This window comes from Zeugodacus cucurbitae, chromosome 2, assembly GCF_028554725.1.
Source record: "Zeugodacus cucurbitae isolate PBARC_wt_2022May chromosome 2, idZeuCucr1.2, whole genome shotgun sequence".
Lineage (NCBI taxonomy): Eukaryota > Metazoa > Arthropoda > Insecta > Diptera > Tephritidae > Zeugodacus > Zeugodacus cucurbitae.
In genome coordinates this window covers 43,874,935-44,019,113 of record NC_071667.1, presented here as the reverse complement: position 1 = coordinate 44,019,113, position 144,179 = coordinate 43,874,935, and the positions used below count along the sequence as shown (strand labels likewise).

The 144,179-nt window shown below is 36.5% G+C and overlaps 1 protein-coding gene across 4 annotated transcripts; it reads right to left on the bottom strand.

Annotated features, from left to right (window-relative positions):
- Positions 1-83,972: 83,972 nt before the first annotated feature.
- Positions 83,973-143,651, bottom strand: LOC105219690 (homeobox protein Hmx). Of its 4 annotated transcripts, none has more exons than XR_008470641.1 (6): positions 143,502-143,651; positions 141,336-141,569; positions 128,676-128,771; positions 128,430-128,605; positions 88,935-89,044; positions 86,180-86,205 (listed from the first exon to the last, which is right to left on the bottom strand). XR_008470641.1 is itself a non-coding variant. In XM_029045259.2 (3 exons), exons 1-3 carry the CDS (start codon positions 101,708-101,710, stop codon positions 85,412-85,414), a joined length of 1,707 nt encoding a protein of 568 aa, XP_028901092.2. In that variant the 5' UTR covers positions 101,711-102,453; the 3' UTR covers positions 83,973-85,411. The 4 variants fall into 4 exon arrangements, 1 of the variants encoding a protein (XP_028901092.2); XR_008470643.1 differs by having other exon boundaries at positions 128,430-128,602; XR_008470642.1 differs by lacking the exons at positions 86,180-86,205; positions 88,935-89,044 and adding an exon at positions 122,836-124,504.
- Positions 143,652-144,179: the final 528 nt, after the last annotated feature.

Below are 144,179 nucleotides of genomic sequence, written 5' to 3'. Positions count from 1 at the left end.
TTTATGGATGTTGTCAAGTTTTTGTCGGATAAAAACAAAAATTATTATTCCTATCAGTTGAAGAGCTCAAAGGGCCTAGCTGTAGTAATTAAAGGTATAGAGTCATCTGTACACTCTAGTGAAATCAAAGAAGCTCTTGAAGAATGTGGCTTTGAAGTTAAAACTGTCGTAAACATCTTTAACAGAAACAAAGTACCACAACCAATGTTTAGAATTGAATTGATGCCGAATTCTAACCAGCTTAAAAAGAACGAAGTGCATCCAATATATAATTTAAAATATTTGCTCCACCGTAGAGTAACCGTAGAAGAACCACACAAAAGAAACGGTCCGGTACAATGCACCAACTGCCAAGAGTATGGGCATACCAAATCTTATTGCACTCTACGCAGTGTTTGTGTGGTATGTGGAGATTTACATCCCACTTCAAAATGTATCCTCAAGAAAGAGGATTTAAACAAAAAATGCAGCAACTGTGGAGGAAGTCACACTGCCAACTACAGGGGTTGTCCTGTTTATAAAGATTTGAAATCGAAGTTGTCACAGGGAATTCAAGCACGACGTAACCAAATGTTACATACTCCCCGTACTGACATTATAGATATCACAGACCATATTCCGAAATCTAGTAATATTAAAAATAATACTGTACAAGGGAGCTATGCCAATGTTGTAAAAGGCAACAATGTACAAATGCAACCACCGCAAAATCCTCCAAATAGTGGTATTGAAAATATGATTCTAAATCTGACTCAATGTATGACACAATTCATGTCTACGATGCAAAACATGATCCAAGATTTAATAAAATCACAAAACCAAATGCTGCAAACCTTATTAAGTAAAAAATGAGCATACTAAACATTTGTATATGGAACGCTAACGGTGTTAACCAACATAAACTAGAGATAATTAGATTTCTGTCTGAAAAAAATATAGATGTAATGTTAATATCAGAGACTCATCTGACAAACAAAAACAATTTTAAAATACCGGGATTTAGACTGTATGTTACAAATCACCCGGATGGAAAAGCACATGGCGGAACGGCAGTATTGGTTAGAAATCGGTTAAACCACTTTACTCTGGGTTCTCATGCTACAGCACAGTTACAAGCTACAACAATATCGTTAAAAAATCGGGGTTGTGATTTAAATCTATCGGCTATATACTGCCCACCTCGTTTTAAAATTACAGATAGCGAATTTAAAGACTTCTTTGGAACGCTAGGTCATAGATTTCTAGCAGGTGGAGATTATAATGCAAAACACATGTACTGGGGGTCACGTCTTAATAATCCGAAAGGACGCCAGTTGTACCAAACCATTATGAACCACAATAACCTTGATATAATATCTCCTGGTAAACCTACATACTGGCCCAGTGATCGTAACAAAATACCAGATTTAATTGATTTCGCTGTAACCAAAAATATAGATAGATCACTTGTGACAGTTGATACATGTACAGACTTATCTTCAGATCATTCACCTGTACTAATAAAGTTGTGTGAAGAACCCATATTCGTTGAGCCAAAGGTGGGTCTAACATCTCACAAAACGAACTGGTTAAAATACAAAAAATATGTGAGTAGCCACATTAATATTGATGTAAAAATAGATACAGAAAGAGATATTGATGAAGGTATAAGAGAATTTAATGATGTAATATCAAATGCAGCTGTCATAGCAACACCAAACATAAGCAATAAACCGATTATCCGCAGAAAACTCACTAATAATGAAATAGAAAAGCTTGTAAATGAAAAAAGGCGAGCTAGACGTGAATGGCAGTTAAATCGCTCCCCTTCTACTCAGCTGCAACTAAAATATGCTGTACGAAAACTAAAAACAGCGCTTAAACGTGAGGAAGAATACCACACTCACAATTATATAAAGAAACTGTGTCCAAATTCAAACAAAGGAAATTCTCTTTGGAAAGCCCAAAAGTCAATGAAGCCTCCAGTCGACTCCAACTTGCCTATAAGAGGCTTGGGTGGAAACTGGGCAAGAAGTGACGAGGATAAGGCAAATTGTTTCGCAAATCACCTAGAAAAGGTATTTCAACCTAATTGCCCAAAGAACAGCTTTAAGCTGCCAATCATCTCCAATAGCGCTAACGAGTCGCTTGGGTCTATTCAAACGTCATCTTCTGAAATTATTAAAATCATAAAAGAGCTGAATCCTAAAAAGTCGGCAGGACACGATAAAATTACTCCAAAAATGCTAATTGAGTTACCAAATATTGCTTTAACAGTACTCTCCTTGCTCTTTAACGCTATTCTCAGTTTCGGGTACTATCCAAGTTCATGGAAAAAGTCGCAGATCATCATGATAGAGAAAACAGGTAAAGACTTGACACAGCCGTCTTCATACAGACCAATCAGTCTTCTACCCTGTATTTCTAAAATATTTGAAAAAGTGTTACTATCAAAGATGTCTCCTTTCCTCCTTGAAAATAATGTAATACCAATGCACCAATTCGGTTTTCGTGCAAAACATGGCACTGTAGAACAAGTAAATAGAATTACTAACGAAATCAGAAGGGCGTTCGAGTATAGAGAGTACTGTTCTGCTATATTTCTAGATGTGGCTCAGGCGTTCGATAAAGTGTGGCATGACGGGCTTTTATATAAGATTAAAAAAAGCTTACCTCTCGTAATGCATAAAACCTTGGAGTCTTATTTAAAAAATAGAAAGTTTACTGTCAAAGTAGGAGACTTCATAACTGAAGAATGACCAATAAAAGCTGGTGTACCTCAGGGCAGTGTTTTAGGGCCAACTCTATACATAATATATACAGCAGACCTTCCAACAGCTAGTAATATTTTGACATCAACTTTTGCGGATGACACAGCTTTAGTGAGCCGAAACAAATGCCCAATTATAGCATCAAAAGTATTAGGAGCGCATTTGATTTTTGTCGAAGAATGGCTAGCAAACTGGCGTATAAATGTAAACGAACAAAAGTGCAAGCATGTTACATTTTCTCTAAGACCAAAAACGTGTCCGGCAGTTAAAATGAACAATATTTTAGTACCCCAAGCGACTGAAGTAACATATCTTGGTATTCACTTGGATAGAAGGCTCACGTGGAGAAAACACATATCGTGCAAAATAACCTGCATGAAGATAAGAGCAGCACATTTAAATTGGCTTTTAAATAAAAATTCAAAACTTAGCCTAGACAACAAAGTTCTATTATACAACGCGGTCATAAAGCCGATTTGGATGTACGGCATCCAACTGTGGGGTACGACCTGTGCAACCAATATCGATATAATTCAGAGATTCCAATCAAAAATGCTTAGAACAATCACGTGCTCACCATGGTATATGCGTAATGAAAATATCCATAAAGATCTTGGTATTCTCATGGTAAAGAAAGAAGTAGAGAACAGCAGAAATAAATATTTGTCCAAACTCCGCGATCACCCAAACCCATTGGCTAATGCTTTATTACATTCTTGTAATCAATCACGTCTAAAAAGAAGAGATATGCACACTGAGGAGCAACGTTTCACCAAAACAACTCAATCAATTGGTTGAGCTTGTCTAGTTTTAATTAGAATTAAGATTTTATAACTTATTGTTAGGCTCCAAAGAGCAGATTCAATAAATAAAGAATTATATGAAAAAAAAAAAAAAAAAAATATTCCCGGACCATTTTTATATGAAGATCACGGTGCAGGTCTGAATTACGTATATACCACGGGGCATTTACAAATTTGCGTAGGACTTTATTTTGGAACCGTTGTATCGCTTGAATGTATATCGGTGCAGCGCATCCCCACGATTGAATTCCGTATGTCCAAATAGGTTTCAATGTTTGATTATATACGAGAATTTTATTTGATGTTGTTAGCTGCGATTTGTTACCGATTAACCAGCTTATTTTGCTATATCTTAGATTTAGTTCTGCAAATTTTTTTTGTATGTGCTCTTTCCATTTCAGCTTTGCATCTAGCGTTATGGCTAGATATTTCGCAGAGGTGGAGTATGGGATTACCACATTACCAATATGTAAAGGAATATATCTAGCATTTTTGTTCGTGTAGTTTACGTGTATTGATTTCGTCTCGTTTAAAGTAATGCACCATCTTCGTGTCCATTCCACTATTTCGTTAATTGCGGATTGCATTCTGTTGGCCGATTCCACTTCGCTTTTGCTTGTCGTTATGATGCAGGTATCATCAGCAAATGTGGCAATTGTACAGTTTGTCGGCGTAGGCATGTCGGAAGTGAAGAAGATATATAAAAGTGGTCCCAGGTCCACTACCTTGGGGTACTCCTGTTTTTATTGGTTGCAATTTGGTATACGATTGTCCCTGCTTGATCCGAAGTAGCGGTTGCTCAAGTAAGATTCAAGTAAGTCAGTTAGATATTGTGGTAAGAAACGTCTTAATTTATAAAGTAAACCATGGTGCCATACTCTATCGAATGCCTGAGATACGTCTAAAAAGACAGCTGTGCAAATCAATTTATTTTCCATCGCATCTTCTATTCTGTTTGTTATGCGATGTACTTGATCGATTGTGGAATGTTGAGTCCTAAAACCGAATTGATAAATTGGTATGATACCTTTTTCTTCAATTATGTTCTCAAGTCTTTTGATGACAGCTTCGAGTAGCTTAGACAAAATAGGCAACAATGAGATTGGACGATATGACGAGGCTTCATGTGCACTTTTCCCAGGTTTTTGTACCATAATGATTTCGGATACCTTCCATGACATTGGGACGAATTTAAGATTTAAGCAGGCGTTTATTATCGATGTAAACGTTGCTTCTAGCTGCGGGAAGCTATCATGGAACGAAAATGGACTAAACGTTTTAGTTAGTTTCTCTGAAAAAACTTCCGCTTTTTCTTCGTCGCTTTTAGCCCAGGAACCGCTGCGCTTTCTGAGAGGAGTATTAGCCAATATCGGTTTCCTGGAATTTATTACAGCTTTCCAAAGAGAATAGTCTGTATTTTTGTTTGGCGTTAATTTCTTAACATAGTTCGAAATGTTTTGATTTTTAATTTGTTTTATTTTGATACTGAAAAGCTTGGATAAATTGTTCAACTCTTTTTTATATTGAGGAAATCGCGTGTTCTGCCATTTTTTACGCATTTTTCTCTTTTTACTTATGAGATCCAGAATATCTGCAGGGTATTTAGTATAAAAGTTTTTTTTTGCTTTAGAACAGGAGTACTTTTCCATGCCGATTCTTGAATAACTTTCGTAAATTCATAGACTTCATATTCCAGGATATCAGGTGTTGTTATATTTTCTGTAGGATCAATATGTTTGTTAAGCATATCTTTAAAATACTCCCAATCTGTATGTTTATTAGAGAGATATGGTGGTAGCTCGATTTCTTTTAGATGGTCATTTAGAATGAAATACACTGGTGAGTGGTCCGAATTTAAGTCTAAGCCAGTGTCTACGGTAATGAAGTCCTTCGATATTTGACGAATGATAAAAAAGTCGATCAAGTCAGGTAATTTTCTTGTATCGGTAGGCCAGTAGGTCGATTTACCAGTAAACACGAAGTCACATGTGGCCATAGCGGCTTTAAATAGCTCTCTACCCATTGATGTCGTAATTCTTGAACCCCATTGCGAGTGTTTTGCGTTAAAGTCACCACCTATAATGAATTTTCCATGGTGCTGTAAAATAAGCTCTGTATATAAATCATATTTAATATTATTCTATCTATATATTGCAGTAATATGTATTTTTCCAATCCCAGAGTCGATCGATATAGTCGTAGTTTGGAATTGTTGTCTCGAACAATTATTGCACTGCCCTCTCTAGCGAAATTGGTTGTATCAGTAGAATGATATATTTTCTTATGCTGGAATCTAGTACTACAGACAACCATATTTCGGGCCTCGGCGAAGTCCGTCAGCCTTAACCAATTTGGCGATGTTTCGTCACGTAGTCTGAATTTTCCGACTGTTGTGCCATAGACTCCTTCATTACCCACTCAGACATAGTGGCGGGGGCAGCAGTCATAAGTGCACATCGTCTTTCTCTTCCGTCGGGACGTGGATGCAAATCAGCGATATGTTGAAGAACTTCGCTTTTATGTGGATTGATGTTCATCCCATCACGAATCCAACACCAAATTTACGTTCATTTATGTGGCCGCTGTAGTTGATTTTCAAAGTCCCACATTTTTCCGTCCTTGTCGTTTTCAAAAGAGGGGGTTTCTCATCCGTGACTTTATTCAATATTTCATTGGATCAGATATTTTTTTATGTGGTGGGTACAAAACGCTACACACAACCAATGGGGGAAGTTGGTATGGTTCGAATAATTGGTCTAAAACCGGTAGTCGTAATGTCGCTTGAACCATGTGGGGGATAATTGTTCCTGGCCACTCCCATGCGAATGGCAATAAAATGGAAAGCTTGCGTGAACTTCTACACATGGCCCATCTTCCAAATCCTGATATATTACCAACCGAAAATAAACGAAATTGGTTCACAAACACGCCTTCTTAGCATATAACTCAATTCTGAATTCCATTTGATTCGTTCACTTTACAATATACATATATGTATATGTACATATAAATCAGTCATCAGAGATATTGAAATAATATATTACAAAGGTGCGGTGTCACTCACATTAAAAATCTCGATATCGAACTATAACTTTGAATAAATAGAAAATATCTCAATATTAGGTTTTGCACACTTACGGTGGGTTTTATGCCGTTTCTATTTATGGACTTTGTTTCCAAAACTCGCTATCTGTGCAAACCATTGCAACCAAACCCATTACTGACACGCAACTAAACAAAATTTTTTAGCTTCCAGAAAAAAATACTATTTAGTACTCAAGTTTGCATGCAATATTACGCGTGAAATCAAAATATTAGGTATTGGGACGAACTTTTACTAATGTATGATTCCGTTCAAGAATTGGGCAGCCAATGGGCCACATGGGAATAAGAGAATAACTACGCTAATAAACCAGATCAGGGCCATACAATTATACTAATATAAGAATTAGCGAAAATATTGGTAATTTCAGCAATTTGTGTATGTTTTGTTTGACATAAAAGTTGCATATTTCTAAAAAGACTCTCTACGACATATAATGTATTGCATCTAAAATGTATTTTCTAAATTAAAATAAATTTCAATTTAACCATAAAACGAATAACGAACAATGATGCAGATACAAACAACAACACTAAACGCCAACGTCCGCTGCAACTGTCAGCGTCACGATTGGCGTCAGCGCATAACTCGACTCATTAAAATTGATGAATGTGACGAATGAAAATGGAAACGCCGTCACCGCAAAATAACTGCATCAAAAAAATAAAAATGGCAACAGTGAATAAAGAGTGCTAAAAATACACTCATATACTCACACACACACATATGCATACTCATACACCTAAAAATTATGAAAATGAATGGGCAATCATATACACCCATAACTGCACATTTGCAAATTCACGAAAAAATTCCCCGTTGCAAACGAGAATGAGGAACTCTGCCCACAGACACATGCTGGAATTCGTGCGGTACATTAGTGTAGATGGGGAATTTGGGCGTCATTGTGCATTGGCCTGGGTAACAAAACCGAATGAATATGAATTGTTATTGGTCTATGCCGCAAAAAATGTCGGTTTTATGCATACAATTTTTTGCAATTGAGGGCGTACCAACGGACATTCACACCGTCAGAACAAAATGAGCAGTTGCAAGAATTGAAAAAACAAACACAGCTAACATTCGGAATCACGCTCTGTAAACCCAGCGCATATTTTTCTTCAAGATTTTTGAAGTCAGAAGTACTGCACAGAGCTTATAACAGTCAATAGCCAATAAAAATTATTAACATTTGTGTTATAGTATCTGAAGTTTGTATCAGCCATCAAAATATTTAGGCCTGTCTTTCAGTCCAAGTCTATATAATTCTGCTACGACTTTACTTCTGCAAAATATTTCCTTTAATTTTGCGCAAGTCGATTGCTTCAACTCGAAATTAACTAAAATTTATTTCTGGTAACAAAATGACGCGATAAAAACGAGATTTTTTCTAGAGAGAGTTTCGAAAGAAAATTTATTTAGAGAAACTTTTGTTATTTTCCTTCAAATTTTAATGGAATTATTCACAGTTCCTGTTTCTAAGTTACAATGATAGCAATGCTATTATTTAGTAATAATCAGATTTCACTTCAATTTGGAACTAAGGGAAACAGAAAAAGGCAAATATTAGAAACACCTTAAGCACAACTGAAAGCCTGTGGGTAATCGAAATATATATAGAGTTGCAATCGGAGTTAATCGTAGCTTGAGGAGTAGAATATACTAACAGGCAGAAATATAATTAAATTTCGATCAAAATATATAAGATCTATAGGAGCCAATAGTGCGTTGGGTATTAAAACCGGAAATGAAATGCTAAAATAAAGCGAAGCAAATATGACAGAAGCACTTTCATATGAAAAATGTATATTCCAATGAATAAATTTGTGCTCAAAATGAGTGCTACTGTGGTTTAGTGATATACATTTGTACATACATATCGGGGGTATGCAGTAGCAAACCACAATAAAACTGGATACATAGCTGATAAATGCGCTAAAATGGAAAAATGCAAAATACATTGAGTTGATTTGAAATTTCTATAAAAATGTGATGCCAAAAATGTAAAATAACTACAAAACGAACCAAAGAGAAAAAATTCTCCCGAGGTGGGAACTCTTTTTGCCACCTATGCAACCCAGCTACATAGCACCTCCCTCTTCTGAGCCACACTGTAGCATTATAAATCAAATATGTTTTAGCGCAGCTTGGCTTTCCAATTTAGGCCCATTCACTCCCCTTACTACTTCGCAGATTTCATAATTTTTTGCGAGCTCTCTAACCAACTGTCAGCTGAAATTTTGAAAAATGGTTAAATGTCATTGGCAAAAAAGCCGGAGAACAAGCGTTTTTGTGCATGTCCAAAAGCATAGTAACCAACCAGCCTTTCGTTCTAAACTCCTCAATCTCATTCGATGGCCTTAAAAAACGAAGCTAAAAACGAAAAAGAATATCATATGTTTCGCCTAAAATTTCCCAAAGCGAAAATTCATGTTGGCACGTTTGATGCACTTGCCCGTGTGTATGTGATTTTCCATGTCTTTTCATTCTTTTTTCACTATTTTGAACATTATATAATTTTTTGCATGCGTTTTGCATTTGCAGCGTCACATTCGTTGATTAACTGAGAAATGCCTCTGACTGCAGGTGAGCCAGAATTATGCAGGTAAGGGTTATTTAATAATGGAGGCATGTGCATGTAGTTTTGGCTATCAAATTAGAAAAACATTTGCAGGGCTTCTTCAATCAGTTGCTGGCTAAAAAATGACTAAAAAGTGAAAACTACATATGGATGTTAGACTTAGTGATTTATGATTAATTAAAATTAACTTCATTAAGCCACAGGCAGGAAAAGGTTTTTAGTTTCCAATTATCCGCGTTATTTGACAACTAATGCTTTGCATAGGAGGACAATAAAGCATTAAAAATAAAACAAATTCTATGCCAGAAGCGATGTATTAAGGACTCTATTAATTAGTTTTCATTGCACTAATAACTAGTAAATTATGCATGTTTTACGCATTTTACTACTGACTGGAGTAAAAATATTTTTCGAAAAATCGCCTTTCTCATTACACCTGCTAATATTTCATTAACATCGTACCGTTGTAAATGTCAATTACAAAATCTTTCTCACTTTATGAGGTGGCTTCCGTTTAGGTGAGATTAGGTATAAAAAGTATTGCTTAATTTGTTTTTTCACTAAGTTTTTTAGCGTAATTCAAGATTAATATTCAAAATAACAGTAATATAAAAACAAGCAGATCATTCATTTAATATGAGGATATTACAATTTCTGGTCGGCTTTATACGATAATATATCTCAGCAGAATTATAAGTGGGTTATACTATAGTTTAGCAGTGAAAATGGATTAAATGGGCCCACGAATGGATTAAATGGGCCCACGAATTACTCCAGCTCCTTATACCACATATATGTATATAATAATTTTCGTTGTGAACTTTATGCCGATTATATGGGTAAATGCTTGAGTTGCTTTAATAAAATTTCGATTCGATAATAATTCCTTCATCCAAAGGCTGACAAACCGAAGACGTGTTACTAGTTAAATAAAATTATCTTCGCACTTTTTGAACTTATCTCGTGAAGTTGAGGAGTTCTCGTCCGCCCAACAAAGGTTTTGGTTGGATTTCTTATGAAAAAAATAATCTCTTCGGTAACTTAAATCTTGGTGCATGAAAAAATGTCCGCTCAAGGGAGGTGTCCGTTAGGAAAGATTTTTCTGTATATGTATTTCTTTTCTCGCGATAATAATATCGCTGAAAGTTAGTTTTCTCATACATTATATGTATTTATTGTTGTATTGGTATTACGTTAATAAATACAGTTAATATTAATGTTTAATTTTTTTGCTTTTTAATGTTTCAATAAGTTTTAAACTACCGGATGAAATATACTTATGCTGGCTTTATGAGAAACTTTTTTACATTAAAAAAAAAAAAAATATTGCAAAAAATTAGCTTGTGTTGCTAATTAGGATCTAACCTTGGTTCTGACGAGCATTTCAGCATCAGTAGCGGATCCAGAAAAATTTGTTTAGGGGGGTTTTACGAAAAGTTTTATTACTCAACGTATTTTTAATATAGCATTTTTAATATAGCAGTTCCCTCGCGAAAATTCAGTTATTATAGGACACGTTTTGTTTGTTTTTGTGTATTTTTCCCAAAGTACGAATTTGACGCTAAAAAAGTTTGAGAAATATTTTCTTTTTATGAAAGGGTGATCAACAGTTCAGAACAAAACTTTCTTGCGGAGGTGAAAATGTGGAAACAGCGAACTTCAGGCAAGCACTTTCGGAATGCTCTCGAAGCTTTAGAAGCAGTGAACAAAACGTCTTTTGGGAATGTTTTCAAGATTTTACGCATATTGGCGTTATTGCCTGTTTCAATAGCATCACCGGAAAGAAGTTTTTCAAGTTTAAAGATAATTAAAACTTATTTACGAAAGACGACAGGTCAAGATAGGCTTAATGGTCTAGCATCAATGAATATTCTTAGGGATATTGATCTGTCAGTTGATAAAATACTAGAAGAATTCTTTCAAAAACCAAGGAAAATATAACATGGAATGTGAGATCCCGTGTAATCCTCAATTAATCACTGAGCTTCAGCGATACTGCTTGTACAATTGTATAGAGAGAGATCGAATTATATGAAAAACAACAAAAATCTTGTAACTTATTATAATTGTTTATAATTTGATGCGATTTTTTTGATCAATAACCTCATTCCAAACCCATATTAAACATATATTTTTCTCTGAGTTTAGGGATTGTTTTAACACCAAAAACCCCCCCGCCACTGTGCATAATTGATAAGCCATGCATTTGACGTTAGTAAATGGAATATTGATGAATACTTTTAGAAAAGAAGCAAGTGGATTGTTAGTTTAAAATCCTTTTACATTACAAAAGTTATATGTGTATATTTATCTCAGTTCAGGAAACTTCTTTTCACCATGATGTCATTCATATTACTTCCACATATTATTCTGTCACATCGCGTTGCTCACTTGCCTATATCTTTAATGTTGAGACTTTTTAATGGACCCCTGCGAAAGTGTATGTTTTTGAAAATGAGTCGATGATGTTGAAGTTGATGAAAAGTGAATAATTCGCACTCGTCGCTTGCCATTTTCAAGCACCCGTCTTTGTATTATTCTGGCACACCCGCACACCTGAGCACATTGTCACAAAGGCAGCAAGGCTTCGTTGTTCCTGCCATTATTGTCATGCAAATTTTGTTAGTGTCTTTCAGTTGGTGTTTTGCTGCAAACGCGCTTTTCCCGTTTTTCTTTTTTCTGCCTTTTTAGCCATTATTTCAGGCATTGTTATTGTTTTTTTCTGATTTGCATGTTCTTTCCGCGGATGTTTTGTCAGCATTCCCTGATTTCATTGTGGCGCTGGTTGCTAGGTACTTTTCACTATTATGTTTGTTGTTGTTTGCTGTCATCAATTTGGCCAAAGTGGTTTTTCACTTGTTTTACCGCGAAAAATGCGCAATTTACAGTGAAAATACTCGTGTATGCACACACAATGTACCCAACGTGCAGGGATGCATTTAAGCCCACACATACATACAAATGTATACATTCAAATGGTGGGACGAGTTTACATAATTTCTGTAAGTTATTGGTTGACTGGCGTGAGCGATGAATGGAAGTAGCGAAGGAATACACGCATTGTTTTTGTAGACGCAAATATATGAAAGAGACAACGTGAGGAACCGACGTCAATTTTCTCAACTGAGCTTAGTTAAACAAGTAAGGAAAAGCTAAGTTCGGGTGCAACGGAAAATTTTATACACTCGTAATTTATTAATATAGTTTTATTAAGATAACATACAATTTGACCCATATATTTTTTTTCAATATTTCTTTATTTATGGAATCTGCTTTTTTTATGCCTAACAATAAGTTATAAAATCTTAAATCTATTTAAAAAACTAAACAAGCTCAAACAAGTGATTGAGCTGTAATGATGAAACGTTGCTCTTTAGTACGCAGGCATATCTCTTCTTTTTAGGCGTGTTTGATCGCAGGAATGTATTAAAGCATTAGCCAATGGGTTTGGGTGATCAGGGAGTTTAGATATATATTTAAATCTGCTGTCCTCTACTGCTTTCTTTACCATAGGGATACCAAGATCTTTATGGATATTTCCATTGCGAATGTACCATGGTGAACACGTGATTGATCCAAGCATTTTCGATTGGAACCTTTGTATTATATCAATATTAGTTGCACAGGTCGTACCCCACAGTTGAATGCCATACATCCAAATCGGCTTTATGACCGCATTGTATAAAAGCACTTTGTTGTCTAGGCTAAGTTTAGAGCCAATTTAAATTTGCAGCTCTTATCTTCATGGACGTTATTTTACTAGACCCATATATTTGGCATAAAGTTCAATCGAATAACGAAATTCATCACATATAGTATATGAGGGCTGAGGTAATTCCTGAATCGATTTCACTCATATTCACCACAGAGTTACACTATATCCAAGACTATATGTTCACTTAATTTTGCTAAGATGTCTCACATATTAATTGATATATGCGGTATAAAGCCCACCGGAAGTTTGATAATCCTAATATAAGGTATATGGGATTTAAGGGAAGTTATGAACCGATTTTAACCATTTTTGGTACAGAGACACACTATTACAAGAACAATATTCCCTCTGAATTACACTAAATTATTTGATTTACCGATATTTTCATCGAAAAATTACTCTAAGGCACTGAGTTCTTCATGTTCTATAACCGGGGCATTGACAAGTCCAATCCGATATATATATATATATATAATTCATATATATATATATATAGATCAATCTTGACAATTTTTTCACAAGTGATACCTCAACTTAAATTTGCAGCTTTTCGTTTAATTGACCCTATTTCCCCAGTTAATTCCACCAAATAATATTGTTGAAAAAACTAATCTTCTAATCAACACTGTATAATTTTTATACTGTCGCAACAAAGTTGCTAGAGAGTATTATAGTTTTGTTTACAACACCCAAAACTAAACTAGTTAGATATAGGGTTATATATACCAAAGTGGTCAGGGTGAAGAGTGGAGTTCAAATCCGAATGTCTGTCTGTCCGTCCGTCCGTCCGTCTGTGCAAGATGTAACTTGAGTAAAAATTAAGATATCTTGATGAAACTTGGCACACTTATTTCTTGGCACCATAGGAAGGTTGATTTCGAAAATGAGCAAAATCTGCCACGCCCACAAAATGACGAAAACCGAAAACACATAAAGTGCCATAACTAAGCCATAAATAAAGCTATGGAAATAAAATGTGGTATGAAGGATCGCACTATGAAGGGGCATATTTGGATGTAATTTTTTTGGGGAGGTGGGCGCCCCAACTAGGTTTTTTGTACATACTTATCTCGCAATAGAGCTATATAAACCAAAGTGGCGTCGCCCACTTATGGGTCAAAACCATATCTCAGGAACTACTCGACGATTTCAATGAAACTTGGTTTGTAATAGTTTCCTTACATCCCAATGATATGTTGTGAAAATAGGCCAAATCGCTTCACAACCACGCTTACTTCATATCTACCAGAACTTTGAAGACGATCTGAATCTTTTACTTTACAATATATAAAGTAAGCACTAGTGAAGATATCGGTGAAGAACTTTGCACAAATACTACGTTTATAGTGTGGCAGCCCCATTCTAAAAATCGCCGAAATCGGACCATAGATTTTCAAAGCCCCATATATCGAACATGAGGACCTCGGTGCTTTGAACCTAATATTATGGTTTCCAACTTTCAATGGACTTTATACAATATATATGACGAATATGTGGGTCAAATTGGGTATTATATAATATAAATAACGTTAAATAAATAAATTGCGAGAGTATAAAATGTTCGGTTACACCCGAATTTAGCCCTTCCTTACTTGTTTAATAATAAATTTGAATAACAAATATATATGTATATGTACATATGTACATAAATAGATTCATAGATACCTATGTACGTAAGTACAATAAATTATTATTGCATTTTTCCCTATAATGGTTAAAAATATTCAAATAAATGAAAAACTTTAAGTGCACATACATATGTACACAAGTATGCAGTCTCCTTTAAGGGGTTAGGTGGGTTTAAGAGGTTGAAAACATGAGTATATTTACATTTTTTAATGTATTCAAGCATATATTTCATTCAGCATATTAAAGAAACATATTTAAACAGTATTTTGTGAAATTTATCTTCCATGAAGTGTCAAAAAAAAGGTTCTTGCCGTGGACATCATAACTCAATATTGGTTCATCCAAATCAACAAACCAAAAATATTTGTTATTAATGAACGAATGAAAAAAGAAAAGATTAAAAACTGAATTCTTGATAGATTTTGAACAAAGAAACTAACTTTTGTGGTAAAATGTTCGCCATATACTGACTCGAAGAATAGTTGTAATAAAGGATGTGTGGAAAATGTTCAACATAATCGCTTCATAACTTTTCAAGAAATAGTGTCCACTGACTTCAAAATTGGAGTTTTGAGATAAATTCGTTTAAAGTTTTACATTCTTGAAATTTTAATCATATCGATTTCATACTTTTGGATAATATTTTAATATTGTACAATTTAATAAGACAAAAAACTTTCAAATTTTGATAAATAAGCGTGATTCCTGTAATTGAACAAACTGTTTATTTAAACGGGATTGTTTTTATTGAACAAATTTTGATGTGCAATTAAGCGAAAAGTACTGTACTTCTGTAAAGTTTTATTCCGCTATCTTCATTGTTTCCTCAACTCTCAACTTTTTGGAAATAGTTCCCTGTGAGCGTGTGCAGAGGCTTGAAGAACAAAATATTAGAAATACATATATATGCTCACAGAGGGCGTCGAGCTCTGAGCGTTCCCAACGCCTTCATAATAAGAGAGAAAGACAACGGACACCAAAGACTAGAGGTCGTAATTAAATTTTAGCTCATTGCAAATAAAATACGAGGGCTGCTATATATATTTCTGGCCTAGGCAACACTAAGTGTTGCAAGGTGCAATCAGATGTTTCCATTGGAAAGTTTGACATTTTTTAGCATAACATCACTCAGAACGTTTTGTCATTTAATCGTGAATTGTTTTATTTACAGGGAATTAAAAAATTCATCTCGGCCAAAAAATGGAATTAACTCGTAAACATTTTCGTGCGATCATTTTTCAAACTTTCGACGTGGATTATCGCGACTTGTATGTCTATGAAGCACCATCCTATAGCACTGTGAAAAACTGGTACAACGAATTCAATCGTGGCCGACGCTCGCTCAAAGAAGGTCGTGAAGGTCGTCCAAAAACATCCGTTGTGCCAGAAAACATCGATGCCGTACGTGAACTGATAATGCAAGACGGTTATGTAACATACTTTCAGATAGAGGCATGCCTATGCATTTCTCCCACCAACATACATTCGATATTGCATGAACACCTGGCCGTAAAAAAGGTTTGTTCTCGTTGGATCCCGCACAATTTGACAATCGCTCAAAAAAAGGCTAAAAAAAAGTGCTTCGAAAATTGGTTTGATCGCATGCAAAAGTGTATAAATCTTGATGGAGAATATTTTGAAAAACAATAAAAGCATTTTCGTTGATAAATATTCCTATTTTCATTATTAGGCCAGAAATATATATAGCAGCCCTCGTATAACTTCATGTTCGAATTATCTTCATTTTACTTTTTTAAAATAAACCCACGCAAGAAACGGGAAAGTATATACATATGTATGGGCTCCGTGCGAAGCCGGAGCGGTCTGCTAGTATATTATAAAGTGAAGGAATCAGATGGAATTCAAACTTGAGTTATATGGGAAGTAGTCGTGGTTGTGAATCAATTTTTTATCAAGAGTGTTTCTGTGTTTCTGATGTTTTTCGTTAGAGATTTAACATACTTCTAGTAATTTTCTACATAACCTTTGTATGGGAGGTGGGCGTGGTTATTATTCGATTTCAACTGTTTTAATGGTGTGTAATAGGGTATTTTAGGGAAACAACTGCAGAAAGTTTGGTTTATATAGCTTTACAGGTTTGCGAGATATATCTTCTTTTTCTTGACTGGCGTAGACACCGCTTACGCGGTTATAGCCGAGTCCAAAACAGCGCGCCACGTATCCCTCCTTCTGGCAGTTTGGCGCCAATTGGTTATACCAAGCGAAGCCAGGTCCCTCTCCACCTGGTCCTTCCATCGGAGTGGAGGTCTCCCTCTTCCTCGGCTTCCACCAGCGGGTATTACGGGTATTGCGAGATATATACAAAAAATTATTTGGGCGAGGCCACGTCCACTTCCATAGAATTAATTTTTACTCAAGTTATTCGTTGCACGGACGGACGGACAGACAGACATCCGGATTTTAACTCGTCCCCATGATCATTTTGATATATGTACATATATAACCCTAATTCTAACTCGTTTAGTTTTATGACTTACAAACAACCGTTATGTAAACAAAACTATAATACTCTTAGTACCTTGTTGCGAGAGTATAAAAATTTTCGAAATCCAGGCATTATAACGCCAAGGCATATAATAATGTGAAAAGGAAATGAGATTTCCTAAGAATATATCTGCATAAAATATCTGCATCTAATAGATGGTCTATTAGAGCGCCAGTCTGTCGGAACTTTTCTACATACAAGTTGTGTTAAAAAATTAACGGGAATTTTTCCGATTGCCATATTTTTTAATTATGTTGGTCCCTGTAGTACGTCAAAATTTTCAGCTCTATTCCTTGTTTACTTTGTCTGTAGCAACCGCTAAGGTTAGATGAGTTATTATCATGCCGATTTTCGATTGTTAAAAGCTCTCATTTCGTTGCGTTTTCTGAATTCTTGACTAAAAACAATACTGTAACCATGCCCCAGATTCCATATTCGACGGACATTTTTAAAAATAAAGACCGTCGTCATACGAGAAATCACTGAAAGAGACAAAGGCTATTCCAAAAAAAGAGTTTAATAAGTGTTTCGACGATTGGAGCTGGCATAAGTGTATAATATCGAATGGGAACTATTTTAAAGGCAACAACATTTATTAATAAATATTCTTTTCAAAAGCGAAAATTTCAGAACACACCTCGTATGGTACATACTGACGATATGTCGGTACCGCAAGATTAAAACGCCAGTGTTGAAATTAGAGAGCCTGTAGGAATATTCAGTATCCATGGATGTATCAGTTGGTGGTGTCAGGTACTGTTCGCTTCAGATCATTTGTGTTTTCGAATTTGCACAAACGAAGAAAACTACTAACATGGCATTGTGGACCGGGCTACGTTGTTTTAACCGCCAACTGGGAATGAGAAGTATGAAATTTTTTTAAATTTTATTTTCAGTTCCTGTTGCCTTTCACTTGGCGAGCGCTTTTGCAGCACTTAACAATTGTTTTCCCTTTTTCAGGTTTGTCTTGTTGTGCATTTTAATCACTTAAGGGATTGTCTCACTCCCGCTGTTTCTAGTGCTATTTTATTTGCTTAATGGCGTCAGCAGCCGCGAAAAATGCATTCATTTGCAGCACAGTAAACACCACGCCACGTAGGCAATGAAGGCGGAGACAGGTGTTTGGCGCTCTAAACTGTTCCACTTTCAATATTGTCACATCACACTTTTTGCAGCACACCTTATTTGTATCAGTGGCTGCTTCTTATTCTTGAAGTCTTCCGCTCTTCTGCGTCACACAGACGACGCACAATCGGGCATTTTAACATTTCCACACGAGTACCTCGCCGACGCCTACTTGCTAATATCGTAACTGAAGTCGTTTTTCGATTATCTCGCACTTTTCTTCATCTTCCCCGGTTGCCTTTGACTTGGTGCCCATGAAAGGACCCCTTGCGCCACTCGTCGTAGCAGGCATCACCAATAGCACAAGCAGGTGTCTAAAATAGCTTTTAAAGTAATTGACATACACTTGAGGGTGCAGGCGGCTCACTATCTTTACACAGTCAGCAGTGGTCGCTCAGGAATGAAAACATATCCCCGCATATATTATAAATAGTTGCGGGTGTGCATTGGTTTGTGTGCACACGGCAAGGACACTCTCTAAGAAAAACTTTTCAATTACGCAGTGCAAAACTAATACAAAGGCCTATGACGCCTGACTGCTGACAAGCCTGTAATTACACGCCCCTTTAACACATGTCCCACGTATTGTTAACGCTGCTTCCATAGCTCTTCCCGCCTCATCTGTGAATATACATGCTTTTATGAATATTTGCATATCTTTCCAGGCCATTCACTTAAATGCAGAGTAGAGGCGTATGCATATTCAAGAGTGTGCAAAAGAGTTCACTGCGCCAGCTCGCGGGATTGATTTCTTTAATTTCTCGACAATTACCGACAATAGCCGCAGCTGTTCCGCTGATTCTTCGAGGCTGTTTTACTTTTACGCTCCCCATCTTCACGTCTATTCATAACGTTTGCTCGATTGCACAAAAGCCGCGTGCTCATATGATTCAGAACTTCATGAGTGCTACGTATTTGTGCCGTACCGTATTTGGGAATATTTGGTTTCAAGAGATCTTTTGAATTGCTACTGGGGACGACTTCATGGATTTCAAAGGCTGCCAACAATTGTGTGCCCGTCTTTTGATTGTTGCGGGTGGCCATTTTTGTGCTTTTGTTAGTGGCGCCCTCCGCATGGCGCTTTAGCAATCAATCATATTTGTGTTAGACTACTGGGGCTGAACCAATGAATGCCATTTATTTATTTGCGCTATTTGCTGTCTTTTATTGCGCATTTCTTTTATATAGTCCATCATTTAAATTAACGCATTTGAAATGCCTCCTATCTTTCTCAGCAGGGGGTAGAACCATTAAATTTTCATTCTCATTGCAGGTTCAGCACAACGCACAATCTGAAGTTAATTGACCAAATAAACCTAAAACGTTTTTAAAAATTAATTTAAAAAGATATTTATCAAAAATTATCTTAAACTTCGGTTCTTCATCCATTCCGAATCGTAAAACTTCCATCCAAAATGAAATCTGCCTGAAACCTTACGACGAGTAGATTATAAATCCGGATTTCTGTCTGCCCGTCCGTCTGTCTGCGCAAGCGACAAATTGAGATATCTTGTTGAAACTTGGAACACTATCCCTTGGCATCGAAAAAACATAAAGTGCCATAACTAAGCCAGAAATAAAGTTATAAGTTATCAAATTTGGTACAAAGGGGCATATTGGGATGTACTTTTTTTGGGAAAGTGGGGGGGCCCCTCCCCACTAAACTCCCTAGAGGCGTTTCATTTAGGCACTTCCTTAAACAGTATAAAAATTGAGGAAATCGGATTATAACCACGTCTACCTTCCATGCTAAGGTTATGTAGAAAACTACTAAAAATTCTTCAATTCAGTGAGGCCCGAAACCTTAAATTTCATGGTAAAAATGGCACACAAGGGCTGCAATCGAATTTCTATACAAAATTTTAAATGGGCGTGGCGCCGCCCACTTATGGGTCAAAAAGCATATATGAGGAACTACTCAACCAATTTCAACGAAATTGAGTTCGCAATCCTTATACTGTATGTATGTGATTGGCGTTGCAACCGTTTAGCCGGTTATAGCCGAATCGACGATAGTGCGCCACTTCTCTCTCACCTTCGCAGTTCGGCGCCAGTTGGAGACCCCAAGTGTAACCAGGCCGCTCTCCACCCTCCAACGGAGTGGAGGCCTTCCCCTTCCTCGGCTTCCTCCGGCGGGTACATGACCTAGCCAGCGTAGCCGCTGTCTTTTTATTCGCTGAACTATGTCAATGTCGTGGTATAACACGTACAGCTCATCGTTCCATCGTCTGCGGTATTCGCCGTTGTCTGAGGACCATAAATCTTGCGCAAAATTTTCCTCTCGAAAACTCCTAGTGTCGTCTCATCTGATGTTGACATCGTCCAAGCTTCTGCACCATAAAGCAGGACGGGAATGATAAGCGACTTATAGAGTTCAAAGTCCAAAGTAGCACCTGTTGGCAGTTGGAGTGATTCTGCGCTGGATTTCGAGGCTGACATTATTCGTGTTGTTGATGCTGGTTCCCAGGTATACGAAATTATCTACAACTTCGAAGTTATGACTGTCAACAGTGACGTGGGAACCAATACGCGAGTGCGCTGACTATTTGTTTGGTGACAGGTGATGTTTCGTCGTGTCCTCATTCACCTCCAGACCCATTCGCTTCGCTTCCTTATACAGGCGGGAAAAAGCAGAACTAACGGCGCTGTTGTTGCTTCCGATGATATCAAAATCATCGGCGTACGCCAGGAGCTGTACACTCTTATAGAAGATTGTACCTTCTCTATTTAGCTCTGCAGCTTGTACTATTTTCTCCAGCATCAAGTTAAAGAGGTCGCACGATAGTGAGACACCTTGTCTGAAACCTCGTTTGGTATCGAACGGATCGGAGAGGTCCTTCCCAATCATGACGGAGCTTTTGGTGTTGCTCAGCGTCAAGTTGCACAGCCGTATTAGTTTTGCGGGGATACCAAATTCAGACATCGTGGTGTAAAGGCAGCTCCTTTTCGTGCTATCGAAAGCAGCTTTAAAATCGACAAAAAGGTGGTGTGTGTCGATCCTCTTTTCACGGGTCTTCTCCAAGATTTGGCGCATGGTAAATATCTGGTCAGTTGTCGATTTTCCAGGTCTAAAGCCACACTGATAAGGTCCAATCAGTTTGTTGACGGTGGGCTTTTGTCTTTCACACAGTACGCTCGATAGAACCTTGTATGCGATATTTAGGAGGCTTGCTTCCGACCATATTCTGCAAAGAAGCTGATGCATGCACCTTATCAGTTCTTCGCCGCCGTATTTGAATAGCTCTGCCGGTAATCTATCGGCTCCCGCTGCTTTGTTGTTCTTCAAGCGGGTAATTGCTATTCGAATTTCTTCATGGTCGGATAATGGAACATCTGTTCCATCGTCATCGATTGGGGGATCGGGTTCGCAATCTCCTGGTGTTGTACTTTCACTGTCATTCAGCAGGTCGGAGAAGTGTTCCCTCCATAATACCAGTATGCCCTGGACATCGGTTACCAGATTACCACCTTGGTCTCTACATGAGGATGCTCCGGTCTTGAAACCTTCGTTAAGTCGCTTCATTTTTTCATAAAATTTTCGAGCATTCCCTCTGTCTGCCAGCTTCTCAACTCTTCGTACTCACGCATTTCGGCCTCTTTCTTTTTTTGTCTGCAGATGCGTCTCGCTTCCCTCTTCAGCTCTCGGTATCTATCCCATTTCGCACGTGTTGTGGTCGTTTGCAACGTTGCGAGGTAGGCAGTCTGTTTTCTCTCCGCAATTGTTTCGGCTGCAACGGTACGCAGTGAGTTTGAGATGCCGTTCCACAGTTCCCTTATACCGAGATGCTGATGAGTGCTCTCAGAGAGCAGGAATGCAAGTCGAGTAGAGTATTTCGTGGCTGTCTGTTGCGATTGCAGCTTTTCGACGTCGAACCTTTCTTGTGTTTGTTGACGGGCGTTCTTTGCTGTACAGAGGCGGGTACGTAGCTTCGCTGCAACCAGATAATGGTCCGAGTCTATATTTGATGTTAAGAGCGTACGCACGTCTAAAACACAGGAGACATGTCTTCCGTCTATCACAACGTGATCGATTTGGTTACGCGTGTTTCGATCAGGAGGCAGCCAAGTGGCTTGATGTATTTTCTTATGCTAGAATCTGGTACTACAGACCCCAGCGAAGTCGATCAGACTCAGGCCGTTTGGCGATGTTTCGTCATGGAGGTTGAATTTTCCGACTGTTGTGCCGAAGAATCTTCTTTACCCACCCTGGCGTAAAAATCGCCAAGCACGATTTTAACATCGTGGCGGGGCCAGAGTTCATAGGTGCGTTCTAGGCGCTCATAGAAAGCATCTTTGGTCACATCGTCCTTCTCTTCCGTTGGGGCGTGGGCGCAAATCAGCGATATGTTGAAGAACCTCGCTTTGATTCGGACTGTGGGAAGACGTTCATCGGGGTGAATGCCAGGACTCGGCGACGTAGTCTCTCTCCCACCACAAATCCAACACCAAATTTGCGCTCCTTTATATGGCCACTGTAGTAGATGTCACAAGGACTCACCTTTTTCCGTCCTTGTTCCGTCCATCGCACTTCTTGGATGGCGGTGATGTCAGCCTTTAGTGGTATGAGGACATCAACCAACAGGGCAGAGACAGTTTCCCAATTAAGGGTCAGGACATTCCAAGTGCATGCCCTTAAATCATTAACCTTAAAACGTTTGCAGGGGTCGTCATCAAAAGTGGGGTGCCTCATCCGAGGCTTTCGTCTATTTTTCATTGGTACTTCGTTTTTATGTGGTGGGTCCCAAACCCTACGCACAACCCCAGAAGCGGGCCTCGCTTTCTCACTTTAGCTCGCCTTCAAACGGATGTCTGTTGGCTACCCAAAGGATACTTGGTCTAAAACCGTAAGTCGTGAGCTGCTTGAACCATGTGGAGAAGAATCGTTTCTGGCCACTCCCAAGTGAATGACAATCAAAAACTGTCCTCACTTGCGTGAACTTCTACACATGATCCCATCCTCCAATCCTTATACTACAGTTTGAAAATTACCGAAATCGGTTCACAACCACGGCTACTTCTCTTATACCACAATTTTAAAGCCTATCTGATTCGTTCACTTAGCAATCTACATATTAAGCACCAGTTAAGATATCGGAACAAAGCTTTCCACAAATACTGCGTTTCCAGTGTGACATCACCTATTTTAAAATCACCGAAATCGGGATATAACTTTTCAAGGCCCCAGATATCGAACATGTGGACCTCGAAATTCGCGGCTAATTTTTTATTGAAAATATCGGTACATTTTCAATATATTCTAATGTAATTCAAAAGAGATGTATTCCTTCTAACATTGTACGTCTGTGCCCAAAATGTACAGAAGGTCAATATACGTCAAATTGATATTTTCAAACTTCCGATGGACTTTATACTGTACAAGCTGACACCGCAGGCATTACCCTGCGTGAAATTATTTGTTTTGAAAGTAAAATAAATTTGTATTAATATAGATAATAATTATATAAAAACAGTATTTGCGATTTCTCAACATTTTTTCTATGCAACACCTGAGACAGACATGTAGTATACACTGTAGTATGCTTCAGAAACCATATGTGTATCACCGGTTTTCCGAATTTTGTTTGAAAGCAAATGGTGTTCCGTACTACAATAGAGTTCTAGAAACCATTGAAATTTTGTGGTGTTGTGAGATGTACTACAATGGATTGCATTGAACACACCGAAAGCTTTAAGCTCTTCTGCCACAATCATATGTTTTCTGACATTTTGTTAAATTAAATTCAAAATTAATTGTAATCAAAAAACAAAATTTGAGAAAAATTATTAGAAAAAAAAATGTAATATGTATGTAATAATATATAATATGTAATAATTATATTGGACAATAATATTTTAAGATTGCTTGAAGTTATAACTCAGTCAGGATCAATTTTTCTGCCTGTTATTCATAATTACATTTTTCATCAGCTGACGAATGTAAACATAGTACAATATACTACATGTGTGTCACTATGCTGGTATATGGTTTCTTGAGCTTTTATTGAAGTATACATCTTAGTGTAGAAACCATATGTCTGTCTTAGGCATAACGCAGCTTGATAAACAACATTTTTTGTTTTCTGTTCCGGTGCGTAATTGTACAGAGTAGATGTTTTTCCAACTCGTGAACACTCAACGTATAGCTGGCCGGGTGAAAAACATGGCATTTCCAGATTTATACCACACACTTCCAGCGACTGCAACTATCACATTATTCGATAGATGCGTCACAATCAGTCGGGTTCAATTAAACAGTTTCGTCGCATGAAGATTGCGAAGCATAATAATGACAGATCCAACTTTGAGACGCAAATGATGCGGCGGCATGCCAGGGAAATCCGAAGAATTTAGAAATTCCACTGGATAATTCAAGGCTTCATTTTCAACACGATCAATCGATTTGTATGAATTTGTATGCTTCTAGAGAATTGCACTCATCTCATACTACGTATCAGTTTACAATTCTTCAACACTTTTGCCATAGATGATTTGCATGTTTAACAGAAGCTTCAGTGCTGATTGTGCCGTTCTTCCAACTTCTAGTAGCGTTGCAGCAATTCCAGTAGATGCGAGAGCCAATGCAATGCCATTTTGAGATCGTATTGTTGCCAAAACATTGATTTCGGGAACGTTTTCCCAATTCCGCTGGGCCTATAGTCAACTGTTTCCATTATTGACAGCTTTCATCAATTCATCATAGGCACTCTTTTGCGGTTCATTCAATAATGGAATATTTCTTTGTACTTGTTGTTCCAAAGTTATTCAACACCAATGCTTCATTGTAGATGTCGTCGTTCATTTGCAATTCTAAATTCTTTGTTGCCACTTGCCACTTTCGGACCTTTCCGAATTAATTTTTTTTTTGATAGATAGATTAGAAAAAAAATTTTGTATGGAAAAAAATTACTTTTTGGAATTTTACAATTTTTATAATTAAAATAAATACAATTATCAAAATATTTCAATAAAGCATCAACAATTTCTGAACAAAGCAACAATGACAACCTTCAAAATATTTTTATTATGATTTTTTATACTCTCGCAACCTGTTGCACAGAGTATCATAGTTTTGTTCACATAACGGTTGTTTGTGTCACCAAGAAATATAAGAGTTAGATATGGGGTTATATATACATAAATGATCAGGATGACGAGTAGATTTGAAATCCGGATGTCTGTCCGTCCGTCTGTCCGTCTGTCCGTGCAAGCGATAACTTGAGTAAAAATTAAGATATCTTAATGAAACTTGGAACACATGTTCCTTGGCACCCTGAGGAGGTTGCTTTCGAAAATGGGCAAAATCGGTCCACTGCCACGCCCACAAAATGGAGGAAACCGAAAACCTATACAGTGTCATAACTAAGCCATAAATAAAGTTATGAAAATGAAATTTGGAACATAGGATCCCATTAGGGAGGGGCACATTTGGATGTAATTTTTTTGGAAAAGTGGGCGTGACCCCGCCCTCAAATAAGTTTTTTTGTATATAACTCGCAAACCAATAAAGCTATATAAGCCAAACTTTCTGCAGTCGTTTCTTTTAGCCATTTCCTTATACAGTCCAAAAATGAATTACATTTGGATGTATTTTTTTTTGGAAAAGTGGGCGTGACCCCGCCCTCAATTAAGTTTTTTTGTATATAACTCGCAAACCAATAAAGCTATATAAGCCAAACTTTCTGCAGTCGTTTCTTTTAGCCATTTCCTTATACAGTCCAAAAATGAAAGAAATCGGATAATAACCACGCCCACCTCCCATACAAAAGTTAGGTTGAAAATTACGAAAAGTGGGTTAACTCCCTAACGAAAAACGCCAGAAACACCAAATTTTACATAAGAAATGGCAGAAGAAAGCTGCACTGAGATTTTTTTACAAAATGGAAAATGGGCGTGGCGTCGCCCACTTATGGGTCAAAAACCATATCTCAAGAACTATTCGACCGATTTCAATGAAATTCGGTATATAACACTTTCTTGACACCCTGATGACACGGGTGGAATATGAGCGAAATCGGTTCACAACTACGTCTACTTCCCATATAACCCAATTTTGAATTCCATCTGATTCGTTCACTTTATAATGTATTCATAAGGAACCAATGAAGCTAGCGGAATAAAACTTTACACAAATACTGTATTTGAGCTGTGACATCACTTGTGGAAAAATTGTCAAAATCGGACCATGACTTTTCAAGGCCCCTGATATCAAACATGAAGAACTCAGTGCCTAAGGTTAATTTTTCACCGAAAATATAGGTAAATCCCTCAGATATTTTAATGTAATTCATTCCCTCTGAATTTTTTTCTTATAACAGTTTCTCTCTGTACCTGAAATGGTAAAAATCGGGTCATAACTTCCCCCAGGTCCTATATACCTAATTATAAGTAATATTAAATTAAGTGAGCGTATAGTCTTCGATACATTGTATCTTGGTGGTGAAAACGAGTGAAATCGGTTTAGGAATTACCTCAGTCCCCATATACTATTTATGATGATTTTCGTTATTCTATTGAACTTTATGCCGAATATATGGGTGGAATTGTGTTGTCTTTATAAAATTACATCAATAAATTGCGAGAGTATAAAATGTTCGGTTACACCCGAACTTAGCCCTTCCTTACTTGTTTATGTTTAATTACATTGTCAACTCAAATACAACCGCGGACATTTCAGGACTAAAATTAGCGAAATCGGTTCAGTCGTTCTCGACTTTTAGCTAGACTAACGAACAACAAATCATTTAGAGAAAACGTATGTATGAAAAAAAGCCTGTTTTTAGGGTTGTCCCGGAAATTATTCGAGATTTTCTCACCTTTTAGACCTTCCCTAGATCTCCATGAACATTTCAAGACTAAAATTAGCCAAATCGGTTCAGTCGTTCTCGACTAACGAACAGCAATTGATTTTTATATATAGATAAATGAAGAACCGCTCCACCGGTTTTGTGCCAACTTCACATAAACCATCTACTAAATAGTCCGAACAAACCCTAAAAAGTTGGTTTGAATCGTTGAGCCCGTTCTTAAGTTATAAAATTACAACGAAAAATGCCTTTAATTTTTTATATATGTATTAGATATAGGAAACATAACAATTAACAATCTTTTAATTCTTAGCGTACTTCACAAGAGGATGATCCAAAGGATTGGAAGCATCTCTTTAGCGACATTCAAGCTTTCCTCCCGACTTAAGAAAAGTAATTCATTATTTCTCATCATACAAATAAGTACCCGGAAATTTGAAATAAAACACAAACAACTCATTAATCATCTAAATTTATTAAACCCCTTCAAAATATGCCCCTTCTGAGGCAATACACTTCTTCCAACGAACTATCCAATCATCGAAACACTTTTTAAAGCTATATTCCGGGATGGCCTTCAGTTCTCGTTGCGAATTATTGCTTTCAAAACGGGTTCCACGAAGTGGTAATTTGAGTTTTGGAAACAGGAAAAAGTCGCACTGCGCCATATATGAAGCGTACGATGGTTGTTCGATGATATTTGTTTAATTTTTGTACAAAAACAGGTTCACAATGATCGCTTTGTGCGCTGGTTCATTATCATGGTGCAAAATCCAACTGTTGTTCCGCCACAAATCTGGTATTTTGCGACGAACATTGTCTCTCAAACGCTTCATAACGCCAAAATTCCGAATGAACTACACCACGAATATCGAAGAAAACAGTCAACATCAACTTGATTTTCGATTTGCTTTGGCGCGGTTTTTTCGGTTTCGGCTCATTTTTGTCGCGCCATTCCGATGATTGTTGACTTGTTTGCATGTCGTACGCGAAAACCCATGTCTCGTCACCAGTTATGATGTGTTCGATGAACGTTGGATCGGAATTTACGCGTTCAAGCATATCTTCAGCCACCTTACAACGATTCACTTTTTGAAGAAAATTCAGATATTTTGGTACCAATCGCGCAGCGACTTTCCGCATACCCAAAACATCAACCAAAATATGACGAGCGGTCTCATGAGACATGTCCATTATTTGGGCTATCTCTCGCAAACTATAATGACGATTTTCGAACACCATTTCCTTTATTTTGTCGACGTTTTCTTCAGTTGAAGAGTTCGAAGGCCGTCCTGAACGTGGCAAATCGTTTACTTCTTCTCGCCCCTACTTGAACGATTTATACCAATCGTAAACTTGAGTTTTCGAAATGGTTGAATCACCAAATATTTTTTTCAACATTTCCAACGTTTGGCACAAGAAACGGGTGGAATATGAGCGAAATCGGTTCACAACTACGTCTACTTCCCATATAACCCAATTTTGAATTCCATCTGATTCGTTCACTTTATAATGTATTCATAAGGAACCAATGAAGCTAGCGGAATAAAACTTTACACAAATACTGTATTTGAGCTGTGACATCACTTGTGGAAAAATTGTCAAAATCGGACCATGACTTTTCAAGGCCCCTGATATCAAACATGAAGAACTCAGTGCCTAAGGTTAATTTTTCACCGAAAATATAGGTAAATCCCTCAGATATTTTAATGTAATTCATTCCCTCTGAATTTTTTTCTTATAACAGTTTCTCTCTGTACCTGAAATGGTAAAAATCGGGTCATAACTCCCCCCAGGTCCTATATACCTAATTATAAGTAATATTAAATTAAGTGAGCGTATAGTCTTCGATACATTGTATCTTGGTGGTGAAAACGAGTGAAATCGGTTTAGGAATTACCTCAGTCCCCATATACTATTTATGATGATTTTCGTTATTCTATTGAACTTTATGCCGAATATATGGGTCGAATTGTGTTGTCTTTATAAAACTACATCAATAAATTGCGAGAGTATAAAATGTTCGGTTACACCCGAACTTAGCCCTTCCTTACTTGTTTATGTTTAATTACATTGTCAACTCAAATACAACCGCGGACATTTCAGGACTAAAATTAGCGAAATCGGTTCAGTCGTTCTCGACTTTTAGCTAGACTAACGAACAACAAATCATTTAGAGAAAACGTATGTATGAAAAAAAGCCTGTTTTTAGGGTTGTCCCGGAAATTATTCGAGATTTTCTCACCTTTAGACCTTCCCTAGATCTTCGGTTGCACCCGAACTTAGCCTTTCCTTACTTGTTTTATGATTTGTTTTGAGAATTTAGATCTGGCGTAGGCTACTGCATTGAATCACAGAAATTTCTAATAAATAAAGACGATATGGCTATTAAATTTTTTTATTGTTTCATAAGAAATGCAAAGAAGTTAAACAGAATACTCGTTTGATATTTGGAGCCATTATAAATATAGGCCCACCAAAATGTGAAATATAAGCTGTCAAAATTATCAACAGTTACAGGAACATAAGGTTGAGACAGATCAACTGTTACTCCTATCAATCAGAATCCAATAGAGTTTGGGTTGACATGAATATTGTGTTTCGGGAGTTGTATAAACAGACTTCTTAATATTTACACATATGGCACCTTAAGTCCTGTTTTCTAAACCCAGGCAACTATCATGCAGAAGAAAAATCGATAAAACTCTTGACAGTGTTGTATTTTAATTCTCTTATTTATTGAGAAAAAATTTAACTGACAGATAAAGCTAAGTGAAATAGAAATGTATCAACTTAAGACGTACTAACTACTATATTTAATTTATTTATGCTTCTGCTTCTGTAACCCTTAGCTTTTCATAATAACTTTAAAATACGTTTAATGGCCGATGTTTTTGATTTCGATGGGTTTTGAAGAAACATCGATACATCGAACCATCGATACAAATACAAAATTGTTTGCAATTTTCCTCCAGTGCCTTTTAATATTTTTGACATTGAATGCGCTGATTTTTGTCAAAAGGAAAATATACATACATACATACATAGTTTTGTAATGTTTTTTTTCGTATTTATTGTTATTAATAAGTATTTTTGTTATTAATAAGAAAAAAATGTGACTTTCATCCTTAAATAAAAAATATTAGATTGAAGTATTTGAATAAAAGTTTGGTAAGTATCTCGAGGCACTTAAGCGGGATTCAGTGACCTGCAAGTGGCACATACCATTGCTGCGACGACAGCTTTGATGATGCGGTAGGCATTTTCCACCCCCTCCCCCACTCAAAAAAAAGAGTCCATATTAGCCTCCACAGTGGTAGTCCATATTACACTCAACATGTGCTGCGGATATAACTGAGTTTAATTCCATTCTGAGCTATATTTATTAAACCAGTAAAAATTAGCAAAAAGTGTTTATTTAACACATGATATTTGTCAATTTATTCACTGGACAATAAATTTTAAATAAAAACGCAAAATTCACTTACTCACGAATTACAATCTGAAGTTGGTCCATATTACCCACCTTTTCTGTAATATGTATATGTATGTAGATGCCAAAATATTCTTGAATCTTACTTCCATCGTTGGTTCAATTAAAAATATACTTAATATTATATAGCTTCGATTTAATTAGATTATATAACATTATTATTATGTAACACGAACTACAAAGAATTGTATAGGAATTATAGAAGAAGAAGTTTAGTAGAAAATATAAACGATATAAACGCATATCAAAATATTCAATTCTAAAGAAGAAAACCCACTTCAACGCTTTAAGATATCCTAATGCACTCAATATTTTTATGTTAAACATAAAATATTATATATTGTTCATCAATAAACAAAGAATTGGATGCATATTTAGTTTATCGTAAATCAAAAACGCAAGCTTCCCTTTATTAATACATATCATTGATTTTAGCGAATAACTCTTAGTAATTTTCTTTAACGGAGTTAAGGAATATATGATCTGTCTCACGAAATTTTGTGCGTTTCTGACCTACTTTACACATGCTTTACACATGACTTTGCGGTTTTGCATCCTGGTATATCCTTCCAATTTTCGCTGTCATGCTCTTGTCGATATGTTTTCGGATGACAGCTGTACTCCACTATTGGCAATCCCGTCTACGATCTTGTTACCTTCAATGGCTTTATGGCCTGGCACCCATTAGAAGTGAAGCGGCATATTCCTTGCTACACACCCTACTGTCACCCTGCTACTCAGGACACTTTTGGCCGTATACGTTAATTTTAGAGATTGGTGCTTTGGAGGCTAAAGAAATGAAAATTTTCCTTACCTCAGGGTCATTATATCAACTTAATAAAAAATATAAACAATTGGACTATCCTAATCGGTGAAAAAAAAATACTAATAGATGTTTTAAATTCTCAAAATTTTTTATCCATCATACTCCGAAAGGGCTTTTCACGCTAAAGCAATTTGTTTTAAAACCGATTAAAATAGGCTTAAAGAAAATGTGCATACAATTTCACTACATTCAACAAGGAAGCGGAATAACTTATGGACTTAACACATGCCGTGGCAAACGATATTTGCAATGGGAAACGCAACGAATGAAAATCACAAAGTGCAAATTAATTAATTTGTATAACATATTTCCCAGACAAAAAGCAAAGCTAAATGAAGCACTAATCTTATCAAGCAAATGTCCAATCACTGAAATTAATTGACTAAATACCTTTCAACACACAATTTGCACACCCACACAGGGACGCTTGTATGTGTGCGCCCTTATTGGAACTTAATAAACAAACAATGAACTTCAAAGCAAGCGAGTACACAACATGTAAACCCTCGTTACCAACGATGGCAAATGCATATGTGTGTGTTCAATGCATTCACCCGTTATTCCCGGCACAAATGAGGGCCCAAAGAAAATTATTTGCTCGCAGCTATACGCTCCACATATTGCGACCACTTTGATTCAACACATACATTCTTCGCCTGCCACAGCCGTCATGATAAAATTTCAGAAATTGAATTTATTACTGAGTGAAAATCTCGTGGAAGCCACTGCTGGCAGCTTGTCTACCATTACTCCGATACATGCCTGCTCTTTATATTCAAGCATAGACATCAGAAATATATACAAATGTATATATCTATTGAAAAATTATTATACACATATAAAAACGGCATATTTGGTGCGGCAAGTAACCGCAAGAATTATAACGTTTTTACACGTTATTGTGGCATAAGTCATTCTATCAAAGCGCTGTGTTTGCAATGGCACTAGCTTGACCCAACCTTTCGCTGGCCTCACATCAAGCGAATGCCTCAATTCCAATTGCCACCAAACATCGTCATCTCATCCCCAATTGTCGTTTGGCTGGCATGTTGCAACATATGTCGTCTCTGTTCACCGCGTTTGCACCAAAGTGGCCATTCCTTACGTTCTTCAGTGTAGCGCACAGTGGTGTCAGACTACATAAGTCTTGCAAGATAATAAAAATTAATCAACTATGGTTTTCATTTACCGTATATGTATATGGACCCGTTGAGTAAAATAAAAAAAAATGTTGGTATACGAATGTTAGTATGCTCATATCATACTCATATCAACTCACTTTGCTTTGCATTAGACTTTCTCTTTTTATACTCTCGCAACCTGTTGCACAGAGTATCATAGTTTTGTTCACATAACGGTTGTTTGTGTCACCAAGAAATATAAGAGTTAGATATGGGGTTATATATACATAAATGATCAGGATGACGAGTAGATTTGAAATCCGGATGTCTGTCCGTACGTCTGTCCGTCTGTCCGTGCAAGCGATAACTTGAGTAAAAATTAAGATATCTTAATGAAACTTGGAACACATGTTCCTTGGCACCCTGAGGAGGTTGCTTTCGAAAATGGGCAAAATCGGTCCACTGCCACGCCCACAAAATGGAGGAAACCGAAAACCTATACAGTGTCATAACTAAGCCATAAATAAAGTTATGAAAATGAAATTTGGAACATAGGATCCCATTAGGGAGGGGCACATTTGGATGTAATTTTTTTGGAAAAGTGGGCGTGACCCCGCCCTCAAATAAGTTTTTTTGTATATAACTCGCAAACCAATAAAGCTATATAAGCCAAACTTTCTGCAGTCGTTTCTTTTAGCCATTTCCTTATACAGTTCAAAAATGAAAGAAATCGGATAATAACCACGCCCACCTCCCATACAAAAGTTAGGTTGAAAATTACGAAAAGTGGGTTAACTCCCTAACGAAAAACGCCAGAAACACCAAATTTTACATAAGAAATGGCAGAAGAAAGCTGCACTGAGATTTTTTTACAAAATGGAAAATGGGCGTGGCGTCGCCCACTTATGGGTCAAAAACCATATCTCAAGAACTATTCGACCAATTTCAATGAAATTCGGTATATAACACTTTCTTGACACCCTGATGACACGGGTGGAATATGGGCGAAATCGGTTCACAACTACGTCTACTTCCCATATAACCCAATTTTGAATTCCATCTGATTCGTTCACTTTATAATGTATTCATAAGAAACCAATGAAGCTAGCGGAATAAAACTTTACACAAATACTGTATTTGAGCTGTGACATCACTTGTGGAAAAATTGTCAAAATCGGACCATGACTTTTCAAGGCCCCTGATATCAAACATGAAGAACTCAGTGCCTAAGGTTAATTTTTCACCGAAAATATAGGTAAATCCCTCAGATATTTTAATGTAATTCATTCCCTCTGAATTTTTTTCTTATAACAGTTTCTCTCTGTACCTGAAATGGTAAAAATCGGGTCATAACTTCCCCCAGGTCCTATATACCTAATTATAAGTAATATTAAATTAAGTGAGCGTATAGTCTTCGATACATTGTATCTTGGTGGTGAAAACGAGTGAAATCGGTTTAGGAATTACCTCAGTCCCCATATACTATTTATGATGATTTTCGTTATTCTATTGAACTTTATGCCGAATATATGGGTCGAATTGTGTTGTCTTTATAAAATTACATCAATAAATTGCGAGAGTATAAAATGTTCGGTTACACCCGAACTTAGCCCTTCCTTACTTGTTAACTATAAAATGAAACAAGTAAGGAAGGCTAAGTTCGTGTAACCGATCATTATATATATACGATATAAAGTCTACCGGAAGTTTGAAAATCCGTATATGAGATACATAAATATATAGATGCAAGAGAAAGTATTGACCTGATTTTGCCAATCTCCTTCTAAAATTAATTAAAAATTATCTTAAAATTTAAAATTTTGTATACAAATATGAGTGCACCCTATAAAATCACCTTCTTCCCATCTTGTTTCATATATGTATGTATGTCCGTACGAAATTAGTATTACGGGCTGCATTTTTGTAGCGACAGGCCACTGTGCAGCGTATGTTTTGCGCTTCACCATGGAATTTGGTCCTGTAGCACATCCTGGGGCGCAAATACAAATAAACTAACGCCCACACAATCAAATGCTGCTTCAACGTCATTAAATTTTTTTAAGTAACTTTTGAGGAGGGGATGACAAGCATTACCGCAGGGGTAGCAAACCAATCATTTATTCTCATATTATTGAGACATTTATGTAGTTAAACTTTCGGTTCATTATAATCCGCCACTCCCACGATAAGCCAAACGCAACGAATTGAAAATCAAACTGATATTCAAATAAATGAAGGGGCGAGGAAACGAGAGCATGTGTGTTGGCCGGCAAATGGAAGAGCATGGCTTATCCCCCGGGTCCTCTTGGAGTGTCTGCCGCACTGGTTGTATGTATAATATATTAAGTACACGTATGTAAATGTGAATATGCACTTTTACTCAATCTCATGTATATGTGTCGATTATATACTCAAGTTGTTTATATAATGGGTTACTCGTTATGTTCGGTGGATTTATTTCAAAATATTGATTTCATAATATTTAAATATATGTGCTTTCAACGTTTTAAGGCGATAGCACTACGTTACATGACTAAGATCTATGACCTTTGTATTAATCATCCTTTTCTATTAATCTTTCTTTCAACATTTAGCATAGATACCCTCGATATACTGTTTAAATATCTTCAAGACTTTTCAAAGCTTCTGAATATGAATATTTTGTTGCAGTTAAACCTAAAACCCTACTTCAGATCCATAGTTAAACTTATGTGTTCCCTAAAACTGAAGTAAACAACGCCCGAGGTATATTTAATGTCCCATTCAAATAAGGATAGACTTCATATTCAATAGCCAATATATATATGAGGCATTCTCTGGAAAAAAAAATGTTTTATTTTAGGTTTTACATATATGTACTATTAGATATATCATTTTTTTTTCAAGTGGCTTTTTTCCAGAGAATGCCTCATATATTTATATATATATTAATATATAAAATTATTCGATTAACCTGAAAACCGATTATTCGAATATCCGATTTGTAACCGCTCGTACGGTTAGTCGGTTAACCGGTTAGTCGATTTTGATTAGTCGCAATGTTACGACTATTCGAATAGTCGTTCTACTGCGGTTATTCGAATAGTTATACTGTCACTATTCGAATAAATGAAAATTATTTGAAATCCAAGCAACTTTTGATTTTTGTTTGTTTTTACTTGTGAAAATGTCAATTGTGCGCATTTTTCCTGTGTTTCACATTTTTCAATAAAAATAGAAATTTGATGAACTTACACTATTCGAATAGTCGACAACGAACGGTTAACCGGATAGTCGGAAAGGAGCGGTTAATCGAATAGTCGATGACTGACGACTATCCGAATAGTGCAAACCGAATATTATTATTCGAATAATGCCCTATTCGGTTAATTCGGTTAGTCGATTAGTCAATTAGTAGTCAAGTTCTATGATTGGCCCTTCCAGCGCGATGAGTTTTTATAGACACTTTCGTAATGTGATTATTTAGAGGTTATCAGCTTCATATTTTTTAAATGTAGCTATATATTTTATCCAGTTTTCCAAGTTCCTATTGTACTCAGGGGGTGTTTTTGGCATAGTAGTACAACGTCGTCCAAAGCAATTTTTCGATATTAATTACACAATGAATTCTCATAGTTTTATAAACAAATTAAAAATTTCAAGAAGACTTCGATACATTACCTACTCCTTACACTATGTCTATCTATATAAATTTCTTAAAACTTTTTTACACCACGAGAGGTTTAGTATTGCATATGGGAGTGCCAAGCGAATAGCTATAAAGTGATATATTTACATATCTAAGACAAAAATCAAGTTAAGAGTGAAATTTGATACATAGAATTACAGGTTTAAAAGGCTTCGATGTTTCCAACATTTTTAAAAAGTGGTTTTTGTGGAATAACGAAGTTTTATTTATTTTGAAATAATTTTTCATATTTTGCCATCATTTGGGAATATTTCTCTGCATTTGAGCTCTGCAAAGTACGAGACTATAAAATGTTCGGTTCGACCCATACAGCGCCAGTCGTTACTTATCATTCCTGTGTTATTTTAATACTTTGTCCCATTTCCATTTCAGCTTGATCCTCATTTTTAAGACAGCTACGAAGAGGTGATGTATTTTTACGATCCACTCCACCAAATTCACTCGGAATTTGATCATTAGCTGCGCCGACTACAACACACAATTTTACCTAAATATTCGGCATAAAGTCCGCTAGAATAACGAAAGTAATATACATATACATATAGTATATGGGAGTTCCTATAGTGAATTCAGCAAAAGCGGTCACAGAAAAAGTTTAGTGAGTGTAATAATACGCAAAATTGTTGATACAACTCAGAAAAGTGCATTTGCTTTTCTAGGATTTACATTATTATAATTAAATTGTTGTGTAAATCAAATCTAATCAAAAGGTGTAAAAAAAAACTAATAAATAAAAATAAAATAAAAACTAAGAATCGGCCTCATGGTTGGCGAGTAGGTTGTGACGGTCGGTATGTATGATAACAGCGGAGGTTGGCAAAGCGCGTACCAACCCAAAGCAATAAAGCGTAAAAATATTGAATCTCCGAATCTATTAAAAAAAACAACCAAAAGCGAACATGCATCAAATCGGTTTGCACTGTTAGATACATCTACACAAGACCATGACACACATAGTGATGATAAGAGTAATGAGCAAAATACAGAGACTACTACGAGTACTTTCAAGCCACCACCTATTTTCATACCAAAAGTAAACGATATAAATAAAATGATAATCAGTTTCTCAGTTTTAATTGGTAGTGAAAATTTTTCATACAAATCTGGCAGAGACGGACAAGTCAGAGTTATGCCTACAAACAGTGACTCTTATAGAAAACTGGTGACTTACTTAGGAGCTAATAATATAATTTTTCGCACGTATCGATTAAAAGAAGATAAGCCCTATAGAATTGTCATAAAAAACATTCATTTTTCTACACCCATAGACGACATTAAACTTGACTTAGCTGAAAAAGGCCACACTGTGAGAAATATTGTTAATGCAAAAAGTAAAATAACAAAAATGCCAATGTCGTTATTATTTGCTGACCTAGAGCCTTCGCCAAACAACAAAAGTGTATTCGACATTAATCGCTTATGTAGTGCGGTAGTCAAAATCGAGCCTCCTCGTAAATTTAACGACTTAGTTCAGTGTCATCGCTGTCAGGAGTTTGGGCATACTAAACGCAACTGTAAAAAGCCATTCAGATATGTGAAGTGCGGTCTAAACCATCAGACCGCTCTATGTGAAAAAGACGCCAAAATGTGTACATTGTTTGTAAAACCACACTGCCAACTACAAGGGATGTCAAGTTTATCAGGCGCTAGTTTGCAAAAAAGATGCAATCAAATCGACTCATATAAATCATAAAGCTAATGTCGGTACTCAGTCTAATACTGAACAATCGTTTTTCAACAACAACTTCTGCTACGCAGAAATCACAAGGGGGCAACAAAGCACTACTACAATTTGGAAAAACTTGAAGCTCTGATTTCCAAACAAATTGAGCTAACCTCAACGCTAATAACCATGATGTCGTCTCTTGTTGCAAAATTATGCAATTAAGTCTTAAAATGGCAATTTGGAACGCCAATGGACTTAGCAATCATAGATTAGAAGTCGAACATTTCGTTATTACCAAAAACATAGATGTATTCATGATTTCCGAAACTCATTTTACTAGGTTAGGTTAGGTTAGGTACGAAGACTGTTTCCCTATAGGGGGAAACCCACTTAGACTATCGAGAGCAGTCCTTTGTGATGCCATAAAAATTCAACTCACTTATTTATGAATCGACAAAGCGCTTGGAGCCTACCACAAATCTGCAGAGGTTTTTAACTTTTTTTAGTGACTGTCCAACGCCTGCTCAGTTCGACTGAGACCCATTCATCCAAGTTGCAAGAGGACAGCGGCGCTCCTGTTTTTTCCCATTCCACTGTAAGTGCAACAGAAGTACCTGTCCTAGCAAGCTCATCAGCCTTGCAGTTTCCTGCGATTCCGCTGTGGCCAGGCACCCAAACTAGTATGAAAGTGCTCCGATAAAATTGATAGCGAGGACTGGCAATCCTTAACCAGCCTGGAGCGCACAGTCATTGAGCTTAAGGCTAATATTGCCGCCCTACTATCAGAGTGGATCGTTACCTTTTTGAAAGCTGCTGCACTCCGCAGCAGTGAATCCGCTGCAACCTTTATGGCCGCCACTTCCGCTTGGAACACGCTACAATGGTCCGGAAGCCTAAAGCTGTAGTTAATGAGAAGTTCCGGACTATAAACTCCTCCTCCAACTTTCCCCGCTAACTTCGACCCATCCGTAAAGAAGCTTACTGCGTCTCTCCTCCAGCGACTTCTACCCACCCAACCCTCTCTTGAAGGTATGAGAGCAGAGAATACGCCGCCAGGGTAGGGCTCCTCGACAGGAAGGTAGTCCAGTAGCCTCGGAGTGAAGTCGAAGCGCCTGAGGATACTAGAGTGCCCAGGCGCGCACTCTGTTAAGTACCCAGGCTCCCTCAGCCTGATAGCGGTTTTCGCGGCCATACACCTTCCGGCTATGTCCACGGGTGCTATATGAAGTAAGGAATTCAGTGCCAAAGTCGGTGTGGTCCGTAGCGCACCGCACATGGCTATGAGAGCCGCCCGTTGCACACTCACTAACTTTTTGGCTAGTGAAGTCTTTTCAAGCGCCTCCTACCATACGTGAACCCCGTAAAACATTATAGGCTTGACTATGGTTTCATATAGCCAAAGAACTACTTTTGGTGAGAGGCCCCATCTACCACCAATGGCTCCCCTACAACAATACAGGGCAACCGATGCCTTTTTTGCTCTTTCCGCAATGTTGGCTTTCCAAGAAAGCTTTCTGTCCAAGACAACACCTAGGTATTTTACACTGTCGGCGGGATGAAGACAAACTACTCCCATCGACGGCAGAGCCGCATCCGGTATTTTGTATCTCCTGGTGAAAAGAACTAGCTCAGTATTACTAGGATTTACAGAAAGACCGTTGTCCAGAGCCCAACTTGATACGACATCAAGGTAACTTTGAGTCAAATCATATACGGTAACCAGAAACTTACCTTCAACCATGAGAATCACGTCGTCTGCATAGGCAATCGCCCGGCATCCGTTCTCATTTAGCTTTCCAGAAGGTCGTCTACGACCATGATCCAGAGAAGAGGTGAGAGGACCCCTCCCTGCGGAGTACCCCTATTTACCTCCCGTCGCACCCGTGTCGTGCCCCATTCTGCCACAATCGTTCTATCGCAGAGAAGAGTGAAAATAAGATACTTTAGGTTGGACTTAACCTCGAATCTATTCAGGGCCCTTACTACCGCTTCCGGCAATACGTTGTTGAAAGCCCCCTCAATGTCGAGGAAGGTTCCCACTGCATATTCCTTACGTCCGATAGCTTTCTCTATCCATGAGGCGACCACGTGTAAGGCTGTGTCCACTGACCTGCCTTTACAGTAAGCGTGCTGCGCTTTAGAGAGACGGTTTCTGGGAATCCTACCCCTTATAAATCGATCGATCAGCCTCTCCAATGTTTTCAGTAGAAAAGAGGAGAGACTGATAGGCCTGAAGTCTTTGGCCGCGACGTGCGAGCTCTTTCCGGCCTTGGGTATAAACGTCACTCTGACCTGCTTCCAAGCCCCCGGAATGTGACCAAGTCTGATGCAGTTTGCATATATTGGTAACAACCAACTACACGAAAGGCTGAGGGCCCGCTGCAGCTGCGCCGGTATGATACCATCCGGTCCAGGGGACTTAAACGGTTTGAATGAATTGATCGCCCATACCAGAAGTCTCTCGTTCAGAAGGTCCGGGAAGGCCACACAGTCTGTCTGGAGTGCTCCAAGTTGCACTCCTCCAGGGGAAGGATTGCTCGGAAAGTGAGTGTCCAGGAGCAATTTGAGGGTTTCCTCACTACTCAGTGTTCAATTTCCATTTACGTCCTTGAGGTATCCGGAGGACGTGGGTTTCTTTGCGAGAATGTGCCTAAATCTTGACGCTTCTTGACACCCCTCTACTTTTTCGCAGAAAGTTTTCCAGGACGACCTCTTAGCCCTCCTTATCTCGGACTTGTATACGGCGAGTCCCACCCTGTACAATGTCCAGTCATTAGCTGACCCGCTTCTATGAGCTTTGTTGAAAAGTCTTCTGACAGATGCCCTTATTTCAGAGAGCTCCAAAGTCCACCAGATCGGTCTCCCTCTGCCCTTCGGCTTCGTTAATGGACACGAGCTCTCCAGGGGCATAGTTGCACGCGGAGCTGACGATTTCTACGTAATTCTCCACCGCATTAGTTGTAAGCAAGGATTTCCCCTCCGGTGTATCTCGGAGAGCAAAACGGAGCCTTTTGGAGTAAAGGTTACAATTTGTTTTCCTAAAGTTCCTATAATATTTGTTGGATGAACGTGTTTCGTCCAGACTAAACCCGATGTACGTATGATCAGAGAAGGAGTGGTCCTCTAGGACCTTCCAGTCTGAGATCAAAGGTGCAATCGAGTTAGAGACTAAGGTGAGATCGAGGACCTCCTCTCTACCCGCAGTTGCAAAAGTTGGGGAGTTTCCCCTATTACAAATACATAGATCTAGATCTACTATAAACTCGAAAAGTGGCTCACCTCTCTGATTCGTATCCATGCTGCCCCAGATTTCATGCCGCGAATTAGCATCAGAACCAACAATGGCCCCGATGTTCTTTCACTGCGCCTCCAACAGCGCTTGTCTCAGCAGCATGGGGGGTGGATCCACCTCGTCATCGTGGGACATATAGGCCGAAATCAGCCATAACCCTTCCACGCCGCACTCTAAGTTAGCGGCGACAACGTCTCCGTTGCTGAAATTAGGCAGAAGGAACACATTTAGTTCGTTTCGCACTAACAAACAGGCTCTGTTTCTATCTGAATCGCTGACCGCAAGTAGCTTGTGGCTCTTCGTCTTTAAACCAGAAATACCGTTACTGCTCAGCCACGGTTCCTGGATAAAGACGACGTCGACTCCGTCCCGTTCCAGACGGAGTAATAACTCTGCGGAGGCCGCCTTTACATGCTGCAGGTTAATCTGGAGAAATTTCATTCTACAAACTCTCCTCCAGTAACGCTAGTTCAGCGCTTTGGTTGCCTTCCTCTTGCTCTTCGACGACCAGCTTATCCAGACCGAAGGCGGACTCATCGATTGACGAGCCGCCCCCAATGCTGGCAGCATCCGAGGGGACCTGGTCCACTTCCATGGTCATTTGACCGTCCGCTTCTGTTTGAAGCGTCGCAGGCTGCGAGCAGTCCGTCTTGACTTCGGTGGAGAGAACTCTCAAGGTTACCTTCTCAAAGCCATAACTAATGGCCCCCTTTAGCTCGTTGAGAGGACCGATGGACTCCGCATTAAGCAGTATCAGCGCTTGCCGATAGGGTTCTTCGGTTTTCTCGAGCCGTATCACCTTCCAGTCGTGTGCTGGCAGCGAGGGATTACAATATTTTATAATCTCCTCGATTTCACCCGCAGAGGAGGGTTCAGCTGGAAGCCAGACGCGAGTCCTAGGACGCAGTGGCAAATCTGCCTTGTCTACAGCCTCCAATCTGGCCCCTTTCCAAACCTCCCCCACGAGAGAGACCGCCTCTTTATAGAGCACTGCCGATCGTTCATCCGCACACCTAATCAGCTTGTGAAGCCCGTAAACCAGCACTTTCGCAATCCGGAGGTGGCCCAGGGTTTCCCCTGATCACCTTCAGGAACACGGCAGAGATGGCCGCCGCCACCCTCTTCCATTCTTCTCGGGAGATGGCACCATCCCCCCTACTGCGGTCCAACACGCCGATCTCGATGGAGCCCGCCGACTTAGCGATATCGCTGAAAGTTGGCGCAGCTCCCGTCCGCGGCCTCTTGACGAGGGAGGATTCATCCTCCAGCGACCTTTGTCGCTTGACCGGCGCGGCTACACCTTGCCCCGTCGATGCCGGGTCCACTCTCTCGTTCAAGACCTTTTCGGCTCACTTGAGGGTGCTGGCGTGTTGCTCCGATGCCTGCCCATCGTTCTTTCCGCCGTAGCGCTCCATAATTTTTGCTGCTAAACGTCGATCCGCCTTTAGCTTCCTAGCCGGATTTTTCCGGGGTTTGTTGGTACCTCTCGAGGCCGTGGTGGCCCCCATAACTCGAGCAGAGGTTCCCCTGCTAGTACTGGCGATTCCGCCGCGTACGACCACCTTGTTGGAGTTGTCAGCCGGCGGGTTTCCGCCAGCTACCCCCGTCAGTCTGTCCGTAACTGCCCCTGGGACAGAGGCCTCACCGACCTTTTTGACGCCCTTGGAGGGTGACGATCTCGTCACCTTGGGTACTACTCGCCCACCCGGAGCGGGTGGAGAGCTGAGAGTCGATTCCGACCCTTCTATACCTTCCGCTGTCCTTTCACTGTCTTGTTGTTTATTGTTGTTTGTAGTGTTCATTCTATATGGGTCCCCACTCAGAGCCGCTATCCACCCCCCGGGAAGGTAGTCGCCTTTAGATGGTCCTAAGGTTATCTCGTTCAGAGCCGACCAGCGCAAAGAGGGAGTCTTCTCAAGCTACACCTACCACACCAACTTAATGATGACGGGGGGGAACGTACTCCGAGGCCTGCCATGGTTTTAACGGGACGGAGGCCGTTGAGACATTAGCCCGTCAGCCATTTCTGATGAGTGTCACCCCATCATACTCAGGTGACAGAATGCCCCAACAACCAGCCAAGGGTTCAACCTAAATATCTAAACAGGTGTCTCTACTCGTTGTCCGTGACATGCCTATGGTCTGGAAAATCAGGGGGTTAGTAAGGCCGTGAAGGCCGCAGGTCATTTAGCGTTACCCAGGATGCACCACTCGGAGGCGACCCACACTACATCTTCTCTCACTAACAAGTCTTACTAACAAGTCGTTTAAAATATAACATATTAAAACCGATATCTTTACCTACTGTTCAAGCTGCATCCGTTGAAATCACTAGCCTTAACGCAGGAATTGTCATAACGGCACTATATCTACCTCCTCGTTTCAACATAAATAAAAAGACATTTATTTAACTTTTCAATAAATTGGGCAGTCGATTTCTAGCCGGTAGGGATTTCAATGCCAAGCATCCATGGTGGGGATCTCGTCTTACTAATCCCAAAGGTCGCGAGCTATACAAATGTATTAGAGGAAAAAATTTTGATGTTCTGTCTACCGGCAGTCCCACTTACTGGCCCACAGATCCCAGCAAGACTCCTGATTTAATCGCCTTTGCTGTTCATTTAGGAATCGACGGTAACCTGTTCAAAATAGTCAATAATTATGATCTTAGCTCAGACCACTCCGCTCTCATTATTAATTTAAATGTGCCTGCTTTACTCACTGCTCAGAAGCAGCGTATACTACACAAGAGGTCTGATATAAAACTTTTTCAAGCTAGACTTGAGTCCAATATAAACCTCAACATGGAGATAAACTCAGCTAGAGATTTAGATGATGCTGTGGAGATATATACAAACAAAATACAAGAAGCTGCCTTTTTAGCTTCAAGCAAGCGTACGAATAAAACTTTTCGAACGCAAAGAAACAGGCAACCATATTCTGATGAGGTCTCTGATTTGGTTAAAAATAAGAGGCGACTTCGAAGGATTTGACACAACACTATAAATCCAAATGACAAAACAGCTCTTAATAAAGCAATCAAGGAACTTAAAACTGAACTTAAAGAAGATTCGATTGGTGAATACCTAAAAAACATTGATTCAGCAAGTAAGAAAGAGCTAAGTTCGGGTGTAACCGAACATTTTATACTCTCGCAATTTATTTATTTAACTTTATTTATATTATATAATACACAATTTGACCCACATATTCGTCATATATATTGTATAAAGTCCATTGAAAGTTGGAAATCATAATATTAGACTAGAAGCACCGAGGTCTTCGTGTTCGATATATGGTGCCTTAAAAACCTATGGTCCGATTTCGGCGATTTTTAGAATGGGGCTGCCACACTATTAACATAGTAGTTGTGCAAAGTTCTGCACCGATATCTTCACTAGTACTTACTTTATATATTGTAAAGTAAACGATTCAGATTGTCTTCAAAGTTCTGGTATATAGGAAGTAGGCGTGGTTGTGAAGCGATTTGGCCTATTTTCACAATATATCATTGGGATGTAAGGAAACTATTACAAACTAAGTTTCATTGAAATCGGTCGAGTAGTTCCTGAGATATGGTTTTAAACCCATAAGTGGGCGTCGGCTCGCCCATTTTCCATTTTGTAAAAAAATCTGAGTGCAGCTTCCATCTGCCATTTCTTATGTGAAATTTAGTGTTTCTGACGTTTTTCGTTAGTGAATTAACCCACTTTTAGTAATTTTCAACCAAACTTTTGTATGGGAGGTGGGCGTGGTTATGATCCGATTTCTTTCATTTTTGGACTGTATTAGGAAGTGGCTAAAAAAACGACTGCAGAAAGTTTGGTTTATATAGCTCTATTGGTTTGCGAGATATGTATAAAAAACTTAGTAGGGGGCGGGTCCACGCCCACTTCCCCAAAAAAATTACATCCAAATATGCCCCTTTGAACTCCTCCGGATTTGAACTCCACTCTTCACCCTGATCACTTTGGTATATATAACCCTATATCTAACTCGTTTAGTTTTGGGTGTTACAAACAACCGTTATGTGAACAAAACTATAATACTCTCTGTAGCAACATTTGTTTCGTGAGTATAAAAATTGTTGACGAATATAACATTTGGAAGGCCACCAAATACTTAAAACGGCCTACCTTTGACAGGTTCCGGTTAAAGATGCTAACAATACTTTGTGCAGATCAAATTTAAGCAAAGCACATGCTTTTACTAACCATCTTAAAGGTATATTTCAACCATTTAACTTTAGCAGTACACTCCAACGCCAAGAGGTTGAAGCATATATCGACTGCCCATGTCCAATGGATAAACCTATACCATATGTAAAACTTTCAGAGGTCCAGTATGAAATCTCCCGGATAAAAAATACAAAGTCTCCAGGATACGATAATATCGACGGACGGACAATCAAATCTTCCTAAGAAATGTCTATTATTTTTGGTCTTACTTTTAAACAGTAGCTTTCGTTTGAGTCATTCCCCCACGCAGTGGAAATGTGCTGAAATTATAATTTTATTAAAGCCAAACAAACCGGAAAATGAGTTATCTTCATATAGTCCAATAAGTTTACTGACAATATTCTCGAAAATACTCGAACGAATATTTCTCCAAAGATTACTGCCAGAGCTAGAAAGACAATTAATCATTCCAGACCAGCAATTCGGTTTCAGACATATGCACGGTACACCAGGACAATGTCATCGTGTTGTGAAAACTCTAGTTACTAGTTTGAGAGATAAGAAGTATTGTTGTGCTATATTCCTAGACATTCAGCAAGCCTTTGACAGAGTCTGGCAGTCGGGCCTACTGTATAAAATCAAAAAGATACTACCTACCCCGCTTTATCTCTTCCTTAGATCTTATCTGAGTCACAGGCATTTTCTACGTTAAAAGGCAAGATGAAATCTCAGACATACACGAGATAAAGGCTGGAGTCCCACAAGGTAGTGTCCTTGGACCAACTCTATATACTATTTTTACGGCAGACATGCCAACATTGGAAAACGACAACTTGCCCGTTGCCACTTATGCAGACGACACTGCTATACTCTCTTCCGCCTACTCGGCTAGCGAAGCTGCTGAAACTGCACAAGCACAGCTAGATGTACTACAATCCTGGCTTCGCAACTGGAACATCTCGGTAAACGCTGCAAAATCAGTTCATAACACATTTACACTAAAAAAAGAAGAGTCCCCCAGTGTTAATCTTAATCGAGTCATAATTCAGAAATCCGATAGCGTAAAATACCTCGGATTACATTTGGATAAAAGACCAACTTGGTGTGAACATATCAGAGCCAAGAGAACGCAACTAAAAATTAAAACCAGAAAAATGTATTGGCTGCTTGGTCCAAAGTCGAAACTTAGCTTGCGAAACAAAATTCTTCTTTATAAAGCTATATTGAAACCAGTATGGTCTTATGGCATTCAAATCTGGTGTACAGCAAGTAAATCCAACGTAGATGTGATTCAAAGATACCAGTCAAAAATAGTTAGACTAATTGCTAATGCACCGTGGTTTCTAAAAAATATAAATCTCCACAAGGATCTTAGAATACCTATGGTGACTGAAGAAATAAAAATGTATAGCTCAAGGTACATATCTTGATTAAATTATCATCCCAATACACATGCTATAAACTTATTAGACAATAGCGAAGACACAAGAAGACTGCAAATATTTCATCCTCTAGACCTGCCGTTTATATCGTAAGAATTTTCTAAACATAGTATCTAATTTAAGGCCAAATTGCACTTAAGGCACCAATGTAAATTACAATAGTCAATTAAATTTACTTATTGTTTAACGACAGATTGTAAATCAAATTATATTAATTTTTTTTTCAATATTTTCTTATTTATTGAATCTGCTTATTTTTAAGCCTAACAACAAGTTATAAAATCTTAAATCTATTTAAAAAACTAAACAAGCTCAACCAAGTGATTGAGCTGTATTGGTGTAACGTTGCTCTTTAGTACGCAGGCATATCCCTTCTTGTACCATGGTGAGCACGTGATTGATCTAAGCATTTTCGATTGGAACCTTTGTATTATATCAATATTAGTTGCACAGGTCGTACCCCACAGTTGAATACCATACATCCAAATCGGCTTTATGACCGCATTGTATAAAAGCACTTTGTTGTCTAAGCTAAGTTTAGAGTTTTTATTTAAAAGACAAATTAAATTTGCAGCTCTTATCTTCATGCACGTTATTTTACTAGATATATGTTTTCTCCACGTAAGCCTTCTATATAGGTGAATACCAAGATAGGTAACTTCATTCGCTTGAGGCACAATATTATATTGTTCACTTTTACTGCCGGGCACATTTTTGGTCTTAGGGAAAATGTAACATGCTTGCACTTTTGTTCATTTACATTTATACGCCAGTTTGCTAGCCATTCTTCGACAGAACTTAAGTGCTTCGCTAATATTCTTGATGCTATAATGGGGCATTTGTTACGACTCACTAAAGCTGTGTCATCCGCAAAAGTTGATGTCAAAACATTATTAGCAGTTGGAAGATCAGCTGTATATATGATGTACAGAGTTGGGCCTAAAACACTGCCCTGTGGTACTCCAGCCCTTATTGAACGTTCATCAGATATAAAATCACCTACTTTCACAGCAAATTTTCTATTTTTTAAATAGGACTCCAAGGTTTTATGCAATTGGAAAGGTAAACTTTTTTTAATCTTATACAAAAGTCCTTCATGCCACACTTTATCAAACGCCTGAGCCACATCTAGAAATATAGCCGAACAGTACTCTCTATGTTCGAATGCCTTCCTAATTTCGTTAGTTATTCTATTTACTTGCTCTACAGTGCATTATGGCCGAAAATGCGATTTTAGCGGCAAAAAGTCAATTTTTCAAATTTAAATTTTTGCAATTATTTTGATGGTGTTCAATACCCAAAATATTGATAAGAAAAAATTAAAAAAACAAGTAAGGAAGGGCTAAGTTCGGGTGTAACCGAACATTTTATACTCTCGCAATTTATTGATGTAATTTTATAAAGATAACACACGTCGACCCATATAAAGGGTGATTTTTTAAGAGCTTGATAACTTTTTAAAAAAAAAAACGCATAAAATTTGCAACTTTGCACTGAGATTTTTTTACAAAATGGAAAATGGGCGTGGCGTCGCCCACTTATGGGTCAAAAACCATATCTCAAGAACTATTTGACCGATTTCAATGAAATTCGGTATATAACACTTTCTTGACATCCTGATGATACGAGTGGAATATGGGCGAAATCGGTTCACAACTACGTCTACTTCCCACATAACTCAATTTTGAATTCCATCTGATTCGTTCACTTTATAATGTATTCATAAGAAACCAATGAAGCTAGCGGAATAAAACTTTACACAAATACTGTATTTGAGCTGTGACATCACTTGTGGAAAAATTGTCAAAATTGGACCATGACTTTTCAAGGCCCCTGATATCGAACATGAAGAACTCAGTGCCTAAGGTTAATTTTTCACCGAAAATATAGGTAAATCCCTCAGATATTTTAATGTAATTCATTCCCTCTGCATTTTTTTCTTATAACAGTTTCTCTCTGTACCAGAAATGGTAAAAATCGGGTCATAACTTCCCCCAGATCCCATATACCTAATTATAAGTAATATTAAATTAAGTGAGCGTAAAGTCTTCGATATATTGTATCTTGGTGGTGAAAAAGAGTGAAATCGGTTTTGGAATTACCTCAGTCCCCATATACTATTTATGATGATTTTCGTTATTCTATTGAATTTTATGCAGAATATATGGGTCGAATTGTGTTATCTTTATAAAATTAGATCAATAAATTGCGAGAGTATAAAATGTTCGGTTACAGCCGAACTTAGCCCTTCCTTACTTGTTTAATAATATATTCTTGTAAAAAAACTTTGTAAATATGAGTTCTATTACTCGAGGTGAGTAATTTTACTATATACAAATATAGTTTGCTAAATGTTTTTATTTCGTACTTATTTTAGTGGTTTTTTGTATGTATTTTTTTGTGAAATTGTGAAGAGTTTTATCGTTTTTCGTGGAGTAAAACTAAAAATGTTTTGAAGTGTCATTGGAACTATTTACACGTGATTGTTTGTAGAAAACTCAAGTTTTATGTCATGGTAAAAGTGTATGCATTTGACTGCTAATGAACGAATTTTTAATACTTTTGTAGAAACACTCAGGTTCAAAAATTCTGAACTATTTGAGTTTTGGTTGAGAAACAACAGGAATGTTTCGAATTACATAAAAGGAAAGATTGCATACGAAATTGACAGCGAATTAAGTAAATTGATATGTACTAAAGCCCGGAACTTATCTAATTTTATTAAACTTAAATGGAATAAACAACCCAGAAATGAGAATGCATTTAGAAAATATAATAAGAAATGGTTGAGTGGAGAAACAATTTTTGTAATACCGAAAAAGATTAATACTATTGGGCGACCAAAACTGACGTATGATGATAGCTGCGAAAGAAATAAAAGGAGATTAGCATCCGAAGCAAGGAGACAATGCGCAATTATTAGTTCATGCTGCCTCTATATCTGCCAAAAAATCCCACGCAATGGATTTGAAATTTGTCCTACAGCTAGTTGCTACATCTCAAAATCGCCCATCCAAAATTCGAGAAGTTCTTAATACTAGCCATAAAGAAGTTACGCCAGTATCGCCTGATGAAGCTCTAATGTTTGTGTTAGAAAACGGATTAACTAAAAAGGTGTACTCAAATATGCGGCAATTAAACATAAAACACAATTGTAGTATTTATCCGACTTATGATAAAGTTTATGAAAGCAAATTGAAATGTAGACCGGATGAAATCAATGCGAATGAAAGCTCTGTCGAAGTGTCGTTGCAAAATTTGTTAGACCACACAGCTAAAAGAATTCTTGAATATCAAGATGAAGTATTGTGTACAATGAATGTTGAAGAATCGATCCTAATTTCGAGCTACGGGTTTGATGGTTCTACCGGCCACAGCTTGTTTAAACAAAAATTTGTGGAAAATACTTCGGAAAGTTTCGATCATTCCCTTTTTGTGACATCAGTCATTCCAATAAAAATAATTTCATCAGCAGGGTATAACATTTGGGTAAACCGTACACCTCAGTCAGTACGCTTTTGTAGACCTTTAAAAGTGAAGTTTGTTAAAGAAACAAAAGAGCACATTTTAACTGAAAACCACAACATAAAGAAACAGATTGAGGAGTTGAAACCACTACAATACACACTAAGTAATGGGAAAAAAATTAAAGTAAAATATAATTTATATATGACATTAATAGATGGGAAAGTCTTAAATGTGTTGACAGAAACTAAAAGTGCACAGCAATGTCCCATCTGTCATGCCGATCCAAAGGAATTTCGAACTATCAGAAACTTTGATTATACTTATTTTGAACCGAAGACCGACGCTTTGAAATATGGATTAAGCCCTTTGCATGCGTGGATTCGTAGTTTCGAGTTTGTTTTAAAACTTTCATACAAGCTAGATTTGAAAAAATGGCAAGTTCGTGGAGCAGAAGAGAAGAGAATCCTGGCAGAAAAGAAACAAAAAATTCAAAAAGAGTTTTTGCTTCAAATGGGGCTTCATGTCGATAAGCCGAAAGCAAATGGCAGCGGCAACACCAACGATGGCAACACAGCTAGAAGAGCATTTTCTCGCACGGACCTTTTAGCATCTATTATTGGTATAAATATTGATTTTTTGAAACATTTACACATAATCTTAATTGCTCTCTCCTCTGAATTTGAAATTGATGCTCAAAGGTTGAAATATTTTTCCAAAACTACGAATGGTACTCTATGTCTGCCACAATACACAAAATATTAGTGCATTCGTCACAAATAATTGAGGCTTCAGTAGTACCTGGCAGAAAATGCATCTGAGGCGCGAAACAAATTTTATAAAAGGGATCGAACTGGTCACGCTCGAAAGGATTCAAGAGTGCACAACATACTTGACATGTATCATAGAGCTATGGATAGCTCTGACCCATATATTTCAAGTTTATGTTTGCAAGAACGTACAAATAGTTCAAAAAAACTTCCTTTTCCTCGAGAAGTCATTGATCTTTTTAAAATGCCTGAATTGCCACCAGAATTGTTATTACCTTCAACATCTCAAGAAACCTCCAGCTGCAATTATAGTTATGATTCCGATGTAAGCTTAGAGTCGATAAATAATTATTCATTGGAATTAGATGCGGTTGAAAACCAAATTTGCTGAAGCTAGCTTGCCAGGAAGTATTTTTTGCCGCTAAAATCCCAATTTCGGCCATAGTGCAGTGCCATGTTTTGCACGAAAACCAAATTGGTGCGTTGGTATTACATTATTTTCATGAAGGAAAGGAGACATGATAGTAACACTTTATCAAATATTTTAGAAAGACAGGGTAGAAGACTGATTGGTCTGTATGAAGACGGCTGTGTCAGGTCTTTCCCCGGTTTATCTATCATGATTATCTGCGACTTTTTCCATGAAATAGGATAGTATCCGAAACTAAAAATTGCATTAAAGAGCAAGGAGAGCACTGTTAAAGCAATATTTGGTAACTCAATTAGCATTTTTGGAGTAATATTATTGTTGCCTGACGATTTTTTTGGATTAAGCTCTTTTATGATACTAACAATTTCAGTAGTTGAAGTCTTAATAGACCCAAGCGACTCGTTTGCGGTATTGTGGATGATTGGCAACTTAAAATTGTTCTTTGGGCAATTTGATTGAAATACCTTTTCTAGGTGATTTGCAAAACAATTTGCCTTATCTTCGTCACTACGTGCCCAATTACCATTTGACTATCTTATAGGCATGTTGGAATCTACCGGTGGCTTAAAAGACTTTTGGGCTTTCCAAAGTTTTGCTTGATAGAATTTGGACACAGTTTCTTTATATAATTTTCAGTGCTGTATTCTTTCTCGCGTTTAAGCGCTTTTTTTAATTGACGTATAGCAGATTTTAGTTGAAACTGAGTAGAAGGAGAGCGATGTATCTGCGATTCACGTCTAGCTCGCCTTTTTTCGTTCACAAGCTTTTCTATTTCAATATTAATCACGTTTCTAAAAACCTTAATGTTTCTTTTTGGTGTTGCCAAGACAGCTGCATTAGTTACTACATCATTAAATTCTTCTATACTGTTATCAATATCTCTTCCTGTATTTATTTTTAAATCTATGTTAATGTGGCTATATTTCTATATTTCAACAGTTTGTTTTATGAGTTGTTAGAGAAACTTTCGGCTCAACTATCATGGGCTGTTCGCATAACTTTATTAGTACAGGAGTATGATCTGAAGATAAGTCAGTACATGTATCTGCTGTTATTAGCGATCTATCTATATTTTTGACTACAGCAAAATCTATTAAGTCTGGTATTTTGTTTCTATCACTGGGCCAGAATGTTGGCTTACCAGGAGATATTATATCAAGGTTATTGTGCTTGTTTATAATAGTGTAGTACAGCTGCCGTCCTTTCGGATTAATAAGACGTGAGCCCCAGTACATGTGTTTTGCATTGTAATCTCCACCTGCTAGAAATCTTGGACCTAGCGTTCCAAAAAAGTGGACAATATATAGCAGTTAGATTGAGGTCAGAACCCCGATTTTTCAAAGATATTGTTGTAGCTTGTAACCGGGCTGTAGCATGCGGTTCTAAAGCGTGGTGGCTTAACCGATTTCTAACCAATACTGCTGTTCCACCGTGCGCCTTTCCAACTGGATGATTTGTAGCATGAAGTCTATATCTCGGTATAAAGAAATTGTTCTTATTTGTTAAATGAGTTTCTGACAGTAGCATAACATCTATGCCTTTTTCAGTCAGAAATCGTATTATCTCCAGTTTGTGTTGGTTTATACCATTGGCATTCCATATACAAATATTTAGTATAATAAGGTCTGTAGCATTTGGTTTTGTGATTTGATTAAATCTTGGATCATGTTTTGCATGCTAGACATAAATTGTGTCATACATTGAGTAAGGTTTAGGATCATATTTTCAAAACCTCCATTAGGTGAATTTTGGGGTTGTTGCATTTGTACAACGCTTCCTTTTAGCACATTTGCATAGCTTCCTTGGATAAGACTATTCTTAAAATTACCAAGCTTCGAACTCTGGTCTGTAATTTCTATATTTTCGTTACGAGGGATATTCATCATTTGGTTACGACGAGCTTGAATTCCCAGCGATAATTTTGATTTCAAGTCTTTATATACAGGGCAGCCTCTGTAGTTAGCAGTGTGATTTCCTCCACAATTACTGCATTTTTTATTTGTATCCTCTTTTTTAAGAGTACATTTTGATGTTGGGTGTAAATCACCACATACCACACAAACACTGCGTAGAGTGCAATAAGACTTGGTATGCCCATACTCTTGACAGTTGGTACATTGTATCGGACCATTTCTTTTATGAGGTTCTTCAACGGTAATTCTACGATGTAACAAATATTTTAAGTTGTATATTGGATGAGTTTCATTCTTTTTAATTGGGTTAGAGTTTGGCAGCAATTCGACTTTAAACATTGGTTGTGGTACCTTATTTCTATTGAAGATATTTACCACATTTTTAATTCCAAAGCCGCATTCTTCAAGGGCTTCTTTGATATCATTAGATTCTACCGAAGACTCAATGCCTTTTACAACAACAACTAGGCCTTTAGAGCTCTTCAGTTGATAAGAATAATAATTCTTGTTCTTATTTGTCAAAAATTTCACTATACCCATGAAACTTTTCTCAGTGTAGAACTGTTTTTTAGTTTCATCTATATTGCCTTTTTTCAAAGGCACTATATGAAAATTGTTGGTACCTACAACTTCACTTAGTTTATCAACGAGTGCATTTGAGCTACGCTCACGCAAATATATTGGCGGCGGCTTGGCATTCACGACTGTGGTGGCACCCTTCGCATCGTCGTCCAAACCATTGCTTAGTATGGCAAATCTGTTGCCATTTAAATTTCCAGGCTTATTTGTATTAACCGTGGCGGGTTGAAACTTTTTGGCATTAACCGCTGTCTTGATAGGACTTGATTTCCTTTTTATGTTAACGTAGCGGTCAATGCCAGTCTGTACAGATTGTACTTTTCTCTTTGGTACATGCTCACCTTGCATTGTTTTTTCCTTTGGTGTCCGCTCGTTTGCTGATACCTGCTTGGTTGATGTTGCCTGCTGATTTGTTGTTGCGTACTTGCTGTTGTTTAATAATCTATACTAATATTATAAAGACGAAATGTTTGTTTTTTTATTCTATGTATATATGGAAACTAATACTATTCTAATATTATATATATGGGGGCTAGAGGAACCGGTTTTTGACACATAAGTGGGCGACCTTCTACACAATCTTTACCATACAATTCTTGATTTCTGTCATTGGATTAGTATGATCCTCTGTCTCAAATTTTGCTTTGTGGTAGTGGTCCGATTTCGCCCACGCCAAAATCTTATGGTGCCCTAGAATTCGTGTACCAAGATATCTCAATTTTTACTCAAGTTCACGGAGACTTTACAGCAATTGGCGAAGTTTGAAAGCCATATATCTAGATATGCAATTACAATAACAAAATGATTTACACTTGGAAACACCATTCGATATGATGTATATACTCCGAATTTTAGACCTTTTGGAAATTCAAAAACAAGGCTTTCGAAAATTATGTCCATCGACTAACTAGCAAAAATAGATTAGGCGTTTGTGAAGCCTCTTTCCGCAGACCGCCTTATTTATTTTTACATAAAATTAAGCCCAAGAATGTTTTTCTGGAAAAATATTAATTTTTGATGTTCACTCACCTCACTCTACACTACGTTTTATAAAGCGCTCACCGCACTCTTTCATTGATGAAGTCACCGAGAATTGCGGCAATACAACAAAAACAACCCAACCAATAGAATAAATTCACAATGACAGGCACTAAACATGCTATGAATAACAGTAGAATAGGAAATATTACCCCACTCACAAATACCAGCAATAACAACAACTGGAACAATAGTAAATGGAACAGCAGGACCTTTGTTTTGATATCGAAAAGATTCATGCTATTAAAAACAGACGGAGAGGATGTAGTATGATGAATGATGATAATGTCTCTAGGTACATTTGTATGTGTAAAAGTATATACTGCCAATGGTGTGGTGGTGTCGATTAAATGTGGACTTCGACAGCTTTAGCTGCAACAACAACTGAAAGCAGCAGCAAGTCAAATTAACGTACAGCATCAATGGCAACAACAAACAATACTTGAACTGCAGCAAAGAGTAACTCAACAATTGCCAAAGCTAATATGTTGTTAACTACCAAATGCAACAACAACAACAACAAAAAGGTGGATTATATGCACATATGTATACTTACGAATATATATCTCATACAAAGTATGTAAGCATCATTGTCATATGTGCGTGTGCTTGTATGTTCCTGAAGTTCATGCACACATTTCTGGAGGGTAAATATTCACCCTCTCGTCGGCTTTAGCATCAGCAGCAAGAAGCACCCGGCACTTGCAACAGCTTGGAAAATTGCGCCTGATGGAGGGCAACCCTTAAAGAGCGCATAATTGGTCTGTAATCTATTTTTGACAGATTGAATTTCGCTTTTTATCTTGATTTTGTTTGGACTAACCGAGTTGGCAGTAAGTAATTGGGTATTCTTTATTTTAAGATGATTGTTGTTGCTTTTGCTGCTCTGACATGCCTTATGTACGTACATTGTGTTTGTTTTTATTATGAGTGGCGAAGTGTTTGTCAGCAGTGACATTAATGGCTCGATGGAGCGGGAGTTAAATGCGATAAGTGGAATATTAGGTGAAGCCAAAAGAAGGTGTGCAGAAGGGAAGTTGTGATGTTGTGATTGTGTGTTGTGCACAACATACATATACGTTTATATGTATGTATATACGTTTATATCATGTATGTACAAGTATGTATCCATAAGCATATACATATAGGCATGATGCCCCTCAATGAATGTCAGCAAATTATGCGGTTAAAATTGGTAACACTAAACCTTTAGATTTGGTTGATAAAATGGCAAAAGTGGCGTCAAAAATGATGAACTGAAGTTAGAAATTGTAATTTCAGTGAATAATTTAACGGTGATTGTTAAGTAAGCTCAATAAAAAATACTAAAATTAAACACAATGTTTCTAAATCTAAAAATCTCGTTCAGCCAGGTATTATTGCACATCGCTCATATAAAAATCAATGAAATCGGAACATAATTTGTCAATGTAAGCACCACCTCAGTGCCTACGTATTTTTAGATTTTTTCCTGATTAAATTAAATTAAATTAATAAAATAGACTTACAGGCGATTTCACGAAACAAATTTAAGTGAAAAATAATTAATTTCAGTTTCACCATTTGACTTAATTTTTATTTAAATGGTCACGCTTTGCCATTTAAATATTATTTAAATACTGTCATATGTAACCATGGTTACGCTTTTCTATCAGCTGAATTCCCATTTCTTTACCATTTTGACAAAGAAATACAATTTATTTGTTTACATAAATCAGCTGTTATTCTTACTAACATCCCTGCATTTTAATTTTTTGGTTGCCAAATGTCAATAAGGAGGATGGAGTCATATGTAGAAGTTCACGTTAGTGAGGAAAGTTTCTGACTGTCATTCACTTGGGAGTGGCCAGGAACGAATCTTTTACATGTGGCTCAAGCTGCTCACGACTTCCGGTCTTAGACCAAGTATCCTCTGGGTAGCCAACAGACATCCGTTTGGAGGCGAGCTAAAGTGAGAAGGCGAAACCCGCTTATGCAGTTGTGCGTAGGGTTTGGGACCCACCACATAAAAACACCCCCCCAATGAAAAGAAAAAAACACCCTCGGATGAGAGACCCCAATTTTGATGACGACCACTGCAAACGTTTAAAGGACTACGAATTAAGGGCATGCACCTGGAATGTCCGGACCCTTAATTGGGAAGGTGCCTCTGTCCAGCTGGTTAACGTCATCGTAAGAGTTAAGGCTGACATCACCGCAATCCAAGAAATGCGATGGACGGGACAAGGACGGAAGAAGGTGGTGGTGTGGGATTGGTGGTGGGAGATAGACTCCGTCGTCGAGTATGTTTAAATGTATTTTGATAGCAAACATAACATAATGTCAAAGGTAGGTGTTGGACAATATTAACATTTGGGTATGCGAAAGTTCTCTGTAAAATATGTGGCATGAGTTCACAATCGAAGCACAAAGCTTACCGTAAATCAATGAAAAAGATTGCAAAATTGCATCCACCATATTTTTCGGATCTGGTTCCCGACGAGAATTAGATATCTGTCCAAGGGCAAAAAAAATGGCGGAAATGTGTGTTGAGGAAGCTTGAACCCCTTAATAAGTTTTATATACTTTCGCAACGTTCAATATTATGATTGTGTTCAATAGTATATTGCAAAATATTATCGAAAACTTTTTGATCCTAACATATGTAATGTTATTAAATACTAATGTTTGGGTTCATTCAAACATATTATTTAGAATGAGTGTTAAATTATTGAAGAAAGGATATGTATATGTGCAACCATAAGTCACCCTAATCTGATTTTGATTGAGTACGCTAACCACTTTTGTGGTCATGTATCCTCTACGTATGTAATTACGCGTTCCCATAGGAAATCAATAACATATACGAAATTGTATAAATCTGCGCAATGCTCCTAACACTGCATACCAAAGATTGCTAAAAGCATAAAATAGCTTAATGGTTTTTGAAGATACCTATATTTGAATCTGTATGCTGTCACAGTGACAAAAGATCGCTGCCACCGCAGCTTCTTATTATTTTGTCATATTCTTATTATGTACTTTTACAAATGCCTAATCTTTAATTTCACACTTCGATGCCTTTGGCCGAAAAAAGTGACAAATGTACTCAACAGCATAATGTAATAAGTGCTTGAGTGTGATGTGCGCAAGGGATGTGACCTGAGCGAAGAAAACTTTGTTTTTAATCGTTGTAATTTTTGTGCTTAAAAAAATGCATAAATTGGAAGTCGAAAACACGGAAATATCTTAGTTATGTGATTTGTTGCCAACCAATGGCAATATGGTTTTTTTTTATACATATTTCTTTATTTATTGAATCTGCTTTGTTTAAAGCCTAAAAATAATATAAACGTATATAAATAACGTATATAAATAATTAAAGTAATAAAATCTTAAATCTATTTACAACTAAAAAAGCTCAGGAATGTGGTTGAGCTGTTTTGGTAGAACGGTGCTCTCTACATCCAAATCGGTTTTATGATTGCATTGTATAACAGGACTTTGTTGTCTAGGCTAAGTTTAGAATTTTTGTTTAAAAGCCAATTTAAATTGGCTGTTCTTAACTTCATGCATGTTATTTTACTCGCTATATGTTTCCGCCACGTGAGCCTTAGATCCAGGTGAATCCCAAGATAAGTTACTTCATACGCTTGGGGTACTAGCACATTGTTTATTTTAACTGTCCGGCATGTTTCCGATATTAGCGAGAATGTAACATGCTTGCATTTTTGCTCATTAATATTTATACGCCAGTTGGCTAGCCATTCTTCGACACAAGTTAAGTGCTCCTCTAATACTCTTGATGCTCTTATGGGGCATTTGTTACGGCATATTAGGGCTGTGTCATCCGCAAAAGTTGATGTCATTACGTTATTAGATATTGGAATGTCTGCTGTATATATTATGTACAGAGTAGGGCCTAATACACTGCCCTGAGGTACACCGGCACTTACTTTAACTGTAAATTTCCTATTTCTTAAATATGACTCCAATGTTTTATGCAATTCGTAAGGTAAAACGTTTTTGATTTTCCATAAAAGGCCTTCATGCCAGACCTTATCGAACGCCTGAGCTACATCGAGAAAAATAGCTGAACAGTAAGTATATAACCAATGGCAATATGGTGAAGTCTAAAATATACAGATATATAAAACAGTTTTTGGAAATGTTGTTTGAAAAAATGAAAATTTCACGTTTCAGTTTGCAATGTAGATCAAGAAGACGTCAAATGTGTTTAAATTCAAATGCAATCGATATTAACATCTTATGTACTAATTTTGTCACTATTGCAGATAGAGCAAAAAATTTCAATTGTGGTTTGACAAGTGTTTCATTCAGCAAGTATATTTCGATTAAATGTTGTGAAATTCTGTTATATTAATTTGTAAAATAAATAAGCTTTTGGTGCTTTCTGTATATAATATTCTTTATGTATAAAAAACTTGTCACTCTTTCTTTTCAGGCTTTTACTACTGGAACTTTCTAGGGTCCAAGTTACAAACCAAATCTATAAAAATCAAAATTATTTTTGTATTGAATTTAGTTTTTAGCGTCCATTACGAAATGATTTCGGAATTAATAAATAATTGCAAGGGCTAACACATAACAATAATAATAGTAATGATTGTGTCCGTTAGTTCACACATTTATGCTTTCAAAACTAACAAAAAGCAATATAACCAGCAATTTTCACACCATCGAAATCCTTTCGTTGTCATTTCATTTGCAATTATTTTAAATGCTATGCGAACTTGCTGTAACGTTGTGTGAAATACCTACGTGTCCGTCTGTCGGAGGGCGTGTTTTTGCTGCTCGCTAGCGGGACATTTTTTAACACGTTTTTTCAATACTACACACTAACTATGTTTTATAGCCATTGTTTGAGTTCCTTTTCATCGAATTTTAATGTTTTGTCAATGATATCCTGTGGCGTTAACATGTGGCATCGCCGTAAGCCTCTTTATAAAAAAACATTCTCATTCATATTTGTATTCGTAGTAATAAAAAGAGTATTTCGTGCTTGATACCCACTATTATGATATTTATTTCTGGAAAACTGCACACAAATACTACTTGATAGTTGTTGTTACAAATAAATTTTAGCCTTTATCCTTGGACTTGGTTTGAGTAAAGTAGTGGTTGCATTCTATTGCAATTATAACGAATTAACTCTGTCCTAAAATATAGAAATTAATATACATATTTCCGAAAACAAAGAAGTTATTGATTATAATAGATCCGAAACTGTTACTAAAGTTTAAGACTGATGTTTCGGCTTCAGAGGTAGTTAATATAATAGAGTAAAATATACAATTCCAAGGAATACGGTTTATAATTTAATCAAAAGGAAGGTCAATTTCTATTCTGTTCTGTTTTTTATAGGTTTGACAAAGATGCGAAACGAATGAGGACAAGGCGAAATATCTCCTGTCATAAAACAAACTCCAACAATGTCAGCCTCGATATCCAGCGCAGGTTCACTCTTGCCAACAACCAAAACCAAACTCTACAAGTCGCTCATTATTCCCGTCCAATATGGTGCGGAAGCGTGGCCGGACTTTTGAAAGACCAGGCGGTAAGCGACCTGGTTTCTCTTGGTATTTCCAATTGGCATCAAACAACAAGAAGGCGGAATCATTTTGTTCTGACCTTAACACACTAGAACTTCTCTGAGGAGACGTTAAGAAAAAATTACGCAAATATTGATGCCTTTTTTTGATAAAATAAGAACGACATGGGAATTATAAAAAAAAATACTAACAAAAAATAAATGTATATTTTCCATTATCATTATGTTTATCTCAAAATATATCTTCATTTCTAAATAGTTGTTCCACCCAAATCGTGGATTTCATATGTTTTTGCTTATTGGAACATGATTTCGAATAATTTGTTTTTAAATTATCCTTATTTTTAAATAAAATTAGCGAAAATAGTATGAACATAAGCGTTTTAGTAGAAAAAGCTTATTTTTATTATACTAAGTGCCGTTGCTAATTGGCTGACAACAGCTCTATGTTCCGATTTGCATATAATAAAGATGTCATAAAATTGAGAACAAATCTTCTAACAACTAAGATACGCAGTTACGTACAGCTCAGTTCAGAAGTGCTTGAGACAACGAACAGCCTTGTCTTTTTTGAACTCTACGCGGTGGAATTCAACTATAACACATGTTTTATAAAATGTCTATAATATTCCCATTTACTACTCAATTTGCGAACATTCATACATGCATATCTATGCATAAACGGGTTTTTGCCCAAACTTCCAAACATTGCCTTGACTCGATTGCAGACGTGATTGCAACACTTTACAGCCGCCAATAGACCAACTCAATTTTCACCATGCACTGCTGCAGGGTTTCCGGTGTCGCAATAATGCCGAAGCTATTTTTATTTCATTTTGATTTCATTTTGCTTAAGCTTTTTCATTGCGGCCTTTTAAAAACGAATGCGTTTGTATTTAATACTACTTTTTGCACCGTTTTATGGCATTATAATAACCCATAACCATGTTTGTGTGCGTGTGATTTTGCGTTATAAATGTGTGTGTGTGCTCTTGACAATGCACTCCTGCGAAGAAGGGGCGTTTATTTGGCCGCAGGCAAATCAGTTACAGCAGCAAGCAACAATAAATGCGCCCAGCGATGTTGTAGCAATGTGTCACAGCCATGCCGTTCGAAGAACCGACCGCCCTGTCCCTCCGTCTGTCGTCCTTCCGTCTGCTTGTCTGGTGTGTAGGAAAGCAAACGCTTTACAACAAAATTGCATTGCGTATCCTGTGCATATCCTGGGAGTATTTGCCGCTGCACTGATTTTCGTAGCACCACAACCACCATATTGTTTTTGCTTTGGCTTTGTTAGTTTCCTAGCTGCAGTGTTTGCTGCTTTGATTTCCTGTGAATGGCGCTGCGTTGACATGCTGTCGCCTTGTTGGTGCGCCGGTTGGTTGGCTGCTTGCTGGCTTGCTTGTCGTCTGGTGTCATTTGCGCTGTTGCTGGCGTTGTAAAATTTTTGTTGTTTACTTGTTTTTGTATCAGTAGCATGCAATTTTTTCCACGAATATAATTTGTAGGTACATTTACGGAAATAAACAACGCACAACAATGAAATGGAATACAAAAACAACAAATGGAACTTTGTAAAAAAGATAAGTGAAGGTTGAGACGGTGGCAATACCGAAGAAGGAATGGCAACAGGACTCACGCACACACACACACACTCATCCACGCTTGCACTCACGAGCGAAGAGGTGGTGCCCGTGTAATGAAATTACATAATGACAATGCCCGGCTTCAAATGACAATTCAAAGATTTTTATTGTTATTCAATTGGATTCGAATTCGCTGCAAGCGTCAGCACTGGTGAATATGTAGCGCCTTCCCTCTGCTACCTCGAATTGCCTCGTTGCCTGCACTATGTTGTTTTTGTGCAATGAAGCAGTACGTTCATCGGTAGTTGCCTTGGCGTCAACAGGAAATTCGCATTGCTTAATCCATGCCTTATTTTTCCTGCCACATTACACTTTTTCAATTCTTTCCCATTTTTATGTTGTGTAACACGAGGCTACGATATCCATACAGCCCAGCTCTTTGTCCCATTCAACTTCTATTCAACTATTCACACAAGCATCCAACCTTTCAGTCATTCATCCGCTCGTCGGCGTCATGTTAATCGCTGCTAATTAGCCCCGCTGCATTGCGTTTTGCACTTTCATTTCATTTGTTGCGTTTCAAGTGTTGAATTAAATTGAATTGTAGTGAATTGAGTTTAATGACTAGCAACAACAACAAATCATATTACAAATGCCAGCCGAATTTTATTCTAACACTCACCCATTTTAAACTCATATATACATAATTACATACACATATACTTAAATGTGAGTCTGTGGTCTAATAAATGTGCATATACTACCTCACATAACAGCATACATAATTATGTACTTACTGCAAGTATGTACTACTTTATATTCAGCCTGTTGTAATACGAGCGTTCGGCTTGTATCCCTATCATTATCCTGTGACGGTGCGATTTTGGGCGAGTGCACTTACACTCACCTCTGTCGCATATGTATTACATAATGTACTGAATTTTGTCACCAACATTATGCTGCGTAATGATCTGCTTTCTGATTGCCTGTAACTCTAGTGCTCGCCAATAATTACAGGTAATGGCCAAATTGTTTTGCGCAATGAAACAATGGTGTACTAATTTTGGTCTTTCAATAGATGGATATTTCGTGGAATATGGTCAGTTCTTAGTAATCTGATTAGTTTCTAGACCATATTAGCTGAAAGACAATACCCGAACACTTATAGATATTGTAACTCTTATAAGGAATAAATGAAAGTAGAAACTATGAGAAAATAAATGAAAATATTTTTTTTTTTGCAATTTGATGCAACCTCTTAAAAATGTTTACATTAGTTTTTTAATTTGACCTTAATGTGGTTCAATTGTACCGTTGAAATATTAGTTGAATATAAAGAGAACTTAAATGCAAAGATTTAGCCAGATCCCTCTGAAATTTGATCCAAACTAAATTTGAGGTACCCGAGGCCAACCCGAGGTATTGTAATCCCACTAAATGATGTGATTCAAATAGAAGAAACTTAATTTTATTTAATAGTTATGAAACTATATATATAAATAGAAGTGGTGTTAGTTACACTATTTATAACTCAAGTATGGCTGAACCGATTTGGCTTAAATTTGTTTGGGAGGTAGTCAAGATATAGGTTAATTTTTAATCCATTCTCCTGCCGAGAACGTGAATAAACCGTGGTATAAAAAACGCAATTGATATTGAATCAAAAACGTAAATTATAAAATTTATTATTCAAAACATCAAAGTAGGCGTCCATTTTATTAAATTTTCAAAACGCGACTTACAAAAAAGTGATGTTGTCTATGGTTGAATAGATGACGATTTGAAATTACGAATTTAACCGGTTTATATGTTTTTTAGTCGGGTTAGGAATGTCAGCACCAAATCGTGAAGTGAATGACGCATTTAATAGGGAAATTAAACGGGAATCCCCAAAAAAAGAAGTTTATCATATATTAATGAATACAATTGATGGTGATTGATGGCGCATAAACGTGCATGTTTTGGAGGAGCTATGATTTTACTGTCTGGCGAATTCCCTCAAACACTGCCAGTAATTCCAAGATCAGTTGCTGCCGACAAATTTAAGGATTGCCTCAAATCATCGAATCTATGGCGTTAAGTGAAGAAATTTCAGCTAACAACAAACATGAGAGTTGCATTACTGAAGGTCTCATTGCTGAATACATCTGTTGGAGATTTCTCCGAGCAATTGCTGACTATTGGTAATGGTCGAGTACCTTTTGACGAATCGAACGGATTTCGCATTTCTGTAACTGTGTCTCATCGAAAAACGAACTCATCAGCAAAGTATTTCCAGTCGCAAAAATAATGGTTGAACAATTTTGGCGGATAAGAACAAACACCAAACACCGAACACCTTTGGTGATAAAGAGTTTCCCCATGATCTCAACCGATATGACGTTTGAGTTTAAACAACTTCAATTTCCGATCCGTCTTGCATTCCCTATAACTTTTAACAAATGACAAGACCAATCCTTGAAAGAATCTAAAAAATTCATGTTTTTTTCAATGGTCAATTATATGTATCATGTTCACAGATCGCAATACCATATGCGTTATTTGTATGCAATTTATATGAGTGCTACCGAAAGCTCACTCATTTTCACGTTACTCCAATGAATATTTCCGATTGATGATTACTCGGAATAAATTTAACCAAGTTCTTTTCTCAAGTAGCCATTAACCAAAAAATGCACACATCACACTATAGTTTGAATGTGGTTTCAGAAAGGCAGCTATACAAAAAATCATATATTATTTACAAGACACTCTTGCCAAAGGGTTCCTTGTCAACTTAAGATTCTGTTAAGATGCATACAAAACTACCCAATACTATTACAAATGATAATTCTGATATAATTCCCGGGAATGTATGTATGTGATTGGCGTTGCAACCGTTTAGCCGGTTATAGCCGAATCGACGATAGTGCGCCACCTCTCTCTCTCCTTCGCAGTTCGGCGCCAGTTGGAGATCCCAAGTTTAACCAGGTCGCTCTCCACCTGGTCCCTCCAACGGAGTGAAGGCCTTCCCCTTCCTCGGCTTCCTCCGGCGGGTACTGCATCGAATACTTTCAGGGCTGGAGTGTTTTCGTCCATTCGGACAACATGACCTAGCCAGCGTAGCCGCTGTCTTTTTATTCGCTGAACTATGTCGTATAACTCGTACAGCTCATCGTTCCATCGTCTGCGGTATTCGCCGTTGCCAATGTTCTGAGGACCATAAATCTTGCGCAAAATTTTCCTCTCGAAAACTCCTAGTGTCGTCTCATCTGATGTTGACATCGTCCAAGCTTCTGCACCGTAAAGCAGGACGGGAATGATAAGCGACTTGTAGAGCTTGATTTTGGTTCGTCGAGAGAGGACTTTACTGTTCAATTGCCTACTCAGTCCAAAGTAGCACCTGTTGGCAAGAGTTATTCTGCGCTGCATTTTCGTGTTGTTGATGCTGGTTCCCAGGTATACGAAATTATCTACGACCTCGAAGTTATGACTGTCAACAGTGACGTGGGAGCCAAGACGCGAATGCGCCGACTGTTTGCTTGATGACAGGAGATATTTCGTCTTGTCCTCATTCACCTCCAGACCCATTCGCTTCGCCTCCTTATCCATGCGGGAAAAAGCAGAACAAACGGCGCGGTTGTTGCTTCCGATGATATCAATATCATCGGCGTACGCCAGGAGCTGTACACTCTTGTAGAATTCCCGGGAATGGGCAATGTTTTTTACTGGAATAGTAAATGATAAGTAAAAGTTCCTTTTTAAAGTCAATTTTTGTAAAGGTTTACAATTTCGAGTAGTACAGTTGATCTATTTGTTGTTTAAGTATCCTTTTACTAAGCAATCGACAAAGTTTCATTAAAATCATAAAAAATCCGCTAGTTGCACCTGAATTGAATTCTGATTGGTACCTGTTAATTTTGGGCTCATCTGACCATATGACCTTTTGCAGTCCCCAGTTGTCCAATATTTCCGTTCTTGGCGAATCTTAAGCAAGCTTTAACATTTCGCTCAGATAAAGCATGTTTCTTTTGATTACCGCAGTAAATATAACAATTTTAAAGATTATTTAAAGAGCGTCGAACTGTGCATGTGCTCACTCGAATTTCTAACGTATCAGTAGTTTCTCGAGGAGTCGTACATCCATTTTAGCGAAATAATAGCTCGGCAACACGGGCTTCACCATCAGTAATCTTCCACGGGCTGCCTCTAACGCACACATTTATTAATGTTTGTCGACAGATATTTAACTGTTCAGCAATTTTTCTAGCTCAGTTCAGTTTTTAATTAAAACAATAACTTTGTGTTCCACGTCTCGCAGTAACTTCTCATTTTTATTTGGTTTACAATAAAAAACTTGAAATTTTTTTAGTAATCGCCACGACAGACAAAACGTTACTTACAACGATTGTTTATTACATCTCCACTCAGAACTTCGTTTGAATTACCAAATCTAGTCATTCCGGCAAATTTAGAGGGATTTTTAATAGATTAAAGTCTAATATTTACTTTGGTATATCAATGTTGCCGATACTGCAAATAGAAACAAGTAAGGAGGATGGGGTCATGTGTAGAATTTCACGTAAGTGAGGAAAGTTCACTTAGGAGTTGCCAGGAACGACTCTTTTGCATGTGGCTCAAGCAGCTCACGACTTGCGGTCTTAGACCAAGTATACTCTGGGTAGCTGAGCTAAAGTGAGAATTCGAATTCCGCTTATGCGGTTGTGCGCAGGGTTTGAGACCCACCACATAAAAAAAAACCCACCCAATGAAAAGGAAGGAAAACAGCCTCGGATGGGAGACCCCAATTTTGATGACGGCCACTGCAAACGTATAATGGACTATGAATTAAAGGCATGCACCTGGATTGTCCGGACCCGTAATTGGGAAGGTGCCTCTGCCCAACTGGTTGATGTCCTCGTAAGAGTAAAGGCTGACATCACCGCCATCCAAGAAATGCGACGGTCGGGACAAGGACAGAAGAAGGTGGGTCCTTGTGACATCTACTACAGCGGCCATATAAAGGAGCGCAGATTTGGTGTTGCATTTGTGGTGGGAGAGAGACTCCGTCGCCGAGTTCTGCCATTCACCCAGTGGATGAACATCTACCCACAATCCGTATCAAAGCGAGGTTCTTCAACATATCGGTTATTTGCGCCCACGCCCCGACTGAAGAGAAGGACGATATGACCAAAGATACCTTCTATGAGCGCTGCCCCCCACGTTACAAAATCGTGCTTAGCGATTTTAACGCTAGGGTGGGTAAAGAAGGTGTCTTTAGCACAACAATCGGAAACTTCAGCCACCATGACGGAACATCGCCAAACGGCCTGAGGCTGATCGACTTCACTGGGGCCCGATATATGGTCGCCAGGAGTACTAGATTCCAGCACAGGAAAATACATAAAACTACTTGGCTATCCCCAGATCGAATCACACGCAACCAGATCGATCATGTTGTACAGTGTTTATACTCTCGCAACAAAGTTGCTAAGAGAGTAATATAGTTTTGTTCACATAACGGTTGTTTGTAACACCCAAAACTAAACGAGTTAGATATAGGGTTATATATACCAAAGTGATCAGAGCGACGAGGTGAGTCAAAATCCGAATGTCTGTCTGTCCGTCCGTGAAACTTGGCACACTTATTTCTTGGCACCATAGGAAGGTTGCTTTCGAAAATCGGACCACTGCCACGCCCACAAAATGGCGAAAACCGAAAACACATAAAGTGCCATAAAAAAAGCTATGGAAATAAAATTTGGTATGAAGGATCGCACTATGAAGGGGCATATTTGGATGTAATTTTTTTGGGGAAGTGGGCGTGGCCCCGCCCCCAAATAGGTTTTATGTAGATATCTCGCAAACCAAACCGACCATAAACCAAACTTTCTGCAGTCATTTATTTAGCCACTACTTAATACAGTCCAAAACTGAAAGAAATCACTAACACTAAACACTAAATTTTACAGAATAATTACCAAAAAGAATCTGGACTCAGCTTTTTTACAAAATGGAAAATGGGCGTGGCATCTCCCACTTATGGGTCAAAAACCATATCTCAGGAACTAATCGACAGATTCGAATGAAATTCGGTATATAATATTTTCTTGACACCCTGATGACACGTGGGGAAAATGGATGAAATCAGTTCACAACTACGACAACTTCCCATATAACTCAATTTTGAATTCCATCTGATTCCTTCACTTTATACGATATACATTAGGAACCACTGATGATAGCGAAATAAAAGTTTACATAAATACTGTTTATGATCCGTGGCATCACTTGTGAAAAAAATTTCGAAATCGGACTATAACTTTTCAAGGCCCCGGGTATCGAATTTGAAGAACTCAGTGCCTTATGGTAATTTTTCACCAAAAATATCGGTAAATCTAATATCTTAATTTAGTTCAGAGGAAATCTTCTTCTTCTAATAGTATGTCTCTGTATCAGAAATGGTTAAAATCGGGTCATAACTTCCCCGAGCTCTCATATAGCTAATTATATGATTTTCAAAAATACGATGGGCTTAATAGCTTATAAATCGACTAATATATGAAATTTCGTAGCCAAATTAAATGAGCATATAATCTTAGATATAATGTATGTTGGTGATGAAAATGAGTTTAATCGGCTCAGAAATTACCTCAGTCTATATCCCATATATGATGATTTTCGTTTGCCTATTGGACTTTATACCGAATATATGGGTCAAATTGTGTGTTATCTTAATAAAAATATAGCATATATTGTGAGAGTATTAAATGTTCGGTTGCACCCGAACTTAGCCTTTCCTTACTTGTTTTGATATGCGTACGCTCCGTGGTCCCAACATCGACTCGGACCACTATCTTGTAGCAGCTAAGATGCGCACCGGGCTCTGTGCAGCAAAGCGCGCACGTCAACAGACACAAGCAAGGTTCGACTTCGAGAAGCTTCAATCATAACCAAAAGCCGAACGATTTTCTACTCGAAAGACGGACGAAATGCGTGAAGGTCATGTTGTTCGAGTGGACGAAAATACTCCAGCTCTGAAAGTGTTCGATGTAGTACTCGCTGGTGGAAGCCGAGGAAGAGGCAGACCTCCACTCCGTTTAAAGGACCAGGTGGAGAAGGACCTGGCTCCATTTGGCATTACCAATTGGCGCAAAACTGCCAAAAGAAGAAACGAATGGACTCGGCTATAACCGCGTAAGCGGTGTCTACGGCAGTCAAGAAGAAGAAGGAAAGGCAAAGTTCGGATGCAATCGAGCATTTTATACTCTCGCAGTTTATTGAAGTAATTTTATTAAGAAAACACACAATTTGACCCATATATTCGGCAAAAAGTCCAATAGAATAACAAAAATCATCATATATAGTATATGAGGGCTGAGGTAATTCCTGAACCGATTTCATTAATTTTCAATACCAACATACATAATATCATATAATCTTTGCTTTGCTTAATTTGGCTAAGGTATTTCACATATTAACCAATTTATAAGGTATTAAGCACATCGTATTTTTGAAAAACCTATAATTAGGTATATGGGAGCAAGGGGAAGTTATGACCCGATTTTAATAGTTTTTGGAATAGAGACACACTATTAGAAGAAAATATTTTCCTCTGAATTAAACTAAAATATCTGAAAGATTTACCGAAATTTTCGGTGAAAAATTAGCCTTATGCACTCCCCACTTCCCCAAAAAAATTACATCCAAATATGTCCCTTCCTAGTGGGACCCTTTGTACAAAATTTTACATTTGTAACTTTATTTATGGCTTAGTTATGACACTTTATAAGTTCTTGGTTTTCGCCATTTTGTGAGCGTGGCAATGGTCCGATTTCGCCCATTTTCAATTCCAACCTCCTCAGGGTGCCAAGGATTGGTCAAGATATCTGAATTTTTACTGGTGCTTAGTTTATATATTGTATGAGTGGTATTCAAATTGTTTTATATGGAAAGTAGGCGTGGTTGTAAACCGATTTTGCCTATTTTCCTTATCCGTAAGATTAACATGTCACGGAATTTTTGCGCAAGAGATTAGATTGGAATTGATCGAGTAGTTCTTGAGACATGGTTTTTGACCTGGCGGTGGCCTACTGTTCATTTCGTATACCAATCAGAAAGAGCCATTCTTTACCATCTTCATCATAAAACTTGGGATTTGTGTTGTTCCATGAGGCGGAGCCATGACCACTTTATAGCTTTTCGTTATTTTCGTTATTTCTTTTAGTTATTTTTCGCCCATCTGCAATAGCAACGTTCTTATGGTGATAGGGAAGATGTGTACCAAATTTTATCAAGACATTATAATTTTTATTAAAGTTATCGGTTGCGCAAACGGACGGAACAACATCCGTATTTCAAGTCTCCTCGTCTTCCTTATCTCTTTGGTATACCATAAATGATATCTAACTCATTCAGTCTTAGGTGTCACAAGCAACAGTTATGTGAACCAAACTTACATGTTGCGAAAGTATAAAAATGGCTTTTGAAAAAAGGAAATTGCTATTACAATATAAATTACAATTAAGCTAGTAATATATGACATACATAAATCACAACAAAAATACATAAATTACCATTACGACACTACATACATTATGAGTCATTTGAAGTACATATTTGCTAAAGTCAATACTAAACGCAATCGCTACATATCAGTAATCTGACATGAATAAAGTGCGTATGCATTACCAACTTTACAGCCTCTTCGCCAATCATCCAAATCGCTTTGTACCCAATTGCAATAATCATAAACCACTACAGAACAACTGCCTATAATAAAGACACAAAAAACTACACCAAAAATAAAAAAATAATGCTAGGTAGTGAAAAGTTAACAACAACAACAGCAAATAGCAACGAAGCGTGACCACTATACAACAAAAATAATGACAATAAACAAGGATAACGCAGATAAAGCGTGCAAAAAACGGCTCACCGAATGAAAATGGCATAACACCAAAGCACAATAAAAAAGCAAAATTGATGAACTCATAGACACACGCACACGCACGCTAAGTGGATAATAAAACAGGCCATTATTACCGTCAAAACAGGACATTCAGCAACTAACGGTTGTAGCCTAAGCGAAGTGAGAGTTGTAGGGTTGCGCAATGCACAGAGTTGAGTTGTTGTTTAGCGGCAAGGACAGGCTGTCACAACGCCTCTTTTAAAGGTTTACAACCGAAAATGTGTTGTTTTCCTTTTTTATGTGGCGGTCATTTAATGGTCAGCCTTAATTGAAATGTGTGCGCGCACAACCATGCAAACCCATACGCACCAGCAAACGAAGCAGCGCACAAAAAATCATAAATTGCCAGTACACAAGTATTTAGAAAACAAAAAACATAAAAAACTGCAATTTGGCTACATTTCTGCTGTCAATCAGGGAAGAAGGAAAACTTCAGCAATATAAATGCACAACTGGACTCTGGCAATAGCAATTTTAGTTATTTTAGCGCTATTACTACAACAATATATCTGCTTTTACAACCGACACTCGTCTGTTAGGAAAATATGGACAGCTGGAGGGGTGCTGATGCACACTTGCATGACAGGTTATGACGGATGCGGAATACAGACTTGTTACATCAGAAATATAAGAGCATGCAAAAAACGTTTGTACACATTTGTCAATCCAAATACTTTCATACCCAGCAACTGAAGAGAACCATTACATTATGTAACACATACGCAATATCTACATACATACAAAGTACACACGCATGTAAATGCTCATTATACAGAATGGTTTGCCTTTCATAATTATTTTTAGTGGAAATCCAGCGAAATCACAACACAAGTTTATACTCCATTGTACTTCGGAGAAGCCCATTTCCGTAACTAATCTGAATTATAAGTGATAAACAAAAAAACTTCTTGCAAATCGAAAAAAAACTCATATTCTGCTCTTAATTCCAAGGAAGTGTCAACGTACGGTATTCTACAAAAAAAAATTCACAATAGCTATTACAATCACAACTTTTTACAATTTGTTAAATTGTCTATTTCGCATCTGAAATGTTTCTGCCATCATCGTCATCATCACCAGCAGTCAATGTGACCTCGTTTTGTTAGGCTCTTCCTACAACATTTATATTTATCTTGTCTTCCTCACTTCTTATTTTTTAATATCTTGTTTTTGTGGTTTTCTGTTACTCTTGGATGGTTTTGCTGACATTGATTGATGAGTGACAGCCGTTATTCATGCTCTCAGCGCATATTTCTGCTCTTTGGGCATTTAGAAGTATCAACATTGTTATCTTTGTGACAGTTCACTTATCTACTCGCTCAATTTTCACTTTAATGATATTCTTCTTTGATGTGAACACATCATATGAGCTGAATTATTGCTAAATTGCTTTGAGTTTTGAATTTGTATAATTTTTATAATAAATAGCTTGATTAGTGTGCGTACCAGAAACTTTGTGAAATTGGTCCTTTGAAATTAAATTTTCCAAACACAAGAAATTTTGAAAAGTAGAACTTGTAGAAAGATAATAAATAAACTGAATGCACTATAGTCGGACGTTTAGTTCTTCCGTTGGATGTAGAGTTACAATGATAAGGCTACCATGAGTCCTGGATATGGAAAATACTTAAAATAAAAGAGATTTGCTGAAGCCCCAACAAAATAATCAGTTTAAGGATACACTGTCCATTGTGGAATTACTCCCAATGTTTCGCTTTCGAAATCAAAATGTTTTTTAATGTTATGTAAACTGAAGATTTAATTCAACTTATACATATGTATATCATTATTGTTGAATTACTGGAAATAGCTAGCTACCAAAATGAAGAAGACACACCCGTCGCCACAAACAACTATGACGTCCACATAGCTACGCCAAAAGAAAACATTACAACGAAATGACTAGAGAGCCAAACTAAAAGGCAATAAAATAAAATAAAAAAGTGAAAAGAAAGGGAAATAATTATATAAATTATATAAAATGTTATCAAAAAGTTCGACGACTTGCAGAAGCTTCAACACAGTGGAACTATCATTACTACTGACAGACCTCTGGTCGTCGTGGTGCTAAAGTTTCTGAGAGGATATTTCTATGAGATAGTTAGAAAATGGCAACAGCGCCTTCTAATCGGTTATATGCACATATCTCACAAACCATTGAACAAGTATTAACCAACTTTACCCAAAACATTTCCTTTTATTGCATATGATGGAAAATATTGTTGTAACCACGTCCATTCATATAATTAAACACAATTTTATGGTATAGAAGAAGTCCAAGAAATCGAGGACCACGCTTACTTCCCATATATCACAATTTTATAGCTTGGTAGTGAAAATGAGTGAAAGCGGTTCAGGACTCCACAGTCATACACTATATATAATGACGAATATATGGATCAAATGAATAAATAAACCTCCATATTTTTATACTTACATATCCGCCTACATACATATCCGAAGGCGCCAATATCAACAGCGACGAGGGCCTAATTAGCATCATAGGCAACTAGCAATGAATCTGCATGTACATAAATGCTTTTATATTTTAGCATAAACATTGAACACGTTTAATCAGTTTGAAATGGAGACACTTCCCTTTTAGTTGTTGTTCAATTTCATATGTATATTCGTCTCAAAAATCAAATTTGGTTCTGATCGTGTAAGTTTGTGAGGTATGAAATTAAAATAGGGCTAATGCATCATATTTGGGGTTAAATAAGCTTTTCAGGCATTAATTTTTAGATATGTATATACGTATATATAACCAGTCTCCACTGTTTTTGATGCGCGTACGCTCCGTGGTCTCAAAATTGACTCGGACCACTATCTTGTAGCACCTAAGATACGCACCCGCCTCTTGCAGCAAAGCGCACACGTCAACAAACACAAGGAAGGTTCGACATCGAGAAGCTGCAATCACAACAGACACTGAGACACTCACTGAGAGCACTCATCAGCAACTCGGTATAAGGGAACTGTGAGACGGCATATAAAGCTCCTTACATACAGCTGCAACCGAAACTATTGGCTTTCGGAAATTTCAAAAAAACAGCTGTATGATGAGGATTGTCAACTCGCAGTGGAGAGAAAACAGACTGCCTACCTCGCAATGTTGCGTTCGACCGCAACACGTGCGGAATGGTATAGATACCGAGAGCTATAGAGGGAAGCGAGACGCATTTGAAGAACTTGGCAACCTGGCCGACAGGGGTAATGTTCTAAAATTCTACGAAAAGATCCGGAGACTAAATGAAGGTTTCAAGACCGGAGCACACTCTTTTAGGGCCCCCAGAGGTGATCTAGTTGTTGATGACCAGAGTGTACTGAGTTTGTGGAGGGAACACTTCTCCAGCCTGCTGAATGGCAGTGAAAGTACAACACCAGGAGATGGCGAACCCGGTTCTCCAATCGACGACGATGGTGCAGATGTTCCATTGCCCGACCGTGAAAAAATTCAAATAGCAATTACCCGCTTGAAGAACAATAAGGCGGCGGGGGCCGATGGTTGCCGGCCGAGCTATTCAAATACGGCGGCGAAGAGCTGATAAGGTGCATGCATCAGATTCTTTGCGGAATATGGTCGGAAGAAAGCATGCCCGACGATTGGAATCGGTAAGGACCTCTCCGAGTCGTCCGATACCAAACGACGTTTCCGACAGGGTGGCTCATTATCATGTGACTTCTTTAACCTAATGTTGGAGAAAATAATACGAGCTGCAGAGCTAAACAGAGAAGATACAATCTTCTATATCTATCGATATCTGTATTACGAGCACAAAGTTCGTTCCAGCTGGACCAAACTTATTTTTCGTTAATTCATCAAATATCTCTTGTTGAACCCGGTAGAATTACAGACAGCGTACATCTGAAGGTTGATAAATAAAATATTTCCATAAATTCTCATAAATCGTTTCGATTGTTTCATAAATTTTTGTAACATTCAATATATTTTGGTTTTCCTTACCAACGTAATTCAATTTATTCGAATTCATAATGTTTCCGTTTCGTAGACGCATTGTAATTAGATTTATCAAATATGTAGCTACGTATAGATGAGTAATTGATGCTAACAACAAAATCAACAAAATGCTTTATTTGATTGTGTTTGCATTTTCCATTAGGAGCAGAAAGACTGGTGCACCAATGCAAGGCAATTCGAGTTGTTGCGCCTTCCGTCGACCCCACCACGATCACCTTGCAGACGGTTAGAAAATGCTCACTCCACCTGTGCACCACAGTGCACAAGCAGACTTGGAATGGAGGGAGGCAGACAGCACTATGTAGATGGTAAACTGTAGCGTTCTCTATTCCCTCGTATTTTCCATACATAAATGCCAATTGAATCAGTGAGATTTTCCATTTTTATTTTCGGTGTCTATACATATATGACTGAGGATTTTTAATCTCAACTGTACCTGTGCTCTACTGAATGAGTTTTAACGTTGCGATAAAAATTTGGCTTCTTTCCATATTATCCACTTAAGGTATTAAGAAATTTTTCAAAAAATAAAAATCGCAACATTTCATACGAAATGAAAAAGTTCACCTAACCTCTTTTTGTTATGCGCTTCTTTGTGGGGGCGGTTGTTGTGTTGGTAAGTAGCTGAAATTAATTTGAGTCACAAATGTCGGTAATTTTGTTGGCTGCATTCATAAGCGCTTTCGTCTGTTCCATTTTTTAGATGATACATGCTCTTCATTTATTTTAAGTTAAATTTATTTTTGATTTTTATTTTTTGAAACCCTTTTAACTGTAAAAACGAAAAGAAATAAAAAGTTTGCTCCTTTCGCAACGATTTTCATATGCGAAAAAATTGTTGAATAAATTCAGCCGGAGGGCACATACGTATACATACATTATGCTCATATTTATATATTACAAACGCACACAAATACATACATGCATATGTGCTTCATAAGCCCCATATACGAACTTATATATTTTTGGAAACTTTATAAGCAATTTCTGCATGGAGGTAGTCAAGTGCTTGAGCATTTTATTTAAGCGCATGAATGGAATAAGGCTTAAGTCCTTACCCACACTCGCCGACGTACTGATCCGCATAGAAATATATATATATTTACGTTAGCTGCAGAAAGCGGTTGAATAAATTGTAGAAAAAAACCAACAGAAAATAAAATTTCAATTCATCTCGTAATGCGGCACTGAAATGGTATGGAATTGCAGCCAAATTAAAATGCAACAATAAGCGAATTGAAAGAAAATACCTAAATTGCCTGGTGAAGGGTGTAGGCCCAAACATGGCGCATTATTAGTGAAATTTGGGGTTGGAACCTTAAATGTTATATTGTTTGTCTGTACCGTTCGTCTGCGTTGTTGTTGTTTTTTATTTGGGCCACCAATTTTACGCACACATATGGACTTGTTCGGTTCGCAAATATTCTTGAATGTCAGAGATTTTTTACGAGTAACTGTTTGCTCTATCCACAATTTGACTGGGTTGCTACTAATAAGCTCACATTTGAACCAGGCAGAAGAAATGAGCAGATAAATGGAAACTGAACCGAAACAAATTTTTCAAGCGTAAATTAAGGAAATAAAATAACATAATTTCACATACAAGAATATGTCAAATGTGGAGTGGGAGCTCAAACGACTACAACGTGCCTGAAGCAATTTCTTAATTAGCTTGAATATTTGATGTAAGCTGTGCTATTATTAGCATGTAGTAATGTGAGTACAGACTCACTAAATGAGAATTATATACTAAATAAAAAGAAGCGAAAGGGTGAAACTAATTTTATTCTGCAAATAGTGGAGTTATGGGTAATTATAGATATTTAATATTATATATTTATTTTATATATCAGATGTAATAGGGAACAACAATCTTGTATAAGAGTGTACAGCTACTGGCGTACGCCGATGAAATCAGTCAGCAGTCAGCGCATTCGCGTCTTGGCTCCCACGTCACAGCATTAACAACACCAACAATGTCTGCCTCGAAATCCAACATTGAAAAGTAAAGTCCTCTCTCGACGAACGAAAATCAAACTCTATAAGTCGATCATTATTCCCGTCCTGATGTATGGCGCTGAAGCGTGGACGATGGCAACATCCGATGAGACGACTCTTGGGGTTTTCGAGAGAAAGGTTTTGCGCAAGATTTATGGTCCTCTAAACATTGGCAATCGCTTAAAGCAGTTCCCACGGCAAATATATATATGTATGTATATAATATATAATCACATTAAGTTCATAATTTAAAATAGAAAGTAGGCGTGGAATTTAAATGATCCGAGTCTCAGTAATATATCAACCAAACTTGACTAAATTGTGCTTTCTTGATGTTCATGACATCCCCACACAAAACTACAAAATTGTAACCGATAGTGCAGCAGGTTCATAATTTAAAGTAAAATTGCTGCATACCAATTTCTTGACATCCTTATGTTACCATAAATACTTAAAATATAATACAATTACAAATTCATCCGCTAAAAGTATTTGAATAAAACTTTGCATGATGAACACCTTCAAGGTATAGTACCTCTCACCTAAAAGTGGTTAATATCTTGATTTCAATTTTAAAGCTACCAACTGTACAATAAATTGGCTTGTAACTAAAAATGGATAAAGCCAGTTTAGTACTTCCTCTAGCACTCGCATACGTAACATAAACATTTTCGATCTACCTTAACTACATTTAAAATATCTTCACGAAATCGTAAATAAGTCCAAGATAGGACTTTCTCGTATACTCAATATATTAAAGGAGGGGTCTGGGTTTTCACTTTCGAAAAATCGATTTTTTTTTTTGTTTTATCTTATTGTTTAACATTTCAAGAATATGTCCTCAAAATTCCGATCTAAGCAATATTCTTGGAGTTATTGTTTAATTAGTCCCGGGGCCTTTAACGCTCTAACTCTAACAGATACGGCTTTAAACGCGTTTTTCTCAAAACTACTTTTTTGAAGTCCGTGTTCACTGCCATTTGAAAACTACTCGACCGATTCATTTCAAATTTGGTACACATTTTCTTCACATAAAATACCTCCCCCTACGTTTAGTAAAATTAAAAAAAAAAAATTTTTAACATTAAGGGTGTTTCCCACCCTGAAAATGGCGGAAATTTTAGTCGAAAATAACGGTTCCCACTTTAGATGGCCGACAAAAATGTTTAAATAAAAAAAATAATAATCAGAGAACGTTGGGGATTTGTTTAAAATTTAACTAAATTTGTATGGTTTTTCATTTTCGGATAATTTCCGGCCGAGTTACAGTGAACACCGCAAATTGTTTTTTTTTCAAGACGTTCTAGGAGAAGCTCTATCACGGGCTAATGGTTTAAAATTTTTGCATGAAAAATTCACAGAACATAGTCAAAACTATGCTCAATAATGTAAAGAAGGTTTGAATAAAATTGCTTGATCGATGTTTGAGATAAAAAATCACAAAAAAAGTGTTTTTTTTTTGCGCTGAAACCAAGACCCCTCCAACCGCAAAATATCTCACTGTAATTAAACGGGATTATTTAATTTACTTTACGTCTAAGTACAAAACAATATGGATAGCGGTAAGTAACTCCCCACAGCATTAATATGACGAATATATTGACAAATTGTGCAGATAGGTTGATTTTGCTATTAATATTTATGATATAAAACTGAATAAAGAATCTAAGTGATTCCATGTATGCCACTATGATTGTAATCGATTTATAATTTCCTTTAATAACTGATGTTGAATTCACGTTTCTTTGTCTTTTATCCAGTCGATAAGTAATAAATCAAAAATAAATTAAAATTTGACCTCGACATACCATGCTCCACGCCAGGTAGATGGTGATTTAAAGACAGAAAATAGCACTTCTTAACGCTCGATTGAAAATAACGAACATGGAGAAGGAAGCACCGTTTGATATTTGCTTGTTCATCGTAACACCCTATGTGTTAAGCCATGGCTCAAATGTATTTTGGCTATAAAAGCATCTTATCCAGATTTGTATTTTTAAAAGTCAATGAAGACTTTTGAAAAAATTCAATTCAAAGGTATCGAAAGCTTTACAGCAATTAAGCCACAATCTATAGCATTTAGCTGATGAAACCACGAAATTAAAATTAAAATTATAGAAAATTTAAGTAAAGAACTTTGTAGTTTATTGTTTGATAAGTTTCATTAATAAATATAGTTCCATTACATTCAATATCATTTAAATAAATCAATGATTTTCTCAAGATAAGATTATATGCTCATTTAATTTGGCTAAGATATTTCACATATTAACCGATTTATAAGCTATACGATGGATGGGCTTGTATTCTTGAAAATCCTATAATTAGGTATATGAGAGCTAGGGGGAGTTATGACCCGATTTTAACCATTTGTGGTATAGAGACGCACTATTAGAAGAAAAAGATTTCCTCTGAATTAAATTAAGATATCTGAGAGATTTACCGATATTTTCGGTGAAAAATTACCATAAGGCACTGAGTTCATCATGTTGGAAATCCGGGGCATTGGAAAGTTATATTCCGATTTCGACAATTTTTTCACAAGTGAAACCGCAGATTATATGCAGTATTTGTGTAAAGTTTTATTCCGCTATCTTTATTGGTTCCTTATGTACATATGCATTATAAAGTGAAGGAATAAGATGGAATTCAAAATTGAGTTATACGGGAAGTTGTCGTGGTTGTGAACCGATTTCATCCATTTTCCACACATGTCATCAGGGTGTCAAAAAGATATTATATACCGAATTTCATTTAAATCTGTCGATTAGTTCCTGAGATATGGTTTTTGACCCATACGTGAGCGACACCACGCCCATTTTCCATTTTGTAAAAAAATGGAAACGCACTCATTCTTTCTGCTATTTCTTCTGTAAAATTTAGTGTTTCTGGCGGTTTTCGTTAGTGAGTTAACGCACTTTTAGTAATTTTCAACCAACCCATTGTATGGGAGGTGGGCGGTTTATTATCCGGTTTCAACGCTTTGAGAAATACATACAAAAAATCTATTTGGGGGTGGGGCCATGCCCACTTCCACAAACATCCAAATATGCTCCTTGCTAGGCCGATCCTTTGTACCAAATTTTACTTTAATAACTTTATTTATGGCTTAGTTATGACATATACTTTATGTGTTTTCGGTTTTCGCCATTTTGTGGGCGTGGCAGTGCTCCGATTTTGTCCATTTTCGAAAGCAACCCTCTAACGGTCCCAAGGAACATGTATTCTAAGTTTCATTAGGATCCTATATGATCCTTTGTACCAAATTTGGTAACTTATAACTTTATTTGTGGCTTAGTTATGGTCCTTTATGTGATTTCGATTTTCGCAATTGTGCCATGGAATATGTATACCAAGTTTCATCAAGATATCTAAACTTTTGCAACCCTCTCACGGTCCCAAGGAACATGTATTCCAAGTTTCATTAGGATATCTCATTTTTTACTCAAGTTAGCCGTTGCACGGACGGACAGATGGACAGGCATTCGGATTTTGACTCGTCTCGTCACCCTGATTATTTTGATATACATAATCCTATATCTAACTCTTTTAGTTTTATGGCTTACAAATAATCGTTATGTGAATAAAACTATAATACTCTCTTTAGCAACTTTGTTGCGAGAGTATAAAAAATAGAGGGTATACGATTTTATTTTCAAGTAAAAAAATCGTGACTTATTCCTTGAGACCCCCTAATGTACGTGTACTAGTAGTTTAAGACCGCCTAAGTCTCGTCGCATTTAGAGTGAAAGTACTTGTACTAATTTTTATACTCACGTACTTGAAGAAAGCCACTTAAATGCTTTCTATTTATTTCGTATTTCCTTTTGTTTCGCCTAAGTAGCAGGCAATTATTCATAAACGAGGACAATGCATACTTTCGTACTCACATACTCACAAACAAACTTACAAATATATATGAATGTATAAGATTTAACAGTAAGTGAGTATGCAGTCCAATTCGCCATTTTATATGCATGGATTGTGTGTGTATGTGTGTTTTATATATGTATGTTCGATAAATAGGCCTTTCACTGCTGCCACCCACTTGACAAAGCTCAACTACACTAGTTGATTGTAAGCGTTTGCGTTCATTATTCATAAACGCTTCGGCCGCGGCGCGAATTCACAGCTATTTTGTTTGCGTATTCATTGTTGTTATACTTGTCGTTGTTGATGTTGTTGTTGTTGTTTAAACAACATATTTTTTATTTATAATAATGTGCGCCGTATTATTGCGGGCGTTTTTGTTGTGCGCCTGCAAGCAATTGTTGCTATTTATTGTTGCAACAATAATGCTTACATGCAAATGCTGTTGTACTTGTTGTTGCTGGTGCTGTCGCTGCATCTGCTGCAACTGCCTGTTGGCGCGTACACATTTAAAGAACAATGGTGGCGCAGCAAACGCTTATTTACGATTAATTGCCAACGCAAATATTCATGAAATGTTGTTGCTATCAGCGCAATTGCTGATTGTGTCGCAGTTTTTGTTGTTACTGGGCTGCTCTGTTGTTGTTGCTGGCAATGCCACAGCACTTGTGGTTGGGCAAAACACGCGCTTAAATACAAGCATGTGTGTGTGTACGTATGCAAGTGTAATTGCAGTTGCAACAATTGCCTGCCAGCGTGTCTGCATTAAATACTTCATGATTTTTGTTGTGTGGCATGACAACGATAACAGCAGCAACAACAACAATAAGTGTAAAGTGAAAACTGTTGTTGCAACAATTATTACAATTGTAGATCGTATTCGATGTGCTTGCCATTGCCTGCCGTTGTTTTTGTTTTATTGTGGCTCTTAGTGTGATGCGGCGACGTGTTGAATTGCGAAAAAATAAGTGCAATTTATTTTAATTCCTTTTACATACAAATCTGTATATAGAACATATGTGTATCAGTATAACTGACAGCGTTTATTTGCAGTTTTTGCCGCCATTGCCACAGAAACCGAAATGCCGCTGGGTATATGTTGCAATTACTGCAACAAGAGCGACAACAACATATATATGTTAACATATTTTTTCAACAATTTTCACATTTTCGCATTATGGCTGCGAAGAGTTCTTTCAATGTCGTTGATGTTGTTGCCGGAGTTCATTTTGTATTATTACACCTTGCCTTTATTACGATTCTCTTTAGAGTGAAGCAAACTATCAGCCAACTCACATTTTTATCGATTCGATGGCGTTGCGTAGCATTAAAGCATTTCCATTGGGAAATTCACAAGTGTTGTGACGGGCAAAAGTAGGCTATTCACGAATCCCTCTGTTCGAATCAAATTGGAATTGACTACACTCCGCGGCTAATAGACGTCTGTTTGTAGGTTACATTATAATATAAAGTCTTTTCTATCAAAGCCAATTCTCGATAAAATGCAATCTTGGAAATATTAGAAGAGCTTTAAGGGGTTAGGTGAGTGTCAAAATTTAAATATTTGAAAATTTTTGTCTTATTGTACTATTACTATTGTACTATTTACAATATGTTTAAAGTAGTATCAAAAAATATCAAATCGGTCCGAGTAAATTCTGCACAACAGGCCACGTCAGTTTCAATTTCAACCTAGAGAGAGAGAGATATCTTCTGTACCATCGTTATAATGAAATTTAAGGTTTTTGATGGTTTTACTTACTGAATAATGTATTTTTAATAGTTTTCAACATTACCTTTGTATGGGAGGTGGGTGTGGTTACAATCCGATTTCCTCAATTTTTATACTGTTTAAAATGAAACGTGTCTAGGGAGTTTGGTTGATATAGCTTTGGTAGTATACGAGATATGTACAGAAAACTTAGTGGGGCGGGGCCACGTCCACTTTCTCAAAAATAATACATCCCAATATGCCCCATCATATATGACCCTTTGTACCAAATTTGATAACTTATAACTTTATTTATGGCTTAGTTATGGCACTTCATGTGTTTTCGATTTTCGCAATTGTGCCATGGAATATGTATACCAAGTTTCATCAGGATATCTAAACTTTTACTCAAGTTATAGCTTGCACGGACGGACGGACAGACAGACATCCGGATTTGAACTTTTCTCGTAACCCTGATCATTTTGATATATATATGTCACTATATCTAACTCGTTTAGTTTCACGACTTACATCCAACCTTGATGTAAACAAAACTATATTAATCTCATTAGCAACTTTGTTGCGAGAGTATAAAAATACCCTTGATTTCAACCTCTGAAACCCTCCTAGCTCCTTAACAAGGCTAAGAGGCTGTGTAATTCGATAAACAAAGATATAAGCCCTCCTTCATGCGTTAAAAGCGTTCACATAGCCATTATGAAGGGGGTACACAATAATACCTCGAGAGTGTAAAAATTTCAAGATTTATTTTCGATGTACAAAAATACAATTAAATTTTCTCAAAATTGGATTCCCTAAATTTTCAAACCAAATGGAGGCTACACAGCGGGATGGCATTATAATACCATATGTTGCTCCGATACCTAAAAATACTCTCTTTCTTAATTTACCTCATTTTTAAGACCCTTGGGAAATTTTAAGTTCATAATAAACTTTAAATATCATAACCATATTTTTATGGGTTTTAGTCAAAAATATACATATAATGCAGGTGTTCCTATTATTCTCGTTAACACTACTTTTTAAAGATAGTACTGCTTGTGGCATCGTCCGCGTTCCTAAATTATAGTTCTATATTAGCCCGCTCTATTAAAAATCCCAGTTCGTTCTTTTAAATATTAAAGAAGAAGAAGAAGAAACCTTGCCGTCTTTAAAAATTAAAAAGACTGAGTAATACAAAGATCACGAATCCACCGTCATGGAGCAAACCTCAAAAGGAGCCAAATGTGTGCAAAATCGTTTTTAAGAAGAACTTACGCTATATATCTTCAAGACATCAACAGCATAATAATGAAAGCACAATCAATTTTAATTTGAATATTTCAATTTTGCATAAATAAGCAATTTATTATTTATTCTATTATTTTTATATAATTTTCTCTTAGGTATGATATTAACATTTATTATGGCATAATTTAACTACACGCTATCTGGGAATCATTCCAATTGTAAGTTTGTAATTATTATTAGTGTAATTAAGTACTTGTATTAATTAGAGTAATAAGTATTAATTTATATGTTTATATATAAGATTTATATGTATATGTATATGTAAACTACTTTTTGGCTTTGCACGCGTGTTTGCATACAACAATGCGACGCGACATAAATTCTTACACAACTAGTTTGTATGACTTAATGAACATACTTTATAATCGCATATACAATGCTTAACAAAAAAACTTGTCGCTAACAAAACAAACATACATAACCGCACATAGGGACTTGCATTCAAACATTATTTTACAATCCCGACTTTTTTAAGTCTCTTGGTAGTTTGAATGTACATACATTTGCACATACATTTATAATGGTATATAGGTAATTATAATACATACACACAAATATTTTTTTTAGATTATATAAATAGTAAGCACAAATATTGAGCAAAGAGACGCCGCACGCCTACATTCAATTATTTACAAATTTAGCAGTAAAGAGAGGAAATCGAAAGAGAACGACTTTTTACAAATGCGAAAGATCTTTCCTATTCTATATGGATAGTTTAATATGGCTTTGTTGCTCGTTTACTTGGAAACCTAAACGTTTGAACATTGATTACCGTACTTATTTAGCACTTTCGTTTTTTCATACCACAATAAGGTTTACATATTTACACTAACATTTTAGGGAAACACTCAACTTGCACAACACCTTCTACGCACATTCTGCCACGAATGTAGCTCGTTTCAGTTAGCTCTGAAGATTTGTTGCGACTTTCCCACTGCACTTAAGCAATTGAAATTCTTTGTTTGTGAAACCAATTTTGTCTGTACTTCCGCTCCCGTTAATCTTTGCTACACCATGACTCAATAAAAATGTACAACACTTTGGGATTCTTCCAACGAGTGTGGGAAACCCTGTACCTCCCTCCCTCCTTCTCATGCATTCAGTTAGTACACCTTGTGCACTGTGGTGGATCTTTCGACACCGTTGTCATTAGCGGCGCCACCAGCACTGTTGATACTCAGCTCCTTGCCACTGCCGCTGCTGTGCATCTCCAGGCAATTGACACTTTTCGCCAACAGCTCGAATGGTGTCGCTTTCCGCATCACGACACTGCCACCAGTACCACTACTTCCACCGCTTGCTGAATCCCTTTTGTCGTGCGCTAACGGAGCTTGCGTTACACACAACTCTTCCTCTTCCTCATCGGCCTCCACATCAATGGCGGCTTCCTCCTCCGTGTCCGAGTCATCCATATCGTGCATCGATGGCGATGTCGGTGTTGGCGTTGGTGGTACATGATTGGGGTATGGCGGCTTTAACAACGAGATTGAACCCCCGCAGTTAGGTGCCACTGCGGCCGCCAGGCACCCCACGCCCTATACCAACGAAGAGAGCGGTGGCCGTGGTGGGCTTGTGTTGCGTGCTGCTGCCGCCGCATAATACTGCATGGGATGATGATGTGGAGGTGGTGGCGGCACAAATCCCGCACCAGAGCCGTCATGGTAGAGCACTGGTACGCGCACCAAACGTTGTGCGGCATGCGCCATATTCGCCATGTTGGCTGCCTCCAATTCGGCCGCCAGCTGACGTTTCCATTTGTTGCGACGATTTTGAAACCAAATTTTCACTTGTGTCTCTGTTAAACGCAGTGAGGCGGCCAAGCCGGCGCGCTCCGACGAGCTGAGGTAGCGCTTCAGATCAAATGTGGACTCCAACTGAAAGACTTGCGCACGCGAAAACACTGTGCGAGTCTTTTTCTTGCGTTTCGTTTGGTTCGCATCACCTCCTTGTGGCGAAGAGCCGTCCGAGGGTCCATCATTGCCGTCGTCTTCTTCGATAATCTCCTCGCCATCGTCGTCCGACTCATTGGAACTGCTGGGCAGTAAATAACTGGAATTCGAATGCGAATTGTGGTGGCTAAGCAATGGATGTCCGGCGTTGCCGCCGCTACTGCTAGTGGGCGTTGTCGGCTGATGCGGATGTGTCAGGTGAGGATGTTGTTGTTGGCTGTGACTGTAACCATGAGGTGATGGCGATTTGTTGCCATTGCTATGGCCATTGTTGCCAACGTTGCCGTGATTATTGCTACTGCTGTTGTTATTTCCTATATGATTTGGGCTGAGCGACGTAGGTGAGGAAGGGTTCTCCGTTGTGTTGGTTGAGGAACTGTCTGCAATGACAAAGAGAAACGAGAGAATCTAATTAGTCTGGGTGGCTATATATGCTTAAGAGTAATACGTGTTGAACTGGAATCGTTATTTTGTTGGTTGAACCAACAGACAGAAAACCCCTGATTTCCGGGGTTGCTTCTAATGCGACCCTTATCCACCGCACTGCTTGTGCTAATGTTTCTTCTGCTAGCAAATTGATTTTACAGCATTTAAACTCACTCACTTTGAGCTTCTCAATGCGCGCTCAAAGCGCAGGAGCAGTGAGCAAGCTCTCTCAACTGCATACTCGCTCGAGTGGAGAGAGTTTTGTTTGCTAGATGTTGGAAATCATATTTTATGGAACTTTGCGTAAGCGTTAAATATGTTCGTTTGTATGTATATTGTTAATATGCCTTAGTGGTGAGAAATGCAATTAAGTGGCAGCTGGTGGGCGTTTGTTTTTCCACTTTTATTCATTGCTACAGCCACAGAGTGCTAAATCCTCCGCACTTTAACTATGTAAACCAGTATGTTGACATGTTTTCTAAAATGGCTGTCCGTCGATGGAATTACCCAAAACTAACCTATTAGAACAAAGTAGAAGCAATCATAACTTATTTGTTTTAAGTTCTTTCTTTTGTGTGAAAACTTATGTTGGCTTGGAGAAGATAGAAAATAAGATTTTAAATCAAGAATTGAAACGTGTATTTTAACATTATCTCTATAGTTTAGTAGAGACAAATCAGAATTATTTGGTTAATAAAAAAGTATTTCCCTAATGTTTATGTTCACGTTATGTCCATATGTTGAAGTGATGTTCTAATGTATGTAGATGCAAACATTTTGCACTTGTAATATATATTGGTTGAAATGCTAAAGTGTCATTGCGTATATGTTTGCTCTGGTAAACCTGCATACGAGTATATACATATGTATGTTGCAAGCAAAACCAGACCCTGTTGAAAAAATAATATAACATAAATTAAGACTCATGTTACGTAAATCTCAAAGATTTCACCGAGTTCATTTTTTTAATTTTGTCTCAATAGTAAAATCTCAGAAATCGGAAAATTAAAAAACGCAACATTAATTATTATATTACAGTAGCATGATTGCAACATTTTATTGGTTTTAAATTTCCTAGAGGGCATGTGATGTATTTAGCAAATATTTGAACATGTGTGTTACTCCGCTATTTACTTAAGTACATTCCAACGGTGATAATAACGTACAAACTTAAGGCCAATTTACATGAACAAATTCAATTGCGATTGTAGTTACTTAATTTAAGAGGCCAATTAAATAGGCTTAAACTATTGGTAATGCGCGTAAACACGCTGCGCCCTCCAGCCAATACAGAATATACCCGTATAAAGTATATGTACATGTGAATATGCGGCTAAAATTCCACACACGACGCTTTGACCAGACAGTTAATCCGCCTACTCAGGCACTCAGGCATACAGTTGGCAGTGCATTGTGGTGCAAAAAACCTCAACCGACGCGATGTACTTAAGCAGCGTAACTTAATCCCGGCTACAAATTGCAATTAATTGAAAACCGATCGAAGCACCGGGAATGCAATGCACTGCGTAAAGTTGGCGGATTGGTCAGCAAGTGGTAGGGGCACCTGTTATACACTGCTGCTAATAGTCAAGCATGCAATTGCACTTGTGTGTGTGTGTAAGGCTTTTGTAGGCTTCAAATTGACTGCAAATTGAAAAGCAAAGTGGCGAGCAATGACAGAAGGGAATTTAATCGAAGGCAACATTCAAGAATGTCACAAAGAATTCGACGATTATGCAAAGTGGCGATTACGCATAGCGGCATATTTGTAAACTAAGCAGCATTACATGTTGCCAATTCACTTGTCAAAGGCATAGCGTGAATTCCTCAAAGCATTACTATTGCATTGTAATTTAAATGCAAAGCAAGTTGAGCACTAATTTAAAGCTGTGGGGTTCACGGTATTTGCCATTTTTGAAATTCGCTAAGAATGGTTGGATACACCTGGAAAGATTGCATGTATGTTGGACACAGTTGTAGAGTTACTTACTAATATATAATTTTTTTTTATAATTTGATATTTTCTGGATATTGTACCAAACCAATTTTTTCCGGGAAATTGAGTGGTAAGTTAAATAATTGTATTCTCCGAATTTCGAAGTTAGTCTCCAAAACTAAAATATTCGGAATCGAATTTCAAAAAAAGACTTTTTAGAAATATTTAATTGCCCTTGCCCTTTCCTTTGATCTTTTTATTGATTCAAAATTTTATGGGCAATTATTCTGCGTTTCTACATACACACACAATCTTTTAATATACTTTAAATCGCTGTTTGTGCTTTAATCAGTTAATTTGTTAATGCCTAAACAAATGAGATCTAAAAATGGATCACATCAAGCAAAACCAAAACAAAATCACATCCGCTTCAATAAAACAACCCCCAAGACTTGGAAAACACATCTGAATGGATGATAACACATCAAAGCATTTAGCATTCAATCGCTGATTAACACACTGGTGCTGCACTGGTCTCAAAATTAATAATGAAATTAAGATATTTGCTGCTCCACCTTTTGAAGCTTACAATAACATACAAAACAATAATGCTAACAAGATTGTTGGAAGAAGAATGAGAACTGGCATTCCATTTTTCTTAAAAAGTTCACACAATATAGCCAACCGATGCTTTGAGTGTGTAAATGGTGAAATAATAATATAAATATTCCTTTAACCGGTACTTACCATGTGTGGGACTGTGAAAAGGCAAACGTTGTGGCGCCCATGGCCAGCCTGGAGGACACAACGCGGCATAACGACCAGCTAGAGCACCCCATTGTGATATGAAACCCAATCTGTAATTAAGAAAAACGAAGAAGTTGAGTTTATTGCTATTAGTGATCGACAAGGCGTACATATACTTATTTTTAGATAATTATCATTTATTATTTTTTCATTAAATATAATTAGTACTGAGTCACTGCAATGTGGCACGGTTTAATAAAAAATAAATGTAACCTTTCTTGAACCTCTTTTTTCTACAAACTAATATCTACACAATAATTAGTTTATACGGATAGGATATCAAAACATATCCAATTGTAAATAAAAAGTTTAGGCGGAAACCAAATAAATCCAATCTTAAGTAAATAATTCCCTAAAGTCCAAATATAAAGGGTGCTCATTTGAACATGTGGTTTTAAAGAAGAAATAAAACACATTCCAACGAACAATTTCTCCTTCTTCCGGAGAAAGTCTGCTCAAACTGATTATAAATCAAGAAACAGCTGCCAAAAAGACCAACTCCGAAGAAATTAATGCCTCATTGAAAACTACACACTTTAAAAACACCCGATAGAAGTGTATTTGCATTTCTTTCCAGATGAAGGAAGAACGGTGTCTTTATAGTCAATATTTTCCCGAGTAAGTTCATCCCTTGTACAAATTACTTAAACGCTCAAACCCAAACACACGAGCACTTAATAGCTCCTCCCCATTTGGCGCACACTATACGTTCTGTTTGCTACTTGCTCACATCCCTCATAATCAGCCGCTTCCCCTCTCGCCAATCGGCACACCAATCTCGAACAGCTTCTTTGCATTATGGCGCATTTCCGATATTCAGCGCAAAAGAGCATCTTAATAAATACATTTTATTTATTTATATCATGTGCTAAATCAAACTCTCAACTCGAATCATTCAAGCGCACACAAACAACGAACGCCACGAAAGCCAAAGATGTTGTGGCAGCCAATGCAGGGCAGAGAGTGTGGGTGTGGATGGCACTGTTGGTGGGGTAATTGAGGGTTGCGCGGCGTTTATGAGGAAAACTTTTGCAACTTGTGTGTGTATGTGTGTGGTTAAGTCTGATGGAGTCGGGAGTGGAGTGTGGGTGGTAGGTTTCTGATTTCTAATGGTTGAGGCACTTAAGTGATTTCGTTAAAGCGGGCATACTTCCTGCAGCAGCGCTTTCAAGGGGTGCTTATACTGTCAGCGAGTGTTGTCCGGATACGGGTCGATAAGCGCGGGCAGAGGGGTTAGTTGGTTTTGTATGACAGCTTATAAAGTAGACTGTTGATTGAGATGTTTATCTTATTGGCTTTGATTTTATTTTTACCTTTCACTGAAATGCTGGAGGGCAGAGCTCAAAACACATACATACTGCCCCAATTAGAGATATGTATGTTCTGTATACAGTTGGGAAACAAATAATAGTAGTCGAATAGGCATATAAAGTTAATATTATAATAAATTCGTGTAATTGATAGAAAAATACCGCTTAAATTTATTCACATATTTACCGATGGATAACCTGTATTTTGCAGTTTCACACTAATTTCGTTGAATTTTCGATGGAATACTATTATTTTCACCACAGCTGTAAATTATTGTATCAAAATCTATTTTATCAACCACATACCAGCTTATATACATACATATATGTATATACACCTAAGCACAAAATTTATCCTCCAAAGCTACCCTTTTTTCCACTAAGAAAACGGTTACACTTCAACTTCTGCTAAGACAGCCAAGCCTTTTACTACTTTTACTTCTTATGTGTGTAATATGACTTCTTAAATCACCAAAATTAATCTGCAATAACGAGTACACAAGAAAAAATAAAACTAACATTTTCCGTCGCTTTCTTATATTAATCGTGAATTTTTTATCGGGTTTACGCTCTGTACTAAAACATTTTGCACGCTTCAAAATAATTCTACTTCTCAAGAGTCGACACATAATTGCGCTTATCGGAATCCATCCAATTAAGTTTGTCTTTTATTTGAATTTCCGCTCAACTCAACAGATCACATGAGTTTTGAATTACCTGGTAGCGCTACCAGCGTTTTTGTTGTTATTTTATAAGCCAATTTTAATGCGATAAGCTGTCACTTTTGGCTTTTCGTACTTTCATTGACATTTGAATGTTAAACGCTTGACATTTTTGCGACGAATTCCCACAAATATTTGTATCTACTTATTCATTTACGCATATACTCGTATACATATAAACATATGTACATACAAAGCACCCAAATGCATACTAAGAAGTTCATACTTATTCTGTTAGTAGGATTTCGCATAAATGAAATGCCAAACACTTAAAATACAATACAGTAAATAATTAATTTCCCACAAACCCTCCGCACTTTCGCTTGCATTTAATTATTTGTCGATTTCGATATTACACCTTTCCCTCAACAACTGTAACCATATTCCTACTTGGTGTATCTTATTTTTTTCACTTTCGCACGTTTCTCAGTTGCTTTGCACCTGCTTTCGAGTGCAATTTTAATACACAATTAAAGCCAACAAAAGTCAACTTTAAAACGTTTTATGTTGCATTCCACGCCAGTCCAGCCCACCAAACGCTTGCCAAACCCCATAGAACCCGCACAACAGCCCAGTTTCATGTTCCCACGCACACCACTGGGCAACGGCACCATCCTGCGGCATTCCGTTAACCCTTCTTGACCGTATAGCTATTGACCCGTATAGTCTGTCTCTTGCAACTGTGATTTTTATACGTTTCCACCAACACTCACCTGCCGTGCACTTCCACCACCCACCCGGGTCAATGTGTTCTTTACCATTATTTATTTCGGTTTATTTTGTCTGCTTTGTATTTTTTAGTCTGATGCAATTTCTCTGATTCGCTAGCTTCTGCTGAAGTCTTTCTAGCCCGGCGAACTGGTCAGCAGTAAATTACGACATTCGCATTGCCCTGACCTCTTTCGCTTTGGCCAAGGTAACAAAATACCGGCAACCAACATATAAACAATGTAGTCCGAATTCTAAAAAACGAATCACCGCTAAATGTCTGAGTGCAAAAGGAAAAAATAAACACGATATCAGCAATAAAATGTTCGGGAAAAAGCTACCGCGCTGTAAATAAATCAATACTCTTCCATATCAATTTTCTATAGGCGGCTTGGCAATGTTGGCAACATTACAGTAGCTTTCCGAAATAACGAATATTCATTTTAACGAAAACCGCTTATAACGAACATGCAAATTTGTTACATTGAGTACCTTAAATAACGAACATCGAGAATTTGTAAGTACTCGGTTTAACAAACAACACTTCGGAAAACTACTGTAATTGCACTTTCATTACTTACTGAAAATACTAATTTTGAATATGAAATGAAAACTACTTTTTAATAACTGTCCTTAAGTATTTCTTTTTATTAAAAGCCATAAAGAAAGAGAGAGCATTATATTGAATATTTTCACATACGGCGAGAGCAGACAATGGAACAGGTATTGAGTTCAGGTCCAGCCAAGTATTAAAATTCAACACCCGATTTAGAATTATTAGAAGACCAGTTGATTGTACAGAATTTTGTTATTGCAGAGACTAACTTAACTTAGTTTTCTACTACTTTTTTTGTTTGTCTGCATACAAACATATTCACGAACTTTCACAACTACAAAGCCCTAAGCAGTTATTACAGAATGTTAGTCTATCAGCGCCGTAAAGTTTTCTTCCCCAGAAGGTGCAAGCAATACAAAAGTGGGTTGAACAGTTTTTGAGCAATCATAAAGTGGATTGCGAAAAACAATTACAACAACTAGCAGAACAACAAACAGCTTAGCGTCAAGTGGAAATTATGGCATTTGTGGGGTTTCATGAAGCGTTCTTCATGTGCTGAACGAGTTCATGTTTACATCGTCAATTTAGAAAGAGCTTATTGAAAGGCTTTTATTTACTCTAATAGACAAGGAATAAAAACCAAACAACAATGCATGCATGTGCAAGTGCGAGTGCAAGACAAACTATTTGCGGAATTATCTAACTGTTACTAAAATTTTTGCCTTTGTTTATGCAGAAGAATTATAAACTCAGCACTTTAGGAGCGCTTGTACTTACATATACTGATACAAAATATGTGTTAAGATTTCTTGAATATAATATTTTATTGCTTTAAACTCTCATTTTTAAAGATACATATGCATATACATACTATATTTTTTGGAAAAAGTAAATTATTATTTCCTTATTTTCCTTATTTTAATTTCTCTTTAACAATCCACTACTTGACCACATGAAAGTATTATACTACTTGCGGCCCTTGTACCCCGACTCTTTTGTTGCCTCACTGAACCCAAACAAATATATTGCTAATCACCGAACAATACTAATGCCAGAGCCAAAAAGACTAAATGAAAATGTTGCCAAATGTCAATGCAATATTTACACCACACACACACAATCATGCCGACATCAAAAAAGTATATTAGAAGGGATCTGCGCACAATGGTCCAGGTACGCAATCATTATTTTGAAAACTATTTTACTACTACATATGAATGCATGCTTGTTTATGGCTCACAAGCTGTATGCGTAATCCCGCTTAATGACGCTAGCATTTTTCGCCCAGGGCAACAGAGTCATTCAGGAGGAAAAATTGTAGTACTTAAGCCGCTGCTAATATTTTGATATGCTGTGGTTGCTCAAGTGCTACTCACATAATACGCATATGTACTATACTATATTGGCACATAGGTAGCAGTTGGCCCGCTGATTAACCCGCAACTTGACGGTGTCCCAGCATGTTAGCGCTTGAATACGAAAATGTCAATGACGTATTGAATATTTATATTTATGTAGTTATATTTAAATGCACACACACGTATCTGGACATACATACATAATAAGAAGTGCCTTTAAGTATCTAAAAGTGTGCGAGCGTGTTTGTGTGCCGCAGCTTATAGCAGCAAAGTTATTATAAATGCAGCCAATTACATTTAAATCTTGCATGCATGAACGATCTGGGTAATTTGAATGCTTAAATTTCTAATTTTAATTTTTACATTTACCCGCGCTTACACAATCACACGCAACAGCATTCAATGATTGCCTTTAATCGTAGACAATTGATTGCATTTGTAACAATATCCGATTGTGTGAGTGTAGCATTGAGCTAATTAGGATACGCCAGAGTGAAGCTTTAAGTGGATAGTTTGGCAAAATTACTAAATATGCTGTACTTTGCTACGTATCAAGAAGGAATTGCATGTAATAAATATCGCAGTTATACTAGAAAGAGACACATGCGCTTGTCTCGCTAGTTTATTCTTATAATAGCTGCCATGATATTGATTAAGTTGTCTTTAAAAATACAATCGATTTATTTAATGACTGTCCTTCATTTAATTATTGTTAATTTCGCTTTAAAAAGTTCGAATACAACTTTAGATGTTCACTTAAGGGATATGTTGATTTCAAATTTTAAAAATTTACAAAAAAGTTGTCTTATTAAATAGTGTAATATGTTTAAAATATTATCCAAAAATATTAAATCAATCCGAGTAAAATTCTAAGAGATATACCAGTTGGAAGTTCCGTCCAACAGGGCACGTCAGTTTGAATGTAAAACTTTAATCTTAACTAATTTTTGTAATTCGGTGGATACGATTTTTCGAAAAGTTATGAAGTGATTTTGTTCAAATTTTACAGACATCTCTGATATAACAATATCTAGTTAATGAACGAAGGATATTTTTTTTATTATTACAACTAATTTTTGCGAGCCAATATATGCCGAAAATTTGACCAAAAAAGTGAGTTTTTTATTAAAAATCTGTCAAAAAATTCATATTTGAATATTTTCTTTGTTCCTTCGTCCATTAACTAGATTTATCAATGTGCTATCGAAATATGATGAACCAATCATCATATCTCATGTCCACCGCAAGACCTTTTTTTGCACACGACTGTGCTTTTGGAATTTACAAATAAATATTTCACAAAATACTGTTTAAAGGAGTATTTTTTATACGCGAAATTGTTCAAATGAAATATATGATTGCATATAGTATGTATAAAATTCAAAAAATACGAACTTACTGAATAAATACTATGATATGTTAATTCATTAAATATATTTATATGTACTTCTTCCAGTATATTTGTAAATGCCACACCAACATAGAGGGTGATGACATTTAGTCATTGCTGTGACATTTACCAACCGGGCGCACGAAAAGACGAAACCCAAACGAAGTTGGTGCGGCAAAAATAACGGCTGTTTGGGCAATCACAACACAAATCATTGTTGTTTTTAGCTAGTGCTCAAGGCGACCGGTGGTTAGTTGCAGTTTTGTTCTTCTGCTGGGGGGACTCGTGTTAATAGCCGCAAATCAACATGGCCACCGCAGCATTTCCGCCTCGGATGTCAATACGGCTGTGTGCCTATGCCCGCAGGTAAGCAAAAATACCCGCAATAAGCTCTGGATTTATTTCACATCATCCTTCAGACAGTTTTGGCTGAATTAATGGCAGCTACTTTGGTAACATTGCTGGCTACATTCAAATTGTTGGGGTCGCAAGACTTATTGTTTTAGCGGCGCGTGGCCACGGGCAATATTTTCACAATTTGCTGTGAATTTTGGTTGACATTAGCTGATTTAAATGCGCGTAATTAGCACAACAAATAGCTACAAGCTGTACTACTAGTAAAATAAAGTCACAGAAGTGACATTTTAACCTGCGGCGGCGCGGAGAAAATGTCGGGTAAGTGAATAAGAGATAAAGTAGCAGCATTATTTAAATAATGTACGTTTCTTGAGTGGAAATTTTGTCTGCTTTACTTTTGATGCTTTAGCTATTCATTTCTTTTTTTTTTTACCTCCGAAGCCCTAAATAAATCAACCGCAAATTATCACAATTGACACATAATTTTGAGATTATCTTGCAACACTTGCAATATTAATTTCTCAACTGCACGTGCCAGTGGCGACACGCCTTTTTTCCCAAAGGGGCTTTGGAAACCGCATAAAACAGTAACAGTGGTTCTTTCCAATGGCACGCCTCAAAACAGATTTTAATCTTTCATACTTTTGTGAGAATCAAATTTTTAAATTGAATTTTATACGCCAATCACGCGTAGCGAGTGCGTTATGTGCCTTTCGTCATCGATAAGCATCGCGAGTCAATTCACAAATTGTCAACCCAAATCGAAAGACTGCTCGACTGTCTGCCAGTTTATCTAAAAGGCAGTCCGGAATTGGACCAAGTTGAATGAAATCAAGATCAGTGTTTGATTTCCTAAGCGAAATACAATATTTCCATTAACTTGCAATGAAGGCCACACATTTTATTTCAAACATATTTATTTCTATGCCCTTGAATAAATACGCTTATGTGGTGCATATGCACCAATATTACTTTGCGCGAATGTTAATCTCATCTGAATAAGCTTATTTTGATGTATACTCGCTCAAATAACATCACAAATGTATGCCGAAAGTACCCCTCCGACCCCTGATTTAAGTAATGCAGCAATCGGGGCTTGTATACTGGTGTCTGTTGCATGTTTGTGTGCATTGAGCAGCGTAAAGCATAGCACAGCAATTGGATTGTAATTATGTGATAATTACAAATGTAAACGGACAAAATTGTAAAATATGCGCATACAAGAATGAACATACATACAAACAACATATTATACACACACAAAAGGCACACGGTAGTAAATATGAGTGCGTCGCTCTGCGTATCCAGCTGGAGTGTGCAGCAGTGGTACATTACAGTTGTGCAATGAAAAATAGCACTTCTTGTGAGTCGGTGAACTGATTTACCAATATAATTATTGGAATGAAAATATAAACATAGATGTGTTTAAGCATATTTTTAATAGAAAGTACACAATCTAACTGCGTAATACTTCAGTGAAATGGGGTATTCTAATTATATATATATATATCTAATTATAACTAGAGAGTAAATCACACACTAATTTAACGATCACTCGTCACTGGTTCACTGATTACTCGTCCACATATTTAACTTAAAAAACAAAAATTCTATTAACAAATACTAATTATTTAATTGTTACAGCCGATACCATGAAATAAATGTAAATGTGAAAAACTTCACTATATAATAATCGCTGGCGACACTCAAATTTGTGTGCTCTACTCATTCAGAATGCAATTTTCCTCAGCACAACTGCTGAAGCAAAATATCCCTTGAATATAGTATATCACATAGAGCTGAGATTCATTTACGAATTTTTGTGATTTTCAATGGTTACATACACATACATATATATGTATGTACTAAGTATGTTTAACTTGCTTTTTGGTGTTTCTTTTTCAGCCCGACACCCTTCACAATGTACACCGTTGGTGGTTGCTTAGGTGTTTCCTACGATCCTTGCTCATTCGGCAATTCTCGCTGTCTAATCTTGTACTCACCTCTAACTCAACTCATCTCGCTTCAGCTTAACTTGATGGCTGGAAGTCCAAAAATAACTGCCATTTTTATCCCTGTACTCATGCTGTACTTATGTACAAACACTCTCATATAATAGTGTTCATTTGTGAATAAGTATGTAAGTCTCATGTTTGCATGTTCGTGCACATTCTCAACAATATTAAATTACATACAGATAAAGGCTTTGTTGCATTTTAAGGATTCGTGGAGCTATTTTACCGTTAACTCGGTTGTACATACGTAGACTCTTGCAACCGTGTGGAGTGCACTTTTGAATATTCGGTTTTATTTAGTTTTATTTGTGCTTTCAGTTTTTCGCACTCGAATTCATTCATTGGCATGAGATGGTTGAATTAGTAAGATTTTCATTTTATTTGCATTAAATTGACAGAGCATATTCCATTGTTAAACTTTTTAAAAGTTTTTACAATCGCTATAAAATTGTTCTACACTGCTTGACAGTCAATGGGGGCGTTAATGGAACTAACAACTAACAGTGCCTGATTTGATAAAGAATTAATTTTCGAATTTCCCATTTTGATGACATTGGTTTATTAGAGAGATTGTAAATATTATATACCGAAATGTCTTAGTAAAAAGCCTCCTTCGGTGCATGCTCTTAGCAAGAAATCTAAATTTGCAATTTATATTAATCTATAACAGCCGACCTGAAACCAAAACTTTAGAAAATTCTTTCTTTTCGAAAATTTCTTCCAAAAAATCAAAACCTCAAATAAATTGTAAGAGCTTACAATAAAAAATTTAATTATTAATACCAATATGAATATTTTTGAGGTAGATGTTTATTGAAATAAATACAAAGAAATATATGTTGAAAATCTCCGATTGCGATTGAGATTACGGGCATCACACTTAAAACCCTTTGAACCTAACACTTTTTCAGTTAAGGCTTTGATTTTCACCAACTCGCTCGGATCTCAAATGTATCAACCTAAGTTCATCGAAAGTAGGCGAGAAGGTATTTACACTTCGCTTTTTCTACACAACTATTTGTACATATATTAAATATATTCCGATTTCAGCGAATATGTGACATAACTATTGTTTAAAAAAGGTGAAATAATTGTTAAGAAAAAAATTTAAAATTAATTAGGTTTCAATGAAAAATAGATGAATAAAGCACTAAACAATTCGAAAACAAAAATTTTTGGATATATTGTTTATTCTCATAGTCCGTTCAGATTCTACGTCAAATGACGGCTGCCAGAGTTGTATGAAAAGCATTTTGCGTTTTGATTCAAATGTCTATATAGTCTTATTAAGGCAAGAGTTTTCGAAATACTAACTTTTGAAATCGAGAATTCATTTACATTTTAATAGAAAATATATTGCTTTTCCGGTTTTATCACGGTTCAATTAACATAAATAACTTATTTTTGACGATCAATTCCATCAACACTAAACTCCGAGCTATATTTGCCAATGTTTTATATATACTAATTTTTTTTTGTTATTATCTATACATACGTCAATTAGTGGGTCACAAGCTGATTAATGTGCACGAAAACCCAATGCATATAGACTTAATTATAAGCATTAAATTACCAAAAATGAGCTGAACATCTGATCAAAATTTAATTAAACTTCCTAATTTCGTATTCCAGTGCCTATATACATACATATGTATGTATGTAGTTATGTTAAATATCCTTAAGTTGTACGGCAACGCGATTGCAGGTCAACGCTAACTAAAAGCAACAATAATCGGAATTTACGCACCTATTAAGAGCCAACTGCTGCCAGCCGTTGGGCTCATTAATAAATTCCATATGGAAAAAGAACAGAAAGTAAGAGGGCGAAAATAAAACATTTCGTAATCAAAGATCATATTACGTCAAGCGATTAACGAATGTGTTGAATTAAAAAAATGTTGCACTTAAATTATCTCCCCCACCGGACTAAAACGGAATATTTACATACATATTCTTATGCAACCGAGTACTCATGTGTATGTACATATGAACGTGTGGTGATCCTTTGGTAATCCTGGCATTCACTCCACCATTTATTTAAGCGCAATAACAACAATGCGATTTCGATAAGAAAAAAATGCAACAGTAAACAAAGAACTGAACTTAAAAAAGGGAAAGGGCGAAGTGGCCAGCGCTTGGTCATCCATCGCGGCGTCCGTACACCATGCACAACTGGTATTTTGACATTTGAGGCTTTAATAATGATCATTTTCATTTCATTAAACGCGTATGTGCGCACGCGCCCCTTCAACACTGGTCGCGTCTGCGCCAGCGCGTGGGTAGATAACGATCAGCAGCAGTCGGATGCGCCGTCGACGGTGCCAACAGTTGACTTTCCCGCATTCATGAGCACGAGCACGAGCCACCATGATCAACGCTGACTTAAGGCTTCTACTGAGTGTATGTTGTTGTAGTCGTACAACATTTTCGTGGATTTTAACTCATGAACAGTTAGTTGTTGAAAAAGCGTAATGCCAATTATATCTTGAGGGTATCAAGCCACTAAGGTGTAAATGTTATGCATTCCCCTGCAATTCAGTGTCATGGCGCATGCGTGACTCGTTGGCGCTTCGCTTGACGTGTGTTTGCGCAATGAAATTTTTATCATTTTATCATCTGAAAATTGTTTTTATTGTTTATTCATCTTGCGTGCAATCAATGGCGTCTTTGTTGGTTTATTTCATTTTCAGGTGGGCACATACACACACATACATACATACATAGTGCATTAATTTAATTTGGAGTTATGATTAATTTAAGCGCAAATAAGTCGTTGAGTTAACGTTTAGTTAATTTATCAACTATGCAATTTTTCATGACCGGTTTAATTAAAATGGTAGCAACTCCGGAGATGTGTTATGACCGTTTGTCAAATATGTTTACAGAACACGAAAAAGAAGAAGAAACTGTATTTAAACTTACATTGGTTAAGATTTTACTCATAAATAATAGTTTCGATCGAAGTAATAGGTATCTGCTATGGCCTCCGATTCTTTGAGGATATCTTCCCCATATGGAGGAGGTCTTATTTAGAATTCGGCATGTAGTGAGATATTTCTATTCTAACGCTACTCATAGAATCAAGTAACATCTAAGCCATATTTAAAAAATCTCTAGGGGATGCATCAATGGATATGACTGAAAACCATAGTCTAGTTCTCTTTAACTGATCATATTTTTACAAACTAGTTGATCACAATTTATCGGTTGCCTTCGTTGCCTTTCGTTGTTCACATAAACACTCCATCAAAAATAAATATCAGTATTTCTGAGCCTAATATCTTACAAAAGGCAAGAATCATATATAAAATATTAAAACAAAAACTTTGTAATATTAGTAAACCTTCAGCAATGGAAAATTCTTTAAAGACAATTTAAGAAATCCCATTTTCCAACTTTCTTCTTGTGGAATTTTAAACATTCTTTAATTTGGCATTATAGTTTCGATTTCTTAGCTTGTGTTTATACATACGTAAACTTACACCTACAGTACCTACCTCGAAAGCATTGCCGCATCTTGTGGGCCACCGACGCCTGGCTGTGGCAGTTGCGGTATCGGTGTGATCAGCGTTTGTGCGCTATGACTACCGCCACTCTTTTTCGACGGTTCACTGCGGCTAAGAATACTCGAAATGGAGAAACTTGTAAATCCATTGCCCGTTGTGACTTTACCATTTCCGGCCGCAACACTGCAACCGTTGCACGCCTCTCCACGGCCGCCCAACGCCATATTCTGACTACTGCCATTGCTATCGCTATTATTATTGTGATTCAAAAGCTTGCTATTGTTGTTATTATTATTTCCCGTTAACGAAGTAACTTCATCGTTGCCATTACGCTCCGGCGAATGTGGCGCCATAGCAGCCATAGCCGGCGGACTAAGTCGATCCACCGCCGCAGAAGCCATAGCCATATGCCCCGCCGTCGGTGTGACCACTGCGTGTTGCAGTAACTGTTGATGAGCAGGATAGGCCGCATGCAGATGTCCGAAGCTGTGTAAAGCGTGATGCAATGCCACCGGATGACCGCTTAGGCTGCTAAGGTGATGCTGCAGGTGATGGTGCAGCACCGTCGGCGGTACAGCGGACAAAGCTGTGGTGGTCGGGCTGTGGAAATGACTATTGGAAGTAGGTGTGCCGGCGGCAGTAGTTGGCGTTGATGTCGTCGTTGGCGTACTTCCGTTGGAGGGCGCTGGCGAAGCTGAGCGTAAAGGCGTATCGCTGCCATTACCACAGCCAGCCGGACTGGGTTCCGGGCTGGACACTACGCTGATGTCAACTTCAGCCTCAGAGGAAGACATTTGGTTTGTGTTATAAACTCTCTTAGCTAAAGTTACAATTACTTGGTATCACTGGTTGTTTTTGTTTTTTTTTTTTCTTTCACTTTTATCAAAGTTTTAAACGAAATGCATCAATTGCTTTACGTGGAACGAAGTTTCAGCACAATCACTTCAGCTAATCACAAATTTGCAGTATATTTTGGAGTTTCATTATGTTCGCAAGATTCTACCGAAAATACACATAAAATAGTTGTTCTTGTTAAGTAAACGTATTATTAAATAGTATTTCGTTTTTAATGTATTTCAGAAAGAACACACTTGGAAAACACTTTCAGTTTAGCACAACAATTATTTAGCCGCGCGTATTCGTATACCCGCAATAATGGTTAGGACGTCTTCACCGTTTCATCTATGCTTCGCATTTAAATTGAAAATTTGAATTCAAAACTTCATCGTCCTCGACGCAGCTCGATGAAAAGTGTTCTGTTTCACAGCATGCATTCGACCGCCGCCCGCCTGACTATGCGATTGTCTCTATGACTGTGTGTCTGTCCGGCTGCTGGTTGGTTTATTTGTTTGTTCTTAGGCGATCGCTTAGTTTTATTGTTTTCCACGATTTAACCCCCGGTCGTTTGAGTCGCTCTGCGAACCTGTATATTGTATACTTTGTCGCCACGCTGCACAACTAGAACTGAGGTGGTTGGTCGGAATTCTTTTGGTCTTTGCGCTAAAATGGTTCTCCCCGGTTTTGTGCCAACGCATATACACACATGAATGGTATCTGAAATCGCTCTACATAGTAGAACCCTTGACATGCCGCATTGCGTTAGGAGGGTTGTTCGCATATTGCAAATTGTTCGCGGGGCTGAGTGTCGTTGCTCACACACACACACACACATCAACAAACAAAACAACACCGCGCCTCTTTCCACTCAGCCAACCTATGAAAAACTCAATGTAAAGAATGTGTGCGAAAGAATAAACAATATCACTTCTAACTTGTCGTGCACTGCCTAGCAAGGGGTTGGTTAGCTGGTTGGTCGGTTGGCTGTGTTTTAATTCCAACCTTCATAGCGGTTGCCACACGGAGCGACTCACTCCTTCTTGTTGTTTTCTGCACAGTACGTCCATTATCTATTTTTCTCCAACAGCAATTGCTCTGCAACCGCATCAACACTTTTTAGCATTTAATTGTTGCTACAGAAAATATCAAATCGTCTGTTTTCCTTACATTTAAGTAAGTTAGTAAGATTTCAGTACCCTGCCAACCCCCATACCGCAGCCCTTACACTCGCTATTGGTTAAATTCTAAAGGATACGTAATTGCTGTTTTATTTCCAAATCGTCCCCTAGATACGTGAAGCATGTCGAAACGCTTTGCCATACAACTGTCGGAATGGGAACCATTGACTTGACGGCGCTAGCCAGCCAGTCATGCAGCCAGCGAATCAATCAATTCACATACAAAGGTCAAGTGTGACACTATTAAATTATACACAAAAGATAGTTTGAACATTCTGGCGGCGCTAAGCGTTGTGCACAAGTGGTCAGAGGGGATGTGCTGGAGCGTATGGCATGGAATTAAATCAAATTGTGGAACATTTCTATTTATACAAGAAAGATTGAACTAGTGTTGAGGGGAATGATTGAGTCTACATTCTAAAATATTATACAACATGTTTTCGTTTTATTCCAAGAAATCTTTAATTTCATACATTTGTATGGTTATATGTACATAGATCAAGTGGTATATAAATAGTTCTCTTTTATTATAGTTCAACTGGTATCATTGGGAGTGAGGATATTGACATAACACATCATAAATATAAATAGAAATGTGTTTTAAGTAAATTTAACCGTTTTCTCGATCTTCAAACATAACGTTTTTTTAATTTATTCCATAAATATATATGTACATATATAAGAGTATGAAGGTTTGGTTGAAAAGTGCAAACAATTATGGTATTTAAGAAATGGGCATGTATGGAATATTCGCAATATTTCTGAACTGTATTAATAAATAGCAAATATTGTCGATATTATATAGTTTATAAAGTATCAGTTTATCTATTATTATAGTATCGATGAATATATTAGCATTTGCATTTACACCATTTCTTAAATGTTTGGTCATGGTATTCCTCTACGTAATTGAACTTTCATATCTCGAACTCTTGAATTGGCAAAAGAAGAAAAATTTCGAACAAATTTCCAAAATTAAAATTTTACTATCGAGGCAGAATTTCAAAAGAGTCCCTAGGCGATCAAAAATATGATATTACACTTAAAGATTGTATAAATTTATTTAAAAAACCACAGAATACATGTTATAACGTATGTACATAAAACTGTATGCAAATTAAATAAATCAAATTGTGTATAAATCTATATTTTACAGCTTTTTGAAAAATTTTCTTGGATTATGGTTATTCGAGTTAGGGAAGTTCAACCGTACTTTTATATTACATATTTATTTATATTTATTTTCATATCATAAAAAAGTACTTTTATAGAGAGACTATTCCTAAAAACTAATAGAGGGTTCAATACAGAGTTATATTGCTCTTAAACTTTGATATTATCGTATTCAACTTTGCCTTAGTTACAGAAAGTAAATTTTACTTATTTTTTAGGCTAGCTGGTAATTTATATTATGATAAATCTAAAATATAGAGAAAGAAATGTAAGTATGAATTTAATCGCATCAAAGATACCTAGGATTATACATATTATAATATGTATTAAAATTATAAAAATGATTAACACAAGCATCAACAGCGTTTTATCGTCCCAAAAGTATTAAGTCATAGAGTTTATGAGCATAAAAATTGTTTAAAGATAGAATTCATGCTGAAATCTCAAAGTATTTTTTTTCGTTTTGTAATATCACAACTTATATTTGAAAATAATCAGCACTAAAAACATTTGTACATACATAATTATAAATAGAGTCCATAAATCAATTTCAGAAAATATTCGATTGCGATTCAAGCACCACAAAAACTGTCCAACGTTTCGATTTCATTTTGTAATAGCTTCATGAATTTCCTTGCAAAGGAAAGGGAAGTGAAAATGAAACAGAGACCAGGAGAACTGTCATTGAGTGCGCATTTCATCCCTTTGTACAAATGACGAGCAGTGCTGCTACCCCGAAGAAATATATCACTCACTCGAACTGCAGCGTTCTTGCGCTCTCTCTCAATTTCCACTCTACCGAGAGTCGGAAAATCAAATTGGAATATTTCGCCTAACTCCTGAGCATTTGATATCCGCAAAAACAACAAGCAACTGAGTCGGTAAACTACAAAGCTGAACAGTAGAATAACTACGCTGTGAGAGCCATATGTCTCATTGAACGTTCTACTGAGTGCGGTAGGCGTATCCGTTTATAAAATGTTGCAACTCACAGAACCATCCAATCAGCTCTGACGCCTTACGCGGTTCGGAGAAAAGCTGCGAGAATACAAAGATAAAGGTTGGGAGCGGGAGAAGTACATTTCTTTCAGTAAGCACAACGTTACACTCACACCAGCGCCATATTTATTATCTTCTTCACTTTGTCCACTTCCACTTTGTAGATAGTGGGCCGTAGGAGGGATGGGCGACAGTAGCAAACGCCAAAGGGCGTACTGCTGAATAAGGTAATAAAACCAGTCAAACAAAGCCACCACAGCAGTACCAGCAGCAGCATCAACGCATGGTGCAGCGACGGTTCAAGTGGAGGCGATCGGAGGAAAAATGCGTAGAAATTCATGCGCAATTACATTTATCCTGTTTAGGATATTGCTTTGGTAAGTGCGTTTCAGAATGGAAACACTCGAAAGCATCATGTCGGTGTGTTTGTAACCAAGTTTGTTAGACAAGTGGGTTTTGGGGGAAAAAAACCACACTACTTAAAGTAATGGGTGTTAGAAATTTCGCCTGCGTATATATCGAAAATGGAAGTGAGGTTCTTAACACAGATGTAACAATAATAAAAATAACACCAACACCCCTAAAACGCTTTTTAATTACTCTATCTTACAAATCTGCTTAAAACCATTGCCAACTAAATACATATGTATGTACATAAGTAGTGTACCTAAGTATTTATATAGATTATATTACATGGTGTGCTTACATACATATCCCTCATACATATGTAACCAAGTAAATGAAGTATCTTCGAACGAATGATTATCTGTATCTTTATTGTGGTAGTGAAGTTCTTCCATCGAATTTCGTCTATATACCAAATTAAGTAATATTGTAAAAATAATACAAATGGTCATTTGATCGAATATCTCTTAAATTGTTTTTATTACTTTTTTACTTAATTTATATATGTACATCTATATATTTGGCGTAGAAACCGCTTAAGCGATTATAGCCGAATCGTCTTCTTTCTTTTTGGCGCCAACTGGAAACACCAAGTGAAGCCAGTGAAACCAGAGCTGGAGTGTTTTCATACATTCTTATAACATGACATAGCCAGCGTATCCGCTGTCTTTTTATTTATTGAACTATGACAATGTCGTCGTATAAATCGTACAGCTCATCGTTCCATCGTATTGCAGTATTCGCCGTTGCCAATGTTCAGAGGACCGTAAATCTTGCGCAAAACGTTTCACTCGAAAACCCCAAGAGTCGTCTCGTCGGATGTTGTCATCGTCCACGTTTCTGTGCCATACATTAGGACGGGAATAATGAGCGACTTGTGAAGTTTGATTTTGGTTCGTCGATAGAAGACTTTACTTTTCAATTGCCTACTCAGTCCAAAGCATCTGTTGACAAGAGTGATTCTGCGTTGGATTTCGAGGCTGACATTGTTTGTGTTGTTAACGCTGGTTCGGTGCTGTAACGCTCGTATTATTTTTTTCAGCAATAGATTGAAGAACTCGCAATATAGTCAATCACCCCGTCTGAAGCCTCGTTTGGTATCGAACGGCTCGGAGTGGTCCTTCCCGATCCTGACGGAGCTTCGAAACCTTCTGTAAATTGCCTCATCTTTTCATAAAATTTTCGAGAATTACTACATTACTCTTTCTTCTAACGTCTGCAAATGCTTCTCGCTTTCCTCTTCAGCTCTCGATATCTATCCCATCCGCACGTGTTGTTGTCAGGGTAGGCAGTTTTTTTTCTTGCCACTGCGAAACGACAATTATCATCGTACCAACTGGTTTGGCGTTGCCAAAGACCAATTGTGCAAGTAATAAATATCAAAAAACTTTAAAAATGTATTATAAACTTCTTCTGTTTATTTTCATTATAATATTTTTGTTCTAGCTTGCAGCTTTCTCTCTTTACCACGCCTGCTTTCCAATCCAAAATGCTCCTTCTTTCATCCTCTTCAGTTTCCGACATTTCTTTGACTTGTCGTCGGAAATAACATTTTCCACTTTGGAGATATGCATTGGGTTCGCTTTGTGATTCTAAAAACTTCATACCTACATACCCGTTCGTTGATATATGCAGACGCATATATGTACATACACATGCTCTACCCTCAGCTTTTAACCAAATCAATTCAATTTGATTTTGTAAATTTTCTTGTCTTCGAAGTTGCTTTCTCCAATTCGCTTAGGGAATGACGCTGTCAAGTTCCAAAGCTTACATTATTTATATCGATGTTCCATATCGGCTACCCTGTTTTATGCTACAGTTCAGTTAGTTCACATTGTTATTACAATTTGGCACGAGTGTTGGAAATTGTGTGTTTAGTTGTGCTCAGATTCGTATTTGCATTTATCCGTAGTGTCAGCACTCAATTCACCATAAATAACATCACAGAATATAGGTAAGCTGATAAACATGTACATATGTACGTATGTTTGTATGTATTTGCGTGCATACGTAAAAAAGCTCTAGAGCAAAAGCAGCGCCGCAAAATGTGCGGGTTTCAATATGTCCTCTTTTATCAAATGTGTGTAATTGTAGGTATCCGAGGTTATACGTAAATATGTTAACATTAAAAAAAATATATGTTTATAAAAATTGTCTTTGGTTTTTTCCCAGCTATCACCTTTCATATTCAAGAAATAAAGGTATTGGTTTATATTTAATCAATATAATTTATATTTCTAGAATCCTTAAGCAAATCTCTGTTTCTTAGATAAACCAATTCAATTCATACGAAATATTCCTACAATAAAGATAATATGACTAAGTTTTTTGATTTGTTCTGGATTTCATAGAAATAAGACCTTCAAGAATATATTGACAAGATTGTCCGATTGTTTGGAACAAATAGAACTTTTAACCTACGTCGTCTCTAGGTGTCCATAAAATCTATTGGTACCAATACAATATCTTTCATACCTTTTAATTCCGAATATACAAATATGTGTCATATACATACGCATATACTCCCGCTAATATAACTGTTTTTACTTGTGAATAGACAAATCCAAATTAATATTTATGTACACATGTATTCACATACGTAATTTAGATTTGTGGTAATGTAGCATGTTTTATAGGTTGGGTTGGAAGTTAGTGGTTAATAGTGTCAGATTCAGTGGTCAATGGATCTAATATCAATCGACAGATGAAACGATTTTTCAGCAAATTGCTTGACAATAAAAGTGAACATCGTAGAGACAAAATAGCAAAAATTAATGCCAAATAACCTCGAAGAAAAAGGAGAAAAGATAAACCCGCAAATCTGAATACATACATAGGAGTACATAAATAAGAGTATGAATACACATATTATACTCTTATGCTCTGAACACAAAATACGACAACACGACGTAGCCAGCGTCTTGAACATTTTGAAAACGGCAGCGACATAAGTACCAAACTGCAATTTCATTGTTGCCGTACTTTAACCTTTAATTTCAATAAAATTTACGTATTTAGCTCAAAGTGCAAAAATTGAATAAATAAGTCGATTTATTTATTTTAAATAATCAATTGTTATTACAGAATATATTAATTAATGACATATAATATAAAAGCTATTTTACACTTCTGCAGGCAAATAACGTCATACTTGTTAGAACTTTGAATAATTTTACATTTAACATATTAGTGGCAGCTCTACAGCGGCCATTGTCGTCGGCAACATTAGAAACATTTGTAATTGGGCAACAGCGACAACTTCAAGCCTGCTGTCGCGAAGTCGTGCTGTCGTCTAAAAAGCGGTGCCCATAAGAAGACAGATGTCGCTCATCGCTTGTCGTCGTCTATGTGTTTAGCGCATTAGAGATGCATAAATGCGGAAGAAGAGTATACACCCGCCAATAACCGCAACAACATAAGCAATTCCGTAGATGTGACCGGCGAGCGCATGCACCTAAATGACGCATGACCACTCGGGGAGTTGCAACTTTCATCGTCGCCACTTTAGCTTGTGGCTGGCTGTCCATACGAATTCCACTGCTCGAGACAAGCTAAGTGGAAATAAACACACACACATTCATGGCACAGTTTTAGCAAATTTTGCGCTTGTGTATGCTCTTGTTGCTGTTGTCTCTGCGCCAATGGCATTTAGCTGTTTCCTTTGAAAGTTTGGGCGTGCACACGCTGCACAGTGGTTCCGCCCATATGCCAAAAGTCACAAATTCTATAACAAAATATTTTGACAAAATTTTTACGAATTGTATCAAAAATTACCAAAATTGTATATGGTAAAACAGTTTTATCTGGAAATCTAACGGGACTTTCTAAAAATAGAATCAATTACGTGAGCACATGTTAATTTTCAAAGCGCAGCCAATACTTCTCAACTGAAGGGGAAATTAAAGTGGTTTGCCGAATATTTACGTTCCTGAATTTGAATGATTTTAAATGTATTTTTAAGTGAAAGGTATATATTTTATGTTCCAATATTAATAAAAGCTAATTTGTGTTGTGTTTTGTAACACATTTTTTCCTTCAAGGTCAAATTTGCCTTATAAAGTGCTATAACTAAGCCATAAATAAAGTTATGAAGAATTTGGTACAAAAGAACCCATAAGCATGAAAATGGAGAAAATCGGATTATAAACACGCCCACCTGCCACACAAATGTTATGTTGAAAACTACTAAATGTGCTTTCAGTAAGAAAAAATACCAGAAACCTAAAATTTCATGGTAAAGATGGCACAGAAGGGCTACACTCAAATTTGTACAGAAAATTAAAAATGGGTCCGCCCACTTATGGGTCAAAATCCAAATCTCAGAAACTACTCGACCAATTTCAACGAAATTCGGTTCATAACATATTTTGGCATCCCACTACTACAGTTTGAAAATGAACGAAATCGTTTACAACCGTTACACCACAATTTTAAAGTCCATCTGATACAAATACTGCATTAAGAATGTGGCATCGCCGGTGTAAAAATCGCCAAAATCGGACTATAACCTTTCAAGGCTCCAGATATGTAACATGAGGGCCTCAGTGCTCTTGGCTAATTTGGAAAATCTTCCAGATACGAACTTAGCCCATCCTTACTCGTTATTCATTTGTTTTTGTTAAATATCTGATAATTACGTTTTATTAACCTCGTATTCCCTTAATATATTAATATCTCTGTTATTACAATAAAATGAAAAAGTTTAAAACCGAAAAGTACAAAGTTATTATAACTTGTCTCGATTTCATAGCGATATCTCAACGGGAAGTATTTATGGCCGCGGCTTCATACAAGCGGAACCACTGTGCGGTGTGGTGTGGTTGTGTGCTTCAGCATTAGTTTAATGGTTTTCAAGTTGTATTCTGTATTGGCTTTCGTTTTGTTGTTGCTTATATGAATTTTAATGTTCCATCGTTCTTATATCGGGTGAAAATGGCAGCAGAAAGTTGGCACGTTGCTGCTGCACAAGTTCTATGGTACATTACGTTGCCATGTTTTTAGTTGAATGTTTCTGGTCTGCTTTCTGCTTTCTACTTTCGACTTTTATTTGTTTGTTTGTTTCTTTGCTGTTTTAGTTCATAACTTTTAGTCGACTTAACTTCAATTAGTTAGCAATTTGCGAATTTTGGATTATTTTGTATATTCATATGCATTGCTAGATATCTACATAGATACATGCGAATACACTTTATATATTACTGCATATGTATTAGTATGCATTTGACCATAGAGACCAAAACTGATTTGTTGTGGCATTCAAATGCTTTCGTCCACGAAGGAAAAGTGCAAATGTTCTTGTGACAATCCAAAGCTTTCAGGAGAGACATCGCAAGCAATTATCGAATACTCAAATATTTATTGATAAACGTTTGTCAATTAATAGTTGCTATTCAACTTTTGTTTTGTCATAGTTGTTATATATAATTCTAAATTTCCATTTCCATTGACTGAATAAATTATTTTTACATAATTTATGTGAGATTATACGTCTGCGCTTAATTATTGCGATATTGGTATTTTTTTTTATAATTAAAAATGTTGATGAAGCCTTTAGTATTGAAGTTTACAAATTGCGAAAAAACTACAAGTTTTATTAAAGAACCCATGCTCCGATAATATAGTCATATTACATTTTGAAGATTTAATTATACAACCTCAATCAGATTCAACATTTCCGGAAAAATAATTTGCAGGTACTCTAAAAATTATAACTTAATATCTTGAATATCTGTAGTATTTACAGGAGTCATCCAAAAATACAGATTTTTACAAAATATTAGTATATTACTGAAACGTATTTGTACACAAATATTAGGGTGTGCTATAGTTCCATATATCCCTGAATTTAAACTTATAAACAACCGTTATTTGTTGTATGTATCGTCATCAACATTAAATATATGATTTTTTTGGTGTAAATAAATTATTAAATTAAAATGATTTTGTTTAACAAAATATCCACACTTTATTGCAAAGTATTGCAAACATTTTATACTTCCAATCATCCACTAAATATGTTATTTTTAACTAGTTTACAAACGTTTCAAATTTCAAATCAGCTTCCACATAGTTAACGTCGTATGGCATGCACATGAATTGCTAACAATTTACTTCTACACTATTTTCGTCTACTCAAGTTTCTAGCTAAATTATTTTCAATTTAATTAAATCGATTTACAAATTGCAATTTAAGTTATCACCACAAACAAGCAAACAAAGACATTTACTGCGGTTTGGCAGTATTGAAAAATAGTAAATGCCAAAATCAAAGGGAAACATGAACAAAGAATAAAGAAAATAGGCCAAGAAACTACATATATCGATATAGTGTTATGTGTAAATTCGGCGTTCATGTTGAATGTCTGAGGTTGACTTAGTTGCGCGTGTAATATCAATACATATATATATGTATGTGTATTTACAAAACAATGTGTTTTGTACAGGTGCATATATGTATGTGCGTAAGCATATCAGTAATTTTCCCAATCAAAAGTTTTTATAACACTTTGTTCCACGGCCACCCACACTTCTTGAGCATATTCCAGTGTCTACTTATTAGCTACACAACGTTGTCTTCCGTACCCATAAAAGCAACCAATGCGCATTTGCGCGACTTAACTCGCAGGGCTACTCACATACAGTTTTTTTAGATCAAATTTAACAACTGTAAACAATGTCGGTTTTATCAGTTTACCGTTTTAATTTCAACAACTATTGTCCGCAATAGAAATCGAGATATCGCCCACCAATAATAGCAGCAACAGCAACAATCAAGAGTCAGTCGCCGAAAAACAATTCACCGCTACCACAAACATCTACCGCCGCCGCTGCAGACATCGCTTCTTCCACCGCTAACTGTATAGAATTACCAATTTGCAATGAAACGCGAAAATCAAGCAAAACGAAAAACCTATAAAAGGAAACAATCACGATTTGGCAGACTAAACACTCACACACACACTAGCCAAACACCCCCGCAAGTGCAAGTATAGAATAACAACAGAAAATGTACATATGTACATACATACATATGTACAAATGTATCCACAGTCGAAATTTAATGTGACTACTTCGGAACAGGCATGCATAAAGCGAAAATGGCGGAAAGTAGACTTTGGAAATGACGACGCATCTACGTAAGCAGAACACCTTATGGGAAGCTCCCAAAGATGCCTTGAGAAAAAATTTTCCTATTCAAATAATTTAGCAGAAGAACCCTACAAATGAAAAGCTAATGGTTTGCCCAGTGCACAGGCGTAATATGAGTGTCTATATAAGCTAATCATAAACACAATTAAATCCGTCTCCCCGGTTTATTTATAAAATTGTCTATAATTATCCACCGAATTACAGGGCTTAAACGTTAATATATCTACTATATCAATTGTTTCATACATCTATACGAAATACTAATTATCTTGAGATAGATTATTTAGACCAAGGACCATGTTCGTCCATTTTGAGAACTGTTTACTCTGAATTAAGAAGTACACTGTGTTGTAAGTTTTACTCTGATATCTTTCTCGTAGTACTGGTAATGTACATGTATTGTTTTCAAGTAAACACTCTGAATTTCAAGTCAATCAGTTATTTTTGAAGTTACAATCATAATTGTAACGACGCGTCAGAGAATTTGAAAGTAGTAGGTCCGTGAGGCGCCTTGTTTTTCTCAAACCTGCGTTTTGAAAGTCGGTGACTGAGATTTCTTGGAAATGGCTTAACCGATTAGCCTCAAAGTTTTGCACAGACTCCTATACTATACTTCTAGTACTTAAACGAAGTTTTTTTATTAACGATAAAATAGTCTTTTATACACAATTTAAGGCTAAAATTATGAGAAAATATCGATATTTTTAAAGCCGCCATTTTGTCCAAAAAATTGTTTTGCGTATACCGCATATTTTTTAATAACCTCATTTTCTAGGGCTAGATGTAATCTATTTAGACAATAAATTAAACAGTTAACTAAACAAGCAATGAAAGGCAAAGTTCCAGTGCAACCGAACATTTACACTCTCGCAATTTATTGTTATTTTTTTATTAAGATTACACACAATTTGACCCATATATTCGGCATAAAGTCCAATAGAATAACGAAAGCCATCATATATAGCATATGAGGGCTGAGGTAATTTCTGAACTAATTTCACCACCAACTTACGTTATATCCAAGATTATATGCTCACTTAATAAAATTAAGATATCTGAGATATTTTACCGATATTGCACTGCATTCTTCATATTCGATATCCGGGGCATTGAAAAGTTATAGTCCGATTTCGATTTCAAGTGATGCCACATATCATATACAGTATTTGTGTAAAGTTTTATTCCGCTATCTTCATTGGTTCCTTACGTATATATTATAAAGTAAGCGTCCATTTAATTAATGGAATTCAAAACTGAGTTATATGGGATGTTGTCGTGGTTGTGAACCGATTTCACGCCCGTGTCATCACGGTGTCAAGAAAATATTATATACCGAATTTCATTGAAATCTGTTGAGTAGTTCCTGAGATATGGTTTTTGACCCATAAGTCGGCGATGCTACGCCCATTTTCCATTTTGTAAAAATATTTGAGTACAACTTCCTTCTGCTATTTCTTCTGTAAAATTTAGTGTTTCTGACGTTTTTCGTTAGTGAGTTAGCGCACTTTTAGTAATTTTCAACATAACCTTTGTATGGTACATAAGGGAAACGACTGCAGAAAGTTTTGTTTGTATAGCTTTATTGATTTATTTAATTGATGATGTATGTATTTCCCTCTCAATTTTAACAAAATTTTAATTTTCCACTTCATTCGCCAAACCGTAAGCAATAAATTGCTGATATTCGCTTTCTAAATTAACTGCACACCGTTTCAAAATGCTTATTTATGTATGTCTATATGCGCGGCAATTTCTTTTGGTGTGCGAAATTCGCCGCGATGAACAGGTTCTCTTTGTGTGCGTCTACTCAATGAAAAAATTTTGTAGCTAATAAAAGTGTGCAATTCAGTCGATCAAGGTATAGCGCGAATTAAAGCGTAAGTAAAAGGTACATACATATATTGAATTTGTTGGAAAAATAAGAGAAAATCAGAGAAGAGAATAACACGACAAAGCAAGGATAATGGCAAGTGAGGGACATCACAGCGACAAGCCGACAAACAGGAATAAAGCCTCATGTTTACAAATTATTTTATAATTTGTTTAGCGTTACTTTTGAGTGCGTCAGAAAACAACAGCACCACAGGAGTACCAAGAAGCTCACAGTAGCGTAAGGCAACTATCAGTGGAGTGGACCCCCCGTCGAGTCATCACGGCAGCTCCCTAGTATTGTAGACACTTGCGTGAATCTAAACCTCGTGATGCTACAGCTACAGAGAATTTACCATGAGAGAGCAGTACCGCTACTTGTGTTTAAGTTGAAGCAATAGTATTTTTAATCTCCTTCTCCCTGATTTATCCTCCTTTACCATAGTGATATTTATTTCTATTTCTAATTTTCAGTTAAATCGCGTAATCACAAAGAGGAAAACCGTCTTTGTTGTCTTTTGAAGTGTTGTTAAATAAATAGGTTTGTTTTGTTACACAGACCTTACGTACATACATACATACAGAGATATATGTACTTATACATAGGTAATGCATGATGATAATCAATTTGTCGCAACAACATAAAAACCGCAGTAAAATTACCTTTGCCAAGCTTAATGGTAAATCCCACATTCAATTTCAACATACTGCCAAATTTTTGTTGATGCACAAATCCCGCTGGTGGCCATCAAGCCGGTTGCAAAACGAACCACCAACACCACAAACAACACCAACCATGTTAAAGCTGTAAATGAGGCAGGATAAGGGAAGCAACTCCATAGTGACAGCAGAAACGGCAATAAAATTACGTCTACGCCAATGAGACATGCACTTTCACATTCCTCTGGCTCTCAGCTTCTCAAACTTAAATGTAATTCGCGCTTTTATGACCTCATCAAAGGAAAAATCATAAAAGCCAAAGCCTTGTAAGTTGCAAACTAAATAACGCGCTTGCATTTGCACAAAACAAAATGGCAATAAGAAACTCAATTTATTTATTTATAATAACAAAACAAAGCTCTATGCAATCACCACGGCATTATTTACGATTTATTGCGATTTCTTGTTCGTTGAGAAAGTTGAGTCAGATCACTTTAAAGACTGCAAAAATTCTAAATTATAAAATTAGAGATGAGCCCCTAAATACGTCATTCCATAGTACTTTTAATTCAAAAGGCAACATATCTCTTCGCGAAAGGATAGTTAAAATAGCTGTGTAAGGATTGAGTATCCTTACATGTCTTGGATCTGCATTATTTGCTATTAAATGAACGTTTGTTATTTCCTAAACGGCCTTAAAAATACAAAATTTTCCTTGCAAACAGTGTCGGGTGTACATTTTTTCTTTTTTTGCGTATTTCTCAAAAGTAAATTTTTCGAGACGGTGTACACGATAACTCAAAAACCATTCAAAATATAAAGTCAATTTTTGAAATGCTTCCATTTGCGTAAATTTTTTTTTAAGAAAACGGATTCGTCCCTCTGTTCACAATTTATCACTTTTTAAGAAAAATATATTTTACTTGCTTTAAACAAAGTTGAAATGCCAATCATGTACCATCACGGAGTGCTCCGGAAAAATTTATCCACGCCCTTTATAAAGCTTAAGATATGTTTTAAATTAGCAATAACAGTTTTAATTATCTTTCTTAGTCCAAGTTCTAGTTTAAAGTCTTAACTAAACAATTTGTTCAGTTCAGATGATCCTGCCAAGAGTTATGCTGCCAACATTACTGTGTCCTAACCTTTCCACCTGAGATAAATGACACAATTATTACTTCTACGACTTAAGAAAGGAGGAGAAAGACTTGTGTCGACATCACAATAGCTACAAGGGAAAAAAGCTACAAATAACTTAATTCCTAATTTCAAGAATTTTGTTAAATATTAGGACCTATTCTATGGAGTTTTGAAAATATTAATACACCAGTCAAGCAAGACTTAGATCGTAAAAAAATTAGAAAACTTTGGCATGGGATCGGTACTCTTCAGATCATAACGTTATTTAAAAGAAGATGAAGTCAATCTTGCCAAAAGGTGCTACTTTGGACGGAGTAGGCAATTGAAATGTTAAGACCTCTATCGACGAATCTAAACATATAGAATATGAAGCAGAGCGTGGACGATGTAGACATTCGATGAGACGCCACTAAGAGTTTTCGAGATAAATGTTTTGCGGAAGATTTATGATACTTTACACATTGGCAACAGCGAATAGCACAGATACTGAAACGATGAGCTATACGAACGTAACCGAACATTTAATACTCTCGCAATTTATTTATTTAATTTTATTAAGATAACAAACAATTTGACCCACATATTCGGCATATGTATATATGGTATAAAGTCCATTGAAAGTTTGAAAATCCTAATATTAAGTATATGGGAGTTAGGTGAAGTTATGACCCGATTTCACGTATTTTAGGCACGGAGACATTACATTAGAAGAAAAATATTCCCTCTGAATTTATTCAAAATATCTGAGAGATTCACCTATATTTCCGCTAAAAAATTTATTCGAAGCTCTAAGGTCCTCATATTCGATGTATGAGGCCTTGAATACTTATGGTCCGATTTTGGCGATTTTTAGAAGAGCGATGCCACACTATAAATGCAGTATTGTGCAAAGTTCTATTCCGATATCTGCACTGGTGCTTCCTTTGTATATTGTAAAGTAAACGATTCAGATTGGCTTCAAAGTTCTGGTATATGGGAAGTAGGCGTGGTTGTGAACCGATGTGGCCTATTTTCACAACATATAATTGGGATACAAGGGAAATATTACAAACCGAATTTCATTGGAATTGGTCAAGTAGTTTCGGAGATATGGTTTTTGACCCATAAGTGGGCGGAACCACGCCCATTTAAATTTTTTTTTACAATTTTGAATGCAGCTCTTCTGTGCCTTCTTTATAATGAAATTTAAGGCTTCTGTTGGTTTTCCTGACTGATTTAAAGCATTTTTAGTAGTTTTCAACATAACCTTTGTATGGGAGGTGGGCGTGGTTATAATCCGATTTTATCCACTATATAGCTCTTTATGTGTTTTCGGTTATCGCCCTTTTGTGGGCGTGGTAGTGTTCCAAGTTTCATTAAGATATCTCAATTTTTACTCAAGTTACAGCTTGCACGGAAGGACAGACGGACGGACAGACAGACATCTGGATTTGAACTTTACTCGTACCCTGATCACTTTGGTATATATAACCTTATATCTAACTCTTTTAGTTTTAAGACTTACAAACAACCGTTATGTGAACAAAACTATAATATTCTCTTAGCAACTTTTGTTGCGAGAGTATAACAATAGCTTAATTCTGAGTATGCAGCAGAGAGCTGCAACGGGTATATCATTTTCGTGCACACTCGAATGTCCACTCTGATTTTGTTTGATCAAAGTTTTCGGTATGAATACACGTATTGATCGCTTGGAGACATGTTCAAAACGAACGAGCCTTTCGCGACACTCGAAACACAATCATATATGCTTGTTTTAACAGAGTGCCGAGTTGACACTCGTTTGTGAACGAGCTGGAACTCTAACCCGATCGTATTGAATGTGATCGAGTCACACACGAGTGTGCACAAAATTTGAGAATATGTATGTATGTAATTGGCAGTCATGCTGTTATTGCGTAGTGATTGTCAACGATTAGTGGTTTTGTTTGTTTTGTTTACTTTTTATAATTTAATGTCATTATGACAACGATAGAAAATTCGGGTTGTGAGAACATTTCCAATGGCACAAACACCTTCTTTTATAATATGTACTATGTACGTCTAATATTCAAATAATTCAACCAAAAAAGCTAAGACAGAATGCGTCATCCCGACGCCAACATATGTACATACATATGTGTGTACGTATGTTTATCTATTATTTTTTGGTCTTCGAGTGCCACTCGAGTGTTTCGATCACAATCAACACGTGCACGACACACCCGAAAATATAATATACATAAAATCCGAGTTTGCTGCTTGCACTCGAAGATAGGACCGTCGTGATTGTTCGTTTGCATTATTTTCGCTTTGGGTTTCAAACTCGATCGAACACGTGTTTGAAGAGTGTTACGACACACTCGTACCGAATTTAAGCTAGTGTGATTGAACACACTCGAACATACCCGAAGCTGCTCTCTGATCTCCACATAACCTTTGAATGGGAGGTGGCCGTGGTTATTATCTGATTTAACTATTTTTATGGTGTATTGTGAGGTACTTAAAGGAAGAGACTGCAGAAAGTTTAGTTTATATAGCTTTATTGGTTTGCGATATATGTACCAAAACCTATTTGGGGGCGGGTCTCCGCCCACTTCCTCAAAATCATTACATCCAAATATGCATATCCTTAATGTGATCCTTTGTTATTTTATTTATGGCTTAGTTCTGGCTCTTTATGTGTTTTCGGGTTTCGCCATTTTGTGGCAATGACCCGATTTTGCCCATTTTCGGTACCAAGGGACATGCGTGCCAAGTATCGCCAAGATATCTTAATTTTTACGGGCTGATAGACAGACATCCGGATATATAACCTAGATATAGGGTTTAGTTATATGACTTACGAACAACCGTTATGTGAACAAAACTATAATACTCTTTTAGCAACTCTGTTGCGAGAGTGTAATGATTGCCAATGTTTATAAGTGTGGAAAAGAAAAATTTTCACTTTTTTAAGCAAAAATTGTATATGTCAAAAAAATAGAAAGCATTAATTTATTTTAATCAGAAGAAACCGTAAAATATAAAAAAAATCATTTTACAATGTTAAACATTTTTTTTCAAATTTGAGAATAGTATGCAGTATACGTATGCAGTTATGTTTATTAATGCTTTATTTCAGTTTGCAGCACAAAAAATTTACGACAACATTTTGCTCATTGTACAGTTATTATAAGTACACTATGCAAATTGGGTCGCTTCATAGCAAATAGGTATATGTGCAAAACGATTTATTTGTTTTTTTTGGTTGTCGCATCATTTAGTGGCAACATCTCGACAATTGGAATTATAACAAGTAAGGAAGGGCTAAGTTCGGGTGTAACCGAACATTTTATACTCTCGCAATTTATTTATTTAACTTTATTTATATTATATAATACACAATTTGACCCACATATTCATCATATATATTGTATCAAGTCCATTGAAAGTTGGAAACCCTAATATTAGGTTAGAAGCACCGAGGTCCTCATGTTCGATACATGGGGCCTTGAAAACCTATGGTCCGATTTCGGCGATTTTTAGAATGGGGCTTCCACACTATAAAGGTAGTATTTGTGCAAAGTTCTGCATCGATATCTTCACTAGTGCTTCCTTTATATATTGTAAAGTAAACGATTCAGATCGTCTTCAAAGTTCTGGTATATAGGTAGTAGGCGTGGTTGTGAAGCGATTTGGCCTATTTTCACAACATATCATTGGGATGTAAGGAAACTATTACAAACCAAGTTTCATTGAAATCGGTCCAGTAGTTCCTGAGATATGGTTTTTGACCCATAAGTGGGCGACGCCACGCCCATTTTCCATTTGGTAAAAAAATCTGAGTGCAGCTTCCATCTGCCATTTCTTATGTGAAATTTAGTGTTTCTGACGTTTTTCGTTACTGAGTTAACCCACTTTTAGTAATTTTCAACCTAACTTTTGTATGGGAGGTGGGCGTGGTTATTATCCGATTTCTTTCATTTTTGGACTGTGTTAGGAAGTGCCTAAAAAAACGACTGCAGAAAGTTTGGTTTATATAGCTCTATTGATTTCCGAGATATGTACAAAAAACCTATTTGGGGGCGGGGCCACGCCCACCTCCCCAAAAAAATTACATCCACATATGCCCCTTCCTAGTGCGATCTTTTATACCAAATTTATTTTCCATAGCTTTATTTATGGCTTAGTTATGGCACTTTATGTGTTTTGTGGGCGTGGCAGTGGTGCCAAGAAATAAGTGTGCCAAGTTTCATCAAGATATCTTAATTTTTACTCAAGTTACAGCTTGCACAGACGGACGGACAGACAGACATTCGGATTTGAACTCCACTCTTCACCCTGATCACTTTGGTATATATAACCCTATATCTAACTCGTTTAGTTTTAGGTGTTACAAACAACCGTTATGTGAACAAAACTATAATACTCTCTTTAGCAACATTTGTTGCGAGAGTATAAAAACATTTAACGAGGATGTAAGCACTAATTGAAAAATAATTATGTGTATATAAAAACAACAACTAACTTTCATTTGAGCTAAAAAGGCCACTTGGAACCGAATCTCGTCTGAGGTACAGATCATGATTGTGATTATGAACTAATATGTTTTAAAAATGTGTGTAAATATTGCTGAAGTAATGACATCGAAAAACCATACGAAACTTTTTAGAAACCCCGAGGAATACGAAAAACATAAGCGTACTGGACCAAAATCTTCAATAAATGAACGTATCAAATGACTTATTTGGAAGTTGGCAACTCAGGACATGATGAGTTGCTCCAATTTAAAGCGGAATTTGGTCTATAAGTGCCAAGAAAACGTGTACAACCAATTTCGAAAGGAGACTTAAATCTTAAATATGAATCCAAAATGTCTAAACCGCGCTTATAAGATTGCCATAACAACGCATGCATCCTTTTTTGAAAAATACAAATTCTAAGACGAATAGTTTCAAAATTATATATTTTGTGATGAGAAAACATTAAATTTATATGGATCATAAGTATTGGAGGGATCTACAGCACCCTTGCCATACTTACTAATAAGCACAAACATGGCGGTAGATCTCGAATGATGTGGGCTGCTCTTAGCGCCAAAGAGAAATCTCCCATTTGCCTTGTCCCAAAAGCAATTGTCGTATAAAAGCAAAATATGCATGGATTTGCTGGACAGTGAATTTATCACGTTTGCTAAGACATATCATGGCGACAACTAGATGTTCCAGCAGCATAACGCGCTTATACACGTCGCAGGGTATACTATAGCCTTTTTTGAGTCGCGTAATGTTCCCTAACTTCGGTGTCCGTCATTAAGTCTAGATATGAATTCAATAGAGAATTTATGGGACATACTTTCCGCAACATTTTTTAACTGAACAAAGCAGTATGACAGCTAAAACAAGCCATTGAGGAGGGATGGGCGAATATAAACATTTCAGTACTGTAAAAGTTGGCCAATTCTATGACAAATTGGCTAAAACTTTGGAAAAACAAGAATGGGGACCAATTTCATATTAATAAATCAAAAATATTTACCTATTTAAAAGTTAATACTTAACTAAAAATTTGAATTTTGCAAAAATTGGTGTCTATGGTATAAAATTAAGTTTTATTAATTTTGTTACTTTTTCTTTTAGCATGGTATATGTTTTTGTTTCTTTAAATACCACTTACTAACATCTAACAAAAAAAATCAGTCATGAAAATAATATGCAAAGATTGAATAAAAATTGACACAAATAACAGTGCACAAATATCGATATTTTCGGTAAAAAATTAGCCACAAACATTGAGGTCGTAAAGTTTGTATTAGATATATGGGGCATTCTCTGGAAAAAAGCCACTTGAAAAAAAAAGTTCTTTATTTTCTTTGGCAATTATATATCTTATAGTACATGTAAAACCTAAAATAAAACATATGGTTTTAGGTCTGTGTAACGCGGGGTTGCCATATTATAAGGGGCCAAAGTTTTTTGTAAAAAAATGTTCGAACCGCTATAACTTTAAAACTAATGAACAGATTTTAAAACACCATACGACTTTTTTGTACAGTATTTCTCAAACTTTGAAACTGTATATCGTAAAAATTTTTAAAATTAATATTTCAAAGCAAAAAATGAAAAAAAAAATTTTTTTGGAATTTTTAACAACTTATGCCCCCTTCGATTTTTTTCGAAAATATCTTAAAATGTTCCTTATTTCATCACCTTTTTACCCCCCAAAGGGAATTTTGGGACAGCAATATTTGTATGAGCTACAAATAAAAAACCAACTCAGAACATGATGAAAAATCATTGATTTATGCACTATTATTATCAGAATTTAGCGTAACCCAGGATTAACGACGTGGACGTAGCAGACATTTAATCCCTTTTTGTTTTTTTTTTTTTATTTTTTAATATTTTTTTAATTTTTTTGTATTTTTTAAATTTAAAATTTTTTTTTGTTTTTGTTTTTTTATTTAAAATTATCACGTACTTGAATCTAATCTACGTAATAATTTAAAAAAAAAGCAAAAACCAAAAAAAACAAACAAAAAAAATTAAAAATTTGAAAAATACAAAAAAATTTAAAAAAATATTAAAAATGAAAAAAAACAAAAAGGGATTAAATGTCTGCTACGTCCACGTCGTTAATCCTGGGTTACGCTAAATTCTGATAATAATAGTGCATAAATCAATGATTTTTCATCATGTTCTGAGTTGGTTTTTTATTTGTAGCTCATACAAATATTGCTGTCCCAAAATTCCCTTTGGGGGGTAAAAAGGTGATGAAATAAGGAACATTTTAAGATATTTTCGAAAAAAATCGAAGGGGGCATAAGTTGTTAAAAATTCCAAAAAATTTTTTTTTCATTTTTTGCTTTGAAATATTAATTTTAAAAATTTTTACGATATACAGTTTCAAAGTTTGAGAAATTCTGTACAAAAAAGTCGTATGGTGTTTTAAAATCTGTTCATTAGTTTTAAAGTTATAGCGGTTCGAACATTTTTTTACAAAAAACTTTGGCCCCTTATAATATGGCAACCCCGCGTTACACAGACCTAAAACCATATGTTTTAGTTTAGGTTTTACATGTACTATAAGATATATAATTGCCAAAGAAAATAAAGAACTTTTTTTTCAAGTGGCTTTTTTTCCAGAGAATGCCCCATATGTATATGTACATATATGTGACATTGAAAATGTACGATTTCGACGAAATGCAGTATTTGCGCAAAGTTTTATTTAAAAGTTTAATTTATATATTATAAAGTGAACGAATCAGATGAACTTAAAAATTGTGATATAATGAAAGTAGGCGTGGTGGTCAACCGATTACGCCTATTTTCATATTATTAAATTGAGATGCCGAAATGATCGATCGAATTTCGTTAAAATTACTGAAGTAGTTTCTGAGATTTTTGGCCCTTAAGTTATTATAAATGTTCAGTTACACCCGCACTTAGCCCTTCCATACTTGTTTCCTCTAATTTTCAGTTTTTTATCAATGTGATGTCACAAAATTATAAATTTTAATTAATAAATGCAAATGGAAAAGTTAAAAGGGTATGTTTTCTTTTATTTTTCGGATTCCTAAGCGCCTCTATTAAAGTGAGCCAATAAATCAATTAAAATATTGCAACTATTGGAATTGTATCTTAAGGAGCACCGTTGTCCGTTAATAAAATTCACCGAGTTGTACACTTATGAAACCATATTCGGCATATTGTTCATTGAGAAAAATTAAAAATTTTCAGACTCTTCTCGAATTGCTTATAGTTGCCATTACATATTCCTTAAAATTATACCGCTCAAATCAATTTACATACAATTTGACATATTTACTAAAGACCAATGAGTCTATTCCTCAATTAAACAGACGTTGTTTTCATTATGCAACAAAATGAGTACATATCTAATAATACCTCCTCAAACCCTCTTGAAAACCAGCGCTCATTAAACAAATATAAATGTCACACAGTCTTTTCCTTAAAGCCACATAACGAGAAAACACACAAACGGTCGTCAAAGGATGCGGCAGGACACGGCCCCGATTAATGCTTTCTCGGCAATTTGGATATACACAGCAAGGAGAACGTGTTGATAGCCAAAAAAAGCCTTGGCAAACATATGCGCTTGTATTGCTAGCACTTCAATGACTTTATTGTCGGCATAATGAGTATTATTGAACAACAACATAACCAAATTGTGGAAAATAGCGCGTAAAACCTGAAACAAGCATATACATAAATGTGAATGGTTTGGATAAGAGAGGGTGTATGCCATGCACATCACTACAGTATACACATATGTACATATGAATATGTTTGTTTGTAAATTTTTGACAGCACTTCATTAAATGGAATAGGGGTGCGGTGTACAACTACATTAGTGTTCGTGTTTTGGGATAAGCAATTTTACACACATTTAAATCATGGTAAGTTCGTTCAATGCTCTAATTTGTTTATGAACGTCCATTCGTGGCACATATTTTATAGAGATGAGTGATGGCGAGAAGTTTGGAGTCGAAAAAGTTCCAAAATGTGTCTGAAAGCAAATGTTTTCTAAATATTTTGAGTTATTGATAGAAAGGGGCTAAATAAGGCAAAAGTACTACAAAAGTACTTCAAAGATGTCGGCAATCTAAAAAATAGAATACAAAATTGGGGAGCAAGACTCAGATACTTACAACACAGGAAACCGGATCATCCATAAACTATCATAACTCAATTAATTTAAATCCATTTTACTTTAAAAATGAGGCAAAGGGATGAAGTCAAAAAAAGTTTATATTAGAAAAACTAGACATCGATTAAAAACTTCCTAAATATCGAAGTTTCCATTCATAATTTCCATCCCTATCTATGTGATTCTGTGTGCATATACCTCCTACAAATGTATGTATATTTGATATCTGACCGTAGAGTTGGTTAGCGAACACATGCTGTGTAGCCATGACGATGGGTGTATCCGCTTGATAAGTGTATAATGGCTAAAAGCATTCGATATTTATTTGTTACAATTATTCTCATCTACTCACAGTGGTCGGTCGAGAGCACTTGAATTAACCCCTTACTCTTTGAGCGCACACATAAAGTAACAACTTTTATTTTGATTTATTGGTGCTACTGTAAATAAAATTACGAGCCTCACGTTCTCAGTGAACAAATCCAAAAACACAACAACAACAGCAACATACAGAGGCGGACATAATTATTCACACATCGTTCAGTTTTCCACAAAAACAGTTGTATCTTGGAAATCATAAAAGCTAGGTTATAGGTTTGTTCTAAAGAAATCTTTATTCATATCTTAGGTATTTAAAAATAACAATAATTTAATAAATTAACTTTCCATTTTAAATAAATCGACCAAAATTGCATATTACTTAATTTATTCGAGGGACAAAATTATTCATACAACTCAAAGTCATGCCATTTAAATCAAACATTTTAGCAATAAAATGTAACGGAAGCATTTGGAAATGTACTACTATGAATGCTACACTAGAAATTTATGATTTTACATTCAATTTCCGACATTCAGTATTGTTATTTGTGCAAGTGAGTTGTCATTATTTGAAATGAGTTGAAAATTATAAGAAAGAAGTAAAAAAAAAAAAATATTTTAAATTTACATAAACAAAATATGTCAATTGCTAAAATAGGTAAACATGTAAATAAAAGAAGATATACTATTTAAAGCATCATAAAGCGTGTTGAAAGAAAATAAAACCTTCAAAGTCATGCTCATACCGGTAGACCCCGCAAGCTGACCAACGCTGAAAAACGGCAAATTGTAAGAAAACTTAGTAAGAATCCCAAAATTAGCTCTAGGCAAGTGACAGCAGTAGTTCGTAAAGAAATTGGGACAAATATCCAAAAACAAATACGCAAAACTGTGCGCGGGACCTTGCTTCGTGCTGGATACAGTTCACGAATAGTGCGAAAAAAAACCTCTCGTCAGCATTGCTAATAAAAAAGACGGTGGACTTCGCAAAAACATACAAGGAATCATATGAGTTCTGGAGCAATATTTTCTTTAGCGACGAGAGTAAATTCAACATTTTTCAGTCAGAAGTCAGAATACGGGTCTGGAAAAACCCGAATACTGAACTTGTGAAAAATAACTCGATAAGTACAGTATAACATGGGGGTGGAGGAGTGATGGTATGGGGTTGTATGCCAGCAGCTGGTATTGGAATTCTCGTATTCATTTAGGGGACAATGGATAAAACAGTTTACTTGAATATACTGAAGGATAATTTAAACGAAAGCGCTCAAAAGCTAAACCTTAGGTATCCTTTTTATTTCCAACAGGACAATGACCCCAAACATACTGCTCACGACGTGCGTATGTGGATGATATACAATGTGCCTCATATTCTTCCGGTTCCTCCACAGTCTCCAGACCTAAATCCCATAGAACATTTGTGGGATGAGCTTAGTAGGCGTGTCAGTAAGCAAAATATTACCAGCAAATCTCAACTAAAAAAAGTTCTTCAGCGAGAATGGCAAAATATAGGTCCAAGTGTGACAAAAAGTTAGTCTACTACATGCAAAATATGCGTAAAGATGTATTGAGGATTGCCTACCAAATATTATTTTTTTATTAAATTATATTTTTTCTTGTTAAACAAGAGTGTGTGAATAATTATGTCCGCCTCTGATATATGTATATATGTGTTTCAAAACAAAGTGTAATTGCATTTAGCGGCATTCCGTGCTTAATAAAGGGTGATTTTTTAAGAGCTTGATAACTTTTTTAAAAAAAAAACGCATAAAATTTGCAAAATCTCATCGGTTCTTTATTTGAAACGTTAGATTGGTTCATGACATTTACTTTTTGAAGATAATTTCATTTAAATGTTGACCGCGGCTGCGTCTTAGGTGGTCCATTCGGAAAGTCCAATTTTGGGCAACTTTTTCGAGCATTTCGGCCGGAATAGCCCGAATTTCTTCGGAAATGTTGTCTTCCAAAGCAGGAATAGTTGCTGGCTTATTTCTGTAGACTTTAGACTTGACGTAGCCCCACAAAAAATAGTCTAAAGGCGTTAAATCGCATGATCTTGGTGGCCAACTTACGGGTCCATTTCTTGAGATGAATTGTTCTCCGAAGTTTTCCCTCAAAATGGCCATAGAATCGCGAGCTGTGTGGCATGTAGCGCCATCTTGTTGAAACCACATGTCAACCAAGTTCAGTTCTTCCATTTTTGGCAACAAAAAGTTTGTTAGCATCGAACGATAGCGATCGCCATTCACCGTAACGTTGCGTCCAACAGCATCTTTGAAAAAATACGGTCCAATGATTCCACCAGCGTACAAACCACACCAAACAGTGCATTTTTCGGGATGCATGGGCAGTTCTTGAACGGCTTCTGGTTGCTCTTCACCCCAAATGCGGCAATTTTGCTTATTTACGTAGCCATTCAACCAGAAATGAGCCTCATCGCTGAACAAAATTTGTCGATAAAAAAGCGGATTTCACATTTCGAACCGAACACTGATTTTGGTAATAAAATTCAATGATTTGCAAGCGTTGCTCGTTAGTAAGTCTATTCATGATGAAATGTCAAAGCATACTGAGCATCTTTCTCTTTGACACCATGTCTGAAATCCCACGTGATCTGTCAAATACTAATGCATGAAAATCCTAACCTCAAAAAAATCACCCGTTATATCGAAAACGAAATGAGCATTTAAGCGATCTTATCAATTTGTTGAAATATTTACTCAACAGAAATTTAAAGCACCGCCTTTACCTTCCTAACATGATCGTACAATTATTTTGAAATGCTGTCATTGATAAGAATCTTTCAACGACCAAACTAGCAAAATAATATTAAGCTTATAATTGGCAACCCTAACTCGAATACAATTATTTTACTGTATCGCACTAGCGCTTATTCTAAGCCTGTAGACACTACCGAGATTGGTTCATCTCTATAATAATCTAGTTACGAAGTTGCAATTTTCTTATCCACAACTCACCGCCACCGGTTTTGGAATTTCAAATTTTCCAGATGACTTACATGGCGCCAGGCGGCTAATACAGCATAGCCGATGTAAGCCAACCGAAGAACAGTACAAGTTCGTTACATTAACGTTCCTTCGACAGTCTTTTAAAAGACATATATATATATATGTATTCTTACCAACTACCCTAAAGTATACGTGTAGGTATGTATTTTTTTCTTCACAGAAACAGAGAAGATCACTGAAGGTACTCATCCTCAATGCACGCTTTTCCCTTTTTTTCTTCACGTCACTGATTTGCATCTTAAGTTAATCCAATTTGTCGGTAACGGGATAATAATTTCATGCGGTGCTACTGTTGAAAATTGAATTGAAATTAATTCATATTTAAGTACTTACAGTTACATGTTTCTATCTGTTATTACCTGAAGGATATGTACATATGTATTCCTGAATTATAAAAATTGTGTAGTTCAAAGAGAAACCCATACTTTGTATATTGTTCATATTCACACATGTATCTGAAATTGTAATTACAAAAAAATGAAAACCAATTAGCTCACATGGTAGACTTATTGAAAGTAAAATTATTACTAACAAGTAAGGAAAAGCTAAGTTCGGGTGCAACCGAACATTTTATACTCTCGCAATTTATTGATATAGTTTTATTAAGATAACAGACAATTTGATCCAAAGTTTGGTTCATATAGCTTTATTGGTTTGTGAGATAAATACACAAAACCTTTTTGAGGGCGGGGTCAGGCCCACTTCCCCAAAAAAATTACATCCAAGCCCTTCCTAGTGTGATCCTTTGTACCCAATTTTAGTTTTATAACTTTATATATCTAACTCTTTTATTTCTGGGTGACACAATCAACTGTTATGTGGATAAAACTATTATACTCTCTTTAGCAACTTTGATGCGAGAGTATAAAACACTACATATTTCTCTTCGGTGGCTTAATCTAGAGATTTCGACCAATCCGGACATTAAGAATAAAAAGTGAGTTTTGAAAATCAAGCAGGTTGAAAAATCCATACATTTCCATACATTGCTTTCGAATCTTTCTTATTCTAAGAATTTCTCAACTGCTGACATTTTCCTAAAGGAAATCACCAAAATTTAAGATGAGTGTATGAGATACAAGTTAAAAATATATTACCTATGTACATGGGGGATGACCAAATCGACCTAATGGCATCACATATGATCCAAATGGGTTGAGTAGTTGCTGAGGGACGGAATTTCTGCTAAAAGTGGGCAGTGACACATTGTCTTCTTTCTTTACCGATTCTCCTACTTCTTTTTCGTTAGTGAGTGATATGAACATAACTATTATCTCTGTTCAACATGTTGCGTTATATAAACATATAAAATATCGAGAGTATTTACCTTCAAGCGTACAATAAGGAAAAAATCTATTTCTATGTTGAGCTAATCAATACATTTCAGGGCTCTCGGTATATAAATATGTATGCACAACTCAAACAAAAATATACATATAAGCTACTTTGTGCAAAACTTTTATGCATCCATACTTGCAATATTTCATAAATATTTAGATACCATATAAAAACATTTGTACTTTTATATAATATATATATATATAATAAACGTACATATTTACCTGACCGACCCAATAATTTTCTACTACATTACATTTATCCACAGCGCAAAGTTCAAATGCGAGTAGTAAATATTGCTTTTACAATTTAAATATCCACCTACATACATACATACACATGTATGTGTGATATGTATCCATAAATGCCGCAGCAACAATAGAACTCGTAAACGATGTTCCATACCGCCGTCCGCTGTGTTGCAACAGCAAATTGCAATTTTAGCAGCAACAATTTATTTAATTGCAAAATGCTATTAATGCCAACGCACAATAATTATTGCTCTTTCAAATAGTAATTGTGAATGTTGCAGTGTGCGTGGTATCAATAAATTCCTATAATCATGCTTCTATGGTTGTTTATGTAACGCGACTGCATTCAATTGTGGTTAACACTTTCGACGTGCGTAAATATATGTATATGGAATTTTAGTAAAAAAATATTTAATTTATATTGCAAAAATAAATCACATGAACGTGGTGTAGGCAGACACTGCCTCAATTGCATCGGAAATATAAAAAATTCCCATGGGTTGGCCTTTTCCATCAACACCATTAATAATTTAAATACTCGAATTACAAATGCGGTTAAGAGGGAGTAAAATAGCTCTTTAACATGTTTGCAGAATAACCATTTTAAAATTGATCACAATAACAATAATACAGGATGATCGATTCTTTATTTTTTCAGAAATTTCAGAATTTATCAATTAATATTTTTTCTTTTTAAGAAAGTTTAATATAGCAAAATAAAGTTTTTATTCGAAATGAAACGGTGCATTTGCAACTAAATTACGAATACTCGATTACCACATGTCATGGATATAATATAAAAAATTCCATTAATACTTGAGGGAAAACGATAAAACCCAAAAATAAGCAGTTTTTATACACTCGCAAAATACAGCCCAAAAAGTATAATAGTTTTGTTCAGCTAACTGTTGTTTGTAACCGATAAAAACAAACGAGATAAAAACAAGTAAGGAAAGGCTAAGTTCGGGTGCAACCGAACATTTTATACTCTCGCAATTTATTGATGTAATTTTATTAAGATAACAAACAATTTGACCCATATATTCGGCATAAAGTCCAATAGAATAAAGAAAATCCTGCTATATGGTATATGAGGGATCCGGTAATTCCTGAAGCGAATTCACTCATTTTCCTCACCAAGCTACACTATATCCAAGACTATACGATCACTTAATTTTGCTAAAATATCTCACCTATTAACCAATATATGCGGAATAAAGCCCTCCGTATTTTTGAAAAACCAATAATTAGGTATATGGGAGCTAGGGGAATTTATGACCCGATTTAAATAATTTTTGGAAAAGAGACACACTATTAGAAAAAAAAGATTTTCTCTGAATTAAATTAAAATATCAGAGAGATTTGCCGATATTTTCGGTGAAAAATTACCCTAAGTCACTGAGTTCTTCATATTCGCTACACGGGGCTTTGCAAAGTTATAGTCTCATTTAGTAAGTTTTTCCATAAGTGGAGCCACAGATGATATGCAGTATTTGTGTAAAGTTGTAAAGTTTTATTCCCCTATCTTCATTAGTTCATTACATTATAAAATGAAGGAATCGGATGGAATGCAAAATTGAGTCATATGGTATGTAGTCATGGTTGAACCGATTGTACCGAATTTCGTTGAAATCGGTCGAGTAGTTTTTATACTCTCGCAACAAAGTTGCTACGAGAGTATTATAGTTTTGTCCACATAACGGTTGGTTGTAAGTTCTAAAACTAAACGAGTTAGATATAGGGTTATATATATCAAAATGATCAGGGTGACGAGAAAAGTTAAAATCCGGATGTCTGTCTGTCCGTCCGTCCGTGCAAGCTGTAACTTGAGTAAAAATTGAGATATCTTGATGAAACTTGTAAGACGTATTTCTTGGCACCATAAGAAGGTTAAGTTCGAAAATGGGCGTTATCGGACCACTGCCACGCCCACAAAATGGCGAAAACCGAAAACACTTAAAGTGCCATAACTAAGCTATAAATAAAGCTATGGAAGTAAAATTTGGTATGAAGGATCGCACTATGAAGGGACATATGTGAATGTAATTTTTTTGGGGAAGTGGGCGTGGCCCCGCCCCCTACTAAGTTTTTTGTACATATCTCGCAAACTACTAAAGCTGTGTTAAGGAAACTTTCTAGAGTCGTTTATTTTAGGTACTAACTTATACAGTCCAAAAATGGAGGAAATCGGATTGTAACCACGCCCACCTCCCATACAAAGGTTATGTTGAAAACTACTAAAAGTGGGTTAACTCACTAACGAAAAACGCCAGAAACACTAAATTTCACATAAGAAATGGCACATGGAAGCTACACTCAGATTTTTTTACAAAATGGAAAATGGGCGTGGCATCGCCCACTTATGGGTCAAAAACCAAAACCAAAATGTTCGGTTACACCCGAACTTAGCCCTTCCTTACTTGTTGAGATATTGTTTTTGACCTATAAGTGGGCGACGCCACCAATGTATATCGGTTAATATGTGAGATATCTGAGCAAAATTAAGTGAGCGAATACTCTTGGATATAGTGTGCCTTGGTGGTGAAAATGAGTGAAATCGGTATCAGAAATTACCTCAGCCCTCATGCACTATATATTTTTTCGTTATTCTATTGGACTTTATGTCGAATATATGAGTCAAATTGTGTGTTATATTAATAAAGCTATATCATTAAATTGCGACCGTATAAAATGTTCGATTGCACCCGAACTTAGCTTGATGTTTTTTTTTTTTTTTTTGGAAATATACCCGCCAAGGATATTCCGAAGAGGCCTCGTGTTCGCATTTGGCTCCCCCCTCTAGATGAGCCAGGCGTAAAACTAAAAAGTAGTAAATGATATAATATCTACAGAGGCGCGTAAGAAAGCAAAACCTTTTTGAGTATGCGATAAGGGGCATAGGTGCATAAATTTGCATCATTAGAGAGAAAACACGCTGTCTGATGTGCTTACAAACAAAATTGTTGCAAATCCCACTATTTAACTAAATATTTTGGTGCTAAGGAGTATTTAGAACAGATCTTCGAGAACGACTCACATTTACAGTATTCAATGCATACAAAACGGTTACTCAATATTGAATAGGCTTTACTTTCAAGAGCAGATCTAAAACAATTGGAAATGGCAGTTGCAGCACCTCTGCTTAGTAGCTTAAAGGATTCTTACAGCAATCTCTCAGCGTATCACAACAATGAGCACTCACAGCAGACAAATAGGCACTCAAAAGTATATCGTTTACTATCAGGTGTGACAAAATACAATTGTCAGCTAGTGTGTGATCACATCTCTCTCGCTACTGTTTGCTTGCGCTTGGCTCTCAACTATGTATGCTCGTGTAGTTGTCACGCATTAGTACAAATCTGCTTATGGGGATAAAAGGATTTGTGATCACGCACGAACCACTTTACGCTTGAGCACTTCCACACCCATGTTTTAAGAGAATAGGAATGCACATAAACACTCATAACACAAACCATTCCTTTGAGTGTCTCAATTGTCACAAAGGTTTCGCATTATCCTATTCAGATGCTGAAGACGTATTTCATTTATACAAAGATTTGCTTGTAGATGTTACACATGCCGTTTTTTCCTCCGAATTTGCAAGTTCGTCACAAATATCGAGGGTGTAATAAATGTTACCGATCGTGTAAGAGATCAGTAAATGGTTTGAATACCTCCGCCAATGGTGCTAATGTGATGGATATCATTGCCTAGTTTTTTGCTTAGATGTGCTTTTCAATGCTACAAGCATTTGCTTTGAAATATGAGATTTTGATTTTTACCGCGAGTTAATTAACGAAGTGTTGAAGAACAAAATGTGCAACAGCTGATGGTATCAAAAACTGAGAACGCTTTGACGCATCTTCTTATGTGTAATACGTCATTCGAGACTCTTGCGAAAGGTATTGCAACTAAGGAACACTAAGTTAAGTTGGATTTGACCTTTCTATACTCTTGTGTGTTTTAACAATATAAAGAGATTGAAATAATTAAGAATGTACTAAACTAAAAACAAGTAAGGAAAGGCTAAGTTCGGGTGTAACCGAATATTTTATACTCTCGCAATTTATTGAAGAAATTTTATTAAGATAACGCACAAATTTACCCATTAATTCGGCATAAAGTTTAATAGAATAACGTGATATATAGTATATGAGGGCTGAGGTAATTCCTGAACCGATTTCATTCAATTTCACCAGCAAGGGACACTATATCCAATACTATACGCTCACTTAATTTTGCTAAGATATATCACATATTAACCAATACATACATATATGCGTAATAAAGCCCAACGAATTTTTGAAAAACCTATAATTATGTATATGGGAGCTAGGAGATGTTGTGACCCGATTTTAATAATTTTTGGAACAGAGACACACTATTGGAAGAAAACAATTTCCTCTGAATTACATTAAATTAGCTGAGAGATTTACCCATATTTTCGGTTAAAATTTACCCTTAGGCGCTGAGTTCAACATGTTCGATATCTGGGGCCTTGAAAAGTTATAGTCCGTTTTCGACAATTTTTTCACAAGTGATGCCACAGATCATATACAGTATTTGTGTAAAGTTGTATTTCGCTATCATCATTGGTTCCTAATGTATATATTATAAAGTGAAGGATTCAGATGGAATTCAAAATTGAGTTATAAAGAAAGTAGTCGTGGTTGTGAACCGATTTCATCCATTTTCCACACATGTCATCAGGGTGTCAATAAAATATTATATACCGAATTTCATTGAAATCTGTTGAGTAGTTCCTGAGATATGGTTTTTGACCCATAAGTCGGCGATGCCACGCCCATTTTCCATTTTGTAAAAAGATCTGAGTGCAGCTTCCTTCTGCTATCATTTCTGTGAAATTTTGTGTTTCTGACGTTTCTCGTTAGTGAGTTAACGTACTTTTAGTCATTTTCAACCTAACCTTTGTATGGGAGGTGGGCGTGGTTATTATCCGATTTCTTTCATTTTTGGACTGTATAAGGAAACTCCTAAAAGAAACGACTGCAGAAAGTTTGGTTTATATAGCTCTATTGGTTTGCGAGATATATATAAAAAACCTATTTGGGGCGGGGTCACGCCCACTTTTCCAAAAAAATTACATTCAAATGTGCCCCTCCCTAATGCGATCCTATGTTCCAAATTTTATTTTCATAACTTTGTTTATGGCTTAGTTATAGCTCTTTATGTGTTTTTGGTTATCGCCATTTTGTGGGCGTGGCAGTGGTCCGATTCCGCCCATCTTCGAACTTAACTTTCTTATGGTGTCAAGAAACACGTGTTCCAAGTTTCATTAAGATATCTCAATTTTTACTCAAGTTACAGCTTGCACGGACGGACAGACGGACGGACGGACAGACAGACATCCGGATTTGAACTTTACTCGTCACTTTGGTATATATAACCCTATATCTAACTCGTTTAGTTTTAAGACTTACAAACAACCGTTAGTGGGCAAAACTATAATACTCTCTTTAGTAACTTTTGTTGCGAGAGTATAAAAATTGACTCAATGCTTAAGACGCAAAATTGTTAATCAATTGCATTCATTTCCACTTAAATTTTCACGGTCTGGGTAGGTAGGTATAGTGGATGTCGAATGACGCACCTAGGCCTTAGGAGGCGCATTGTGATACCACCGGGACTTCAATCCCCTCACACTACCATGTCCTTCTTGAACCATCCAGAGGTCTTGATGAAATTAAATAATTCAAAAAGTTCTAACCGAGATATCGTAGAGGAAACCGCTACAGATAGTTGACATTATTTATTATTATTATTGTATGGTATCCCCAATCTGAAGCCATGTCTACCAATCAAACAGTGTCCTGTTAAAACAGAGTTCTTATATCGTTCCTTTTAAAATTCCACAATCGGCAAGTGTGACCCATATTCCATTCAGGCCACGCTATCGCTATATCCTGGAACCCATTGCAGATTTATTTTAAAATAGGAAGCTAGAGTTCTATTAACAATTTCACCAACTTCGAAGAAACCCTTAGAGACTTTAATAATTTTAAAGCCGCTTGGCTGTCTGTGAATATAAATATGTTTCTTGTTGTAAGCACCTTCTTTGTCAGAACAAGAAGGCCTTCATTAATTGCAGTAACCTGCGCTTTAAATACACTACAGTGATCTGGTAGTCGGAAGGCGATTCTGGTATCTAGCTTTGCCTCCTCCCACGCGTTTATCCAGTTTGGATCCGTCCGTATAGATGCTTATCTCTGTGTTTTTATCCACCTCGCCCCTATTCCACTCCATCCGACTCATTGCGAATTTATTTTCTCTATTTACATATTCCATATGTCATAATTGGCCTAACTATTGCCGTGTAGAACCAATGATTTATACCTCCAAGGGGTAAATCTTTTCGATGGTAGTTGCAACTAAGAACAGACCCAAGTCTTGCTTTGTGTGTCTGGCATTATATGAGAATATTCTAATTAAATTTAGTAATCCTTTTCTCATATCATTCGTCATATTGCGCTACACTTTTTATATTCGATGGAATCACAAATCAAGCGCATCAAAACCACAAAATGAAATTTACACTCGAATGTACAATAAGCAAATGAAATTAAAAATCCGTACAAAGCCCCAGAGAATCACGTGGTAAAAAGTTTCAAACCAAAAGAAGAACAAGTAAGGAAGGGCTAAGTTCGGGTGTAACCGAACATTTTATACTCTCGCAATTTATTTATTTAACTTTATATTATTTATATTATATAATACACAATTTGACCCACATATTCGTCATATATATTCTATAAAGTCCATTGAAAGTTGGAAACCCTAATATTAGGTTAGAAGCACCGAGGTCCCCATGTTCGATATATGCGGCCTTGAAAACCTATGGTCCGATTTCGGCGATTTTTAGAATTGGGCTGCCACACTATATACGTAGTATTTGGGCAAAGTTCTGCACCGATATCTTCACTAGTGCTTACTTTATATATTGTGAAGTAAACGATTCAGATCGTCTTCAAAGTTCTGGTATATAGGAAGTAGGCGTGGTTGTAAAGCGATTTGGCCTATTTTCACAACATATCATTGGGATGTAAGGAAACTATTACAAACCAAATTTCATTGAAATCGGTCGAGTAGTTCCTGAGATATGGTTTTTGATCCATAAGTGGGCGATGCCACGCCCATTTTCCATTTTGTAAAAAAATCTGAGTGCAGCTTCCATCTGCCATTTCTTATGTGAAATTTAGTGTTTCTGGCGTTTTACTGGCGTTACTGAATTAACTCACTTTTAGTAATTTTCAACCTGACCTTTGTATGGGAGGTGGGCGTAGTTATCATCCGATTCCAACTATTTTCATGGTGTCTGGTGGCGTACGTAAGAGAACCGACTGCAGAAAATTTGGTTTATATAGCTTTATTGGTTTGCGAGATATATACAAATAACCAATTTGGGGGCGGGGCCACGCCCACCTCCCCAAAAAAAATAACATCCAAATATGCCCCTTCCTAGTACGATCCTTTGTTCCAAATTTTACCCTTATAACTTTATTTATGGTCCCATGAAACATGTGTTCCAAGTTTCATCAAAATATCTCAATTTTTACTCAAGTTACCCGTTTCACGGACGGACGGACGGACAGACAGACATTCGGATTTTGACTCGTTTCGTCACCCTGATGATTTTGATATATATAACCCTATATCTAACTCGTTTAGTTTTATGACTTACAAACAACCGTTATGTGAACAAAACTATAATACTCTCTTAGCAACTTTTGTTGCGAGAGTATAAAAATATAATAATTACAGAGTATATATATGTATGTACATATATTCGTTATTTCTTGCAGTTGATGAGGATTCTTAACGCTTACCGCAAAGCAAAGCAACAATTAACATACCAGGCATCGAACTAGTGAAGAAAACCACCAGTTTACAACCATAATTTCTGCCAACGTTCCAACTATTCCGACTTTTAGTAAATTTATGAATAATTAGATTAGACATAGAGCGCCGTTATGTTGATACATCTCGACTCAAATCAAATTTAAAGTTGTTATTCAGAACGAATGATGCCTGACAGTTGAGATCTCGTAGGCCGTCAACATGTTGTTTCATTAGAAAGTCGTTTGCACCTAGTTACTTTTACTGTAGTTTTTCAACTACATAATTTCTTGTAAAGTAAATTTCTACGCACTAACAATGGCAAACCTGAACTGTACATGTTTGTGTGTAGAATGAGGTACATTCTGGAGCTTTGCACACAATCCGTCTTCCTTTGGCTGCTGTGAAATTACATTGCGCGCGCGAAATCACTTTGCAATTTTGTTGCGATTCTTTGCCACGCTCTATTTTGCTGTGATTTCTATTTATATATACAAGTGAGTGTGACAAGGCCACATCACACTAATGTGCTTTGTAGGTGTGCTCTGACGGAGCAGCGTCATTCTTCAACAACACCTCTTACACGCTTTCTTATTGCTTTTTCTCCACACAGTTTGGTTGTGTAATCTTTTTGTTCGAGTATTTGGTGAAAACCATTAAAGAAATTACTTTTTTGACGCTGGGGTCGTATTGATAAGATATATTTTAGTGGAAATGAGAAATGGAGATACGTATGGAAGTTGAAAACATCAAAGCTTTTGATATATACAAACTTTTTGCCGTTACCATTAGCAGTGGAGACGAAAGCAATTCGAATTCAAATAAAATAGAAATTGCTGTCGATTTTCATAAGCGGTGGTGAAGAATGCGTAGAGAACGTGGGGTTAATGTAACTCTCGCAATTTGAAAATCCGTATACATATCAGGTATATTGGAGTTAGAGGAAATATTGACCCGATTTTGCCCATTTTTGGTACAGAAGTACATACTAGTAAAGTGTGAACCATTTTGTTGTTCCCTACATTTTTAAAGAAAAACAAGTAAGGAAGGGCGAAGTTCGGATGTAACCGAACATTATATACTCTCGCAATTTATTTATTTAATTTTATTAATATAACACACAATTTGATCCACATATTCGACATCAAGCCCATTAGGAAACAAAAAATATTATATATAGTATTGATGGCTGGGTAATTCATGGACCCATTCCAACCATTTTTGCCACCTAGCTACATTCTATCAAATAGTATATACTCTCAGAATTTTGTTGATATATCTTACATATTAACCGATATATATGGTAAAAGGCCATTGAAAGTTTGAAACCCCAAATATTAGGTATATGGGTGGTAGGAGAAGTTATGACCCGATTTCACTCATTTTTGGCACGGACACATATTATTAGATGAAAAATGTTCCCTCTAAATTTCTTCAAAATATCTAAAAGACTTACTTATATTTTCGGTAAAAACAATTATTAGAAGCACCGAGGTCCTCATGTTCGATGCATGGGGCCTTGAAAACTTATGGTTCGATTTCGATTTTTAGAAGGACGATGCCACACTATAAATGCAGTATTTTTGCAAAGTTTTGTTCCGATATATTCACTAGTGCTTATTTTCTATATTGTAAAGTAAACTATTCAGATCGACTTCAAAGTTCTGGTATATAGAAAGAAGGCGTGGTTTCAAAAAATATTATTAGGATGCCAGGAAAATGTTATGAACCGAATTTCATTGGAATTGGTCTAGAAGTTTCGGAGATATGGTTTTTGACTCATAAGTGGACGGAGCCACTACCATTTAAAATTTTGTATAGCAATTTGAGTGCAGCTCTTCTGTACCATCTTTACCATGAAATTTAAAGTTTCTAGTTTTTTCTTTGGTGAATTAAAGCATTTTAGTAGTTTTCAACATAACTTTTGTATGGGAGGTGGGCGTGATTCTAATCCGATTTCTTCCATTTTTGGACTGTATAAGGAAACGACTCCAGAGAGTTGGTTGATATAGCTCTAGCAGTTTACGAGATATGTTCAAACAACTTATTAGACCTCCCATACAACATAACTTTTGTATGAGAGGTGGGTGTGGTTATATTCCGATTTCCTCCATTTTTGTACTGTATAAGGTAGTATCTAAAAGAAACGACTGTAGAGATTTTGGCTGTTATAGCTTTAGTAGTTTACAAGATATGTACAACAAACCTATTTCATATCTTAATTTATGGCTTAGTTATAACGCTTTATATGTTTTCGGTTTTCGCTATTTTGTGGGCGTGACAATGAAATTCCGATTTCGCCCATTTTCAATACCAACCTCCTCACAGTGCTATGAAATTTGTGTTCCAAGTTTCATTAAGATATCTTAATTTTTACTCAAGTTATCGCTTGCACGGACAGACGGACAGACATCCGGATTTCAACTTCACTCGTCATCCTGATCATTTATATATATATATATATAATCCCATGTCTAACTATTTTATTTCTGGGTGATACAAACAATCGTTATGTGAACAAAACTATAATACTCTGTGCAACATGTAACATGTATAAATTCGCGATTAAAGAAGGGACTGCAATAACTTTACAGACTTTAAAATCCATGCTTTATTCTTAATGCTTTTACTTCTATTAATAATAAATAAAATGATAAGTACTATTAATTTTGGCTCAAACGAAATTGAGTAAAAACAGGAGAAATAGGGGAGTTTATAGAAATGGACCACCAATGTACATATGTATGTACATTTTCCTACTACATATAAGATGGGCCTACTGTAAGATAATTATTACAGCCATTCGAAACTCCTCAGCTGTAAGAATGTCAGATGTTTTGCCAACACAATCCCTTAAACGCGTTTAAATATGCAAAATACTGGCGTATGCAAACAAAATATTAAACAAAATGCAACAGCGCTTTGTATTGGCGTGTATTGTATGAATCCATGGGATCCATTGAGCGGCCAAGACCAAATCACAGCGCGCTTTGTTCCTTTAGCGCGGTTCGAAACTTTTGTTCCAATTACAAAGGAGCGGCTATCAACTGCAGCAAGCATTTCGCCCTACAATCTCTGCATATACATGCATGTATGTATGTGTATACCATGTGGGAATCATTACTGAGCCGATTAGCCGCATTAGTAGACACAGATTAGCTTAAGAGTGTGCATATCCAACGTATGTATGCCTCACGGCACCTTCAAACGATTGGATGTGAGTGTGTGTGTGTGTGTGCACCTACAAGCACCTCTACATGACTGCCTACGCTCGCTCCGTCTGTATTGTGATGGTTTTGTATGTGGCGTGTTGCTACTTCGGTCTCATTGCCTTTTGTTAGGAGTGTGCGTTAGCGGTAAATATTTTGCTAACAACATTTTTACTTTTGCCAGTGTATCACAATAGCAAACATGCACATGAACACATCTTATTTTACAGATCAATAGCAGTCTAAATCCGCCAAATTGTCTGCTTTTCTCTTTCTCCCAGGCTTTGTTTTTTTATTTAGAACATTATTTCCATTGCTTTAGAATCTAAATCATCGCAATTACATTCGTACACTCGTACAACCTTACCACAAAAACTCATAAGACCATTTATCGTGTTTGCCAGTTATTTGTGCATTGTTTCGGCTCTCATTATAGCTGTACAACTATTCTCCACTACAGTAGCACCCTCGTGTTGATTACTCTCGCCACACATGAACCCTAATAGTCGTATGTTATAGGCTTTTGTGTTGTTGTTCATCTGGGTACAAGCGATTAGGCACCTTCTGCTTTCAAGAAAAGTACTCATCGATGTCGGTGTTCCTATTGATGTTGATAAAATCAAATTTATTTATTTCTTCGTCTAGATAAAACAATTATATTGTTCATTTTATGCTTTCGTTTTGAATAAAATTTCTAAATAAATTAGAAAAACTATCACATAACAAATCACGTACAAATATAATTTTGTATGGTATGGTTTTGTATAAGATTAGGCGTTTTGCCACCATTTGCTTTTGAGCTTTTAATATTGTCCAACAAACTTTATGGTCGGATCGGGTCCTAATACAGTAGTACGCGTCTCTATCCCCCACGTTCTTAATTCGCCACAGCTTACTACCAGAATTAGCAAACATACTACAAACCACGACGAAAAGGCAAATTATTATGGTTTACATTTTTTTAAGTTAATTGAAAATGAAACAGAATGTTTGGTCAGTGTCCAAAAAATTACATAACGGCATTATCTCTAAGCTGTGAGAATACAGAGGAGGGGATTTATATTTTATATAATTTTTTATCATATATTTTATTCTTTATCAGTTTTTTTTTGTATTAGTTCCCTATATTTGCAAAATGATTGCTGTATATATAGTATAAATCTAATATAAACAAGTAAGGAAGGGCTAAGTTCGGGTGTAACCGAACATTTTTTACTCTCGCTATTTATTTATTTAATTTTATTAATATAACACACAATTTGGCCCACGTATTCGGCATATATATGGTATAAAGTCCATTGAAAGATGGAAACCCTAATACTAGGTATATGGGAGCTAGGAGAAGTTATGACCCAATTTCACAGATTTTTGACATGGAGACATATTAGTGGAAGAAAAAGATTTCCTTTGAATTTCTTTAAAATGTATGAGATTCTCACCTATATTTTCGGTACAAAAAATATTAGAAGAACTGAGGTCCTCATGTTCCATATATGGCGCCTTGAAAATTTATAGTCCGATTTCGGCGATTTTTAAAAGGTCGATGCCACACTATAAATGCAGTATTTTTCACTAACACTTAACTTATATATTGTAAAGCAAATGATTCAAATTGATTTCAAGGTCACTCGTCATCCTGATCATTTATATATATATAACCACATATGTAACTCTTATATTTCTGGTTGATACAAACAACCGTTATGTGAACAAAGCTATAATCCTCTGTGCAACATGTTGTGAGAGTATAATTTAGCTAATGGCATGGCTCTAAAAACATTATATATGAGGGCAGAGGTAAGTTTTAGACCGATTTCACTCATTTCGGTACAGTATGTCCTAGATAATTAATTTCATCTAGACAGATCTAACACACCGTCCAATATATGTATGTATATTATGAAATCCGCTGAAAGTTCGAAAATTATCATATTAGATGGAGAATAGAAGAAGTACTAAACTGATTTTATTAATTTTTAAAACCTAGCCGATTTGTTATCAAAAATAAGAGTTGGTATTACGTCTGCTAAATTTTGTTCCAACATCTTTCTTGATGTTCGATTTAACTATTGTAAAATGAAAGAATTTACTATATTGTGCATCTAACCTATTGACGAGGAGAACATTTTTGATTTTTGTAGCTACAAGTATTTAAACATTTACTAACAGTTGTATTACCTACAATTGAAGCTGATAATGCTGACAGTTATGTCAGTTAAGTAAGCATGCATTTTCAGAAATACCGAAATTTGGGAAGAGAAATCTCCATACCTAATTTAATGAAATTGGCGGCAAGTCTTAGGCTTTTCGCTGCAGGTTCAATTGGAAAGTATACCGATATAGGTAGTAGTGGGTTTACTGCTCTTTGGGTAACCACGACTTCGCTGCCTGTCTAGGGACATTCTTCTTCCGATTCACTAACTTTATACCCAAAAACTTATAGAATCTTGAATGCCCTCAACGACAGCGGAAAATTTAATGATATTGATGATTATATAATGCTATTATTTTCATTTTTTTATTAAATACGTACATTTTAATAAATTTTTCTTAAACAAAAATTTAAGTTGGATTCTAAATCGCTATCGTTTATCTTGCCGAATATGAAATTGGAAAACTGTAACGATTCCGATTTGCAGAACAGGGCGACAAAATGATTTGATGATGTTCGGAAAAAACAAAAACGGAACGATTTACAGAACATGTCAAACGATTTGAAAACGGAAAATGCGAAAATATTACCCGAAAACGGTTTGCAGAACATGTCTGTTAGTAATGCTTCCATTTTATGCCCCAAATGTATACTCACCCCTAAACACCCCTAAAGCTTACATACATTAACACATACTTAAGATGTACATATACATGTACATATTTGGTGTGCTTTCGGAACATTTCCACGAGATAGCAGAGAATGGTATTCGTGGTAATTACAAAATAACTCCGCTATTTGCTGCTATTTACCTATGCATTCGAAACAGACACTTTGGCGCAATTTTCCCAAATTACAAATGAAAAGCTTCATTGCTGACAAGCGCCAAGCGCAAAAATGGCGGCGTTGCGGCAGCTAAAACAACGCGCACACATATGAATTCCTAACTGTATGAGTAGTGGTACAATGAGCGTGTGTAAGGGGGATAAATTGCAAACAAGGGAATTGCCTAATTGCCTCAAGTAAGTGCTTCGACGCATTCGGCGCGAAAACGAAGAA

Bases quoted from the DNA above. Each gene is read 5' to 3' on its own strand.
- LOC105219690 (XM_029045259.2), bottom strand. From the start codon at position 101,710: ATGTCTTCCTCTGAGGCTGAAGTTGACATCAGCGTAGTGTCCAGCCCG. The intron at 89,045-100,907 runs GTAGGTACTGTA...TCTTAATTACAG, and splicing joins GATGCGGCAATGCTTTCGAG to ATTGGGTTTCATATCACAAT. The intron at 86,206-88,934 runs GTAAGTACCGGT...TTGTCATTGCAG, and splicing joins TTTTCACAGTCCCACACATG to ACAGTTCCTCAACCAACACA.